General features: G+C 42.0%; 2 protein-coding genes across 3 annotated transcripts; both read right to left on the reverse strand.

The window, feature by feature from the left end:
• Positions 1–43,698: 43,698 nt before the first annotated feature.
• Positions 43,699–46,526, reverse strand: OLFML3 (olfactomedin like 3). Its single transcript, XM_036767887.1, has 3 exons — positions 46,331–46,526; positions 45,364–45,649; positions 43,699–45,060 (listed from the first exon to the last, which is right to left on the reverse strand). The coding sequence occupies exons 1-3, from the start codon at positions 46,442–46,444 to the stop codon at positions 44,240–44,242; spliced, it is 1,221 nt and encodes a 406-aa protein (XP_036623782.1). The 5' UTR covers positions 46,445–46,526; the 3' UTR covers positions 43,699–44,239.
• A 5,428-nt stretch (positions 46,527–51,954) lies between these two features.
• Positions 51,955–105,006, reverse strand: HIPK1 (homeodomain interacting protein kinase 1). Of its 2 annotated transcripts, none has more exons than XM_036765780.1 (16): positions 104,908–105,006; positions 93,104–94,181; positions 85,976–86,099; positions 73,450–73,569; positions 72,588–72,674; positions 71,785–71,969; positions 71,189–71,351; positions 70,132–70,357; positions 66,405–66,526; positions 65,322–65,456; positions 62,527–62,666; positions 61,811–61,993; positions 61,089–61,301; positions 59,298–59,539; positions 57,817–57,947; positions 51,955–56,819 (listed from the first exon to the last, which is right to left on the reverse strand). In XM_036765780.1, exons 2-16 carry the CDS (start codon positions 94,177–94,179, stop codon positions 56,334–56,336), a joined length of 3,633 nt encoding a protein of 1,210 aa, XP_036621675.1. In that variant the 5' UTR covers positions 94,180–94,181; positions 104,908–105,006; the 3' UTR covers positions 51,955–56,333. The 2 variants fall into 2 exon arrangements, with proteins under 2 accessions (XP_036621675.1, XP_036621674.1); XM_036765779.1 differs by having other exon boundaries at positions 62,527–62,669.
• Between the last annotated feature and the right edge of the window lie 21,312 nt (positions 105,007–126,318).

Genomic DNA, 126,318 nt, shown 5'->3' on the forward strand with positions numbered 1-126,318 from the left:
TCCTTGACTTGAAGGATTTTCTCCAACCTAATCAGGAAAACAAAAAATACACAATTTAAGTAAGCTAATCTCTGTTCCAAAGCAACGTAATGAGATATTTCTCTCTCCACAGTGTCTCTTTCTCTCAGATTTTGATTTCACCACCATGATTCAGGCGCCTTCTCATCCTAAAACATCCCTCCATCCCTGAGGCCATCTCATCCGGAAACATCCATCTGTGATGCTGCCTCCTTCTCCCACTGGTGAGATCCTTCTCAGGCCTCCATTTTGGGGAGAGCCCAGGATAACCTATTCTTTATTCTATTCCTTCCTGACCTATTGTTTTAACTCTCCAGCCTTTGCCATCATGTCATTCATTCTCTGCTACTTCTGCTATTTTTAGTTCTCTTTCATGTGTTAAAAGTGAGCTCCTTGGAGGTAGGGAATGTCTTCCCTTTTATTTGTTTCCACAGCACTTAGCCTATTACCTGGCATGCAATGAGTGCTTAATAAATGCTTGTTGTCTGCCTGCCAACATGTGGCTTTGTGACTATGTTGTTCCACAAGGCAATCCCTCCCAGCTCGCATATGGGTTCGGCTACCTCATGTTCAAAGTATGAGTCCAAATCCATTCAGAACCATAACTCAGCCTTCTACAGATTTATTGACGTTTACTAGTCAATCTAAGGACACAGTTAGTTCAAAGCACAGACAGTTAATGAGACAGCATAGTAAGAGAGGTAGCAATAGAATGTTTGTCTCATAAACCTGGGGCACATTCTCCTAAATGTATATATCACCCATGGTAAAAGCAGCTTCACATAGTGAACACAAGAATAAACACATGTAGAGAACACGAGTGGCCAGAAGGGGCCAGAAGGGTCCACATGCTCCACATAAGCATGGAAGGGGCCACATAAAAGTTAAAAAGCATTTATTAAACACCTACCATGTGCCAAGAACTGTTCTAAGGAATGTATGTCCAGGGTAGAAGGGTAAATAGCACCTTTGACACTACAAGGATGCTGATGACTTCTGGTGATGCTGGTACACTGCTTCCATTTGGCCTGCTCCCCTCCGGTCTCATTTATCATGGATTCTCTGCTGGAGAAGACAAGTTCCTTAACCTTTCAATGACCCGATGCTACTCTCTAAGGTCATTAGGTGCATAGCAGGTGCTTAACCAAATTAGTACAGGAAGTTTCCTCATCAGGAATTCCCTTTATTAATGAAATCACAGATCTAGTCTCCCTCTAAGAGCTAGACCTAGTAATTATCCATATAGAAGCTATTCTTCCGAAAAACTGCTGTTGGTTCTGGGGTTCAGTAGCAATTGCTCAATTGCAAAGTTATTCAATTCCAAAACTCCTCTCTCATGCAAATGAATGTAAGGGTGTCAGAGCCAGGATGGTGGAGTAAACCCAACATTTTTGCTGAACTCTCCCAACATACCCCTTCTTAAACTTCTTAAAGATGCAACAAATCCAATTCTAAGCAGGAAAGACAGCAAAAAGTCACAGTGGGTCATTCTTCCAGCCAGGGCAGCTTAGGAAGACAGAAAGAATGGTCTGTGGTTGCTGGGGTAGAGGCTGGTTGGGAATGACAGCATAAATAGCACCAGCTGTGGGCTTTGGGCTATGACAGCAACAGTGGGGAGCAGTTTAGCGTCCAGTTTGGACACTGGTTCAACACCCAGTCAGAAAGAGATCCTAGTGGACCCTTGTACTAGCACTGGGAGCAGCCCTGAAACCCATTACCCAGTTCCACAGCATAGAGGAGTAGTCACAGTCACCAGGGAAGGTAGCAGAAGTGCTGGGGGAAGGAGAAGCCTTACCACATACCGGAAAGGCAATGACCAGACTCCTCACTAGATCATACCATGTTGGAAGCACAGAAAACTTATAGGCCAAGTTGCAAAAGCAGCACATATAAAAGACAATCTCAGGTCAGATATCCCCACCACCTGATATAAGCAGAGATTTTTAAAAGAGTAAAAAAATTACTTTAAAAATCAAATAACAGCAGTAGGGGAAAAATTGGGGAAAGAAATGAAAGCAAGGCAAGAAAATTACAAAAAGAGAATTAACAGCTTGATAAAAGAGGCACAAAAAAGGTACTGACGAAAATAACTCCTTAAAAATCAGAATTGGCCAAATGTTAAAAGAGGTATAAAACCTTATTGAAGAAAATAACTCCTTGAAAATTAGAAATGGCCAAGTGGAAGATAATGACTCCATGAGACATCAAGAAACAATAAAATAGCCAAAAGACTGAAAAATAGAAAAAAATGTGAAATATCTCAGGAAAAAAACCGACCTGAAAAATAGAATGAAGAGAGAATTTAAGAATCATTGGACAACCTGAAATCCATGATAAAAGAAAGAGTATAGACATAATATTTCAGGAAATTAAAAAGGAAAATTGTCCAGATATCTTAGCACTAGAGGGCAAAGTAGAAATTGAAAGAATCTACCAATCACCTCCTGAAAGAAATCACAGATGAATGTTGGGAAAATGAAGGTACTAGAACAAAACAAAGCCCAGGAGACATGGTAGAAAAAAAAATAACAGTGGTTCTGAAGTCACAGGACATGGGTTCAAATCTCACCTCTGTGTGACCATGGAAAAGTTACTTATTCCCTTTTCCTCATCTGTAAAACAAGAGTTGAACTTTCTCATTAGTTGGGCTCTGAAGTCACTGCCAGCTCTAAATCAATGATCCTATTAGTCTCCTCCCTCGTCACATCCCTACATTTTCAAATGTATACCCACTAACCATGGCTTTTCAGACTCTGGGCTCACCTTTGTATTCTTATGAATAAGTACTGGAAGGACACAGGATAGGTCTGATTAGAAATTGGGCTAAGATCGATTAACCAATCAAGGAAGACTCCTTGGAGGAGGTGAGCCAAATCTTAAAAGTCTTAGGGGGCATCTTAGAATCTTGCCAATATTCTGACATTCAGACACAGCATGATCTGCCCCTTTGCTTTCCGTGTTAGGTATGTAGCACCTGGAGAGGGACTGAGGCGGATAATGGATAGAGGGGCTGACCTCAGATTCAAGACTGTGCTGCACATAGAGTTTGGAAGGTGGGAGAGAGGCAGAGATAGAGAGAAAGACAGAAACAGAAGGAGGGAGGGAAGGAGATAGAGACAGGGAAAGAGAGAGAAGGGAGATAGAGATAGAGAGATAGAGATAGAGAGATAGAGAGAAGCAAACAGGAAGACTGTGGAAGCCAGAATTATTTCTCCTCTCTAAGGTGAGCAAAAACTTTGAGGATTTTCTCTTCCTCCCTCCTTTGCTCTGGCAGCCAATATGTGCCAGAAACAGTTCAAGCTATAAGAAGCAATGATATGCATTTAATTACTGGTGGCATTGCTAGCCATTAAACTGACCCTATGCCCCCAAAAGGAATAGATCCTGCAGAATCACATGATCATGCTGACAGTTTTTCTCTACACCTAATTGAAGGAAAGTGCTTGGGAAATCCTAAGCTCCCTGTGATTTTCAGAGAGTAAGTGCCCTTCCGTACCCTAACTCCACCTCTTTCTGAATGGCTATTATCATCCCATTAGCCTAAAAGGCATAAATGGTATCAATTTCTTCAATCAAAATAGCTCTGAGCCTTCAACCCCTGGAAAACTCCACTTACTCCCCAATTCTACTTTATTTCACTAAGTCCTAGAAACATGACCTGGGCACAGTGGGAGAGTCATAGGTCTCTGGACAATTCACACACACACACACACACACACACACACATTAGTTGCAGGAAATAAAATGCAGCCATGTCTGATTATCCCTTTACAAAGTGTGAACAAGTTTCCCTTTAATTGAATTAAAAGGGGCAGTGCTATTGGCTGGCAATAATTGAGCGTACCACTAATGGCTCCTTAAAAAGCTAAAGCTCACCAGCTCTGTACGTATCCAGACAAGAACCAGCAGTCAAGAAAAAAACCAATCTCTCTCTCTCTCCCTCCACCACTCTCTGTTTCTCTGTCTGTCTGTCTGTCTGTCTGTGTTTCTCTGTCTGTCTGGCTCTTTCTGTATTTCTCTCTGTCTCTATCTCTGTTTCTCTCTGTCTTTCTCTGCCTCTCTGTGTGTCTGTCTGTGTGTCTGTCTGTCTGTGTGTCTCTCTGTTTCTCTCTCTCTCTCTCTCTCTCTCTCTCTCTCTCTCTCTCTCTCTCTCTCTTTCTGTGTGTATGTGTTTCTCTCTGTCTGTCTGTCTCTCTCTCTCTGTATGTCTCTGTCTCTGTCTCCCTTCCTCCCTCCTTCTTTCCTTCCTGCCTTGTAGCTGAGCAATCTAGCAGTTCTCAGTACAGCTGAAGAAACACGGAGAGGAAGTGACTTGAGTCCAGAAGCAGCTGAAGGAGTACAATCCCTGACATCAGAGAAATGACCTGATTCAAGTGACGATTCTCCCTCATAATTGAGAGTAAGAGTAGAGCTGCAGAGAGGACTCTAACAGGAGGAAAGGACCTGAAAGCCCTGCAGTAATGCAGGCATTAGATGCCTTGACCGTAAACGGCCCCTACACGTACGCCTCTGTAGTACTGTACTCCAAAGTTGGGCCACTTTGTCCCACAGATTCGATGTATATTTGTTAGAGAATACTCCCTTGGGGTTAGCCAGTATATCTATTGTTTACACTTCGCCACTTTTTACTTTGAAAAAAAATATGTCTAGAGGCAGATGGTGGCATCGTGAGAGGTCCCACTCCTCTTAGGCTGATCTTTGCCCAGGTGAGAACTCTCTACACCATTGGGACAGGCAACCTGGACTCCCACAACAGACATATGGGCCCAAGTGGGCCCAGATGAATTCACAATAGCCATGTTCTGGAGAAATAAAGGTCTGATGGACCTCTCATGGTTAATTCCCCCCTTTGCTTCTACCACCCCATAAACTCCCCTTTCCCATCCTGATCCTAATGCTATAGATTTAGAGCTAGACTCGAAAGTTATCTAGTCTAATTCCCTCATTTCACAGATTGGGAAACTAAGACCCAGGGAAATTAAGTGACTTGTCCAAGGTCTTGTTCACAGAGAAAATCACTGAGCAGGAATTTGAATCCAGGTTCTCTGACTCCAAATCTAGTACCAGGGTTACCATCCCTGACAGACCAGATGTCAGGGCTCCACATCTATAGCAATGCCCAACTTGGAAAGCTTTCCACTTGGCATCGAGGGTGTAGGCCTGTTGATTGTGTGATGACAAAATGACACAGTGTAAAGAATACTGATTCTATAGTCAGAGGAGCTGGGTTCAAATCCTACTTCTATAGCTTCTTATCTGCATGACTGACAATCTACTTGACCTTATCTCATTTGACCTGTTTCTTCAACTGTAGAATAAGGCATGGGGTTCAATTCAATGCCCTTTGCACTCTCTTCTAGTTCTAAATCGATGACTCTAGGATGCAGTTCTTTGAGCCAAGCCCGACCCATACTCCTGTTCATTATTTGGCCAGATAAGGAAGCCTACTGGAGCTTTGTGTTGACCAGGAGCAAGATGTCTTGCCTTAATCTTGATGTTCCTCATTCAAACATTCTTGAAACTCTCCCTCAAGACCATTTCCTTCCCACCTCAAATGACTGTCAGCTAGCAAATGAGAGAAAGAGAGAGAGAGAGAGAGAGAGAGAGACAGAGAGAGAGAGAGAGAGAGAGAGAGAGAGAGAGAGACAGAGAGAGAGGGAGAAAGGGGGAGAAAGGGGGGAGAGACAGAAGAAGAAGAGACAGAAAGACAGAGACGGAGATAGAGAAAGACAGAGAGAAGCAAGGATCTCTTTCCTTACCATATATTTAGTGTTGATGTCACAATGACTTCATAAGTCATTCATGAGTATCCAAATATTGAACACAATTCTGTCTCAAAGCCTTGATAGTCCTCTAATAACTGACTTTCCTTCTCCATCAAGGACATCCTAAACATTTATTCACAGTCCCTCACAATTTTCCAGTAATTAAGGCTAGCTGGTGCAGTGGATGGAGCACTAGACCTGGAGTCAGGAAGACCTGAGTTCAAGTTAAGCCTGATATTTACTAGCTCTATGACCCTGGGCAAGTCACTTGACTCTCTTTGCCTCAGTTTCCTCATCTATAAAGTGTCTTTGCCAAGGAAACCCAAAATGGGGTCATGAAGAGTCGGACACAAGTGAAGTCCAATAACATCAAAAGACTACCCACATGTGACGGGGTGAAAAAAATGTGAAAATGGGTGGTAAGCAACTTGCCCAGGGTCATACAACTAAGAAGTGCCTAGATTTGAACTCAGGTCTTCCTGACTCCAGGTCTGGTGCTCTATCCACTGCACCACCTACCTGCCCCTTGGTTTCCTTATCTGTAAAATAATACCTACAATCCTTTCCTCACAACATTTCCTTGAGAAAAGTTCCTTGTAAACCAGAAGATCCTCTAGAAACTGGAGCTATCATTCCAAAAAGCAGCAGGAGATAAGGGAAAGAGTCCTGGTCTTAAAGCCAGAATATCCAAGTTCACATCCCAGCTCTTACACTTTCTGGCTGCGTGACTGCTAACAAATCCCTTAACCTGACTTTGCCTCAGCTGTTCCCTCAGCTACAAAATGAGAATAAAGATTTTCTACTATCTACTTCATGGAGTTTTTACAAGGAACACTGTGAAAACCTGTGATTTCGTTAGTATGCCAACTTCCTTCAAGACCACGGATCCCAACTTAGCTATGAATGTGTGTTTTTAATATATTTAAATATAAATATATATATTTATAATAACATATCTGCATAATAGAATATAATGACATATTTATAATAAATATGAATATAAGTAAATAAGTTTTAGACCAAAGGATGTTAACCCTTTTTGTGCCATGCACCCTTTTGGCTGTCCAGGGAAGCTTATGGACCCCTTCTCAGAAATGTTTTGAAATACATAAAAATGTAAATTACAAAGGAAATCAATTATCAATAGTTATCAATTTTTTAAAAAATTCATAGAACCTGGGTGAAGAATGTCTATTTTAGAGATTTTCTCAAGACTCAGAAAATGACTTGCTTATGGTCACACAGCTAATTGGCATCATGGGTAGGATCTGAACCTAGATCTTGCTGACTCCAGTTCTAGTACTCTATCTACCACTCCCTGATTTGAAGAAACGCTTTATAAACTGTAAAGTTTTCTGGAAATATTAGGTATGACTAGTACATGCTTCTTTGGGACAGGTATGGGTTGATAGCAAAACAGATGCTGCCGTCCAAGGAAGAAATAGCTGAACTCAAGGAATCCGCATTCTCTAGATGGAGGAAGCATTAGGAAGCAGTATTAGCAAACAGTCACTGTTGTGAGGATAAATGCAATTAAAGCAATTGGCATGGTTCTCTGTTTGGGTAAATGGCCTGGCAGTCTGTGCTCCGGGCCTCTGGGCTCACTTGTTTACTGCTCCACAGTTCATTGACCAGTCACCAGCCTGCCTTCATTAAGGCGAATTTGTACCTGCAGGAAAAGCGTTGTTGTTTTGGAGCAGTGGAGTCTGTGGTTAGGTTAATGAGGCCAAATAGAGCCAGCTACTTCAGGAGAACATTTAGCTTGAAAAACAGCCTGGTGGGACTGGGGCACACTCTCCAGCTTTTGTGCTTAAAGAGCTAAGGGAGAACTTTAAGGCTGAGAAGGGTAAAGAAAAACGAGGGAGTGATGCAGTGCAGTTCGGAAATATGCAAGATCAAAAGTATTTTCATAATAATACTAAGATATCTTACTCTATAATATGGTAAATACTGGTAAATAGAATCCACATAAACAATGTAGGTAGATCCTCAATATTTTTTAAGAGCATAAAGGGTTTCTGAAGCTGAAAAGCTTGAGGACCACAAGGGGCAGGGTGGTGACAAAGTGGACAGAGCACTGGGACTGAAACCAGGAACACTCATTTTCCTGAGTTCAAATCCAGCCTCAGATACTTACTTGCTGTGTGACCCTGGGAAAGTCACTTAACCCTGTTTGCCTCAGTTTCCTCATCTGTAAAATGAGCTGGAGAAGAAAATGGCAAACTATTCTGGCATCTCTACCAATAAAACCCCAAATGGGGTCAAGAAGAGTTGGGCATGATTGAAACAACTCAACAGCAAAGGTACAAACGTGGAATGAACATTGGATCTGTAATCTAAAGACGTAGAAATAAATCCCAGCTCTGCTGCTTAGTAACTGTGTGACCTCAGACAAATCGCTGGAAGTTTCTGAGCCCTCAGCTTTCTCATGTATACATAGAAGAAAGGGATTTGGTCACCTTCCCCAGGTTAGTTGATATCACATAAAATATGGGGGAGATTACGGAGGTAATGAAATATTATTTGTTAATGAAGTGCAAAGACATCTTGATTCACTGATATCCCTTTGGAAGTGTGAACAGGTTCTCAGATTGAACTGGAAAGAGAGTTTGGCAATGGCTGGCCAGCCTCCTGGAGGCCTGTAAAAAACTAAACCTGTCAGTCCTAGAAAGAGTTAAGAGGTGGAGAGTTTAAGATGGTTTGAGGCATGGAACATCTTTGTGGACTATAGTCCCTGTACTTCCATGAGAAAGCAGTGGTGGGGGGAAAGGCCATGGTATCTTAGGAAGAACTAATTGCCCAATAGAAGACACCAAACTGTTCATGCCCTTTGACCTAGTGATACCATTACTAGGCCTATACCCCAAAGCCATCAAGTAGAGAGGAAAGGAATATGCATGTATAAGAATATTGTAGTGATTCTTTTGGTTATGGCAAAGAACTGGAAATTAAGGGAATTCCCATGAATTGGGAAATAGCTGAACAAATTCAGCATATTAATGTAATGGAATATTACTGGGCCAAAAGAAATGTTGAAAGGAATGACTTTGGAGAAACCCGAGAAGACTTATAGAGAGTGAAGCAAGCAAAACCCAGAGAACAATTTATAAAATAACAACATTTTAAGAAAAAACAACTTTGAAAGACTTAAAGATTCTGATCAGCAAATAGTAAACAACCATGGTCCTAGAGGACCAATGGCAGAAAAATGATGGGTCCACAGTGAGGAATGAAACATCCATTTTTAGAGAGTCAATGTGGAAATTTGTTTTGCTTGAATATGAATATTTCTTTTAAGAGTTTTTTTTTTGGTTTGTTTTTTCATTTAGGTACTTAGAAGGGGGGTGGGGTGGGATTGGTTAATGATAGGGTTGCCAAGAAGTAAAAGAAAAAGTCACCAAAGTATTTCATAATTGTGCCAAAGAGAAGGAAAAGAAGGACAAAAAGAAACACAAACAAGCAGGACAGCATTGAAAGTTGCATATTGAATTTATTATATACTTAAAACACAAGGTACATATAAACATAACAATAACTCACTGTTTCAATTACAATCCTCCTTTTCTGTTCTATTTTGTATATGAAAATGTGTATTTCATTTAATGTTTGTTAAGTCCAAAATGAACAAATAAATAAGTACCTGGGGACAAGATGGGCATATATTTGTCAGGTTTACTCAAGAGGAAAATCTGGCCTAGAAACTGAAGTCTACCAGCTGGCACTTGGAAATAGGAATAGGGTCAGTATCAGGAGCTGCCCCAGGTCCCTGAGAAATCACCCCTGTTCCAATTTCCTAGGTACATTCCATCTGGACTTGGAGAACCTTGGATAAAAAGATTTCTGGCCAACAGACTGCCTGAACGGAAGGCTGACCACTCAGCTTTCACATGCCTACTCCAGCAAAACTCTAAAGATCACACCAGACCAAACAATGATCAAAAAAATTCAATGAAAAACTACAGTGACCTCTTTTACCCCAGAACCACACAAGATGTCAACCAGAAGCTTAAGTGTGATAGGAAAAGGGGCTACCAGCAAAGTCAGTACTAGCAAAGAGGAGCTTCCCAGCACAACCTACAAAGGCCTAAAATGTTCTGTGTCTAGAGGGAGAAAGAATGAAGGGCTTCCTTAAGAAATCCCCAGGGTGGTCAGAGAGCGTCAAGATGGGGACCTTTCAAGTACTGAGTGGTGGCAGAGCTGACACAAGAATAACCCAAGTCCAGGAGAATGGAAGCCCATAACATTCTGTGTCAGATGCCAGAGAAGACCCTGAAGATCAGTCAATTTGAACTTCAGTGATCTAAGACTCAAGTGACCTACTGACTCAAGATGCGGAGGTGAAAATAAGAACCCAGAGTGAAACCAAACAGGGCCAACTACCCCACCCAAAAGCATGGAAGAGGGCAGAGCCTGGTCCTGGCACAAAGCCTGAATTCTGAAACCAAAGCTGGGGAGATGAGTAAATCAAAGAAAATATTAATCACCATCAAAAAATGATTGCAAATCTATAGGAATCCAAAAGAGAAAGGGTAACATAACTGCGAGGAGAGATTCAAAGCAAGAAACGAATTTCCCACAAAGACTCTATGTACACCTAGAAGAAATTGTGCAAGAGATTAAAAAAGAGAGAAGAGCTATATAGAAAATAAGTAGGAGAATAAATAGCTTAGCAAAGAAAATGGTAATCTTACCCAAGAAATGGATTCCCTAAAAACTTTAATAGATCAAACAAAAATCAGTGACAGCAAGAAATTCAAAAGTTGGAAAAATAGAAAAAAATATATATCTGCTATAAAAAACAATGAGTAAGGAGGTCAAGAAGAGATAATCTAAGAGTCATTGAACTTCCTGAAACCAATGTGTTAAAAAAAAAAAGGAAAAAGGAAAAAAACCTGGACACTATATTTCAAGAAATCATAAATGAAAACTACCTAAATCTTTTAGAACAAGAGGAAAAAGTAAAATTGAATACTCTAATCACCTCAAAGGAACCTGAAAAGGAAAAATTTCAAGAATATCATAGCCAAAATCCAGAGCTCCTACATCATAGGAAAAGTACTGCAAGCAGCCAAAAAGAAGTTCAAGTACCAAGAAACTACTGGCAAAATCAAACAAGATCTGGAAATTTCTACCATAAATGAGAAACAATCTTGGAATGCAATATTCCAAAAGGTAAAAGATACAGGCTTACAACCAAGATAACTTCCCCTATAAAGCTAAATATAACCCTGGAGTGAGAGGAGAGGATGACCTTTAATGAAGATTTTTTATTATTTCTGATTAAAAGATCAGAAGTGAGTAGGAACTTTGAACTATAAGCACAAGAGTCAAGAGAAATTTAGAAAGATTTTAGCAATTGGAAGGGGTTTTGTGATGATATAGTGCTAACATCTAGTAGAGGGAAAAGAAACAAATATTGTTCAGAAAATCAATGTCATCAAAAGATAGTTAAATAAGAAAAACTTGGGGATGAATTTGGTTCTGTTCTGAGGGTTTAAAGGGTGAGAGGAAGGAAGGGAAGATAAAAGAAGGAATGGTTGTTGTCCTTCATTCTCAAAGAGGACCAAAATGATATCAAGTTACAGTGTGTCTGACTGTGGCTGATCAAACCAGTATGAGCTCAGAATGTTCTACCACAAGTCAGACAAAAATAGTCCATGTGAACATTTGGGGTGGATTCTCTAAATTTGCACATCTCATGTTTCTTTTGATCTACTGAAATTCTACTTTGGTCGTAGAGCACAGCACCTTCTCTAATGTGGGCACGCCATGCTGAGAGGTCCTGTGCCAGTGTCTCCCATGTCACATAATCAGTTCCAAAGTTCTTAAGAGAGACCTTGAGAGTGTCCTCATATTGCTTTTTCTGACCACCATGTGAGCACTTACACTGCGTGAGTTCTCCATAAAATAGTCTTTTTGGCAAGAGTACATTTGGCATTTGAACAATGTGGCCAACCCATCAGAGTTGCACTCTCTGCAAGTAGTGTTTGACTGCTTAGCAGTTCAGTTCGAGAAAGGACTTCAGTGTCTGATATCTATCCTGCTAGGTGATCTTCAGAATCTTCCCAAGACAATTCAAATGGAAGTGATTCAGGTTCCCGGCATGGCACTGGAATAATCTCCAGGTTTCACAGGCATACAACAATGAGGTCAGCACAATGGCTCTGTAGACCTTCAGTTTGGTAGTCAGTCTAACATTTCTTCTCTTCCACGCTTTCCTTTGGAGACTCCCAAACATTGAACTAGCTCTGGCAATGCATGCATCAATCTCATTATCAATGTGTACATCCCTGGAAAGTACACTACCAAGGTAAGTGAACTTATCCACAGCATTAAAAATTTCTCCATTTGCTGTAACTGATGGTTCCGCATATGGATAATGTGTGCTGGCTGATGGAGCACCTGTGTTTTCTTGGTGTTAACTGTTAAGCCAAAATTAGCACAAGCAGCAGAGAATTGATCCATACTCCATTGCATTTCAGCTTCAGAGGCTGCATTGAATGCACAATTATCTGCAAACAGAAAATCATGCACCAACACTCCTTCCGCTTTGGTCTTGAATACATTAGGGTAGAAAGGAAAAAGAAGGTATGGAACTTGCCATTTCTCGTAATTGGAGCTCATGAAGAATATGTAGACATGGAAGAAGGGGTGAAGAGAGGGAGTAGGCATCAAATGAACCTCTGTATTGTCTGAAACAGACAAAAGAGGGTTGAACACATATACAAACAAACAATTTTCTGTAGAAATAACATCAAACTCAGGAGGGAAAGAAGCATGTTGGGGACCTAGGAAGGGAAGGGATAAGAAAGAGGATAATACCAAGGAGGCGATAGTTACAGGCACAATAAACTTCTTAATCCCGTGGGGGACTTGAAAGAAAAATTAGGATCTAAGAGGGTTACCTTAGGTTACCTCTCAGAAAATTGGGGAATAACTAAACAAACTGTGGTATAAGAATGTAATGGAATATAATTGCACTATAAGAAATGACAAAAGATGATTTCAGAGAGTCCTGGTTAGTATGAACTGACTCTGAACAAAGTAAAACAGAACCAGGAGAAAAATTCACACAAGAACATTGTATTTCTATAAGAAACACTGTAGAGAAAAACAATTTTAAAAGACTTAAGAACAAATCAGTGTAATAACTTGTGTATCCAGAGGATCTACAATGAAACATGTTACCTCCTTCCCGTCACGTCATATACACAAGGTCCAGAGACACACATTTTTGGACATAAACTCTGTATAGACTTATTTTGCTTGACTGCTTACTTATTACAAGTGGATTTTTTTCTTTCTCAGTTTTTGAGGAATGGGGAAATGGGGGGGGGTAGTGATAGTGATTCCAGAAAAGGTGATTGTAACTTATCTATGCAATATCATGTTATAAGATTTAAGTTAACTTTGTTTAAGCCTAAGGAGCAACATAATTGCCCATAGGAGACACTTGGGTCTGTCCTCTTAAGCTTTAGGGAGATTATTTTACCTGAAAAATTCTGAGTTCTGTCAGTTATTCCCAGCCCCCAGTTAGGAAGATTCCTAGGTAGAGAGCCAGATAGAGCTCTGGTGGACTCTCTGCTTAATCTTAACTTTATGTTTACCTCTAGCTGACCTAAATGGCCTGTGTGGTTGAAGCAAAATTCAGTTTACTAGAAACAGTTATAGTTATATATTATATATATGGTTATATATTATAAATATAATATGGTTATTTTTTATATAAACAGATTATGTTATAGTGTTTGTGGATTAGGACAGGCATCCAGGAAAGTGGGAGGGGGTGGGGGATGCTGACCTTTTCTTGGGACTTCCCTCAGCCCAATCCCTCTTCTCTGAGATGCTTTTAAAGCCAATGAATCTCCTTGAAATCACTCTTCTACACCACAGCTCACTCCATGCTTACTTCAAACTCCTCCCACTCAATTCGGAGATAGCTTCTCCCTTTTTTCAAATTGTTTAGGTCATAATCCAGTCTCTCAAACAATAGCTTTGAGGGATTCAAGGATTCATTACAGGCTTTGTTCACACTCACTTCTGATGGTTTGATTCAAACATGAAGTGTTCTCACCTGGTTAAGCCACTAAAGCTAAATGGAATTGGTTTTTTTTTCCTTACCCTTCCTCTTTCTACAGAAAGAGAGTAAGGAAATTCAGAAAGAATCGTGGACAAGCAGGACTGTTTTGAAAGTACATGTGGAACATGTATACATATTATTTTAAGCAAGCAGTACAAAATGAAGATTTATGTTTTCAGATAGACTTCTTTTTGTCTTCTGCTGTGTGCATCAAAATGCTCTCTGTTTTTGGTGTTTAAGTTCAAAATTTTACAAAGAAATAAATGACTTTTTCTTCTTTAAAAGAATTCTATGGAACAGTGGCAATGAGGTTTGAAGGAGGGGAAAGAAAAGAAAGCAATTGGAATCTAAGGGAGTGCCTTAGATTGCCTCTTAGACAATTGAAAAAGGACTGAACAAATTGTGGTACATGGATGTAATGGAGTGTTATTGCACCATGAGAAATGATGAAGGAAACTATTTCAAAGAATTCTGGGTAGTATGGACTGAAGCAGAGTGAAGTGAGCACAACTAGGAGAACAATTTGCATGATTAAAACAACATTATAAAGAAAGAACTTTAAAGAATTTAGAACTCAATGAAATGACAAACTATGATTCCAGAAAACCAAAAATAAGGCACACTATCCACTTCTTTGCCAAAGAGGTGATGGACTTAAAATGCAGAATTAAATATACATCTGTGGGATGGAGGAAGGGGGTTGAGGATCAATACTTGAACGCCCTGACTGTCTGTGTCTCCTGTTCCAATGCTTTCGGAAAGATAGAGGACAATCCTGGCAGAGAGCAGAGAAGGTCATGGTACCACTAGGATGACCACTGAACTTGCCACTCCAGGGGTAGATCCAGAGAAGTATGATTTCAGAAACCCTCCCATGCTCAAAAAATAGGAGGATCACTTGAGGAAGAAACATTGAAAATGCTGAGTAAAGAAAGAGTCTCACACCAACGGGCTTTGGAACTCAGCTATATAAAGTTTTGCATTTAGGCAAAAAAAAAAAAACAGTGGTGAGAGATACAGAGACATATTTGGGGGCTTCTACTATGTGGATTGTTTTGCTTGACTACACTTATTTGTATGAGGTTTTTCTTTCTTCAGGTTTTTTTGAGGGGGGGAATGCAGGGCAATTGGAGTTAAGTGACCTGCCCAAGGTCACACAGCTAGCAAGTGTGTCAAGTATCTGAGGCTGAATTTGAACTCAGATCCTACTGATTCCAGAGCTGGTGCTCTACTCACTGAGCCACCTAGCTGCCCTGTTCTTTAGGTTTTTAATTAGAAGAGATTCCAACGGGAGTTAGCAAAACTGATGGGGAGGCAGGCAAGAGGGCCATTGAAACATTTAAAATTAACAGAATAAAACAGAAGGAAGCACAGGCATGCAGGATATTTTTTGAAAGTAATAAGAACAATTAATTTTACAATTTTTAAAAATGACACTAATGGAGATTGATGGTTTCATAGAGAATACTTTTTTATATTCTGCTGTATATATGGAGATGGTTTCTCTCTCTCTCTCTCTCTCTCTCTCTCTCTCTCTCTGTTTTTAAATTCAGATTTCTTTTAATCTTACAAATTAATGGCTCGACAGAAGGTCATATGAAAAAGGCCCAGGCAATGTCCATATCAGTCTATTGTGTGAGAAAGTAGCCAAAAAACTAAAAGCAAACGTAATCCTTATTAATAGGAATATAATATCCTGCTGTATTCTATCCTGGTTGAAACACAATTGGAGTATTGTGTTTAGTTCTTCAAGCTACACTTTAAGAGGGACATTGACAGACTAGGGCATTAATTCTGGACATTGATCCAGAAGAGGACAACTGGGATGGTGTGATAAATATCTCTATGCTTTCCTAGATCCCCTGTTCTGCTGGGAATATTAGTCTAGCTATTGGAATCTTGCTGCTGCCGTCAATTGCATGAGCCACATCCAGCCTGGATTTTAAGCTTCACTAAGCCCAACTAGGTCCTTGTTGGAGCCAATCCAGAAGAACTTTGCCTTTGACCCTAGGTTTTTCTCCTTTCCTAATTTTCTGAATCTTCCTTTATCACTGCTTGCTCAACTTGAGACACCAAGCCCTCTGATGTGGTCCATGACCCTATTTAACCCCCTGACTTCAGAGATCTGCAGAACTCAATGCCTCGTTATCTTTTCCCCTTCCTTTGTGGCTGCCATAACTGGCTACCTAGTCTGATATCCAGGCCTTATTTGCCTTCTTATCTCTGCCTGCCATATGCTGCAGACCACAAGTCTGTGTTTTCCAGGGTTTATTTAGAAGCAAAAAGAGTATACAAATTGAGGACAATACACCTGATAAGCAATTCAAAATGTTTATAAAAGAAAATTATTTAATCCCACAGTAGATGGTACCTTAACTTTCTAACCTGATTTTAAAAGAAAATTCTGCCTGCCCAACCCAATCCATGGCTCTCTCCAGGTCTGGAGAGAACCCCAAAGATAAGTATCTTTCACATTAGAATACCCCCTGCTGATTTATGATTGGCCCACCTGGACACTGTATCAAACTGATTGGTCTCTTCAAGGGCTGAAGGTTCCCTCTCAGTCAATCAGCAAGCTTTATGATTGCATGGCAGGCTTTTAGCTATTCTGCCCACATTCCTACCTAATCACCTACTAATTTTTCCTCTGGAACAAGGGGAAACAGGGAAATTCAAAACTGACATTTAAAAAAAATACCTTACATTACCTATAAAATAGAATACGATGCCCTTCCAAAAGTCTACATGTGAACCCTTCCATCACAGATGGTAAGAGGATTCAAAGCCCTGTGTGGGAGGTTATCTGAGGAGCTCTCATATATACTTGATGAGTTTACTAAGTGATGGCCTTTGTTTGGCACTTTTAATTGCATCTCTCTCCAGATGAGGAGTTCTTGATCTTTCTAGTTTCAGCCCCCTTTGGCAGTCTGGTGAAGCCTATGGCCTCTTCTCAGGATCATGTTTTTAAATAATTGAAAGAAATGCTCAGTTTCAGTTCTAGATTAGTAAAAACAAATATGTAATTTTGTTTCCCATCCTCATGCATGGACCTCTCTCCCCCCAAACTTGTCCATGGATCTCAGATTAAGAACCTTTGATATAAGGGATATTGACATGCCTCTTGGTACCTCCCAGAGGAAGGACTTCATTGACGGAGGCTGCAAGATGAATTGGTTGCCTCAGACTCAGGAGGATGGACTTTCATCGATGCTACCCTTTGTGCTAGCCTGTTTGAGTTGTTTTTCTTCTTTCCCCTTCAGACTTTCTTCCACCACAATTTGTACTTGGGGCGTGTTTCCCTTCTGGGGAGAGTTCAAACCCACAGGTTGGCACTACCAGTCTAAAGGGGAGCAGGAAAATTATGACCCTATTGGAAAGTGGGATCATTCAGAGAAGAAAACTCTGTTGAATGTTTATGGGCTAATGTGAGGCCCTGGCTGTGTTTTCTGTCCCTTTTAAGAGCTCCTCTGAGTTCTTTACATCCTCTGTTCCATTCAAAGTTGTGAAATAAAGGCTGTCCTCTACCTGAATCCATTTGCTAATTGGATTGCTTCTATGATAACTGGGGAGTCCTTTCACCCACATCTGTAGAAACCTAGACATGAACTAGATCCTGAGGTTTCCCAGAAGAAACTCTGGATACAGGCATAATCCTCATGATCAAATCTCATACTTAAGTCCAGGGGTAAGGGACCTGTGCTGCAAGCTACACATTAGGGATTGACTAAAGGCACCAGGATGTTTAACTTAGAGAAGAAATTATTTGGGTGCAACAATATAGTTTATTTAATTACATGATTGCTTGTCATGTAAAAGTTATTGTTCGGTCATTTCTGACTCTTCACGACTGCATTTGGGGCTTTCTTGGCAAAGATACTGGAGTGGTTGGATATTTCCTTTGTCAGCAAATTTTACAGATGAGAAAAGAGACAAACAGGGTCAAGTGACTTGTCCAGGGTCACACAGCTAGTAAGCGTCTGAGGCCGAATTTGAACTCGGATCTTCCTGACTCCACACCTAGTGCTCTAACCACTGTGTCACCTAGCTTCCTGTTATTATTGTTACTATTACTAATGCACACATTGGGTTCTGTAGGCCACGGATGACCCTGATGTTTTCTCCCATAGGTTTTTTAAAAAGCTATTTTTGCTTCCTCACTTGCGTCCATTATAAACACACAGAACATGCCTTATGACTGATCATTTGTTGGGAATTTATGGGCTTTCAAATGAAGACTGAAGCTCAGTCTAAATGAGATTAGCCCTTTTCCAGTGCAAAATGAGTGTTACAATTAACATTTCCCATGTGCCTCCCCTTACCTCCTTCATTATCCACAAGTGTTTCTAGTTTACATTTTTAATTGGCCTGTCAAAGCCACTTTTAAATGCCTAAGCAATAACCCAGTAGAAATTCTCCCCACCCCCAACCTGGGCAAAGAGAGAGCGTTGAGAGAGGGAGGTGGGAAAGCTGATAGTGTTCAAGGTGATGCCAGGAAGACTGAGGTCCAAACATCTTTTCATATGCTCTGGGAGGGACAAGTTTTTTAACCTCTCAGAGCCGCAGCTTCTTCATCTGTTAAATAGAGAAGATACTTACTCTATCTGCATCATGGGTATTTTTTAAAGACAAGTAAACTTCCTGGAGCTATATAAATGGGGAGGGGGGAGAATTGTGAGCTCAGTGGAAGGAAACTTTGACAGACAGCAAGGAATGGAGGGACTGCATAGATGGATGAAGTCAATGGTCATAGCATTATAGATACAGAGCTGAAAGAGATGGTAAATGATATCTAATCCAATCCCTTCACATCTTACAAAGGAGAAAATATTATTTTGCTTGATCCTCTCAGCAATATTGTGAGTTGGGTGGAGTAGAGGTTGTTACCCCCTTTTTATAAATAAAGAAACTGAGGCATAGAGCATTTCAAGAACTTGCTTATCTGAGGTCGTATGGCTGATTAGCAACAAAGCCAGAACACAGGCACCCCAAGTCCCCAAGACCTCAGGCCTCCTGATGCCTAATCCAGTACCCTTTCTGATACATTATACCGACCCCCTTCTGAAAAATGAGTCAGAATAGGAGAACAGCTGACACATTTGACAAATGCCTTATTTTTTGTTTTGGGGGTTTTTTTGTAAAAAAAAACCCTATAGGGTCAAATTCAGACATTACAAGAAAAAAATATGCAATCAGAAAGGAAATAAATAATTCTAAGACCAAATAAGCCTGATGGCCACTGCATTGAAGATCCTGTCAGTGTTGCCAGCAGAAAAACTGAAGAAGTCAATAGTTAGGTCTACTTGGGGGTATGTCTGAATCATGGAAATAAATAGCTTTGAGGGAATAATGTATTAAGGGGGGAAAGGGAGCAGGCCATGAAAGCTCAGGCAAAATGAAAACATCATCTCAGGATGAGCAGTCACTGATTCAAAGAAGGGGAAAATCATTTACCACCATCAAGCTTGCTTCCATGATACCTAGATGGGGAATGTATGATGTCTGCTTACCCAACTATGTGCCAAAGAAATAAAACAATGAATTGGCAAGACTGATGTAATGCAGGGGATTTGGAATAGAAGAGGGGGGAATAGAAAGAACAAATGTCCATTGCTATTTCTTTCTAATGTCATAAAAGTTAGCTCAGGGTTTCTGACCCAGTCGTGGAAAGGCAGTGATGTAACTTCTCAGCCTGAGAGATGGCAGCCTTGGAGAGAGGGATACATGGTTCAGTGAAGCAGGGTCCTGAAACCTTTTGGAGTCTTCTGGAGAAAAGAAAGGGGTTCCTGAACTCTAGCTTCCTGGGTAGAGGAAGAGGGAATTTCCTGGACAATGCTGAGTACCTGGCAAATTCAGGACTCGGCCTTTTAGAGGGAAGGGAAGGAGCAGAGGAAGAGGAGACAATAAGTATTTATGCAGCACCTCCTATGTTCAAGGCGCTGTGCTAAATGCCTTACAAATAGTATCTCATATGATAAGATAAAATAAGGTAAGATACAGTAAGGGAGGATGAGATGAGACGAGATGAGATGAAGTTCCTGGGCAGCACCAACCTCTTGGGAAGAAGATGTTAGAGTTCAAGGCCACACAACTGGAGGAGCAACAAGAGACTGAACCATGAAAAAACTGCCTCTACTTGTTGCCTCCACTTCCTCTTCTCTAACTCACATCTTCATTCCTTGCAAGCTTGTTTCTGACCTCATCACTCAAAGGAGACAGCTCTTTCCAAAGTTACCAATGATTTCTTAATTGCCAAACCTGGTGATGGCCTCTGTCAATCCTTATCTTTCTTGCTATCTCTGAAGCATTTAATACTGTTGATCATCCTTTCTTCCTGTTTCCTCTTTAGGTTTTCATGACACCATTCTCTCCATCTCTTTGTCTCTCTGTCTCTGTCTCTCTGTCTGTCTCTGTCTCTGTCTCTGCCTCTCTGTCTCTCTGTCTCTGTTTCTGCCTCTCTCTCTCTCTGTCTCTCCCTGTCTCTCTCTCTCTTCTCTCCTCTCTGTCTCTCTCCCCCTCTCTCTTTATGTCCTTCTGCCTGTTTCTCCCTCCTCTTCTTTTTCTCTGCCTCTCTCTTTTTCTCTCCCCTCTCCCCACTCTTTCTTTCTCTCTCTCTCACACTTCTTTCTACCTGAATGATCATTTAGTCATTCCTCAGTCACCTTTGATGACTCTTCATCCATCTTCTATTCCCTAATTGTGAGTGTTTCTCAGGGTTCTGTCCTATGCCTTCTTCTCTTCTCTTACAACATTCTTTCTCTCAGTGACCTCATTAGCTCCCATGGAATTAATGATTATCTTAATGCAGATGATTCTCAGATCTATGTCCAACCTTAGTCTCTCTCCTGAATTCCAGTCCCATATCACTAACTCCCTGTGATGAGCTTTTTGAGCTTATCATACCCAAAATCCACCTCTCTTCCTAACTTTCCTATTTCTGTCAAGGACACCATCATTCTTCTTGTCATCCAGGTTCATAACCTCAGAGTCATCCTCAGCTCCTCACTTTCCTTGTCCTCATGCACCCAATTAATTCTGAAGTCTCCACAACATTTCTTGTACCCCTCTCCTCCTCCCTACTCACATGGCCACCACTCTAGTGCAAGCTATTACTACCTCTCCCCTGGACAATTACAACAGACTCTTTACTGGTCATCCTGTCTCAAGTCTCTTTGCTCTCCAATCCATCCTCCACTCAGCTGCTTAAAACATCTTACTTCCGTATTCAATGAACTCCATGGCTCACTCTTATCACTAGGATTTGAATCATACTCGTCTGTTTAGCCTTTAAAGCCCTTCACAACCAGCTCAAACCTATGTCTGTAGGCTTATTACACACTACCACCCTTCATATATTCTCCAGTCTAGACTAACTAGCCTTCATCTTGTTTCTCACATAACCTCCACCTCTCACCTTTGTATCTTTGCACCAGCCATCCTTCGTGCCTAGAATGGCCTTCCTCCTCACCTCCACCTCTGTGGGTCCCCTGTTTCTTTAAAAGTTTGGCTCAAGTGTCATCTCCTACATGAGACCTTTCCAGCCTCCCTCACCTGACAATTTTCTCCCTGGCAAAAATGTCTTACCTTCATTTTGTAAATGGGTACGTGGAGAAAAGGCAAGTGAAGAGTTGAGGGTGACTCTAAGGTTATGAACCTAGATGGCTAGGTATTTTGTATATATTTACATGGGTCCAAAATAAGACCTTGAGGACAGAGACTATTTCCTTTTTATCTTTGTATCCCAGCACCAAACGGTGTCTGGCATATGGTAGGCTATGGTAGGGCTTTATTAAACTGTGACTGCCATGATCAATTTCACGGTGTCTTGTTTGTGGTTTCTTTGACCCTTCTTATGATGCGCATTAGGTGTAGGAGGTGATATTTGCAAAGGGCTTATGGTGTGGTTGAGGTAATATTTATAAAGTGCTTAGCACAGCGTATGGCACCTGATAGGTGTTTAATAAATGTGCATTCCCTCTGTTCTTCGAAGTTTGTAACTAAGTGCTGGAGAATATAACTGAATTGCCATTGAATGCTAAAGAGTGTTCCAAAAGTCTTAGTGCAGTATTAGGCTGAGTGCTAAGCTAAGATTGTACACATGTGAGTACAAACATTTATACATAATTGCATTGATAATGACAACTTTTCTCTTCCCCAACATTAGGATCTTTGTGTAATGGAAATAGGTTCCCCCAATCTTCTATAGAACGTGAGATAGTATTCATATGGAGAATCCAAAGGGGAAAGCCATAAACATATCCATGTGTAGGTTTTTGATCCTCACTTGAGAAAACAACCTAAGGCCATCTTCCTGGCAATAGTCAGGCAATTCGAAAATTCCCTAGGAAGATTCATGTCTACACTAGTTGGTTACTATCCTGTATACCTATGCAGTTTTAATTGCTTATCTCTTTTTATTCCTTTCACCCTTAAAACCAGCAGAGAAGGTCTTCTCTCCTCTCCCCAATTACAAATTCATAGATAACTATCCACCTGGGCTCAAACATCCCCACAGCACTATAGATAAGATCCTTCACAACCCCCCTTGTTAGCAGACCTGAAGTAGATGGAGGGAAAGGCATTCTAATTCTATGCTCTTCACTTCCTCAACCAATTATAGTAACCAAAATTTCCCAAAGAGTGGATCTGGAAGCAGCAATTACAGATAACACCTTACTCCCAATCAGCCACCACCCTGGAACCCCCAAAAGGAGGGAGGATCTCCTAAAACATATTAAAGACAGGATATTTCCTGCACAAAAAGGCAGCTAGGCAGCACAATGGATAGATCATTGGGCTTGGAGTCAAGAAGACCTGAATTCAAATCCAGCCTCAGATACGTACTAGCCGTGTGACCTTGGGCAAGTCACTTAACCTCTGTCTGTCTCAGTTTCCTCATCCCTAAAAATAGTAATACCTCTACCTCTCAGGATTGTTGTGAGAATCAAATGAGGGAACATTTGTAAAGCTCTTAGCACAGTGCCTTACACATAGCAGGCGCTATATAAATGCTTATTCACCCCTTCCTTCTCCCTAAAACACATGAGATATAGGACATTTCCTGTACAAAAGGGGTGAGTTAGGAAATGCTCTTTGGAGCTTCCATACTACCTCCCCAATCTAGACACAAATTTGGAACACAAGTGCCCCATCTAAGCTCTAGCCCTCCTGTAGCCTCAGTCAGCTGTACAGAATGTCTTTTATATTACGTGGACACATAATTCAAGGACATTAACTTTCTCCTTTTTCCCTTCCTTGCATAATCACTCATTGCTACATAATCCCTTATTCAGAGAGCACTTTGCCACCATCCGTAGGAATTGAAATGAATTCTCAAGAATTCCAAGAATTCAAGCAGAGAGGTCTTACTCAAACTGCTGCAATGAGTCACCCTAATTCATAGGTGGTTAATAAGTACCAGCTGATTGATTGATACAGGGGAGCAAAACACCTGGAGTTTACCCTCTGCTTTTACTGTGAGTTATTTGAACTGAATGAGTGTTGCCTCAGACAAACTGAGACCTGGGAAAGACTTTAACTTTAAAAGGCTATGGTCTCCCACTGAATCTGGGGCCATCTCCAGTTGTCCTGATCTATATCTTGCCACCAGACTCTGGTGGCTCTGGAGGAAAAAGTGACACTGGTGACTTTGCACAGTCCTCCCCCATTTAAATCCAATTCACTAGAAAGTCATGGCATCACTGTCCTGATGTCATGGTCCTCTTCAAGAACAAAGGACAAACCACAACAACAATTTGGACAATGTAATCATATGAGAAAGGGGTTGCCTCTCTAAAATCCCCAAATTAATTTTCTTTCTGAGGGAAGTTGAAGCCTTTAAGGCAGTATTATAAGGCTAAAGGACTCTATGTGTCCTTGAAGAAGGAAGCCAAAGAAATGTTAAGGGAGTTTCTTCTCTAACAACTCCAAATTTGATTCCCTTTGGAAAGCTCAAACTACAGCATGGTTCTATAAGTCTAGGGGTCTGTAAAGGACCCTGAGACAAGTAAGGTTTGCTATAAAGGGAAGAAAGCTGTATTGAATGAGCTGCTGTTAAGTTCTTTATGTGTTTTTAACATTTTCTGTGGGGTGAAATAAAGACTGTCCTATGCAAATATATTACCTTGGGTGCTTGCACAAGACCTGGGGAAATTTTTACCCACATCTATGGAGAACTAGATATGACATATATTCTGAGATTTCCCAAAGAAACTCTGGATGGGGACAAAATAAGTCAACGAGTGGTTATTTGTGGGTTGGGGGAGGGGGTTGCTGCCCAAAGATTGAACTCAGTCTATGTATGTCCAGAACTTGGAATACTGGTTCAATGATTAGACTAGTTTTTTTCACTTAATTTAATTTGTTATCACTACATTTTAAGTTCTAAACTGCCTCCCTCCCTCCCCACCCCACACTAGAAAAGACCACCAATTGACATGGATGTGTGTGTGTGTGTGTGTGTAAAACGATACTATGCATACTTCTATTTATCAGTTCTTTCTCTGAAGATGGATAGCACCTTCCTTCATAGGTCATTTATATTTATAATTCTTTATATTTATAATATTTATAATTCTCGGAATAGTTATTCACAGTGGTCCTAATCTTTATCTTGCATTTGGACCCAGATGAGTCTTTCCATCTTCCAACAATATTGCTGTTACTATATACAAACTCTTTTGGTTCTGCTCATTTCACTCTTCATTATTTCATGCAAGTCTTTCCATGTTTTTTCTAAAATCAACCTGTTCGTTATTTCTTACAGTAGAGTAGTGCTCCATCACAAATACCACGACTTGTTTAACCATTCCCCAACTAACGGACATCTCCTCAATTTCCAGTTCTTTGCCACTGCAAAGTGATTGGACTAGTTTTTAAAAGTTTTATTGATGGGTTTTGTTTTTACCTTTCATTTACAGATTGCTCCCACTTCATAAGAGGTCTCTTGTAACAAAATAAAATAGTAAAGTAAAACTAATAGTACGCTGGTCTCATTTGAGAGTGCATGCAGCATTCCATATCTGTAGCACCCACACACACACCTCTTTATTTTTTTTAATTTACAGAATCTGTTTTCTCTCCCCCCCAAACCCCACCACATTGGAGGAAAAAAGAGAAAATATATGCATAGTTAAGAAAAACATATTCTCCAAATTACTGTATGTAAAGAAATAAACATATAGATATAGATATGTCTCCTTCTACACCCAGAATCCATCATACCTCTGTCATGGATAGGATATTTCATTATCAGTCCTCTGAAATCATGAATGGCGAATGTACTGCTCACTTCTTTCAGCTTTCAAAGTTGTTTTTCTTTACAATGCTATTGTTACTGTGTAATTTGTTCTCCTGGTTCTGCTTGTTTCATTCTTTATGAGTTGTAAAGCCCTCACAATTATTATTTTCTATAATATAAATGTTATAGGATGAATTGTTCTAGTTCTCCTCACTTCACTCTGCATCAGTTCATAGAAGTCTTTTCATGTCTTTTTGAAATCATCTATTTCCTCATTTCTTACTGCATAATAATACTCTATAACAGCCATAAACCACAACTTATCCAGCTATTCTTCATTTGTTGGACATCCTCTTAGTTTCCAGTTTTATTTTGTTTTGTTTTTTTGTCACCCCAAGAAAGCTGTGATAAGTATTTTTGAACATATAGGACCTTTTATTCCTTTTTTTTTAAATCTCTATTGGGTAGAGAGTGGGTAGAGGGTAGAGGGTGATCTCTGTTGGTTCTAGCAATGGTATAGCTTGGTCAAAGGGCATGCCCTAATTAATAACTTTTTTCTGTATACTGTAATTCCAACTTGCTTTTCAGAATGATTGTATCAATTCACAGGTTCACTTACAGTGTATCAGTATGCCTATTTTCCCACAGCCCCTCCAACATTTATCATTTTCCTTTTTTGTCATCTTTGCCACTCTGATGGGTGTGAGGTGGAATCTAAGAATTGCTTTAATTTGTATTTCTCTAAATAGTAGTGATTTGGAGCATTTTTTCATGTGGCTATAGATAGCTTGAATTTCTTCTCTTACAAACTGTCTGTACATATTGCTAGACCATTCAACTATTGGAGATGGTTCTTTTTCTTATAAATTTGAATCAGTTCCTTATCTATTTTGGAAATGGGAACTTGATCGAGAAACTTTCTGCAAAAGTTTTTCCAGTTAATTGTTTCCCTTTAAATCTTAGCTTTGTTAGGTTTGTTTGTACAAAACCTTTCAATTGTAACTAATCAAAAGTACTCTTTATTTTCTGTGCTCCTTTTTCTTCCTTGTTTGGTAATGAACTTTTCTCCTATACATAGGCAATTTTTCCATGTTTTCTAATTTGTTTATGATGTGACCTTTTATATCTATTTTATGTCATGTGACTCCAGTGAGTCTTTGTTTATCAAATATTAGGGATTAGATATATTTGCCTCTGTTTGTTGTATACCTAATCTGTTCCACTGCTTGATATCTCTATTTTTTAAAACCAGAACCAAATAGTTTTGCAATTACTACTTTGTAATGTAGTTGGAGATCTAATACTGCTAGGTTCCCTTTGTTCCCATTTCTTGTCATTATTTCTGTTGAGATGCTTGATCATTTTTCCTCCATATTAATTCATTATTTTTTTTCTATAAAGTAATACATTTCTATAAAAATGTCTATAAGGTAATTCTTTGGTAATTTCTCTGGTGTGGCATTGAGTAAGTTAAATTGGGTGTCATTTTATAACATTGGCATACTATTTGTTCGTCCTACCCATGAGCAATTAATGTTTTTCCAATTATCTAGGTCTGTATTTCCATTAGTAGCTACTTGTAGTTGTACTACATTGTTCTTGGATGTATCTTGAAAGGTATATTCCTAAGTATTTTATATATTCTATAGTAATTTTAAATGGAATTTCTCTATCTCTTCTTGCTGGCTTTACTTTATTAATGTATTTATTTTAATAGCTTGATTTTTGTGGATCGATTTTCTATTCTGTATCAACAAGCATTTATTGAACAAGTCAAGTCGATAAACATTTATTGTGATTATTACATGTCATCTACTGTGCTAAGTGCTATGAATACAAATATAAGCAGAAAGACAGTCCCTACCCTCAAAGGACTTACATTCTAAAATGGAACACAATCCACAAGGGGAATCAAGGAGGATGGAGTGGGGAAGAGATGATATGAAGGCAATGAGGGCTGGAGCATTTTGGAGAAAGTCTGGGGAAACCAGAACAACCTGGAGAGTAAGGAATAATGAATACTTACTATGTGCCCAGATACTGTGCTAGGTTCTGGGTATTCATATTTAACAACAAAATGAAGCAGCACCCACAGGCATCCATATTTTTTGAGGGGAGAGGGGAATACACAAATAAGCAGCTGTTACCTGTGATTCAGGAGGGTGGCCTGTTCCATAAAGGGCTCAGGATCCAGAATTAATACATCCAGGGGGATAACTGACATCTAGAAGAAAGGTTTCAGCTTTTTTCATACTCTCTGGCTCATTATGCCCCTACTCTCCCCTCAGTTGCATTTTAGGCATGGCTTATATCTACTATCTCCCCTAAAAGGGATTGGGAAATGCTTGAGAAAGGATTCATAAGCCTGAATTAACAAACACTTTAAAGATGAAACAGTAACCTATCACTTTATTGTACTCTCCTGAAAGGTAAAGGCCATTTTTCAGACCGCCCAACAGATATTTCATATTCATCTCAGCCCTGTAGGGTATGAGTGGCTTGCAAAGTCCAGATCATTTATCGGAACAGAAATGGTTCCTTAGTCCTTTCAACTGTAGCATCCTCTTGGTCATGGTCCCTTCCTCCTCTGAGAAACTGTAACCAGCAACTGTAACTCTTTGACTTTCATGAGGTTACAGTCAGAAGGGGATCATCCATTTCTCAGGATCACTTCTCAGTGATCTGGAGTCAAGAAAAGAAACACAAAACAGAAGAGGCAGCCAGGGATTTGTGATTCAATTTGGACTTGCTGAGACAGGCATGTGTTCTTAACCACCAATTCTTCTGGACACTCAGGATCACAACCTTGGAGTTGTCCTTAATTCTTCCCCTCCCTAACTCTATGTATCCAACCAGTTGCCAAGTCTTGTCAATTCTACCTTAAAAATATTTCTCAAGGACAGCTAGGTGGCACAGTGGATAGAGCAACGGCCCTGGAGTCAGGAAGACCTAGGTTCAAATCCAGTCTCAGATACTTACCAGCTGTGTGACCCTGAGCAAGTCACTTAACTCTGTCTCGGAAAAAAACCATCTTGCATATATGTCCCTCCTCCCTCCACTGTTATAGCTAATCTTCATCACCTTTTTCTTGGACCATCCTAACTGCTCATGCTATTTCCTATCTCTCTCTCTTCTGCAATCCACTCTCCATGTAGGTGACAAACTAATATTCTTAAGGTACGGGTCTAAGTTATTTCTCTGTCTAAGAAACTTCAATAGCTTCCTATTGCCTTTAGAATAAAATATACACTACTTAGCCTGGCATTTAAAGCCTCCATAATCTATCTGTCAATCAACCCTTCTTTCCAACATTTCATATTACTACTCTTCAAAATTCTATATTCCATAAATACTGACCTAATTGCTGCTGCCCAAGCTCTTCATTCCATCTCTAGCCTTCATGCCTTTGGATTGGCTGTTCCTTGTACCTGGAATATGCTCCCTTCTCATCTGTCTGTTAGAATCTTTAATTTCCTCCATGGCTCAATTCACGTGCCACCTCTGACAAGGAGGCCTTTCCTGATTCTCCCAGGTATTAACACTCTCCCTTTCCTTCATTTATCTTATATTTACTTGTAGCCCTAATGTCTTGCTCTCATCCATAGATTCCCTATGTTTAAGGCACCTTTTAGGTTAGCCTCCACTCAGAACCATAACTCACAAGCCCCTATCAATGTGTCTTCTTATACTAGACCAATCACATGATACATTAGCCCAAATCAAAAGACATTTAATCATACAGCATAACAAAAGAAACGACAAAAGATTCCTCCCCCCCAACCCATATACCCAGAAAATGTACTCTTTCACAGGTTACCATACCATCAATAGATAAGGGGACCAATACAGGAGCAAGCATGATCTGAGAACTTGCGTGAAGGGGTGCGCACATAGGGAACCTGTAGTGAGAGAACACCTGAAAACAGGATAAAACACATCTTCAATACTATCATGCTGCTAATATTCCCTCGTCATGTCATCAGATGAGCTACTCTCTTTAATGAGCTAGGATCCATTGTTCTTTGTGGGCTACTACACATTCTTCCCTGTGGAAAGAAGGGGTCTTGTGAGTCTTTAGTTTTATCGCATCCAAGATCAAATACAAACACTTCTGTTTGAAATTTAGCTGTGTAGAGTGGGAAGAAATTTGAGGTGAAGAGTCCAAATAAAAGACTATTGCAGTAATCCAGGTGAGTAGTGTTGAGGGCCTGAAGTAGGCCATGTGAGTGGAGGAGAGGAGATGGTTCCAAGAGCTATTATGGCTGAAGAAGTGACAATATTTGGCAGCTGATTTGATTCTGTATTTGGGGTGAGTGAAAGTGAAGATGACGTTAAGGTTGTAGGCCTGTGTGATTGGGAGGATGGTGGTAACCTTGACATTTATAAGGAAGTTCAGAAGACAGGTGGATTTGAGAGGAAAAATAATGAGGGCTGTTTTGGACATATTGAATTTGAGATGACATCCAGTTTGAAATGTCTGGTAGGTAATTGGTGATATGGGATTAGAACTCAGGAGAGAAACGAGGGCTGGATATATAGATCCAGAAATCATTTGCATAAAGATGGTAATTGAATCTATGGAAATTAATGAGATCACCAAGTAAGAGAGAAGAGGGCCCATCTGGGAGTTCCTTATGCCAGTGAAATCATAGTTCCAGGTCCTCTCCCCGGCGCTTGGCACATAGTAAGTGCTTAATAAATGCTTGTCGAATGAACAAATACTGAAGGAATGTAGTTTTGGCCCTCTACATAATTCCTCCCTTCGGGATTTTGAATGGCAGAACAAGTTCCTTTCTTAATCTTTTTTCTAAGGCATGGTTTTATCAAATGAGATAATAATTGTAAAGTACTTAGCACAGTGCCTGGCACATTGTAGGTGCTATATAATGCTAGTTATTAATATTACTGTTGTTACTATTATGGTTTTTGTTATTATTATCTGAGCTAGGATTTAGAGCTGGAAGGGTCCTTACAGATCAACTAGTCCAGTCTCTTCGTTTTACAAATGAGAAAGCTGTAGCCAAAAGAAAGGAGCTGACTTACTCAAAGGTACCCATAACAGGCTAGTAATCTCGATAGAATGGACTCTGCTCAAGGTTCACCAATTTGGTGACATCTTTTTGGACCTGGCTTTGATGGCTCCAAGCAAGAGGAATCCGGTTTGGCGGCTTCGAGCAGGAGGAAGCATCCCCCTCAGTTCTGAGTGCCAAACATCCCACCAGAATCCTGGAGAAGATGAGTATAGGGGAGCCAGATTCTAGAAATCAGACCTTGTTCAACCCTGCCAGAAGCACTTCCTGCCACATGGAGCATGATGGAGAAATTCCACTTCTGGCTTCCTCTTCCTGGAAATCTCCAAACTCAATCTCATAAGGACATCACCAGAACTGGTGGACTCTGGGGTAGAATCTAGCCTCTGCTTCCAGGGCTCTGATGTCTCCATAACAATAGTATTTACCCAGAAAGCCAGAGTTACAGGTGTTCAATAAATGCTTATTGACTGATTGAAAAAACAAATGAAAATCAAACCTGGGTCCTCTGATTCTAAATCAGGTACTTTTTCTACTACCCCATTCCATGTCTCTCCTGCCTATTCCCAGGCCTTGGCCCTCACAAGCAGCCATTGGACATTGGCCAAGCAAGTGTGGTAAGCTGTAGTCTTTGGGGAATGGTGGGAGTGGTAAGCCTAGCTGGATAAGGGAACAGCAATGGTTTCAACCCCAGAGAACTATTGCCTGGGGGCCTGGTGTCCTACAGATGAGCTGGCCCTACTTAGCAGGAAGGCCTGATTCCAATTGCACCCAAAATACTCCAAAACTGTGGAGTGGAACCACAGGAATCTTCCCCCCACCACCACCCCATTTTGTCTTTCCCTTTTTTTCCCACTCTCTTTGATGTAAAGGGTCTATGTTTGTGAGTCTTCCTTTGAGTTATTAAAACTATAAATTCAGATTTCATTTCAAAAACAGCGTAGGCTCTTCTGCAGTGTGAGAGCGTGAGTCAAAGAGCAGAACACAGCAGGAAGATTCAGCTTAACTTGGCCAGGACACCAGTCACAGAAACACCCAACTTTGCTCAGCTTCCTGTGAAAAGAAGGGCCGGCAGAAGCTTTGGAAGCTGCTGAGGGGAGGGCAAAGGAGAGCAGCCATTCGGGCACTCCCCTGCCAGGGGAGACTGTAGGAATTTCTCCACCCATTCAGTTTGGAGCTTCCTCCCAGAAATACAGATGACAGCCCATCCACACCTGCCCATTCTGTGTGACTCTTGGCTATATTCTGAGGCAGTTACGTGTCCTAGAAGCTAGAACTCTGGACAACCTGGGTCTGATGTCTTCCTCAGACATCTCCCGTAGCTGTGTGACCCTAGGCAAGTCGCTTAATGCCTCTCAGCCTCAGCTTCTCCACCTATAAAATAGGAATAATAATAGCATGGCACCTACCTCACAAGGTTGCTCTAATTATCATATGAGATAATGTCCCAATGTCTTAGTGCAATTTCAAGCTATTAAAACTTAAAACTGTACTGACCTTTTTTCAAAAAATGTCATTAAAGCTTCAAATTTTGGGACCCCCTCTATGTAAAAGTCCTTTGTGCCCCCATCAGCTTACCCCATGAGGTAGCCCCAGTGTGCTCAAATTCTTCTAACGGCCTGATGACGCCATCAGAGCACTCAGTTCTCCATTATTATCCCTTGTTCTCAGCATCAGACCAGCCCATTTTCTCTTTCAATCATACATTTCTCTGATGATATCCTTTCTACTTCTTCTTTCATTTATAGCAAGAGTATGTTCATCCTTTGTATCCATGTCCTCAGCACCTGGCACAGTACCTGACATATAGCTGGTACTTAATAAAGACTTGTTAATTGATTGAACGTCAAGATTGCTATAATTTGGGCTTCTGGCCAAGATGCCTGCCTGAATGGGAGGCAGGCCACCTAGTTCCCACATACCTACCCCAAACTCCACATCAGACTGAATAATGACAAGAAATCCAGTAAGAAATTAAAATAAGGGACTTCCTCCACCCCACACCTGTATAAGAGGTTATCCAGAAGCTTGAGAGTGATAGGGAAGGGGAACACCAGCAAAGCCTGTGCCAGCTCAGCAAGATCAGAAATGGGAAACATGTAGCCTGCAAGGCCCTGTGTCTGGAGGGCTTCCCTGAGAACTTCCCCAGGGCAGGGATCTTAGAAGGCACCGATACTTAGCACAGTGCCTGGCACAGAGCAAACTGATTGATTGATTGATTGCAGCAGGCAGCAACCAGGATAATATGGAAGGACTCATACCAGGATATTCTAGGCCCAGGAGCTTCCTGATCCCTAACACTCTGTCCTAAGATGCCAGAAAGGTCACTGAAGATCCAGCAATCTGAAATTCAAAACTAAAGGGGAGGGCCTAACCCTGGTATATGTAGGTCAGTATATAGAGAGACCAATAGAGACACAGGGAAAGACCAAGCGCGACTGACCACCCCCACGCAACAGTACGGCAGAGGACAGAGCCTGGCTCAGGCTCAAAGTCCCAATTCACAAACTAAAGCTGGAGGGATGAGTAAATGAAAGAAAACACTAGACAGCATCAACAATTATTGCAAATCTATAGATTCCCCAAAATCAGAGACCAGCTCCATAATAACTAAAGCAGAGACCGAAAGAGAAAAAAAATGGATTTTTCCACAAGGATTAGGTATATTCCTAAAAGAAATGAAGCAAGAGGTAAAAAAAAAATTAAATAAGAGCTCTGCAGAAAATAATTGGGAGGAGAATGTTGTTTGTCCTTAATTTTCAGAGAGGGCCAATGACATCATGGGATGATGTCTTGACTCACATGTGAATTGGATTTAAGTGAAGCAGAGTTGCACAGACATCATTTTGTCTTCTTTAGTCTCCTTTTCACCAATATAATTAAAATCTAAAACATCTTTTTATCGTCTGTAGAACTCTTCATCAGCCTCAGCTCATTCTGAGGTTTATCACTCCTGAAACTATTCCTATAGGATTATGCCATGATTTTTGTGTGGATCCTCTGTCCTTGCTTCCATCGTCAGTATATTTCTTTTTAAAATCTCCTTGTTTGTCCTTCATTTTAGAAGAGGACTAATGACATCATGGTGTGATGTCTTGACTTGCATGAGAATTGGATTTAAGTGAGGCAGAGTTGCACAAAGTTATCAGCCTCACTCTCTCTTACAGAGTCATGTAAGTCCAGTGGCAAGATAAAAGTCAGGACAACTGGTGATATCCCAGGATGCAATGGATGACCTTGGCATCTTTGATGTCTGACCAAGCTCTGACCAAGCGCTTACACCAAACTCTAAGTGCTCCACAGCACCTGCTTCAGCCACCTTCATGACTGTTGGAACAAATTGTTCTCATCCACCCATTCTTCTAGGAAAGCCTTCACATGCTTGGGGTAGACAGCCCTCTAACTTACTGATAGGTTTGAAGCCTGTCAGCTACCTTCAACTTGGCTTAGCCCATCTGCTGAGATGGTTTACTGGGTGGAGCCACTGCACATACTACAACTTCTTGGAACCATAGGTGAGAGTTGGGTGAATCAGGTGGACACCAAAGGTGGATGCCCCTGAAAAGGGCTCAGCAAGCCCTCACACCAGAGATGCTAGTCCTCCTGAATACCTCAAACACCTCAGAAAGAGACTAAGTAACTTAAAAAGAAAGTGACAAACTTTTTCCAAGAAAAAAATTGCCTGAAGAGTATAATAGACCAAATAGAAATCAATAACTCCATGGGACAACAAGAAATATTAGAACAAAGCCAAAAGATTGGGGGAAATTGAAGAAAATATAAGGTATCATATAAAAAAAACAACTAACCTGGAAAGCAAGTCAAGGAGACATAATTTTATAATCATTGGACTTCCTGAAAACCATGCACTAAAATAATAAGGTGTGGATAGTATATTTCAAGAAAGCATAAATGAAAACAGCCCAAATCTATTAGAACCAGAGGGCAAACTAAAGATAGACTCTCCTACGAGGAACTCCAAAAGGAAAAGTCTCAGGAATATCATGGCCAAAATCTTGAGCTCCCATATCAAAGAAAAAGTACTGCAAGAACTCAGAAAGAAGCAGTTTAAGTGCTAAGGAACTACACGTAAGATCCACACAAGAACTGGCAGTTTCTATGAAAAGAGATCTTGGAACACAATATTCCAAAAGGCAAAATATGTGAGCTTACTTCAACAATAATTAACAAAGCAAAGCCCAGTATAATCCAGGGTGCATGGAGAGGGCAGAAGAGGATGGACCTTTAATGGAATAAAACACTTTCAATCATTTCTAATAAAAGAGCAAATAGGATCTTTGAAATAAAAACACAAGAATCAACAGAAACATAAAAGAGGTAAATGTATTTGTGCAATTGGAAGGAGATTTATGATGATGCTTCACTAACATTCTAATGGAAGAGAAGAAATGAGTGCCCCTTCTCAAACTTGATGTCTTCAAAAAGTATTAAGGGAGTTAAATAAGAAAAACATAGATCCTGGGGAATGTATTAGTTCTGTTCTGAGGGTCTAAAGAGAAAAGAAATGTACTAATGTAGAAAGGAGAAAGAAGGAGGTAGAACTTGTTCTTATAATTGAGGTGCATGAGGAGAGTATACAAACCTGGAGGAAGGGGTAGTGGGGATGGATATCAGATGAACCTCACTCTTATCTGAAACAAAGGGGAGAGGGGGACAGAGACAGAGAGAGACAGAGACAGAGAGACACAGAGAGAGAGAGAGACAGAGAGAGAGAGAGAGAGAGAGAGAGAGAGAGTGAGAGAGAGAGAGAAACAGACAGACAGAGACAGAGAGAGAGACAGAGAGAGAGACAGAGAGAGAGACAGAGAGAGACAGAGAGGGAGGGAGGGAGGGAGGGAGAGAATGAATTTGTTGTGGAAATACATCAAACTCTGCAGAGAAACAACTGGGGAGAGGGAAGAGTAAAAGGGAAGATAGTATCTTTCACAAATGGAAGAAAAGTTCCTAATCCTGAAGGAAGTATTCAAAGTAGGGGTCAGAGGAAGAGGTAGAATTTAAAGGGGTGACTTAGATTGCTTCTTAGACAATCAGGGAGTAGCTGAATAAATTGTGGCACATGACTGTAACAGAACATTATTGCATTGTAAAAAATTACAAAAGAGATGATTTTTAGAGAATCCTGACTCTATGAACTGATGTAGAGGAAAGTGAACAGAATCAGGAGAATGTATACAAGGAAAACAACATGGTAAGAAAAACAACTATGAGGGGCAACCAGGTGGCGCAGTGAGTAGAGCACTGGCCCTGGAGTCAGGAGAAACCTGAGTTCGAATCCGGCCTCAGACACTTGACACACTTACTAGCTGTGTGACCTTGGGCAAGTCGCTTAACCCTAATTGCCCTGCCTTCCCCCCTGCAAAAAAAAAAAGAAAAGAAAAGAAAAACAACTATGAAAGACTTAAGAACACTAATCAATGCAACGACCAACTTTGTCTCCGTTTTACCCACATGCTTACAGAGAGGTGATAGACACAAAACGCAGAAAGAGGCATGCTATTTTGAACATGGCTACTATGTGGATTCATTTTGCTTAACTGTGCTTACCTGTCACAAGATATTTGGGTTATTCTTTCTTTGTCTTGGTTTTTAATTGCAGGGGACATTGCAGAACATGGATTAGTAATAGCAATGTTTTTGGCAAAAAAAGAGTCATTGTAACTTTTGCAATGCATAGAAGAGAACAAAAGGAAAGTTCAGAAGGAAATACAGACAAGCGAGACAGTTTTGAAATTAACGTGTAGAATTTGTACGTGTTTTTTAAAAAAGCAAGTATATGAAATGGAGATGAAGTTTTTATACAGAATTCTCTTTGGGGGTTCCCAAATAGTGGTTCCCAAGACCATGCTATAGCTGGGACTACATATTTATATTACATAATCTCAATTGGGCACTCACTACTGCAAGGTGATCTTTTTAGAATTTCCTAATTGACTCACTATCCCACTCTCCATAGTGGCCCTTCCAAATGTTTTTTATACTTCATCCAACCTGCCATGGCTCTCCCTCCCCCTACCTTCTCAGCTGACAACCTTGCATCGCATTTCACTTTGAAAAAATTGATGCCATTCAGCTGAGAGCTCCCTCTTCTCTCCTGCAAACTTCACATCACTCAGAAGTCTTATGCCTCCTTCACCCTTGTCTCCACATGAAGAGGTGGCCCTTCTCCTTGCCAGGGCAAACCCTTCCATATGCACAAGTGATTCCATTCCATCCTATCTTCTTCAACAGATTGTCCCCTCTATCATTCTCACTTTCTCATTTATCTTCAGTCTCTCCCTGTCTACTGGCTGCTTCCCTACTACTTCCTACTACAAATATGCCCATGTTTCCACCATACTCAAAAGACCTTCACTTGACTTGTCCCTCCTCTCTTCTTCTATATTTCCCCTCTCTTTCATGGATAAACTCCTTGAGGAAACTGTCTAAAATTAGTGCCTCCACTTTCTTTCCTCTCTATTTTTCTCTGCAGTTTGACTTCTGACCTTATTACTTAACTGAGACTGTTCTCTTCGAAGTCACCAGTGATCTCTCAATCAAAAAATCTAATGGTCTTTTCTCAATCTTCAGCCTCCTTGACTTCTGGGCAACCTTTCATGCTGTCAATCACCCTCTTCTTGACATTTTCTTCTCTCTAGGTTTTTGTAACACTGCTATCTTCTGTTTTTCCTCCTACCTATCTGATCACTTCTCAGTTTCCTCTATTGAATTTTCATCCATGTTATCATCCTCTAACTGTGCATATTCCCCCAGGCTCTGTCCTAACCCTCTTTTCTTCTCTCTTTATACTGTTTCACTTAATGATCTCATTACCGCCCAAGGATTCAATTATCATCTCTATGCACATGATTCTCAAATTTATTTATCAAGCCCTAGCTTCTCTCCTTACCTCCAGTCTCACATCTCTATTGGACATCTTGAGCTGAATGTCACATAAATAGCTTAGATTCAATATTTTCAAAATTGAACTCATTATGAGACAGCTAGTTAATATAGTGGATAAAACACCAGATCTAGAATCAAGAAGACCTGAGTTGAAATTCATCCTCAGACATATCCTATCTGTGTGATCCTGGGCAAGTCACTTAACCTCTATTTGCCTCAGTTTCCTCAACTGTAAAATAGTAGATTTAAAACCCTACATCTCAGGGTTTGTTGTGAGGATCAAATAGGATGATATTTATAAAGTGCTTACTTAGCACAGTGCCTGACACATAGCAAGGGATTAATAAATGCTTATTTCCTCCTTTCCATTATCTTTCTCCAAAAAACTTCTTTCCTTCCAAACTTCCATCTTCCTGTCAAAGGCACCACCATCTTCCTAGTTTCCCAGGCTCACAACCTTGGTCTCCTCCTTGACTCCTCAGTCCCTCTCTTTCCTCCCCCATGTCTAATCTGTTGCCAAGTTCTGTCAATTTGACCTTTGTAACATCTCTCTAATATGCCCCCTTCTCTCCTGTAACACTGCCACCACCCTGATGCAGGTCCTCATCACCTTATGTCTAGACTATTGCAATAACCCGCTGGTTGGTCTCCTACCTCCAGTCTCCTCCACTCCTGTCCATCCTCCTCTCAGTGTCAAATCGGTCTTCATAAAGAGCAGGTCTGACCGTGTCACTCTCCTTTCTCCCTTCCCCTCAGTAAACTTTTCTGCTTGACTTTTAAAGCCCTGATACCAACCTGGCCCCTTTATGTCTATCCAGTGACACCCACTTCCTTGCCATTCTTCCCAGAAGACACTCTATCTCCTGATTGGCTTAGCTCCACTGCAGCTCAGAACTCCATAGCTCAAGCAATCCGCTAGCCTCAGCTTCCTCCAGTAGCAGGGATTATAGATAAGTACAAACACATCTAAACCCTTTCCAGTCTTCTTATGTTTCACTCTGCAATCCAGTGACATAGGCTTCTTCGCTCCTCCCAACAGATACTCCATCTCTTGACAGGGCATTTTTCACTGACTGTCCCCATGCCTGGAACTCTCTCCCTCCTTACCTTCTGACTTCCCTAGCTTCCTTCAAGTCTCAGCTAAAATCCATCTTCTGCAAACAGCCTGTTTCGGTATTCCTCAACCTTTCCTCCAATATCCTCTGTATGTATCTTGTGGACATAGCTGTGTGCATGGTTTATCACCCATTAGAAAGTGAGCTCCTTACAGCCAAAAACTACTTTTGCTTTTGCAACACATGGAACACTGTCTGTCTGGCACAAAGTAAGTATTTGATAAACGTTTGTTCATCGAATGACTGACTATAGAGAAAGCTTTATAATAGGGGTAGCCAAGCAACTGGTCCTAAGATGTATCTGGAATATCCCTGGTATACCAAATACTATGTGAAGCACAGTCTGGGTCCTAGCTTAGTTCCGGGGTCTCCAAGCTAAATACATAGAAGACCAAGAGAGAAATGGGGGAATGGGTAGAGAATATCTCTTCTAAATGAAATGGTCAGGGGACTCTCTCTGGAGCCAGGATGTAGGGGAGGTCTCCAAGACACAGTAAAGCTAGAAAGGGAGGAGAAGGGATGCAGCTCAGAGATTGGCTTCACTAAAAACCCAGCCCCAATCTGCAAAAGAATATTGGCAAAGAGAACAACTCTACCCAGGCCTCCTCTCCCTGCATCCAGGACTTTCGCAGTGCTGGGTCTGCCTGCCTATTCTCCAAGATTCAGCCACTAAAGTAATTTTCCTACTCAATAAAACCCCAGTGGCTTCCAAATGCCTCCATGATCTGCAACAAAATGCTCTAACTCTAACCCTGACTCTGACCCTAATTCCAACTTTAACTCTGCATTCAAAACCTTTCATAACCTAGCCCCCTCCTATCTTTCCAGTCTTCTTACATCTTATTCCCTGACATGTACTCTGTGATCCAGTGACTTGGCCTCCTGACTGTTCCACAAACAAGATACTGCATCTCTTGGCTCTGAGTGTTTTCTCTGGCTGTCCCCCATGCTTGGAACACCCTCCCTCCTCCATTCCACCTATTGACCTCCCTGGCTTTCTTTCAGTCCCAACTAAAATCCCATCTTTTACTGGAAGCCTTCCCCAACCTCTTTTAATTCTAACACCTGCCATCCTTTAATTACTTCCTATTTATCCTATATATAGCTTGTTTTGCATATATTTGTTTACATGTTGTCTCCCCCATTAGACTGTAAGTTTCTGGAGGGCAGGAACTGTCTCTTGCCCTTTTTTGTATCCCCAGTGCTTATCACAGTGCCTGGTACATAGTAGATGCTTAATAAATGTTAATTGAATATTTGAACATTTTGGTTTCTCAGATGCTGGAAACCAGCCCCAGTGAGGTGAGAATGTTGAGGAAAAAGAAGAGACTCAAGGGGTCATGGGGGAGAGGGGTGGAAATGGGACTCAGCCTCCTGGGGCCATCAACTATAGTGTAGGGAGTTGAGGGGGGAAAGGGTGCTCAGCTCCTAGGCTCATGATCTGAGAAGTAGCAGCAGCCTGGACAGAGACAATGCCTCCGAGCAGCTGTCTCCATAGCAGCAACCTTTGTCTCTGCTCCCTGCAGCCTACCGGTCCCCACCCCCACTCCCCATCCTTGGCTGTCTACTATCTCAGGCCCAGTGCTGGGGAAGACTGGGGGAAGGGTCTCCTCTGCCTGGTCACTCCCATTCCAGTCTGGGCCTTTCCCTCCAGCTCTTCTGGCGCTACCCAGACAGACTCCAAGTCCCGACCTACTCTCTGGGGTTGCAGAGTGTCGAACTGGTAGTGGTGAGGAGGTGAGGAGGTAGGAGGATGTCATTTGGTGGCCTGGCTCAGATCCAGAGGCTGTCTCCTTGAGCAGCAGATAATTTAATTTAATGAATTTGGACAGTTCACTACATCTGCCCACACAGCTCCGCTCACCATCCAAAATGCTTCCAAAATAGTCCTGTCGGTTGTGTTGGAGCCAAAAGGGGAAATAGAACAAGGCGTAAAGGACAAGTCCCTGGAGCCTTCTGCCCTTTTGGAAAAGTCGGGGGAACTTTTCTGAAGAGCTTGGGTGGGATTTCTTAATCTGCCTTTCCTTCCAAGGAATAGGGCAAAGGTGCCTCCCTCCCCACCAAAGTTTCACACACACACACACTCACACACACACACACACACACACACACACACACATACATCTATACATCCATATACACATACAGATACACGAACACACACAAAATGGAACTATAAAGTGTCAAGACAGGTTGTCGGGTGGAATTCATAGAACCATTCCCTTGCTTAATAGTCATACCTCACACGTTGTACTTGTACAAACATATACACCAACACATTAATGATGACGATGATGATGATGATAGCTAATAGTTGTTAAGTGCCTACTATGTGCCAGGCACTATACTAAGTGCTTTACTGTTACTATCTCATCTGTTCCTCACAACAGACCTGGCAAGTAAGTACTATTATGTCCATTTCACAGACAAGGCAAGTGAGGCAGAGGTTAACCGCCTTGCCCTGGGTTGCACACCTAACAAGTGTCTGAGGTCAGATCTGAACTTAGGTCCTTCTGACTCCAGGCCTACCATTCTGCACACTATGCCACCAGCTGTCCCTTTATAAATACATGCGTGTGTGTGACCTCCGTTTGCCTCAGTTTTCCTCATATGCCAAATGGGGATGATAAATAGAATATATACCTCACAGAGTTGTTTTCAGTCCCAAATGAAATGTAAAATGCTTTGTAAACCTTAAAGGCTATATAAATATTAGCTGTCCTTGTTAGCATTCCATTATTGTCAAAAAGCCATTACTGTGTACTCTTCCCATGGTGTGGGGCTACATGCAGTACAAAAATATCTCCAGAGACTCAGTCTCTTCTTTCTGGGAGCCCACAGTCTGAAAGATACACGTATACACACATATATGTACACAAACACACACATAGTATATACACATGCAGAATGACAAACACATATGCATGCAAACACACACAAAGCGTGACCATCACACCAGGACAGGAAGACACACACATAGACATATGCAAACACACCCAAAGAGGGACAGTCACACCATGCACATGTAACCACTTGTAAACCACACACAGAGTGACAATCACCAGGACAGAAAGACACACACACTGATCCATTTACACAAACACACCCAGAACCGTGGAAATGCACCGACACAATTATGAAGACAAGGCAATGATGCTCAGAAGAGGGAGGTTATCGTTCTATACCATGGGCACAACCTCTTCTGGACACCCTTCCCCATTGTCCCCGGGGAGACCCCACCCCCAGCCCATCCCCGTGGGTGCTGCACAAAATGCGCCAGATGTTCCGTGGGCAGACACCTCTGTGGGCTGACAAGCAGTGATTATTCGTTGCCAGCCCCACATTAAGAGAGAATTGAAGGGGAGAAGAGCCCCCACCCGTCTCAGGCTCCCTACAATAGAACCTTTGTAAGACATTCTTCTCCCCTTCCCCTCCAACCTACGTCAGGAGCAGCTACGACTGAGGGGAAAAGAAAGGGAAAGAGACAAAAGGCAAAGATGGGCCTGTCTGATCCGCCCCATCCTGTGGGGGGGGCGGGCACCCTGCTCCTCACTCACAGGACTCATTGCATTGACGATAGAAGAGACTCTTTTCTGGCCAAAGCAATTGATTTGGCTCGAGTCAAATGCCCTGATTCCAGGGTAGCCTGGCCCTGGGCTTAACCTGATTTGTAGGGATTTGAAATTGAGAGCCATGAAAAGTAGAGAGAACAGGATGGTCTCTAATTTGGAAGCCCTGTCAGTATAGCAAAGAGAGGGCCCTCACTGTGTGTGTGTGTGTGTGTGTGTGTGTGTGTGTGTGTGTGTGTGTGTGCGCGCGCGCGCTTGGAATGGGCAGAGGACCAAAGGCAGAATAACTCTTTCGTCCTAATTTCAGATTACTTCCCCTTCCCCACGGTGGACCCAAACCAGAACCATACTAGGCAAATTTAGTGAGGAGGGGGTGGGGAGAAAAGAGGGGATTGGATCAGGATTCAAGGGACCATTTCCCAGTCTACCAATTGCCCTAGGGCTGCTCAGGTGCTGTGATATACCTCTTCCTTGTCTGAACATGGTTTAAAGCAAACTAGCCCCTGACCCCAGAAGGCTTCCTTCCCAGGAGGAACATTCTGAGAGGTCCCAGCATTTGAGGCTAAAAAGTGATCCAGGTCCTAGGAAGAATTCTAGGGTGAAGGGCGGGAGCAGAATAGTAATTGGAAAGAGAGGTATATATGTGGTAGGGGAGGGGGGACAACAGAGGACAAGGGGGAAGAAATCTAGGGTCTCCTCCTGTAGAAACACAGGAGTCTCTCCCTCCACCTGTTTTTCCCATCCAAGCTGCCTAGGAGCTATGCCTCCCCTCTACCTAGGGTTGTCCCTGGTCTGAAGAAGTAACATCTCTCCAATCAATGATGTCCCAAACCTGCCCCTTATCCCAGAACTGACAAGGTGAAATGTGGAGTCTCTCCTCGCCTCCCCTTGGCAAAAGGAAGCATGGGGTGGGGCGGGGGGGAAAGGGGGAGGTGTTTGATAGGACCTTGTCCTCTGCCCCAAGGGCAATAGCAGCTCTAGAAGACTCCAGAACCGAAACACAGGGCTTATCGCCCTCCTTTCTGAAGGATTGCAATCCACCGCCTCTAGATTCCCTACTGAGGTGGGTCAGCCAGTTGACATCACCCTCTCTGGCAAATCAAAGCCAGAGAGCAGACTACTGAACCGCAGAGGGTTAAAAGCTCAGGCCCTCCAGGCCAGTCTCAGTGCTGGGCACCAAGCTCCAGTGGGGGAGGGGTGAGAGAAGCAATGGGAAGCAGGGAGGGGTATTGTTGGGGGGCTTTAGAGCTTCACCATCCACGATATGGCCATTGCCCCGCCCCCTCGGCTGAGCCGCAGAGACGCTGCGGCAACAGGAAAACCAGATCAGTTCAGACCAGAAACAGTTGTGCAGCCATGAGATGGGGAAGAGCCAGGGCCTGGGCAGGGAGGAGGGGTCAGGAGCGTCAGCCAGTTCTAGGAACGCTTGGTGTGAGCCTTGGGGTTCTGCTTTGCTTGAATTTCCTCCTTTCTGCTAAGCGCACAAGCATTCAGGTCTCTGGCTTTTTCGTGAACCTCGTCAGGCCAAGTTGCCTTAAGGCTGAGAATCATGGTTCGAAGGCATTTGAGAATTCAAACCAGGTTGCTTTAGTCAATTCTCTCCATCACCAGGATTCAAATGGTAACTCCGTGATGTTCTGAGGAGGTGGAGGTAGGGTGATAACTGACTGCATCCCTAAGCCATGGGCCTTAAAAGAGGCAAAGGGACAAGAAGCTATGTCCAAACTAGGAGCCTCTCAGGGCAGAGCTGTGGGGAGGGGGACCCAAGGGCAAGGAGGGTGAGCCAAGTCAGCTCTTGCCCAACAAATCCAGCTGAGGTTCCAGTAAGAATTCTGTGGCTGAATGGCAAAATTCGAACAGTAGAGAGTTGGGGGTGGGGAGTTGGAATGAAAGATAAGGGAGGAAATCTGGCTCTAGGAGCCCCCGCCCCAATCGCCTCTTGTACAGAAACAGAGAAGACCAAGCCATGATTTGATTTTTTTCCCATTTAATGCAAAATACTGCAATATAAAACAGTGTTAAGAGAACTTCAGTTCTCCTAGGGTAGAGGTGAGGTGAGGGTGGTATGGAGAAAGAAAGGTGTGGTGATGTAATAGAATTATGGGGTTTTGCACCTTGCACCTCCCCACTCCCAAGAGCATGAAGCCCTGTGCTTGCTTCCCACTCCCCACTATGGTCTCTGCCCTGGCCCCACCCCTTGTCCACCCCTCCCCTACTCCCATCATTCAGGGCCCAGAGTTCTCTGGGCCTGATTCTTCCTGGATTGGTTTGAAATTTGAAGAAATGGGGCAGGGGACCCAAGCTAGTATGACTACCAGGTTTGGGATTTTTCTCCTTCTGGCTATAACAAGAACATTGAAGGCTTTGGAGCCCATGTTCCACATCAAACCAAGGGCTGTGAGTATTTTGGCTCCAAGCAGCATAAAATATGAGAATTCAACTACAATTTACCCAAATTTGAAGAATCTGGAGATTGAAGAACAGGAAAATGAGTGAGACAAAGTTGAGGGAAGGCAGGCTCTCTCATACTTCTTCTTCCTTCTTCCTCATCTCTAGTTTGTAGACAATCTGGTAGCCATCATCCCAAGCATAAAGTTGGCGCTCTCGAGGGTTATATCGGAGGCTGGCATGGGCTCCATAACGACGGGGGAAGTAAGGGTGTGCTGCCTGCTCTGGAGTTAGCGCACCGCTGGCATCAAAGGAACACTGGACACGGGCACGACTGGCAGGGCGGGTGTTATAGACAACATAAAGCGCCCCACAGATGACAAAGGCAGCCTCTGCATTTTCCCGTGGGCAGGGGGTGTCCCACTGCTGCTCTGTGTCCAATGTCTGTGGGTCCAGCTTGGCCAGGCATAAGTGCCTGTCATCCTCCTGGGTGGCATAGACAGCCCACAGCCCCTCCTCATCTGCTGCCAAGTCAATATATGTGTCCTTAGAGAGCCCATAGGGAGGGATTAGCCCTTCAGCGGGGAACACGGAACTGTCCACCACAGTCCGGTTTGCCAAATGGAATTTGATGAGCTGCAACATGTCCCCTCGATCCTCACCTCCACCTGGTCCCCCCGGGGGCCTTCGAGCATAGTAGAGGAATCCTCCATATACCAGTTGCCCAGTGCCCACCCAGGGGAATGGCAGCCGGACACGAGATGCTTTGCGGGCAGCTGATGAGAGGGTGAAGTCACGCAAGCGTGGGAAGACATAGGCTGTGTCATTTTGAGTCCCATCAAGCACAAAGATCTTCTCTGATGGCCCCAGTGGGTCCTTGGTCCACATCCCTGCTGAGCTCCCAAAACGCTTCAGGATCTTCATGGATCTCACCTGGGAGATTGTGTGACTACATTCTGGTGAAGAGAAGAAGGGTTATGGGCCTATACCTCACATCTCTCTAGATGAGCCACTCTGTGACAGCTGTCATCAGTCTGTCCAGTGGCCTGTAGAATGAGCTGTACTTTTCTAGTATGGGGAAGAGAAGGGACCCACAGTACCCTAAGTCCCTAGAAGCCCTAGGCATGCATCATGGGCATTTACCCAGCTAGCTTTGAGGAGTTGAGCCACCCTAAAGAGAGGGAATAAAGTAAGGAAGCCCTGGAGAGATGAGGGGATTCTGGAAGGAGTAAGGGTATATCTGTTTTTTCATCACTCACCTGTCAAAAGGTCATACTTCTCATTCCTTCTGCCTTTGGCCTTGGCCCCAGGTCCTCCTGTTGTCTTCTCATCTACCTCTATACACGGTGGGGCAGGATTCTGGGTTTCTAGGTAGTCAACCTCCCGCTCCAGCCGGTCTACCCTGCCTGCGATGCTGTCCGCCTCAGACCTGAGGGTTTCCCGTTCCTTTTCTGCTGCCTCCAGCAGGGGTAACATTTTGTTCTTGAAGTCCCGAAGCTCAGCAGCCTGTCGGCTGCTCTGGTCCTGGCATTGGGCCAGTCGCTCCTGAGATAAAGAGTGAAGGGTAAGAAGGAGCAAAGGGAAGAGGCAGGTGAAGGAATAGGTACACAGTCTCAACCAAGCCTCACAAACACCTTTGGATCCCCATGGCATGGGAACCAGATGACCCAAGGTGCCAACCATCAGGAACCAAAAGGGTGGAAACTGTAAGCCAGATCATAGAGTTATAGGATCCTAATGCTAGAAAGGGCCTTATAACTAGGAGTCCAGTGTTATTTCCACGCTGGTTCCCACACCCCTGGAAGTTCTAGCTTCAGCAGAAGCATCAGTAGCATCTGGGATCACCCCCATCTCACATTTCTTAGTCCCACCACCTATCCTTCTCCATTCCCAAGCCCAGGTCAATTAAAGAAAAGTGTGCTAGGGAAACACCAACATCATTAGGGTTTATCTTAGAATTTCATAATAAAGAAGGCACCTTAAAAATCATTTAATCCAACTTTCTTATCTTATAGATGGAAAAACAAGCCCAGAGCTGGGGAGTGCATTCCACAAGTACAGAGAGCATCTTAACGGCAGAGTCCAAAGACAGCCTCTTAGGAGTTTCCTCCCTTATCTCTCACTGCACACAGCAGGGCGCCTCTGGAGTGAGGGAGAAAGCTGGAGCTGTATAAAGACCCTGAACTGGGGACGGGGCTAGTAGGGATGGGCATGGGGGACCCTCACCTCCAGGGCAGCCAACCGGCGCTCCATGTACTCCACGAGGTGGTGCTGCTGTCCCTGAAGGGACTTGGGAAGGGACAGGAGAAACAGAACAAGGAGAGGAGTGTGGGGCCCCATGGCAGTCAGGCTTCAGTGTGGGGCTGGAAGGGAAAGGAAGGAGTGTACAGCCTGCGTCTTAGGCTCAACCCCTGGGTTAGCTTGGGAGGCGGGGGGGAGTCTGCAGCCCGGAGGGGAGGGGGCGGTGCTGCGTCTTTTCTGGGTCTCTGGGTCTCTCTCACCACTCTGGAATGCTTTCACTGCTTCCTCCCCCCCTAATCCCCCACCTCCTACTCAAGCTGATCAAATACAGATGGTCCCACTACAGGGTGGCCAGAAGCCTGAACTACCTCCCTCCTAAGCTGAAGGCTCCCCAAGAATATGGAGGGGAAAGGGCAAGCTAGCCCCTATGTCCAGCAGTGGCCAGGGGGAGTAAGATGGAAAAGGGAGGCTGGAACTATGTTTGGGTCCCTGGGAAAACCCTGCAAAGCTCCATCCCTGTGGTTTGAACTTGTGGTTCTAAAACTGATTCCTTTAAGAAATTCTGACTTCCCTTCAATCCTTCTCCTTCTCTCTACAATAAGAGGGAGGGTTTCTTGGCCCGGCTCAGGAGAGTAGGCTGGCGGAGCTCTGGGTGGGGGAGGAGAAGGGACAAAACTGCTTGGTTGATGGGGAGGAAGATGGGGGGAGGGTGGTGGACCGGTTCGTTCCAGACTTATCTTCTGCAGCTCGTTGGCGCCACCTCGTGCCAAATACCTGGTCTTGCTCCCACATTTGTCTGGGAAATTGAATCATAGAATCTTGGAGTTGAGGGGACCCCAAAGGGCATACAGTCAGTACCATGGAACTAAAAGGAAATACAGAGGCCATCTAGTGCCCTCATCTGACAGATATGGAAACTAAGTCCCAGAGAGATAAAGTAAGGTATGGTAAGCTCCTTGAAGGCAGGGACTGCCCCCTTTTTTGTATCTCCAGCACTTAACACAGTGCAGGCATACAGTAGGCACTTAGTATTTACTAAATTACTGAACTTGTCCAAGATGACATGCAGTTTAAGTGGAAGAAGTATTTTTTGAACCCTGGTCCCCTAACTTCGAAGCTGGTGCTACTTCCATAATACCAAGCCTGTGGCTGAGCAGGATACCCTTCTATGACCAGAAAGAGGGAGAAGCTCCTTCTTCTCCTTCAGTTCCAATGTAACTCTCAAAGCTAAATCTAGATAGATACAGAGATTGTAGATATATTGTACATATACATATATACACATTGTACATATAAATGGATATTGTACATCAATATATAGAGAGACATTTTAGGCAGCTAGTTGGTGTAATGGATAGCATGCTAGACCTGGAAGTACGAAAGCTTAGTTCACGTCCAAACATCTCAGACACTAGTTGTGTGACCCTAATTCATGGTCCTGGTCCTGTCCTTGAGGACCAAGGAGAATAGCCTAATTCCCCTTTCTATCTAACAATTCTTCAAATACTTGAAGACAATTATCATATATGCTACCCCTTGCCCAGATGAAAGGGAAAGGGACCAAGCATTTATTTATTAGGTACCTACTATGCACTAAGTACTTTATAATTATTATCTCCTTTGATCCTCACAACCACCCTGAGAAGTAGGAGCTATTATCCTCATTTTACAGCTGAAGAAACTGAGGCAGAGGTTAAGCAACTTGCCCAGAGTCACATAGCTAGCGAGTATGAGGTGGGATTTGAACTCAGGTCTTCCTGATTCCAGGGCACCCATGCCCCTCCCCAGCACTCTGTGCACTATGGCACCACCCAGCTGTTTTCTGGGATCTTAACAACTTGCTCGCCCTGATTTGACACTTAATAAATTCTTGGTCCCTTCCCCTTTCATCTGGGCGATGGGTGGGGGAATATGATAACTGACTGTTTTCAAGTATTTGAAGGGCTGTTTGATAAAAGGATGGTTACTTGGGAGGCCCAAGAAGCAGCCCCATACATACCCTGAGGTGAAACCAAGTCACTAGCAAGTTAGTACGATTCCACATGAAAGAGAACACCAGCCCTAAAGAAGCTTTTCCCTGTTACCAGACTATAGTGCTCTTCTGTTTCACAAGGTATGATTTTGCCCTCTATAAAGTAGGTATTTCTTGATTTCCTGTACCCTTTCCCCAAAGGCTTTAAAAATGCCATTTTCTCCTTTCACCAGCATATGTCTTTAAGGAATTCAAATTAATTTTAATATTTATCTAAGCAAAGCATAATTAGAAAGGAAAAGGCGGAGGTGTATATTCATAGGGATAGATGAGCTGGCACAAAGGGGCTGGCCTCTGAAGCAGGACCACCTGGCTTTAGGGTGTGTCCCCTTGGACACAATACTGGCTTCTCTTCCCTGGACAAATTTCTTAGGTCCACAGGAAAATCTAAGGCTTTAAGTTGCAGAGGAATTGTGGATCTGCCTTGGTACAGAGCTTCTCACTGGGAGTTCTCTTTACCAAGGAAACCACAGGCACTGCACCAAAATAATAGGTATAGAGGTAAGAGGCAACATGACATAGTGGACTGAATGCCGGACTTTGTAGTTTCTTTCATTAGATTGTCACCTCCTTGAGGGCAGGGACTGTCTTTTGCCTTTCGTTGTATCCCCAGTGCTTAGCACAGTGCCTGACACATGGTAGGTGCTTAATAAATGTTTATTGATTGATTAACTTGCAGTCAGAAAGACCTAGGATCCCATCCCACTCCTGACTCTCCTATAGTTATGTGGACCTGGTCAAGTTGTCACTTAGCTGCTTGGCCTCAGGAAACTGCCTAAGACTCTAAGTTCATATTTGTACCTGTGTGGGATGAGTTCCCACACTAATAATAAAATCATATGTATTTGATATGTTGATATATATGTAGATAGGTATACCTACATGTTTTTTGCATGTATGCAAACATGGTGGATGAATATAAACAGTAGATTCATGATCTCATTGGTTGCAAGTACTGCCGCCATGTCAGATCACAGACCATCTTACACATTCTTGGCTCTGACATCTAGTACTGGGGTGAACTTGGTCACTTAACTTCTCAGAGAAAATTCCCAAACTATAAAATCAGGGGATTGGACGAGGTTATCTGTATGGTTCCTTCCAGTTAAGGTCATATGATCTTCATCCTTTTCACCCCATTCTTTCAATAAACCTTCCAAAGACCTTCCACCCAAAGTGATGCAGGCTTCATGCTTTTTTTAAAAATTATCTTTTAGATAGGCATCAATGTGGCACTCAGGTTGTTCATATGTTGCCATTCTTTGTTCATAACCTTTCCCTCTTCTGTCTCAAGGTATATTGTCTTAGACAATACCTTTTGTGTCACATCTTGTACCCAAATCTCTCTTTCCTCACTCCATGCCCCCCCCCATACACAGGCACCACACAGGCACCCCAAATTGGAAATAGTTATTTTGGGATTTGTCTAGGATTATCTAATTACTTGCTTGAGATAATCAGATAATCAAGGACTTCACATAGTTATAATCTACATTTCAGGTCCAGAGGAATCAATTCAATCAATCAAGTGTTAGAATCATAGGATTTAAAGCTGAAGGGGATCTTAAATCAAGTCCTATTCATTCATTTTATAGATGAGAAAAAAATGTGGATCTGTCCAAAGTCCTACAATTAGTAAATGGCAGAGCTGAGGTTTGAACCTAGGTCTTGACTCCAAATCAAATGTTCTTCTGCCACACCACTGCACTGCCTACTCATGCTGTTGCTTCCAACCTCATCATTTGCTCTCAAATCAACAGCTCTCTCCAAAGGTCCCAATGATCACCAAGTCTAATGGCCTTTTTTCAATTTTCATCCCCCTTGATCTCTCTGTGATCTCTGCCATTGTCAATCTCCCTCTCCTCCTTGATACCTTCTTCTCTCTAGGTTTCTATAACACTCCTCTATCCTGATTCTCCTACCCATCTGACCTCTCCATCTGTTTCCTTTGCTGGATCTCCCAACCACATCATGCCTGTCATGAGGCACACAGGGCTCCGTCCTCTTTTCTTCTTCCTCTATAATATTTTGCTTGGTGATCTCATCTGTTCCCATGGTTCCAATCATCATTTCTGTACTGATGATTTGCAGATCTACTTATCTAGCCCTAAACTCAAACCTCCAGCTGCCTATTAGATAATCTCAAACTACCTCGAATTCAATGTGTCCAAGACTGAATTCAACGTCTTTCCGCCACCCCATCCCTGTCCCCGCCACCCTCCCAGCTTTCAAACTCCCCCATTACTGTCCAAGGCACCACCATCGTCTTAAGTCACCCTCAGCTCTCTTGAGTCTTTCTCAGGCCCCATATCCAAGGTGTTGTCAAGGCCTTATTTCAACCTTCGTAGTTTCTCTCCTGTATGCCCCTTTCTCTTCTGACATCATGACCACCCTGATGCATCATCACCTCACCCTAGACTATAACAGTAGGTTTCTAGTTGACTCCCTGCCAAAAGTCTCTCCTCATTGCACTCAGCTCTGACCTGGTCACCCACCTTTCCCATTCATTAACTCCCATGGCCTCCTATCACCTCCAAGATCAAATAGGAAATCCAGTTTTGCAAAGCCCTTCACAACTCGGCCTCCTCCTTTCTAGTCTTCTTTCATCTTCCTCTCCAGGCCCACCACATAATTTGTGACCCAGTAATGACTGACCTCCTTGCCCTTCCTAGAAGATACTCCACCTCCAGACTCGGCATTTTCCCTGACCCTCCTCCATGCCTGTAATACTCCCTCTCCCTCCTCTTCTCAGCCTCCTGGCTTCTCTGGCTTTCTGCAAGATGTCTTTCCTAATCCCCCTTAGCTCTAGTGCTTTCCCTTTATTGTCCCCAATTTATCCTGTATTTGTTTGCATGTCATTGCTTTGTGTTCTCATCCATTAGACTATGAGCTCCTGGAGAGAAGAGTCTTTTGCTTTCCCATCCTCAGTACTTAACAGTGCCTAAAACATAGTAGGTGCTTAATAAATGCTGTTTCTTCAGCCTAACAACTGTAGAAGCCCCAGAGCATAAAAATTCCAAGACCCATTCACCTGAAAAGGTCAGACAAATGGAGCTTATGTTTAAGAGCAGCAGTAACAGGTTCTGGGAAACTTTATCTCCTTGGCAAATTCTCCTGGGCTCTGACACTCATGTACTTCACTGGAGAAATGAGGTTCAGTTTGGAAACTTGAGAACCCCAGCAGAAGTGCCACTTCCCTTAAGGAAGGCTGACGCCTCCAGGATGCTGCAACCAGTGGCGGGGCTGGGGAGTGGGAGGGTGGAGTGAGGAGAAGTATCTTGTTGGGGTAATTCCTCCTCCTTCTGCAGTGGATGTTTAATGACAACACTGGGAAAAATAAAGTTTCATTAGCCTGCTGCTTCCAGGTCTGCTTCTAGGTCCTAGTCCAGATGGGCCTAAGAGGGCTTTGGGAGCCCCATTAATTGCAAGCACTCCTCACAGAAATGTGCATCTATGGCTCATCTGTAGTGCTCTTCTTTGGGATGCCCACAGCAGAATTTTACCATCCCGCAATCGATCCTTTCTTGATGCCCCACCCTGTCCCCTGTCTCCCCAACATGAGTCACAAACAGCCATATGGATCAGAAAATTAACCCATTTTATTTGATGCCTTGTAATTGCTCTACATTTTACCATATTATGTAGAAAATACTGAAAATACAAGCTACTTTGTAAAACCAAAGACAAACATTGAATCCAAAGATAAACTATGTTTTACACAATGGACCCTTTTCCCATAGTTAGTATTAAATTTTAAATATCTATATTTCTTTTGTTAAAATGATTATTTTACATATCCCCTAAGTACATCTGCAATACAAACATAGATCAGTAATTCTCAGAAACTACCTGTTTCTAGAGGTTCGTAAAAGGAAGAGCACAACCAGAAAAAGGGGGAAAGCAAGTTTAAATGGCACACAATAACTAGCATGTCAAATACATTTAATAAAGGAGGAATTCCATTGCAATATCGAGGATTCAAAGCAGAAATACTAACATTACAGAGAATGTACATAGAATGTACTGCTACATGTACTGAGATTATTTTCAAGCTGAATCTGAAATCACACATTATATAAAGTTGAGCAACAAACAACCATGTAGACATGCTGCACCACCCATCAGTTAAAAAAAATCAAAAAGGAAGCAGGCTCAGGCCATTCCTGTCACTGAGGGGCAATTTCATTTCATGCCTTGTCCCCAAACAAACCATCCTAACCAATGGATTCTGCTTAACGGTGATGAGATGAGATGTGTAATTAATTGCTCTGAGTGGCTGGCTGGGGGCAGCCCTGACTTCTCTGACTAGAGATGAGCAGATAGATGCCACTTCAGACTTGGTAGGACTGGCCCAAGATGCAGTTCTCTGTCCGGGGATTTCCAGCCCAAGACTGACAGTCACTCAGTTACCCCATGAGTGTTCCTGAAGAGCCTCTATAGAACACCACAGACTGAGGATGGCAGTTTTGCCAGCACTCCCTGCTTCCTCTTGCCTTGTAGTAAGAGATGGGAGAAGTTCACCTTCTGAGGGAGGGCCTGAGGCTCAACAAGATTTCTTTAAGCTGATTTGATTTCAGGTCATTCTGACCCAGCCCAACTACTCTATGAGCTCAGTAGGTTTCCCTCATTTGGGAAAAACTACAAGGACAGTCTAAAGCCATTTCTCAAGGTAACACCCTACTCAGCAAGCACATGCAATGTAATCTTGGTCAATCTAAACGCCAATTTGCAGCCTCAGACTGAGAATTGTCAAAATGCTTAAAGCCACAACTCTAGAAACATACTTAATATAACTGCATACAATCTTGGTCATTTCTTCCTCAGCGGAGTCAGGCTTATATTTGAAATGAGATCTATCTACTTGTTGGCTTTGAGAGGGTAGATTTTTCTGCATCTCATAGTTTCTATGGAAAACACACACACAAACACACACACACACACACACACACACACAAATCCTGTTCCCTGGAGAGCAAGGTTACAGAACAGGAATTTCATTCAAAACAATTTGTGTATTGGGTAAGAAAATCAGCATGTGCTTGGCAATAAATAGACATGAAGTTCGCACATGCTGACCAAAAAAAAAAAACAATCCAAAAAACCCTTTTCAACACCAGGGACTGCTTAGCTATCATGACACAGATAGTGCCAAAAACACACCTTTAATGAAACGACTAAAAAATATACACAACACAGACCAGCTCCTGTCAGGCTGTACAAATGACCTGTCCCGTCTCGGAAGCCCTGACTTCTCACAATGAAGAAGCTCCAAATACCTCAACAACTCCTCAGTGTTTGACCCGGATCAGAGCTTGCTGCCCGGGGCCCAGTGAAATCTCCTGTCTCCATCTGGCACCTCCCTGACACCATCTCTACACCAGTCCTAACCAAGTGGAGTGGCTCCCCACCCCCAAATACACTCCTCTCTCTCCTCAACACCCTCAACTCACCTGGGCAAGGAGCTCAGGACACAAGGACAATCCCACAGCTCGAAGGTCCCCAAGAATAAACAAGCTGTTCCCTGAACTCCCACATTCCCTCATGAGCCGTGGGGCTTCAGTTTCCTCTTAATACTAGTATTATTCCCACTAAGAAACCTCTGTGAGTTCCCTGTCACCAGTGGTGTCACAAAGCTCCTCCTCATGAAACGGGGACACAATGAGCTACACAACAGGCTCTTTGGTATAAACACATCAGTTTTTAAGGTTTTTTTCCCCCCAAACAAGCAAATATTTTACAAGGAATGTCAACTATTAGCAGGAGAGTGAGTGCCACACTGGAAAAAAAATTCATCCTAAAGGTGATTGCACGTGCTTTTAGAAAAAAAAAAATTTTTTTTTTATTTTTTATATTGCTTGGTTCTTAATCACCTGCTTCCTGAACTCTCTCACAGGAGCAAGGCAGCAAATACACAACATGAGAGCCACATGAAAAGCAAAGTTTCTGAGGAAATTAGCTGAGGCTCAAAATCAAGTGGAGTTGTTTTTCATTCTTTTTTAATGCTGACAGGGAAACTGAGAACAATACATTTCCACAACACACTAGCTACGAATCCTGCTCAGATAAAGCTCAGTGGACTGTGGAGGATCCACGGGGCTGAAACACTACATTATCATATAAGGCACTACAATAAAAGGGGCGGGGGGGGGCAGGAGAGGGGGAGGGAGGGAAGAGACACACACCAAACAGCTCCTCACCACACACACCTGTGCAAAACAATCCTAAGGTCTCCGCTCCTTGCGGGCGCCTCCCTCCACTGCTCTCTCACTCAGTGCTATGGTGATGTGCTCTAAAACTGCAATTTGTTCACATACATTCCGACACAGATAAGTTCATTTTGGTTTAAATACAATGGAGACATCGATTCCATCCCTAGGGAACATTGGAGGGTCAGACACACACACCAAGTACAGAGTTCAAGTGTAGTCACTACACATTTTGATTACAAAGAACATTTGGGGTTAGCAGGAAAATTGTGTTATAGTTTTTCTAATCGATATGTACATATTTAATTATGCAAAATATTAAAACACCACCATTACAAAACTTCTAAAATATTTTTAAATTCAGTAATAAATTTTTAAAATCTGTTTTTTCTTTTTTTTTCTTTCCACAATTCCAACATGCACTTATTGTATAAGTCTTAATGAGAGGGCATTCCATTTGCTGCTGACATACCAAGGAAGCTGAGTAAAAAACTATACACAACATGTCCTTTAACTTCCTCTTCAAGCAAATCACATAAAATAAAAGGCGAGGTGAGGGGGGAAAAATAAGAGTGGGAAGAAAAAAGCCCTGTGCTTCTTAGTAAAGAAATTCTGCCCTGGGAGAGATCAGGTGTCAAATGAAAATTTTGAACAAATCCCTTAAGCGCTGCTCCCCCCTCCCTTACAGTCTGTGAGGCCAGGCCCACCTCCGCCAGTATAACATAATACAATTAGATCTTGGAGAGAATTCCGACAGGAAGGGTAAAACCACACAACAGCAAAGACAGTAACATTAACAACGACAACCACAATAATAATAATAATAATCACCTTAATTTAATGGCTTTTGCAATGATAAAAGTTAAGCTGAATCACAGACTTTTAAAAAATAATTTAAAAAGAATACATGGAGCCTTTCACGATGGGTGTGGATTTTCCCCACACTCAGTTGCCAGCCAATGGTGAGCTGCCTGATCACGTGGCTTTACATCAAGCACAGGAGTAACTGAGAGCACCCCAAGAGCAACACTAAGTGATATGCAACGAGTTCTGCAGAAACAGCCACTGCCTAGTGAGGACAATCCAAGTCACCAAGACAAAACTAAAACATCAAGAGTTTAAAAATGTCCATAAAGCTAAAATGTGCACGCTATTTTGGGGGAAAATGCCTGATACAAACATACAAGTAACGTGCAAGCTGCTGCTAAAACCTACAAGGCAAACAAGCCTTTGTTCAAAACAAATTTCAAATGAGAGTTTCCTCTTTTCTCACTTGTGATCAAAGTTTAGTCTCCTACATCAGCATCCTCCTCTGATCAGCGGTTACAATACGGCATTAAATAAAGAGGGACCTGTCTTTAAAAGCATTTCTAGAAATCATGTAAGTCAGAGTTAAAATATTTTCCAGAGGACAACCTTAAAACGGTCCCTCTCTTGGTAACAGAAGAGGTTGGCCCCCTATGCAGAAGGTGGAGAGCTGAACTCTTCAATCAGCACAAACACTGTCAGAAAACAAAGAATTTAAAAAAAAAATAGAACAGCCTTTGGGAGACTACAACAATGCCATCAATACAGAGACAGATTCCCAGGGGGAAAAAAAACCAACCTTCCTTCTGCTTTGGCTGGCTCCCTGGACAGGGATAGCAGGGGGCTTTAAGTGAGGTTAAGGGAAGGGCTTGATATTCCCCACTTCCAAGACCTTTATGCCAGGAATGGATGATAACCATGCCCCTGTTCCCATGCCCACTGACTACAAGTAAGAATACTGGCTGATCTTCGTGGGACTGAGTGGGTATCCAGTATAAATTGTTGAGCCTCGAGAGGACCCAATGTAGGACTGGGTGGCAAACTGTTGCTGGTACTGGGCAGGAGCCACACTGGCCGAGGTGAGAAGGCTCGGACCAACACTGACAGGGACCTGGTGGACCAGGGTGCTAGGATGGGTAGTATAGGCTGCAGTGTGCCTCGAGGATCCCTGGGGGGAGAAGAGATGTGCAATGGAGCTGGTGGAGCCCAGGGCAGCTGCAGAGGTGGGCGCAGCATAGGTGTACAGGTGGGGCTGGCTTGGCAGATGGGCAGGGGCTGGGGCCAGATGCGGGTGTCCTGTTGAGTGCAGTGGACTGCCATGCTGAAAGGTGTAGGGGGCTTGGGAGAGCGGGGCCACGAACGCTTGCTGCCGGCGGGGAGCGGGGTTGCTGCTTCTCTCTTGCAAGGATGGAGCGGCTGACTGCTGGTTCTGGAAGAAGGAAGAAGGGAAATGAGGGGTCATGCAGTCATTCTGGCTCAGGACACCACAGCAGCAGCAGCAAAGGCTCCTAAGACAGCTGGCAAAGCCTTTCTGGTTACTAATCCATCCACCCCTCTTGGCTGAAGGCAAGCTCTTCTTTCCCCCACAGCAGGATTCCAATCTTCAATGTCCCTCTCTAGGGGCCAGTTCTCCTCTGGATCTAACAATCACCACCTCACCTCACCTTATTCTGCTCATTGCCCACTCGTCATCCTGAAGAGACTGAAGAATTCTGAGCATCTGAGCACCCCTTAGTTAGTTTCTCCTTCCCTTGTCTTATCTTCTCACCTTTCCTTTTGCCTAGTCTTCATCTGGGACTCCTCCAATGTCTCCTCTCTTCCCTCTGACACACACTGCCTGGTCATACTCTCCTGTGCTACTTCTGGGCTTCCTGGAGATATCATAAACCACTCCCTTCCCTTCCACCCCACTCCCCACCAAATATGAGCCAAGAAATAGAGTCTGCTCAAACAACAAAACTATCATTCCTTGCCAACCAGAGGGTTAGATGGAAGAGGGGAGCACAACAATAAGCAGAGCAGAGGGCAGTTGCTTGGACAGCCAGAGAATTGGATCCCTTTTTCCTTGGACCATGTGGAGATTAAGTTAACTCTGATCTAGAAGGAGAAGGAAAAGATTCTGCAGTGGGGCCTGGAAGCAGCAAAGCATCAGACAATGCAGAACCAGGTGCTGGCCTGGACGTGCCAGGCTCTCTCTACGCTCTCAACCATTACTCCTTTGGGGCAAGCAAGGGGATCTCATGGGGAACCTTGCGTATGAGGCTGACCACAGAGTTGGAAAGAAGAGATGTGACATATGCAGATTTGGCAAAGGACAAAGCATGCCAAAGGGCACTTCATTTGGCTTTATTTGGTCAAGAATTCATTGGGGGCTGGGATTCTCCAGGGAATAACCTAAACAGAATCCAGCAGCCCTTAATGCTTACCTGGCTAAGATTGAGTGGCTGTGCTACGTTTGCTCCCCCACGCTGAGTCCGGTACCCTGTGGGGGTGATGCAGCAGCCAGATGGCTGACCGCTCACTGAGGCAACTGGCTTGGTCTTATTTGTCAGGAGGCCTGAAAAAGGATCATGAAGGAGTTAGTCCTGGGTAGACAGCTATTCAGGAGAGCTAAGCTCATTTCATGGTTACTCTCACTTCATATGTCCATAACACCAACGTATTGAGGTGGCACTATATTGAACCGAATGTTGCTTTGTAGGTTTCCTATTTCATCAAATTAACACCTGAAGGTCAAAGTCTATGTATAACAACTTTAATGTGCTAGAAAATAAAGCCTTATTACATCCTAAATGCTAAAGCATCAGCAGGCTGCCCTCAAAAGTTCTCAACACATCAGTTTTTCAATCTTTTTATCTGCTTCTGTGAGCCGCCTCTCATCAGTGCAAAAGGACAGATGGGGCATTTGTTCAGTGACCTCCTGATTACCCTAAAGGTCTTGTACTTTTCCAGTGAGAATGGAATAGCATTGGACTATAGGCCTGAAAATTCTGTCCACTGGCTTGATATGTTGAGGGCTCATCTGCCTGCACTGGAAAGGTTTTCTATCCTAGATTGCAGGTCTCAGATGCCAGGCAGAAATACTGTAACTGGGGGCAGCTAGGTAGCGCAGTGAGTAAAGCACCAGCCCTGGAGTCAAGAGGACCCAAGTTCAAATCCGGCCTCAGACACTTGACAAATGTACTAGCTGTGTGACCTTAGGCAAGTCACTTAACCCCAACTGCCCTGCCAAAAAGCAAAAAAAAAAACAAAAAACCATAACTGATACATTACATAAGCTAGGCTGGAAAAATCATATTCCATGTGGCTCTGCATGCCTCACCCACCAACAGGACAGTCTACGGTAATCACTAATCATGTAACTGAGCTGGGGGCCAATACTCTTAGATCTAAAGGAAAAAAAGAAGAATCTATGAGACAATCCTGATCTTGTCCTTTTCTAGACGGCTACTAACAGCATTATTTTAAGATCTGAAGGAATCTTGGCTGATTGTAATTATTTTTTAAAATTTCTCCATCAACTCTCTACTTCAGGACTGTCCAGCTTTGGGGTTATCTGTGCAAATTTGTAATTCCAAGCCATTTTCTCCCTGTTATCCATACATCTAACCCACCTCTCCATTTTAAGTAACTGGTACTTCCAGGAATGCCAATAATTTTAAATATCAGCTGAAATAAAATGCTGCCCAAAACAATTCTATAGTGTGAATAGAATATAGTGAATAGTGTGAATATTTTTTGAATAGCTGATTTTTAGGAAAAACAATGCTATTGCTCTACAACATCAGCATGGATAACTGGGAAAAGTCTGTAAGGTTAACTCCTAGTCAACATAACCTAGATGGTCAGAAGAGACTCTCATGGCTAGGCCTTGTACCTTTGCATCTGTTTTGCATCTGACACCCACCTGAGGCCTGGGTTGCCACTGTGCAATCACCAAGTTGAGCTTTCAGGGGTGGCACAATGATGGTTCTTGCCCCGGGGCCGTCAGTCACAACCCGGCCAGGTCCTTCCAGGAGAGGCCCTGTATTGCCCCGAATTGCAGCCAGAGTATCTGTAGAATACGGACTGCTCAGAGATGAGTCGGAGTCAGGAGAGTCATTGACAGTAACATAGCTGATGACGTTGGACCTTGGCTTCATGCTGGAGCTGCAGAGGAGAAAGTTCATGAAAATCCAACTGTCCTTTCAGCAAAGCCTCCTAGCTGGTGGGCCTCCCTTGGGTCTCTAGGACTTTCCAGATATCCTAAGCAAAGCTAATAGTCTTCTCCAACACCACCTTTATGTCACTCTTGAGAAGCCAAGAGTCTATGGCGGCTGACAATCTAGCGCCTGAAATCTCTACGTCCCATCACACGCAGTAAAGATCATCTCCCCGGCCCCATTTCTCATTATCCCCCAACAGATTCTGTTCTGTGCTGGTTAAGCACTATTGTTCCACAGAGCCTACGTGTTCTGTGCTCCTCTTCTCTGCCGGGCCACTGCAAAATCCACTTCTCCCCACTTGAAGTGTTCTTCTCTTTTAGTCTCCCCTAATCTGAGTCAGAATCTTCAAAACCCAGTTTTATCAACTACACCTTGCCCCACATTCCTTTTTAAGGAAGCCCACCTGGGCTGACAGTACTCCTGGGATCTGCACTGGGGTTGTCGGTGCACTAATTCATCTGGGTTTATTTCTATAGAACTAAATGCTTCTCTTGTTATTTTCCACACATACATGCTACCTCCCCTCACTGAATTATCAGCTCTCCAAGGGCATCCTTTTTCATTCTTCCCTCCACCCCCATCATGTCCAAATGGGATTTTAAACAAAGTAGAGGGTCAATAAATATTGGTGGCTTCGTTAAACATCTGGAAGTGATCCCATTTCACAGAACCCTGCCAAACTTTCTAGCCGAGGTCTTCTTTTGCAAACTGGCCGGTGAAAGAAGAAAATTAGGCTGGTGTTTGGTACAGCTTCAGGTTGTCTTTCTTGAGGAGGCTTCTCAGATTACATCAGCCCCCATGCCAATCCATCCATCCACTGTCTCTGACCTTCCCTACTTGTGTTCATTCTAGGAAGCAGCACGGTGTAGTGAGAACACCACCAAACTACATCTCAGAAACTAAAGCTTATTAGCTATCTGACCTTGGGTAAGTCATAACGTGGGCTAGTTTCTCTAACACGGAGACAAACATGCCTGCCTTGCTTACCTCCCAGGACTGCTGTGAGGATTGCATAAGGTAATACATGTGAAAGTGCTCATGAGACGTATCAAATACTCTACAAACATGAAGTATTATATGTTTTGGTTCGTTCATCGCTCCCCTGTTTAAGCTATAAAGTTCCTCATGGCAGGAACAATCTTGGCCCTTAAAGACACACCCCAGGCACTTATGACATGGCCACTGTACCCTGTGAGCTCAAGAAAAACTTGCTGATTGACTTCTCTGCAAAACTGATTTAGTTGGTTGAAATGTACAATGGACACGAGCACTTGCACAGCCGAGTCTGTTCCCAGTATTCAGGGAGGGATCTCAGAAGTAGACTCAGCCTCAAGCACGGCCACACTCCCCAAATGACTTTCCTCTGAATCCTTTCTTCCTGTCACAACGCCTGCTTTCCACAGAGGCGCAGCTGAGTCACCAGTGGGCGGGAGTCCGCAGTCCGAAGCCAAGGGCAGGGACCACATGGCCAGTCAGCCCTCTACCTGCTTTACCTGCTGGGCTTATACTTGCTGTCCTCCTCCTCGTCGGTGTCACTGCGGATGGTGATGACGCTCACAGGAGGGCTAGGGGTATCTGGGATGATGATGGGCTGGGGCTGATCCTGCACAGGGACCAGGGGATTATAGGAAGAGTTGGTACGGAGTGGGCTGCTGCCAATCAGTGAATAGACTTGGGTAGGTAAGACATCCAATGTGGAGACAGTTCTGCAAGAAAAGGTCACAGGGAAAGAAAGGCCAATGCTTAACCCTACAAATGAGGAACATGTTCACCAGCTTCCCTACATCTTTTTCCCATTCAGACCTGGTGTTTTTTTCTTTTATTTTATAATTAAAATAATAGATTTAATAAGAAAATAATTATGAAAACAAATACACTGACTATTGTAAACAGCTCCTAAGCAAAGAGCAAGAGGTATAAGGGGAAGCACTCTTCTTTTATGAGACCTCCCAGTCAAGTGGACAGATGCGAAAATGATCTCACACATTAAGAAAAAGCTGAGCCCAGAAAGAAAGAATGACAGTGACTAGGAAGCAGACACCTAAGTCTTCTTGCTCTGACAGAAAGATGAACCGACCAAAATTCCACCTGACAATGTAACTACTAGACCTGACCTGCCATTAGACAAGATACTTCACTACAATTCCCCAAGTATCAGGTGACAAAATCCTGCCAAGCAGGAACATGGTTCTAGACATCTATAGAAACAACGTACTTGGCCGAAGCCGGGGCTGGCTGCTTGTTCTTCTTCGAGGGGAGGGAACCAGACTGCTGCTGCCTGACGACATGAGCAACACCAACGTTGAGAGGCTGAGCTGTGGCCAGGGTCACGTGGTTCGTCAGCAGGGAGGGCTGCTGCATGAGGGTACTGTACTGGCTGCCGTGTGAGTGGGCATTCCTGGGTTAACAGAAGGAAGCAAAAGACACTGAATTCTTCAGACTTGAGGAAGACAGAATCAAAAGGAGCTAATAGGCAATGAAGCAGCCAAACAATGGAGAGAGGGAAGAAGGGGAAAAGCGAGGAAAGGAGAGGGAGGAAGGAAAGGGGGGGAAGGGAGGAAGGGAGGTAGCTGGGGGTAGGGTGGGGACAAAGAGATTGATTTTCTCTTAAAATCTGGCCTATGGATTATAACCAGGCTCACATTTCTACTATGTCATCTTATATCTTCTGAAATTTCTGGCCAAGAAATTATTTAAAACCAACTTAGATGTTTCCTGACCCCTAGGGTTCAGTCTTTTCCTTATTAGCAGCTTAATGACCTTATGTCTCCACCTGATTTGAATAATATACTCCCAGGTATTTTAAAATAAGGCTCAATCTCTCCCCTCCCTACATTCTCCCCCACCCGCTACGCCACCAAGGTCCCACACACTCTAGTGACTCTTCTCATCCTTAAATTGTTGCTTATAAAGAAATAGCAAGACACTTGCCTCCAGTCTCCCAGCTGCTGGCTACTCCCCATGGTCTCTGGAATAACTGCTGTGGGCTGGACAGAATTGTGTAGAGCTACCCCAGGCAATTGCTGCCAAGTGGAAGGCAAGAGTATCTGCTGGGTCCCTCCAGGCCAGGCCTGCTGTAAGGAAGCACACATACAGAGACCCAAACTTGACTTATCATTGGCCCCCCTCAAGAAAAATTAAATGAAAAGTTTGTTTTAAACAAAAAGTTATTTGTAGATTGTTAACTTGCAAAAATTACAAAGAAGAAAGAAAGGTCAGAGGGGCTCATGGTTGTAATTCTTATCATAAGGAAAAAGTGATATGCTACTATCTTTTGGCCACCTCCCCCAGAAGCTCTCCCCCGGGAATTGGAGGAAAAAATATCTCTGTGGTAAGAGTTTCTATTGTACTGCAGAGAAAAAGAATCAGAGTTCATAGGCGCAATTCTATTGAATGCTGGGGGGTGTTATTTCTACAAAGTACCTAGGACTATAGCCCTAAAAAAAGAAAAGAAAAAGGCTGAATCACAATGACATTAAAAGAATTATCGAACCTAAGTGTAAGCGCAGATGACGTGCATCAAACCAATTCAACCCACCAAAAAAAAAAAAGAGTAGGTCTATCATATCTTTTTGATTAAAAGAAAGAAAGACTTAAGAAAAGGGAGATACGACATGTAAACGACCAAAGGTCAAACTATTTGGCAGAAATCTAGGCTTATACTATCAAGCGCAACCTAACTGAACATAGACATGTATAGCTGCATGATTATAGAATCTAAAAATAAAGAAATGAAAAAAAGATATTTGTTCTTAATACCAACAAGTATCCTGTTTCTGCAAAATTTATTTTTGTCTTGACTTTTTTTAAAGTTCCATGAAAAACTCATCACTATAATGTATATTACTTCTACTTTGCTACATGCCATATTATTAGCAGTACACACAGCAGCAAACATGTTTACTGCATCTGCTGCTCCCAAGAGTTCTGCTATTTCCTGGAAAAAAATGGAAGCAGATTCATACACTTCCTTTTTTGACTGCTAGTCTGCAGTACAATACACCTACAATGCTTGGGGGGGACAGATGGGTCTGTTTCTTGAATTTAAAACTGCAAGACTATCAACACACGTAGTGTTTTTAAAATATTTCTGCAAGTAACAGATCCACTTATTACAAATACTGGTTCCAAACAAGAAGCCTTCAAAGCAGAGAAACTGCAAACACGTCTGCTACCAATAAGCAGAAAAATAAAAAAAAAAGAGAAATATGTTAAGTCACACCATGCGTCTTTCCAAAAGCCAACACCTGCACAAGACAAAGCATGTAGTTTAATACAGAGCAAGAAATAACATCCCAACGTGAGGCAGAAATCTGGCGTTCCAAGCGACGAACTGTTTTGACAGAGGAAAGACAAAAATATGCAAAGCTTAGCAAATGGCTAGTGCAAACTGAGGCATAGCAGCAAAGGAGGAGTGTCAACTAACACTCCTGACTTCTAAACTCCAGGTAAGCAAGTCAGAACCAGGGACTTGAGTCAAGAAATTTGCAAAAATATCTGACTACATTGCCATGTGGGCTTTACATCACTGAGATGATTAATTTAGAGACTAGGGTTGTGTTCCTTCACCAATGCTTCAAAATACTATATAACCAAGTTGTGCGCTAGTGACAGGACACTCACTCCTCCCAAAAAGTAAAAAGTATTTCAGGGAAGACGAGAAGCTGACATAAGTCACAAAGGACAAAGAACAAATTCAAATTTGCTCTGAGACCCATCCAACTAAGAGAAATGCTAGATTTCCATTAGCCAATTCCAATACAAAAAATAAAAACCAAGCACAACCACAATCAGTCTTTAAATGGTGCTCAATCCTAAAATGTACCTTAAGGTCCTTTTTTCTATTATTCTCCTAACGCTACAATTGCTACTGCTCTAGACTTCCCCCCAATTGAATTGTTTTCTGAATTCAAATTCTAGCCTAGCACATAAGTGTAAGATGCATTTTTACCTCTAGATAAAAAATATATCTTTATACCCTAGCATAGATGAGTAACTTTAATTTACCATAAAATAGATGGCATCTCATACCCTAAAAATGAGCTCACTTTTAATTTCAGCCAAAACTGAAATATGATCTAAAAGCATCGGAAGGGAGCAACATCTTTAACCAGATGACAGAACTTGTCATTGATCGATTATGGATAAAGGCTAGACACTCTTTCCATGTGTTCAAAGGTTAATACCAATGACTAAAGCAATAGCTTAAAAAGCACTGCTGGTGTGAGTTGTAACCACAGCTTAAGCACCACTCTCCACAGTTCTATGTACAGAGATGATTCAAAGAGCAAAACAAAGAGTAAAGCTAATGACTCGCCAAGAAATTCACATGCTGGCCATCCAGGGGTGCCTGTAGCCAAGCCAAACTCAAGCCTACTTCCTTTATTCTCAAGGGTCAAAGGGTAAAGCTAGGACAGTAAGCACAGACTAGCAGAAGCTCTTCAGGGGCTTATCACATTAGGCTGGTAAAGAACAGAAGCCAAGGGTTCTGGAGTCTTTACAGAGCCACATTGAACATCAGTCAGACAGTGCTTCAGCAAGTATCAGGGAGGAAAACAATGAGACATTAAAGATGGAGCAAGAACACAGCCACAAGATGGCACATGCTTCCATGCCCTCTGCAAGGTCTAAGTTAAAAAAAAATGAGAAAACAGAACGAAAAACAAACAGAAAAAAAAGAAACCAAAGAAACTCCGTTAGTAACACAATCAAGTGAGGGGAATTACCAGTACAGCGGCAGTCTGTTCAACCAGCGCCGGCCGGCCGGCTGCGCAGCTCAGAGTAAAGGGCACCGCATACTGCGGTGTGATGGTGGCTACTTGAGGATGGAGAGTTGCTACCATTAGTGGTGTACAGCTTCCCTGAAACGTAGATCAGGCAGGTGAGTGAAACAAACATATGGAGGCAGGTTAACTGGGTTCAGAAGGTTCTTGCCCCACCCCAGGATCATTACTGACACATATCGGTAATCACAAATCACCTAAACACATGTACCAGGTACAACCTTCCCCTTCAATTCTCCACAGAGGTCACCCATTAAGCCAAATACCAATGTACCAAAGGAACAAGTCTAGGAATCTTTCCCGGGATAGATTCAGAAGACTAGTTCTTTGAAACTCAGTCAATTAAGAAATCACTTAAAAAAATGTTTATTCCCTCTCTCAAAAGAAGGTTTTAAGATTTCAGAATTCCTGATGGAGCCAAGGACCAAAACTGTATACACTTGAATCATAACAAGTTACCTATTTTATACACACATTTCATAGGCCATCTTGGATTCTCAGTTGCATGTTCTATAGAAAGTATCAATTATTTACTCCTCTTATGACCTAATGAAATCAACACACTAGAATCAGGAGAAACAGAAGGACTGCTTCTTTAAAGAAGTATGAGGCTATGATCCAGTCTCCCAGACTGAGATGACCAGGAGGAACCACCTGGATATCATGTATTTTGGAATCAAAATATCATGTGTATGTACTATATGTCTATCAACTATCAATCAGAAGGAAGATTCCAATTCCAGCTACAGGAGCTAGCAAAGTCCCACTCAGGTGAGTTCCTACTTTGCTGGTGCCTGGCTTCTACTCCTGCAAGTCTAAAGAACACACTAACAGAACCGAGTATCTCAACTACTGTTATTCACCAGAGAGGTTTGGCTTTATGTCCACTGAACTGTGACCAAGAAAAATCTGCTAGTCAGAGCAAAGACCATTTATTACAAGAGACAGTTGTCAGAGACCAGCGAAAGCCAGTTCACACTGGTATTTCAGAGCTATTGGGTCTCTAATGTGCCCTGACTGTTTTACCTGGGTGAGAACTCCTGACTGGATCTGTAGTGGTTGAGCAGCAGGCGCTTGGGGCACAATTGGCACAGCATTATCCATCCTCACAGGGAATCCTGAATGCTTTGCAGGTGCCTGGAGTCCAGCTGCCAGGAACAATAATATGGTGAGAATGCTTTACTGAGGAGCAAAATGCTATCCCCTCAAGCCCTATCCCCTGCCACTTGAGGGAAAGGACTTTGAGAAAGGGCCATATTTTCAGGAGTCAAGGAAAGCAAAACCGGCTCCCTCCAGAACAGATCACTGAAAGAGGTTTGCTCAAAGATAACCTGGTTTCAGTGAGTTCTAGGCCCTCCTCTAATAAAAAATAAAATGATACTTCTACATGACATAAGAAGTATCACTGAACTCATTTCTCCATCCTCTCCCTATCAGTACAGACTAACAATTACTCTGTAAGTTATATGACCTAACCATACTACTACGATCTAAGGATAATTAGTTTGAATAAATGTTTCTTATTCATATCTATATCCTCTCACATCTACTTTGGTCCATTCAAGGTAAAAATTTAAACTTGTTTTTCAAAATGGGACGATTTTGTGTAAACATGATTTGAATGTAAAGCAGCAACATAAATATATTTATGTTCTTTATAAATGTATTTAACAATTTACAGGAATGTAAAGATGCTGTCCCTCTCTTGGCTCAGCAGGTAAGCTGGCCCTATTCAAAACAAGAAGGCATTTTCACCTTAGAGTCACCCTCCAGGTTTTGAAGGGGGTCTTGCCTCTTATTCCACAAAAAAAAAAGCCTAGTTAAGAAATGACTCATTTCCTTTTCACAAATATCAGTACTGAAATTCAAGGGACCAATACTTGAAGTTACTAGAAACACAATAAAGTTGGTACTGTTTAAGATACATTTTCTCCTATTTATTTTAGAAATTTAACCAGATGTCTGAGTCACTGTTGCAAAAGCTTTATCAACAACAGCCTGTCTAACAAGCATGGCCAACCTCTCTTGCTATGAAGGAAGGACAGCTTCCTTGCTTCCCAAAGCCACAGCAGCAAAACTACTTTAACCAAAGTTTCTAGGAAAGGCCTAGCTGATATTAAGACTTCACAGACCTTTTCTGCAAATGAAAATATTTCACCTAGGGAGAAGGAAGGATGAGAAAAAGGGAAGAGACTCTAGAGAGTTTTCCTTTTTTATTAGAATTAAGAAGAGGAGTTGCTTTCCAAAAATTATTAGGAAAATATCCCTCTAATTTACTAATGACCAACCAAAGGACAAAATCAAAAAACAAGCTTTGTAGGTAATCATCATTTTCCTCCATACCACTAGAGCCTCCAAGTTTGCTTTGATCAGAACATGAGCCATTCCAATCAGAGGACTCCAGTGACATTTGCTAAGCTATCAACTCCCAAACTCTGCTAATATTGCTATGCTGGTATGATATAAGAACAATCCACAAACCTAACAACCTTTTCTGTCCATAGGAAATTGATCTACCAATATTTTCCACTTCAGCTGCATCCTAACATATTAGACTAAAGGGAGAGGCCAATCCAAAACTGCCCATAACAAACTAAAGAAAATAAGATGGGAATTAAAATGATCTTTTCAGAAACAATTTTAATACAATCTACGATCAGAATAAAAAAAGTGTCAACCAACCTCCCTTCTTTGGTTGCACAACCTCACCAGGCAGTTAAACAATCTTCTCATCAGTATGCCTATATGGCTACCTGCAAATCTATATTAATATAACAGCTTCCTCTAAATTGCTAACACTAGGGATATAAAATTTCAGAAAGAAAAATCCATTGAAGAAGCTCAAGATCAGTTGTTACTTCCACGGTAGTGGTCTAAAATAAAACTATGGGATTTTGAAAGGCACATCTATCTGTTCAATCTCAACAGTGCAGAAAACAGTACCCTACAGGGTATGGGCTTTTACATCTGACTGTGGTCACTAGAAAAGACCGTGATTCTAAGTTAACTTGTTCAGAGCTGACAACTGCATGTAAGCTGCAAGGTGAACACCAATCAATTACAATGATTTAAATATTAGAAATCAACATGGAATTACAAGATAATTGAGATATAGCAGTACAAAAAAAAAGTCAATTTTAAGCTCAAAAAAGACCATGAGTTACTTTCATGTGAATGAATACTTTCATTTTTGACACCTACAACACTAAAACCATGCAGGTATGACTGCTCAAGCTAACCTCTAACCAGACAACTCTTGAAACACCCACTTTTATACTGTCTTATAAGCTGCTATACTATATACCAATACTTCTCCATTTTCAGTTTTTTACTTCCCTTCTTATGTAGTCCTAGACACTCCAAGAATAATCACTGCACAAGGAAGAGGAGATGAACCTGTCCAGGGGCTTATGCTTCTTACACCGTGAGCTTAGAAGTACAGAAGCTTCTGATATAAAACAACTGCTACTCAAGCTCCATCCACCACAGCTCAGATATTTAATAAGACCAAAACAAGACTTTTAATGTTTCAGTCTTTCAGAAGTTATTTTTTCCTCAAGCTCCCCCCATGCCCTTAAAAGCTCCAACTGAGAAGCAACAGCCAATTCATGGGGCCACAGCTGTGGAAACTGCCTGAGAAGCACAGTTTAAGACATGGAGACAGAGAGGTAGGAGGGTCGGGTAAGAAGAAAAGGAAGCAGTTATTCAATACCTAATTACTTTCATTAGGCATTACAACCCAATACAAAGGGAATTTTTCTGGTATAAACCTTACAAATCTGGGAAATTAGTATCGATTAGGTTAAACTTGCATTTATGGACATTCAGATCTGCTCCTCTGCTCTCCCTGAAGCTTCTCCCTGGTATACATGGCTAGCGCGCTCCCGTCATCCCAGTAATCTGTCTCCCCTAGCCCTTCCTTCCTTCCTTTCTGCTTCCTCTGACTCTGTCAGAAACCAGACAAATAAAAGAGTGACAGTCAATCAGCAACCAATATAAGGAGATGAACGACCTTGCGTCTAAAAAGCTAGGAAGTGTCTGAAGGTGTTCTAAATCCCGGTTTGCTGCCTAGAGATATAGTACGGGCATTCCTTATGAGAAAACAGGAATCGTGCTCAGAAGGTCTGTTTAAAACAGTAATAGCGACTTCTTAAAAGATTTGTCAGCCCATTAAACATTTGTTTTCCCTTCTCACAGAAATAAGGGCCAGACAGGGAAGAGTTAAGGGGCTTTTTTTCCCAAAATTATAATTTTATCAGATAATTCTAATTTTTTTATCTAAACATGTTTTTCCTCAACTCTGCCTCAGTTTCTTTATCTTTAAAATGAGGAGGCTAGAAAAAATGTGTCTGAGGTAAGTTACAGCTTTCAGCTTCTATTTTAAGTTTGATTTTGTTACGTTTCAGTACTTTTTACAATTTTGTAATAAAAATGAAACTTAATATATAATTTCATTTACAGTCAACTTTTTGGGAATGTATTTATTTACTCTGCATATGTGTTCTAGATCCAAAGCACCATCAGACCTTAAATGTAAGAGGACGGGCATCTGACCAGTAGGAAGGGAGGGGGAAACAGCAGGGAGTGAGACTGACTGGTGCCATGACCTCATCTCAAATTACTCTGATTGTAAAATTCAAGAATAATAAGCTTCCAGAGGGAACAACTAAAACAAACACAAAGCTCAATAAGGTGCCTGAAGAAGGCACAGCAGAGTCCCAATCAGGTAAGACAAAGGTTTTCCCCCACATACTTTGAAAAGCAGGTGGACACACGATGAATGTCTGCTGGAATGGATCTGTCTGAGTGCAAATCTGAGTAGTTCCAGGCTGCAAAGAAACACTCTGCTGGGCAACTCCTGCAACAGGTGCTGCTGATGATGGGTACAGAGCAGACTGGTAGTTTAGCAAGGAGACATCCGAATTAGCCAGAGAGAGAGTAGCAGCTGCTGCAGTAGAACTGGACGCTAAAACACTGGCCTAGAAAACACAGAAGATTAGATTTGTACAACAGAGGATGGCCAGGGGGCATGACATTTACACATAACATTTATCCAACAGCTAAAACAAACTAGAGAACTAGGATGATGATTGTCTTTGAATAACCTTTTAGCTTGACAAATTCCCAGTCTCAAAAATGTAAAGTTAAATGGTCATTCCCCCTTAAAATATATACCTCTTCTTTGGTTCCCAAACCAATTGAAAGTGGCTGTCCCAGCATCATGCCATGTAAAAAGGAGCTGGATTTGAAATGCCACAATGAGCCCCTTCATTGAAAGCCCACTATCACATGCAAAAATCTTTCATTCGACCTTTTACTTTTAAAAATGAGCCCAGTTTAAACATTAAACCTATACTTTCAAAGCCCATGATTGTTTTCTTTGAATAACAAATTAAAATTATAAACTGTTAAAGTTAACTGGTAGAAATAACACTCAATATGATCAGCCCAAAGTGAAGTTATGCTAACAAGTCAATAGTAACAGCCATGAGCCTCAGGCTCAGGAATACAACTAACAGTGAGCAAAAAGTTCAAGAGTTTGGCTCCATTTTCTTGATCTTTTTGTAAACTGAAAGCTCTCACAAGGTAGGGATCAAATCTGTGTAATTCTCTTTTTGAGTAGGTGCTTAATAAAGCACCTTTTGACACAATCACGGTACCACCACAATGAAGAATTAATTCCTTATGTCATAACAAAGCTTCATCAATAAAAACTACTCTACCTACCCCTGCTGCTACATCCGACCACCTTCATTTCGTCCCACTTTGCTTTACATTTCCAAAACGATTTTGTCCAGCTCCTGGCATACCTGATTGTGCCCGGTATTGAGCTGGTTGCTGAAGGTCATAGTTAAATTTGTGCTTGTGTTGGGGGCAACATGAGTAGTGAACGGGCTTTTGATCTGTTTCACCGTATCATACATGTGACCTCTCCTTTTGCAGATCTCCATATTCTGAAAGCATGACTTAACACTGCAACACAAAGATTGAAGATTCAGGACTCATCCAGAGAAGCAGCATACCATGCAAACACACAATGCACATTCCTCAGTATTGAAACAAAGAATGTGTTTTTTATGCTTTGTTTTTTTAAATCATTGTGTGGGTATAAAGCAGCTTTATATACCTTTAAGAAGACTACTTCTTGATTAAAAACAGAAAAATCAGCAACTGAACCTCATGATTTACATATTAAAAGAAAAAATACCCCAAATATCCAAAACTCATGATTCGTAAGTTAAAAGAAAAAATACCCCAAAGATCCAAATATATAAGAAGTAGAGTGGTACTCAAGTCAAGCCTTTTCTTTAACCACTAGAAGGGAATGAAGTGGGCAGTACAAATTTTAACACAAACTGAAAACTATGGCTAAAACTCTCCAATGACAAAATTACCCCAAACTCACTGATTGCTGTGTGGGAAATCCAAAAGATGAGTCATTGTCACAAACGGGTGGTTGAGGGTTTTCAGAGGAGTAATTCTCTTATCTGCATCAATCGTCAACATCTTTTTTAACAAATCAATGTACTCTCTTCGATCCGCCTTTTCTGCCAACATATCAGTTCCCTCTAAGTCTGTAGACATATTCACCTTTCCAAGACAAATGTGGAAATGTTATTTTCAATCATTTAAAACATGAATTACAGACATCAGTCATTTGCTTTTCCCCCAAAATATGGATTCCCCAACAGAGGAATACTGGAACAATTCCTTTTATTAATGGTTCCCTAAGAATCCAGACTAAAAGAAGTTCTCCCAAATTTGTCAAACAGCCAAGAATTTCTAAATGATTAAAAACAAAGTGTTTTTTCACCCTATTTTTCACAAAATTTAGAGATATACAAATAAGCATAAGTAATGAACATTCCTAATCTCCAAAACACATTTTATTTATTGCTCTGAGAAGAATCAGAATGGGGAAGAAACCTGCTCATAAATACATTTCACAAAATATCTGAGCCCAGCTAGAACAGATAAATCAGAAATGACTGAGAAACAAGTATTTCTATAAAAGTAATCTCTTGGCAAGATTTAAATGCCCTTTAATCACATATTTGAATTCATATGCAAATTTCTTTCTGCAGGCAAGGAGCACATATCATGCTCTTAAGTAATAGTCATTTCCTCTTTAGGCCTGTCAACAAGGCTTTAAGTGTCTGTTTAGAAAGGCAACATTTAATGGGACCTGCACAAACTTTCCATACTCACCTGGGCCATGTCATCTAAACAGTTGAATATGTACTTCCGGGCTTCTTTTGATTTTATTCCTGTTTCTAATTCATGTTCCTCTGGTGTCTGCAAAACATAATTTGTGGAGGGGGGATAAAATCCATCTGGTTGCCATGTTCACATTTTGTTTTAAACAAAGGCCAGAAAGCAAAGAAATAAGTATGGCCACCCTGCCAATTACAGATAACAAACAAAATAGTGCAATACACAAGTAAAGAGAAGTGAATTCAATATTTGGCCATCCTTTCAGAGATGGTTTAAAAAAAAAAAACCACAAGCACACAACCCAGTGGCATAACACAGTTCCTGGCAGACAATATCCAGTCTTTTCTGGAGACTGCTTGGATATAATTTATGAGACAACACCAATGGTATAAACTAAAGGTATTTGGTATCCAGTAAGCCAAGAAGGCAAAGCGCTAGAGGTTAATCAAATTACTATGAGGAAAGGTTCTCTTAAGAGACAGAAGTAGGCCCAAGGAAAAAAGACAGAGATTTATTTTCAGGAAATACCTAAGGTTTCAATGCTTGGTACTAAAAGAAAAAATACATTGGGTTTTTGACAAGCAGAATAAACATTCCCTGATAGATGGTCATTACATAAATTATTTTAGTTCTTCATACCATTTAAGTCTCTTTCACAACTACTGATTCCAAACAAGTAAAATAGCTTCCACTAGTTGACATTTTAAAACAAATGGGCTATGGCCAAATGGACATAATATATAAAGTCATTTTTAAAAAGCCGCTATCAAACACTTATGTTCATTTTAACTTATACAAGAATTTTATGCTAAAATATGAATTCTTAGGATTTAGGGAAAGAAAATAAAAAACAGACCTTTAGTCTCCACAGTGGGTAACCCAAATTAGGATCTCTGTTGAAAAATCTGCTTGTTTTTGTTCCTGCACTCAGAAGGTATTCTGCTGGCAGGCCTTGTGTTTGTGAAATATAACGAATCTGAAAATATGAAAAAAAAAATCAAAACACCAAGTAGGAAAACGTTTGAGGTTAAAAAAAAAAAAAGTTGTATATGTATATATATATATAGAAGAGCTTCACATTAAAACCCTAAATCTCTAACAAATTGATAATAAAAGGAAAAGGCATGGTAAAAAATCCTGTTCAATTTTTAAACAATACACAAAAACTGAGATTTACTTACAAATTTACACTTATACTTATAAATTTATTTATAAATACATACATACACATATATACATATATATCTCAACCCACACATAAGCGTCAACATCCTTGTAATTCCCAAATGTCTATTTAGCATTTCCTTGTATTATATCTGTTAATTATCTGAAAAGACATGAGACCTAGCAATTCTGAACATAGGCTATTTATGAAGTTTTATGAATGCTCTTTTTTTCACTGAATAGTATTTTATTCTTTCCAATTATATGTAAAGACAGTTCTCAACATTCAATATTCATTTTTGTAAGATTTCCAAACGTTTTTCCTTCTGTTCTTCTCTCCCCTCTCCTTAAAGAGAGCAAGAAATCTGATACAGATTATACATGTATAATCATGTTAAACATAGTTTCACATTAGTCATGCTGTGAAAGGAGAATCAGAACAAAAGGGAAAATCCACAAGAAAGAAAAAAACAAAAAGCAAAAAAAAGTGAAAATAGTATGCTTTGATCTGCATTCAGATTCATTGTTCTTTTTTCTCTGGATGTGGAGAGCATTTTCCACCACTTGTCTTGGATCATTATATGGCTGAAAAGAGCTAAGTCTCATTACAATGTGGCTGTTACTGTGTACAATGTTCCCTTGGTTCTGCTCACTTCACTCAGCATCGGTTCATGTAAGTCTTTCCAGGTTTTTCTGAAGTTCACCTCTCATCCATTACTGGACACAGTAATGAACACAATTTCTTCAGCAATTCCCCAATTGATGGGCATTCTCTCAGTTTCCAATTCTTTGCCACCACAAAAAGAGCAGCTATAAATATTTTTGTACATGTGGGTCCTTTTCCCTTTCCTATGATCTCTTTGGGATACAGAGCTAGTAGTGGTATTGCTGGATCAAAGGGCAAACATGGTTTAATAGCCCTTTGGGCATAGTTCCAAATTGCTCTCCAGAATAGTTGGATCAGTTCACAACTCCACCAACAATGCATTAGTGTTCCAATTTTTCCGTATCTTCTCCAATATTTATCATTTTTTCTGTCACATTAGCCAATCATATGATAAGTGTGAGGTCGTACCTCAGTGTTATTTTAATTTGCATTTCTCTAATCAATAGTGATTTAGAGCATTTTTCATATGACTATAACTAGTTTCAATTTCTTCATCTGAAAACTGCTTATTCATATCCTTTGATCATTTATTGACTGGGGAATGACTCGCATTCTTATAAATTTGATTCAATTGTCTATATATTTCAAAAATGAGGCCTTTCTCAGAAACATTGGCTGTAAAAATTGTTTCCCAGCTTTTTGCTTTTCTTCTAATTTTGGTTGCACTGGTTTTGTTTGTGCAAAATTTTTTTAATTTAATGCAATCACAATTAGCCATTTTGCATTTCATAATGTTCTCTATGTTGTTTGGTCATAAATTCTTCTCTTCTCCATAGCTCTCACAAGTAAACTACTCCTTGCTCTCCAAAGCTGCTTATGGTATCACCCTTAATGTGTAAATCATGTACCCATTTCAATCTATCTTGGTATAGAATGTAAGATGCTGGTCTATGCCTAGTTTCTGTCATACTATTTTCCAGTTTTCCCAGCAGTTTTTGTCAAGTAATGAGTTCTTACCCCAGAAGCTGGAGTCTGGGTTTATCAAACAGTAGATTGCTATAGTCATTGACTACTGTTTCTTATGTACCTAACATATTCCACTGATCCACTACTTTATTTCTTAGCCAGTACCAAATAGTTTTGATGACTGCTATTTTATAATGTAGTTTTAGATCTGGTACAGGTAGGCTACCTTCCTTTGCATTTTTTCATTAATTTCTTTGATATTCTTGACCTCTGTTCCTCCAGATGAACTTTGATATTTTTTCTAGCTCTATAAAACCATTTTTTGGTAGTTTGGTATAGCACTGAATAAATAAATTTAGGTAGAATTGTCATTTTTATTAATTAGCTTGGCCTACCCATGAGCAACTGATATTTTTCCAATTGTTTAGCTTTTACTTTATTTGTATGAAAAGTGTTTTGTAACTGTGTTCATAATAGTTTCTGGGTTTGTCTTGGCAGATAAACTCTCAAATATTTTATATTGTCTACAGCTATTTTAAATGAAATTTCTCTTTCTATCTCTTGCTTCTAGGCTTTGTTGGTAATATATAGAAATGCTGATGATTTATAATGGGTTTATTTTATATCCTGCAACTCTGCTAAAGTTAATTTTTTCAAGCAGTTTTTTAGTTGATTCTCTGGGATTCTCTAAGTATAACATCATATCATCTGCAAAGAGTCAAGTTTTGTACCCTTGTGGCCTACTCTAATTTCTTCAATTCCTTTTTTTCCCTCTTATTGCTAAAGCTAATATTTCTAGTACAATACTGAATAATACTGGTGATAATTGGGCATCCTTGTTTTATCCTTAATCTTAATGTGAATACTTCTAGCTTATAATGGTTTTAGACAATGCTTATCATTTTAAGGAAAACTCCATTTATTCCTAGGATCTCTAGTGTTCTTAATAGGAATGGGTGCTGTATTTTGTGAAAAGCTTTTTCTACATCTTTTGAAATCATCATATAATTTCTGTAGTTTGGTTCCTGATATGGTCAATGACGCTAACAGTTTTCCTAATATTAAACCATCCTTAAATCCCTGGTATAAATCCCACCTGGAAATAGTATATTATCTTGGTGATAAAGTGCTGTAATTTACTCTTTACTAATGTTTTATTTAAAATCTTTGCATCAATATTCATTAGGAAAATTGGTCTATAATTTTCTGTTTTGGCTATTCCTGGTTAAAATATCAGCACCAGATTCTGGGGGTAGAGCCAAGATGGCAGCTGGAAAGCAGGGACTCACCTAAAGCTCTCCCACAGGACCCCCCAAACACCGATAAAGAATGGCTCTGAACAAATTCTAGAACTGCAGAACCCACAAAATAGTGGAGGGAAGCAGGGCTCCAGCCCAGGACAGCCTAGATGGTTGCTGGGTAAGGTCTATAGCACACAGAGCTGGGAGTGGAGCAGAGCAAAGCCCAGCATGGGCTGCGCCCAGACCAACCAGACCAGGAGCCGGGCAGAACAGGCCCAGCACCCTGAATCAGTGAGCTGTGGCAGTTAATGAGACTTCTCAACCCACAAACACCAAAGACAACAGAGAAGGTTAGTGGGAAAAGCTATTGGGACAGAGTGAAAGGATTTCGTGGTTCAGCCACTGCCCCAGGGGCAGCAGAGGTGGTACAGCTACAGAACTACAGCTGCAGTTGCTTCCAGCCCCAGGCCCACCTGGTGGGAGGAATTAAGTGGCAGATCGGAGCAGGAGTGCAGAGCCTGCTTAAGATCTGAGTCCAGTCAGGGTTGGTGGTTCTTGGGAGAGGAGGAGGAGTGCTGGTGTGGCAGAACTTGCTGTATAGAAATAGCTCTGAAAACAACAGTGCATCCCCTCAAGCTTGGAACAAAATACTCTCTACTCTACAAGCAGTCATACCCCAACGAAAAACTCAAGGGTCAAGTAGTTGGCTGGGAACATGGCCAGGAAGAGAAAACAGACTCAGATCCAGACTCAGACTTTGGAATCTTTCTTTGGTGACAAAGAAGACCAAAATATACAGACAGAAGAAGTCAACAAAGTCAAAGAGCCTACATCAAAAGCCTCCAAGAAAAACATAAACTGGTCTCAGGCCATGGAAGAGCTCAAAAAGGATTTGGAAAAGTTAGAGAAGTAGAGGAAAAATTGGAAAGAGAAATGTGAATGATGTGGGAAAACCATGAAAAACAAGTCAATGACTGGCTAAAGGAGACCCAAAAAAATACTGAAGAAAATAACACCTTAAAAAATAGACTAACTCAAATGGCAAAAGAACTCCAAAAAGCCAATGAGGAGAAGAATGCCTTGAAAGGCAGAATTACCCAAATGGAAAAGGAGGTCCAAAAGACCACTGAAGAAAATACTACCTTAAAAATTAGACTGGAGTAAGTGAAAGCTAGTGACTTGATGAGAAATCAAGATATTATCAAACAGAACCAAAGGAATGAAAAAATGAAAGACAATGTGAAATATCTCATTGGAAAAACCATTGACCTGGAAAATAGATCCAGGGGAGATAATTTTAAAATTATTGGACTACCTGAAAGCCATGATCAAAAAAAGAGCCTAGATATCATCTTTCAAGAAATTATCAAGGAGAACTGCCCTGATATTCTAGAGCCACAGGGCAAAATAGAAATTGAAAGAATCCACCAATCACCTCCTGAAAAAGATCCCAAAAAGAAAACTCCTAGGAATATTGTCGCCGAATTCCAGAGCTCCCAGATCAAGCAGAAAATACTGCAAGCAGCCAGAAAGAAACAATTTTAGTATTGTGGAATTACAATCAGAATAACACCAGATCTAGCAGCTTCTACATTAAGGGATAGAAGGGCTTGGAAAATGATATTCCGGAGGTCAATGGAGCTAGGATTAAAACCAAGAATCACCTACCCAGCAAAACTGAGTATCATGCTCCAAGGCAAAATATGGACTTTCAGTAAAATAGAGGACTTTCAAGCTTTCTCAGTGAAAAGATCAGAGCTGAATAGAAAATTTGACTTTCAAACACAAGAATCAAGAGAAGCATGAAAAGGTAAACAAGAAAGAGAAATCACAAGGGACTTACTAAAGTTGAACTGTTTTGTTTATGTTCCTACATAGAAAGATGACATGTATAATTCATGAGACCTCAGTATTAAGGTAGCTGAAGGGAATATACATACATACACACATACATACATACACATATACATATGTATATGTATAGACAGAGGGCACAGGGTGAGTTGAATATGAAGGGATGAGAGAGGAATATATTGAGAGAGGGAGAAATGGAGAGATAGAATATGGGGTAAATTATCTAGCATTAAAGTGGCAAGAAAAAGCAGTTCTGTTGGGAGGGAAGAGGTGGCAGGTGAGGGGGAATGAGTGAATCTTGCTCTCATCAGATTTAACCTGAGGAGGAAATAACATACACACTCAATTGGGTATCTTACTCCACAGGAAAGAAGGAGGAAGGAGATCAAAAATGGGGGACGATAGAAGGGAGGGCAGATAGGGAGAGGAGGTAATCAAAAGCAAGCACTTTTGAAAAGAGACAGGATCAAGGGAGAAAATTGGATAAAGGGGGATAGGATAGGAAGGAGCAAAATACAGTTAGTCTTTCACAACATGAGTATTGTGGAAGGGTTTTGCATAATGATACACCTGTGGCCTATGTTGAATTGCTTGCCTTCTTAGGGACGGTGGGTGGGGAGGGGAGAGGGGAGAGAATTTGGAACTCAAAGTTTTAAAAGCAGATGTTCAAAAAAAAAAGTTTTTGCATGCAACTAGGAAATAAAATATACAGGCAATGGGGCATAGAAATCTATCTTGCCCCACAAGAAAGTAAGGGAAAAGGGGATGGGGGGGGGGGTGGAGTGGGGTGACAGAAGGGAGGGCTGACTGGGGAATGGGACAATCAGAATATATGCCATCTTGGAGTGGAGGGGAGGGTAGAAATGGGCAGAAAATTTGTAATTCAAACTCTTGTAAAAATTAATGCTGAAAACTAAAAATATTAAATAATGATTTAAAAAAATATATAAGCACCATATTTGTATCTTAAAAGGAATTTGGCAGGACTCTTTCACCTATTTTTCCAAACAGTTTATACAGTATTGGAATTAATGGTTCTTTAAATATTTGGTAGAATTCTCCTGTAAATCCATCTGGCCCTTGAGATGTTTCCTTAGGGAGTTTGTTGATGGCTTGTTCAATTTCTTTTTCTAAAAGGAGGATATTTAAGTATTTTTTTTCCTCTTCTGTTAATCTGGGCAATTTATGTTTTTATACATATTCATCCATTTCACTTAGATTGTCAGATTTATTGGCATACTATTGAGCAAAATCACTCCTAATTATTGCTTTAATTTCCTCTTCACTGGTGGTGAATTCATCCTTTTCATTTTTGACACTGACAACTGGGTTTTCTTTTCTTTTTTTAAATCAAATTAACCAAAGGTTTATTGATTTTATCAGATTTTTCATAAAACTAGCTCTTGGTTTTATTAGTTCAATAGTTTTCTTATTTTCAACTTTATTAATCTCTCCTTTGATTTTCAGAATTTCTAATTTGGTATTTAATTAAGATTTTTAATTTGTCTTTTTCTAGCTTTTTTTAGTTGTATGCCCAATTCACTGATCAAATCTTTCTCTATTTTATTGATGTAAGCATTTAGAGATATAAAATTTCCCCTAAGAACTGCTTTGGCTGTATCCCTTAAGTTTTGGTATATTGTCTCATTGTTGTCACTCCCTTTGATGAAGTTATTTTTTCTATGGTTTGTTGTTTGACCCACTCATTCTTTAGGATTAGATTATTTAGTTTCTAATTAATTTTTAGTCTACCTTTCATGGCTATTACATGTAATTTTTTTGCCTCATGATCTGAAAAGGATGCATTTAATATTTTGCCTTTCTGCATTTGATTGTGAGGGTTTTATGACTTAATACATGGTCAATTTGTGTGTAAGGTGCCATATCTAACTTTTCTAAATTCTATTCACCTCCTTAAGTTATTTATTGTTTGTTTTGTGGTTAGAGTTATACAGTTCTGAGAGGGAGTGACTGAGGCTTGCTATTTCTTACTGTAGCTTATTTATTTCTTACTGTATTACTTATTTCTTATTGTAACTCACTTAACTTCTCCCTTTAAGAATATGGTTGCTATACCACTTGGTGCATGTTTAGTACTGATATTACTTCATTGTCTTTTAGCAAGATGTAGTTTCCTTCCTTATCTCTTTTAATTAGATCTATTTTTGCTTTTGCTTTGTCTGAGACCAGGATTGCTACCCCTGCTTTTTTTTTTTTTTTTTACTTCAGCTGAAGCATAATATATTCTACTCTGGCCCTTTACCTTTACTCTGTGTGCATCTCCTTGCTTCAAACGTGTTTCTATTGTAAACAATACAGTAACAATATATTGTAGGGTTCTGGTTTTTAATCCACTTGTTTTATGGGGGAGTTTATTCCATTCACAATCATAGTTACTTTCCCCTCTTCATACTCTTCTCTCTCTTTTCACCCTGTCCCTTCTCACCAGTATTTTGCTTCTGACAACCACCTCCCACAATCTGCCCTCCCTCCTATCAGCATCTCCCCCTTCCCTTTTCTTTCCCCTTTCCCCTCCTACTTCCCTATAGGGTAAGATAAATTTCTATCCCCAACTATGTGTGTATGTTATTCCTTCTTTGAGTCAAATTCGATGAGAAAAAGGTTCAAATAATGCTCACCCCCTCCCTTCTTTCCCTCTACTGTAATAGGTCTTTTGTACCTCTTCATGTGATGTAATTTACCTTATTCTGCCTCTCCCCTTTCTCTTCTCCCAGTACAATCCTTTTTTATCCCTTAATTTTTTTTATATTATCATATTAAAGACAATTTATATCCACACCCTCTGTCTATATATACCCCTTCTAACTGCCCTAATAGAGATACAGTTCTCAAGAGTTACAAGTATCATCTTCCTGTGTAGGGATGTAAACAGTTTAATCTTTTTGAATAATGTTTTTTTTTCTTTCCATTTTACCTTTCTATGCTTCCCTTGACTTTTGTATTTGAAGATAAAATTTTCTTAATGTTAAGCTCTAGTCTTTTCATCAGGAATGTTTAAAAGTTCCCTATTTCACTGAATTTCCATTTTTTCCCCTGAAAGATTATGTTTAATTTTGCTGAGTAGTTGATTCTTGGTTATAGCCTAAACTCCTTTGCCTTCCAGAATATCTTATTCCAAGCCCTCTGATCCTTTAATGTAGAAGCTGCTAAGTCCTGTGTAATCCTGACTGTGGCTTCTTGATATTTTATTTGTTTCTTTCTAGCTGCCTGAAGTATTTTCTCCTTGACCTAATTCTGGAATGTGACTACAATATTCCTTGGAGTTTTCATTTTGGGATCTCTTTAAGGTGGAGATTGGTGGATTCTTTCAATGACTATTTTATCCTCTGGTTCTAAGATACCAGTGCAAGTTTTCTTGATAATCTCTTGAAAGATGCTGTCTTTTTTGATCATGGCTTTCAGACAGTCCAATAAGCCTTAAATTATCTCTCCTGGATCTATTTTCCAGGTCAGTTGTTTTTCCAATACAGTGTCCTACATTCTATTTTTTTCATTATTTTCATTTTGTTTGACTGATTCTTGATGTCTCATAGGGTCATTAGCTTCCACTTGCCCAATTCTAATTTTTAAGGAATTATTTTCTTCAGTTACCTTTTCTACCTCCTTTTCCATTTGGCCAATTCTACTTTTTAAGGAGTTGTTTTCCTCACTAGGTTTTTTTCCCATTTGGCCAATTCTATGTTTTATGGAGTTGTTTTCTTCAACTGTTGACTCTTTTTTCATAATTCTCCTGCATAACTCTCATTTCTTTTCCCAATTTTTCTTTTACCTCTCTTGATTTTTAAAATCCTTTTTGAGTTCTTCCAAAAGGACTTTTTGGGCTTGAGACCAATTCATTTTCCCCTTTCAGGCTTCACATGTAGGCATTTTGACACTATTTTCCTCTTCTGAGTTAGTATTTTAACCTTTCCTGGCTCCATAGTAGCTTTCTACGGTCAGGGCTCTTTGGGGGTTTTTTGCTCATTTTTAAAAGTTGAACTCAGCTTCTAGGGCACAGAGAGCACTGTCTCATGCTTCTTGTGCTGGGGACCAGGGGCCTGGTCACTAGCTTTCTGCACCAGAGCCTCTGATGTTGCAGCTTGCACACCGTACTGGGCCCTGACCTAGTCACACCTGTTGTGCTCAGGTTCTGGGGCTGGCAATGTGCCTTCTGCCCTGGAGCTGGAGACCTCACAGCTGGCCTGCTGTGCCACTAGCCTGTTAAGCCACCATCAAGGGGCCTCAGTTGCTGATCTGTGCTGTGGCTAAGAGACTTCCACTGACTTGCCCAGACACTGTCTGCACTGGGCTATGCTCCCCTTTTACTCAAGTGAAGAAGACCTTTCCCATAGCTCTACGTTATTTTAAGCTAGAAAATTGTTTCGCTCTGTCTTTTTGTGGATTCTGCCCCTCCAGAATCCATTCAGAAATATTATTTAATGTTTCTGAGGGAAGCTGGGGAGAGCTCAGGCAACTTCCTGGCTTCTCTCCACCATCTATGAACTCTCTTTTGATACAAGTTTAAAAAACATGAGGGGAAAAAACCCTCAGTAAGTGAATTACAAAGTATCCCCTGGAAGAGATTTTCATGGCTTTCCCAGTTAGCTTTGATACAAGTATCTGAAGGTCAGGGAAACCTTGGCTTTCCTCAAGACCCATTTTCTCCATGAATTCTCCCCTAATAACTCCCAGCTCTCACTAATGTATCTCCCCCTTCTCTGAATTGCACTCATCTGTACCACTCAAGTGAATTCGTGTTTATACATTGTTTCCTAATTGCTTCTACAGCAAAAGGATCAATGTAAAAAATGGGAAGGAGCTTAGAAATCATTCAGCATAACTCCCACCTCTTCATCACCACTTTCTAGGCAGGGGCATGAGCTTCAGAGAGGTGAAGGGACTTGCCCCATGTTACTTCCCACAACTAACAAGTAGCACTACTAGAATTCAAACCCATGTGTGAGAACTACAAAATCCAGCGCTTTTGTCACTACACCAATACATGCACCTCCACATCACCTTCTAAATCCAGTTAACATACAACTGCCTTCAGGTCAGAGACTATGTTTTTCCTTCTTTATCTCTCCTCCCCACTCCCAGCCCCCTCCCTAAAAAAACAATGCTGAGTTCAAAGATGAGAAATAAATACTTGGTATAAATTTTGTTTAAGCTCCAAAACAGTAATGTTCACTTCAAAAAAGAACTGTTCTGCTTCCAACTATATTATTAAAGTATGAATATATTCAAAAAAATAAATAAAAATCAAGAATACAAAGGCAGTAAAACCAAAGGCCAATTTTAGACATCAGCAGTACATTCTTCAAAATTGGAATGATACTAGGTAATTTTGAAAACTATTCAAATAAAATACCCCATGAGACATGGAAAAAGCTTCATGGCTTAGTGTGAAGAGAGGGCTTGACTTGGGTTCAAGTACTCACTACTTAATACTTGGGCTCAGATACTCTCAATGTAGCCCCTGGGCAAGCCCCTCAACTTTTCTGGGACTCAGTTCTTCATCTGTAAGATGGAGTTAAGACTATTATCTAGTCCCACAAAGTTGCTGAGGACCAAGTCAAGTCAACAAGCATTTATTAGGTGCCTACTGTATGCCAGGCAATGAGGGCACAAAGAAAGGCAAAATAAAGCCACAGTTCTCAAGACCCTCACAGTCTGATGTGCAAACAAGCTATATTCAGGATAAACTGGAAGCGATATCTGAAGGCAGGTGTTCACTCAGGTTAAGGAGGGCTGGGAAGGGTTCCTTGCAGAAGGTTTAACTTTAGCTGAGACTTAAAGGAACCCAGAGATGCCAGGATAACGCTCCAGGCATGTTGGTCAGGCAGTGAAAATGCCCACAGAAGGAATGTCATCAAATGAGATCAAATATGAAAAGCACCATATACATGTCAGCTATGATAATTATTCAGTATTGTTTTGTGCTTCAAAATTTAAATAGTTCTTTGTGATAAAAGAGTAGGAAACTACCAGTCTATTCTTCACAACTACCAAGATGCTCTCATACAGCTGCCGAAGAAGAAATCACAGAGAAACACTTGGTATTAATGACAGCAACAATGTTTCTGTACAATTGTACCTGAGTCACAGAACACAAGGCCTCTAATGCTTCCCCACAACTGCAACTTTCTCATGACTGAGCCCTGGAAAAACCACCTTCCAGAATCTACCACTTCCAGTCAGTCTCACCCTCTCCAGCACCACACCCAAACAGTGATAAGATTCTCAGAACTATCATATCTTTTTTTTCCCCATAAACATCAAAACCGCCCATCTATACTTTCAATTTATTCTTTGTAAGGCTCAGCTTCCCAGGAAAAGGTGCAATAGCAATTTTTCACTGGGAGAGAGGAGACTGGTAGCAGACAGATGATGGGCGTGGATCTAGCTAATGAGCTGGTTAAACAGTTATGGCCAATCTCCAGTACAAAACAGAGAACAACACTGCTACTGGGTTAACCCTCACAAGACGGACTGAATGGAATTACACAAATTATAAAAATATGAGCATTTATAAGAAACCTATGCTTCACTTATAGCCCTGACCCAAAAGGCAACTTCTAGCAACAAATGTCATCTTTCCTCTAATGCACAACAGTATCACTGAACTCATATGAACAGGAAATAAACATAAGCTCATCTTTTTTTTCTTTTAATGACTCTGTACCACAGAACCATTTAATTGGGGGAGGTGGGGTATGAGGGGGGAGTCAAGAAGCAATCATTTGAGAGTAATTTCCATAACCCAATCCTACACCCCCTCCCCAATTTCTCAAACTCAAGGCCCACTTTCAAAATAGCTTGACAACATAGGAAATTGCAAGACAGCTCTTCCACTGTTGCCAATTTCTCTCTTAACCATCAGAATCACACTCATAATATGTTAGCACAGCAAAAGGGCAGGAAAGGGAAAGGGACTTTCAAGATTATCTAGTCTAGACTTTTATAGATGAGAAAACATTTAAGTACAGTTTTCATCATAGATCATTTCCTTCATAAATTCTCTTCCACAGGGGCACTGTAAACACATTTCAGTTTTAAGAGTATTTTATTCTAGTGCATCACCTCTAAACAAGAGGTAACTATTTTCACAAAGTTCAGGTTCATTCAAACTCCACTGTGAAGCTCATGGAACTCCATAATGAAAATTCAAATTTTTCATCTGTATCTTTCTTTTGTGCCTTGATTCACAAGACAAAATAGTACCCTGAAAAGCTAAGTCTCTGAATCCATCTATCCATGACTAATCATTTGAAAGAGGGCGAAAAGAAGATGCAATCATTATAAAACAAAATATCACAGGATTGCCTCCTCCATCATTTTCTGGCAATGCTGTCAAAGACCATAAATTATTGCAGTCTTCAGGAACAGATGTTAGAGGGAACGCGTTAAAACATGTCATTATTCTTTTTCTAAAATCCACAAATTTACGCTGGGATGTGACTTTTACCACAACTCTCTTTCCCCTAATATCTAACCACTCCACCAGAAACAACTTGTCTGACCTGTTCCTGGCCAGATCCAATTCTTACCTGATCATATTCTGAAGCACCAGGATAGAGAGGCCACCCCAGGAACAGCTCAGCTATCACACAGCCCAAGGACCACATATCAATAGCCTCACAAAATGGCAGTCCAAGAATGATTTCAGGAGCTCTACAAAACAAAAACATCAGACCAAAAGATGTATTATGAGCAATTAACACATCAAACTAAAATGTCAAGTGAGTCCTGCTTTTGAATAGAAAGTGAAGCATATTTTGCTAATGAAACTGAAATTTACCTCTGATATATGAACCAAAGGGTTCTGTACTTTTCTCCTCTCATGAACATACTAAGTGAATAAATTGGTTCTCTTTGCTTCATCACCAAAATGAAGCTAAGTCTAGAGTAAAAGGATTTATCACAGGACCATAGGTTTAGAACAGGAAGCCACTGAGTCCAAACCCCACATTTTTCAGATGAGAGAACAGAGGCACAGACAGACTAGTGTGGCCACAGTCACAGGGTTAGTAAGTGTCCAGGGATGAACTTGGGCCCTCTCCACTACACCAGGATGACCTATGGAAGACTGTTGGCTCTTCTGTATAAAGCTACCACTACTGAAATGTGAAAAACTTTTCTAAGGGAACACTAAACCAAAGTGCTTGGAAGGAGAGCATAATCAAGAAGTAAGTTCGAAAGTAAACGAGCTTGGAGTTCTATGGAGTAATGCTAAATTTTCAAAATATCTAGAAAGTCCCTTACACACATGGCTAATAGGGAAATATGTTTTGCATGAATGTACATGTAAAAAGTAAATCTAATTGCCTGATATCCCAGGAAGGGACTGACGGGGCGTGGGGGCGGGCGGGCAGGAGGGAAGGTAGGGAGAGAATTTAGGAAAAAAAAATTTTAACGAAAGCTTAAAAAAAAAGTCTCTTGTACTCAATAGACTTTTTTTTGTTTTTGTTTTTTGGAGGGGGGGCAGGGCAATTGGGGTTAAGTGACTTGCCCAAGGTCACACAGCTAGTAAGTGTGTCAAGTGTCTGAGGTCACATTTGAACTCAGGTCCTCCTGACTCCAGGGCCGGTGCTCTATTCACTGCCCCACCTAGCTGCCCCAACTCAATAGACTTTTAACAAATAAAATGTGCTTGCTGATTTCAGTCATGTCTGTACAAGAGAACTGAGAATATGACATTCCAAAATTTCTTGACCAATTCTAATATCACCAAAACAAAAAATATTAAAGGTATATATAAGCTAACTCAGGCAGAGAAGAAGAAATGAAGTAAAGAGATCCGCCCCCTCCCAAATGTCCTTCTTTCAACCTATAATTGCATCTCTACTCACATGCTAACTGTGCTTTTAAAAGATCCAAGGAAACCAAGGCTTGACCTTTAACTTTTGTGTGTCCTATATTAGGTTCAGTGTCAAGTGCTAGGACATTCAGAAAGTTACTTGTGGCTAATTTCTCTTGTTTAACTTACTGTATCACACCAAGATATCATGAATACCAGTTTTCACCAAGAGACTATCTTTACCCCTTTAAAGATCATTCAGAAAAGCCCATGATAATATGAAATTTCCATTAGTCACCCTTTTTAAAAAAAAAAATGTAGGTACAATCAACCCTTTCTACTGGGCAGCCTTCAGCTTTCACCTTAGCAAAAGGTCTCTCAGTTTTCAATTTCCAAAATGAATTAATGTTTTATGCTAACAATAAACTCCACAGGACGTAACAGAAAGCTGAAGCCCACAACATGTGTCCTATTATGTTCTCTACTGATCCCTTTGCAGAAGAAAAATAGCAGTCATCTGTCATGCAAGTAAAACAAGCTGGAATTAAGAAATCCCAGAAGGAAAATCACTTCATCCAAGAAATACTGGGAAAGAAAGAGGAATATTGAGGACTAGTTAAAGTTAGGAATGCCCTGGTTGGTTGAAGAAAGACCAAGCTTTCACAACCAACCCCAGGAACAAACAGCACAAAACTCAGATATCTTCAGACCAGACTGGCCCATCTGCAGAGTCTCAAGTTCCTTCCATCTTAAAATCTTCAAGAGTAATTACCCCAACTAAGCTCCTCAACTACTCAGAGGAAACAGGATCTTACATTCAGTTAAGGAGTTACAATCCCAGAAATACAAGTTGGTTTTAATATACAACCTAAGCAATTAAAAAAAATTGGAATACATCTTGTCCCAAGGATTTCCTCTATTTGTTCCAAGTACAGAGCTTTCCAGGAAGGAAACTTTCCTATTATATTCCAGCAATACCTAGGCTTCAGAAAAGCTCATTTTGGAGGCAATATTAACCTCTCAGAATAGTATATAATTTTTAAAGAGGCTTTCACCATGAAAGCCCTAAAGAAAAGAAAACTCAAACATATCCCCCTCCTCATAGCAGAAAGGTGGGGGCTACTAGGGAAGCCTACAACAAATACTGGCAAATGCCATCTTCTGGCATATGATGCTTTGCTTTAGTTGTTTTCATTTGTCACAAGAGTTTTTTTCCCCCATAACTGGAAAGGCTAAATGTATTTTAAGGGTTTACTGAGTGGTAGTCCAAATAAAAATAATTAACATTTTATGGCACTTTAAAAACTTTCCTTATGATGATGTCACAAGGTACAAAGTTGTAAGTATTGCTTCCATTTTATAAATGAGCAAACTGAGGCTGAGAGGTTAATTTGCCTACATAGTTTGTGAAAGGCAGGTCAGGTGTTCTTTTCACTACACCCTACACCACAATGTTTCCTAACCCACTCCTCAAGTACTAGAGAGTTTACAAACCATATTTAATCTCCTTTGATCCTCGCAATTACTCGCACAAGTAGTACAAGTATCATCCCCACCATTTTTACAGATAAAGAGATGGAAGATGAGAGGATAAATCCCCAAGAATACCTGGCTAGCAAGTAATCAGGCCCCATAACTCCCAAAGCAATGTTCTTGACAAGCCATCACAGCACTTCCTCTTCCCAAAACTAAAAGTCAGAGTCCTTGAGAAACAAGGTTTCCTGGATTCCATTAGTCTCACTGGTCCTGTACAGTTCAGCAAGCTGGAAGCTTACGGACAGCTCCTGACTTTCAACAGCTAATGGCTGTGGCTTGTCGCCACCTCTTATAGGACTATTTGACTTGGATTGTGGAATTATTAATCAAAGAAGCAATCTTCAAAGCTCAAATACTTGAATTGTGGGCAGAGGCCCAGCTCCGGGCACCATTTCTGTTGCAGGTGGTTGTAACTGCACAGAACTGATGGAATTTCAGTCTAATGAAATACCAATGGCATGTGTTTTTCCAACACAGCGGTGATAGGAGCTCTCTCATCAACTAGAAAGCTAACAAGTCCAGAAACAACATAAAAGCCCTGCACAGGCAAGGGACATGAAATTTCCAACTTTCATCCAGCAGAAGCAATCATCTCCAAGCTCAGGGCAGGGCTAAAACCAATTGGCGGGTAGAGCTCAAATATGGCTCTCTGTCAAAACCAAGATTTCGGCTTAGAACACTGTCAGTCATCCACAGAGGAGGGGCTGACTAATTCTGCCACCCCCGCCTTACAAGAAAGACATGTTAAATCCCCAAAAGATAGAGTTACAGGAAGTGGCCTGGCCATCCAATGACTCATTTTGAACAGGTAATAAACATACTTTTTATGTTTCTCAGTCTCCAAGTTTTGGTCATTGAAGGAAAATACTCAGTCTGCCCCCTTCCAATAAAAATGAAAAAATATTAGTTAGAGAAGATGCGATTTTCCCACCATTTAGCTTCCTTCTGTTTCTGAAGCAGCAAAAGTAGCTGGAAAAATCTATACATGTTCCCTCAGAACAGCAGCCCCACGGTAAAATCAAAGGCAATAAACAAGAGAAAACACAAGGTAGCTCAAAAAAGGAGGTTTGGTCAGCTGACTATATCCTTCTCCTTATACTGATAGTCTAGAAATGTTCAACTCACACATATATAAAAAATAAGAAAGACAAACTATTTCCCTTTATGTAGAACAGAAAACAACCCTAGAAGAATTCATGGAGGAACAAGAATATGACCACCAACCCCTGCATTCAGCTTATATTTCTTAGACAATTTTTTTCATTATTGTGTCTTCTTTCACTAAACCTACCCCATATAACCTCTCAATCTCTCAAAAATCTACAAAATGAACAATACCTGGGAAGTGTGACTTGCCAGGTGTTCACTGCTTCTAGACGCATTTGGACAGAGAGATAGTTTTAACTGCTGTCAATGAAAAAAATCCCATGGTCTAGGTAGGTCTTAATTTTTTTTTGCACCTTTGAAGATACAACCCACTTTGGACAGAACACTGAAAAGGGTCTAATTACTGAAGCCAGCAGTGGGAAGAGAAGTTCCTCCCTTGTGATTTCTCAACTTCAAACTTGCTTTAAATTGAAAAACTCCCCAAGGCACTAAAACTTATTTTCACTGAGGTCCAGACAGTAGAGTTTAGAAAGCTTTGACAACAGGACCATTTAACACAAATCATCCTTTTCACAGCTCCTGTTTTCCTTTCTCATCTCAAAGGCGTTAAGTCCAGTCACCAGATCAGATGTTACATCAAAACTGACTTTTTACAGCCATGAATAAAGTTAGAATGTATACAGTTTCACTATATACTGTAACTAGTTGAAGATTTTTGTTGGTTTTTCTTTAAATGATAAAATAGTGGGGGAAGTGCTTTTCTTTACTAGATTCTGTCCTACTACTACATATCAAATAATGGAATCTCAACTGGAAATATGTGCCAGCTGGTCGGCTGAAGAATAGAAAACCACTCGCATGGAAATCAGTGATGCTAGTTATACAAAGTTCACACATTAGAGCAAAACCTTTGTCCCTAAGAACTCAAGACTCAAAGACAGCAATCTGTCTGAAGCAAGTCACCATTTATGTGGGCCAAGCACAAAGCTCATTGACTTTAGTTCTATCCACTGTCTGAGCAGGTTCACGCTATCTATCACAAAAAGACTGGCAAAAAAAAAAAGGTGCAATAGATGCTAACATTCGGGTATGTAGTATCATCATGAAATATTTTAAAATAAAGAAGATGAAAGATTAGCTTTGAAGTTTTGATGTCTCAGTGACCAGAAAGATTTCCCTGTTTCTTAAAAGAGGCAAATGTTTGATGCATTTAAAAAAAAAAAAAAGAGGGCAAAGCAGCATGAAAGGAGCTTAAGCCCCCCATTGTGGATAAAAGCCAGTGATAAAGCTAGAAAACCTCAGTCCTGCTGCTACCAGAGAGGAGGAGCACAGATAATGTCAAATTCAAAAAGTCCTGAATCATAAGCCTCAGAAACTACACAGAATGTGCCTCTATTTCTGGGTGAGACCCTTGCTTAGTTTGGGTTAAGATTTCATAGCTATAGTTGAGGGGCCAAGTATTGTGGGCGGTTAAAGAGCTTTGTTGAAGAATTATCAGGGAATGGATTCAAAGCATTTGAAAATCCTATGTCCTTTTCTAGAAAAAGGAAATCAATAAATCCAGCTTCATCACCTCAGGGTATATTCAGGCTCAAAATTACTCAAGTGACAACTCCATATAAAAGGGCAGGAGAGGAGATCATAGTTATCAGCTCTCTACACACCACTGAATTCTAGCTAACCGTTAAACCAGGACAATCCTCCCTTCAGAGACTACCCATTTTGAAATGAAAATCCATGAAAATGTTTTCTGTAAGTAATTCTACATATACTCTCTGACTGAGATTTCAGTAACTTCATCTCTGAAATTATCAGCAATTGCTAATAAACGCCAAGTTCTAAAAGTGGAATGTATTGTGTCCAACCTAGGGTAAAGAGCTACTGCTCAACATGAGAGAAAGTGTGGAAGTGGGGGCACAGAGAAGGAAAAAGATCAGAGAGGGAAAGAAAAGCTAAAAAGCACTCACTCCTTTATTATGGAATATTTTCCCATTATCTCCATAGGCAAATAGCTAGGCAGTTGGCCCTTCAAAATACATGTAATCTGTGATGGGGGAACAGCTAAAGAAAACTAAAGTCAAGTTAATTTTTCCTAGAACTGATGTGTAACCCTGGGTAAGTTACTAATTTTTTTTTAATAAACGAGGATCAAAATCTGAAAGGCTAGGGTAGGCTACCTGGGGCAGCAGGTGACCAAACCCTAGAAGCTCTCCTAATTCCTTTCCCCACTTCATTCTAGAGTTAATATAACAGGAGAGAGCCTGGGGGGAGGGAGGGGGCAGTGGGAGAGGGATCCAAGAGAGTAGTAGCAAATAATTCTGGTATGTATTACTATCCAGGAAATAAAAGCCCTTAAGTGAGCAAAAGGCAGTCAAGAATTTTTATCAAGGTCAAGGGCTTTGTTCTACCTATTTAAATAGTTGGATTTTTCTTTAATTCTATGTTTCTCAATACTAGTGGTAATAACTATGTTTTTGCTAAAGGTAAAGTTGTCTTTCAATAACTATGGTATTCTATATTAATTAGGATAACTGACTAACTTATCAATATAAGTATAAGTGAACAAATTATGTGACACTCAGTTTAAGGGCTAAGCCAGCTAAAATCTTCTGACCGTGATCAGAAGGAAAATAGAAAGAATCACATGGACTAGATGGACCTCTGAGGTTCCTCTAAATCGAAGGTCAGCTCTAAATCTACAATCCTATGATCTTGTGAAAGAAAAGGAATAGATCACCTTAAATGTGATTCAGAGACAATGGCTACCAAGGATGAAGCTGATGGGGGGGGTTTTCTCTAAAATATTTAGTATTCCCAGTTAAAAGGCTTAGAGAAACAGGTCTGTGATCACAAGCTCATCAATAATAAATACAGTCTATCTTAAACTAAAGGAGAAAAGAATGAGCATGGAGTAAAGTGGTCTTAGAGAAAGAATCATGGTGGTGTCACAGCTTGTGACACCCCTCAAAGCCTCAGGACAGTAAGAGTTCCTTACTCTTTTCTGAAAAAGTGGCTAAAAAAAGATACCATGGAGAACCCCCAACTAACCCTAAAAAAATAGGCAAGTCCAGAAACAAGTTTCTGTAGGAGATGTCCTCTCTGTGAGGTACACCCTATCACCATGGGCCCATGTTGTACTGATGGAAATGATTCTAGTACTCTGTGGAGTGTATGTTTTAAGAGTGGCTCTCTAATCCAGTCAGACGGTGATCTTCAAAAGGGGACAGACACTTGCCTGTAGTACCGTGACTGTAAGTAGGTGGAGCACACAGCTTTGGACACATGACTGGCAGAGCCAAAGTCAATGACCTTCACGCGGTACGGCTGGCGCACAGGATCCACCAGCATGATGTTTTCTGGTTTCAGGTCAGCATGGATCAAGCCAAGGCTCTTGAGCTTCATCAGAGCGGTGGCCACCTGCTGTAGGATTGGCCGGATGTACTTCAGCGGCAGTGGACTAAACTTGTTCTGTTTTAGGAAATCATATAAGTTCTGCTCCAGCATCTCAAACACAAGACAGGTGTGATTCTTGTGCTGGAAGCACTCATAAGAACGGACAAAATTGTACTCATCAGCATTCTCACTGCTCAGGCGGGAGAGAATGCTCACTTCAATCTGCCCTTGTCGGGCGTAGGAAGGGTGGTTTTTCAAGATCTTTATCGCAACAATTTCCTTGGTACTCCGCTTCCAGCACTTGGCCACCTGCCCAAATGTCCCCCGGCCCAAGAACTCTAGGACCTCGTAGCTGTTGGTCATGGAGCAAAGGATTTCATGCTGGACCAGCTGGTAATCCCCTTCTCCGCTGGAACTGCTGTTCTTGGTGGTCACGGTGGTGGTCGTGGCAGCGGCACCCACCACGGTCCTGTTCTGCAGCATGAGAGGGGGGTGTTCTTCTATGATCTGCACGCTACCGTTGCTATCCACCTCCTCACTTTTTCTTTTCAATCCACATTTTTGATAGGGCTCCAGCAAAGAAACGTTGCCTCTGTGAGTAAGGGTCTGGCTGCTCTGGAAGGATGTCGTGGCAGCACCGCCTGTGCTGTCAGCGGCTGTGACCACGATGTGCTCCACTGTGGGAGCTGGCAGGAGGAGGCTCTGGTCGTAAGAAGGGAGGTTGAAACTTGTCACCTGGTGAGAGGAGCTGGCTTGCCCTTGTGTGGCTGAGAGGTTCTTGCTGTGGGTATAATACTTTTCGTTGCTGCTCTGTCCTGAAACATCCCAGCCAGAAGGCTCTATTTTCAGTTTCTTTGCACTGCAGAAGGCACTCGACGAGACTGATGGGGGGGAGAACACCTGCAGCTGTGATGCCATACCTAGAGACAACCGAGAGACAGAAAAAGTGTTAGCAATGTTCTCCACGAGCACACTTTGAGTTAGCATGGAAGCAAACTTTTCTTTTAGAAAAATCTGAAAGTACACATCTTTCTGCTCTGTAGAAATAACACACCTTTATGATCTGATTTTTAAGCATCTATTTTCTTTTTCTCTTTATAAATAAAATGTTAGTGATACTTGTTGCTTTTTACATCTATATTTCCCCGTTTCCCAATATAAGCATCTCCCTTCCCCAAAGCCCCACCCAAAAGTTCAGCAGAACTAACCAACACATCAGGCAAAGTCTGACATTACAACGTTCTACACCCTTAGTGCTTCTACCTCTGCAAAGAGTTAGAGGTGGCTTCTCCTGCCTCTTCTTTAGGGCTAAGCTTGGTTAGAACACATATTATCAGCAAATATTTTTCCTACAATAGAAGGACAAAGTTCTTCACCTAACTAGATATCTGACAATTCATCCTACACACACACACACACACACACACACACAAAACATGCTAAAACAAATATTTCTGAATGAACACATTATTCTTATCTGTACTTGTATCTTATCCCCTCTTCACTAGTTAGTAAGCTCTATGAGGACAGGAACTTAATCTAAACTTTCTATGTCCCCAAGTACCTAGCTTTGTCCTACACACACAGCAGACATTTAATATTTACTGAATGGATAAATGGTATGTGTATCAGATAGCAAGAGCTGAGGTAACCAAGTAGCACTATAAAGGAGATGCAAATAGTTGTATAAGGAGATTAGTAATAGGAGAGTGGATTAAGTTTTTCTAAGGTACCTTACAACAGAGGTTTCAGAAACAGGTCTGCAATACCTACCAGTACAGTCCAAACCAGAATAAAATAAAATTGGGAAATATTTATCAGAATAAATAAAAATACAGTAAAATAGAGGTAATGTTGAAGTGTGATTTGCTAAGTCAATGTGCAGCCCTTAGGGACCCTAAAGTATGGCTTAGTGGCCTTATTTTTATTTGAGTGTACAACACTACCTTATAACACTATGAATTCATAAAATGTCATCTTCCTTCTCACCTTGACTACTGTATTAGTTTCCTGATTGATTCAGTATATTCACCTTGCTAATCCACACTTCACATAGCTGACAAATGGACATTGCTAAAGTGTAGCTCTGCCCATGTCCCTCCTCCTCCGGTGGCTGCCCATTGCCAGGCTGGCACTGAAAACCCTTCAGGCTCTAGTCCCAGCCTATCTCTACAGGCCACTCCTCTCACACACTCTTAGCCAAACTGGCCTACTTGCTGATCCCTGCCACAAAGTCTTTCCACCTTCTGAAGCTGTACCCTAGAAGGATGCTTTCCCTCCATCTCTCCACCTCGTGGAGGCTCCATAAGTCCTCCCTCAAAAGGCCTCTCCTAATTCTCGCAGTGGGCAGCTGGGTGGTACAGTAGATAGAGTGCAGGGCCAGGGAGATCTAAGTTCAAATCTGGCTGCAGACACTGGCAAACCATTCCAGTATCTTTGTCAGAAGATCCCAAATGGAGTCACAAAGAGTCAGACATCACTGAAATGACTCAACCACAACAAATCACCCCAGTAACTACTGCCCCCCACAAACCACTGTGTATTTACTCTGCATACATCATGCTTATACATATCTATGAATCAAATGAATTCCTTTAGTAGAATATAAGCTCACTGAGGGCAGTAGTGTCATTTTGTATGTGTATATATTCCCAAACCTTAGCACCCAGATGCTTAATGGACATTGACTTGAGTCTCTAGGACAAAGAGACATTACTCTGCGCGTGACAACATCCTCACACCCTCCTTTTTCTGCTTCTGTTTAAATACACACATTCCCAGGAAGTCCTAGAACATTTTTGTTTAAGGGAAACTAGTACCCTGGAAAAGAATTGTAAGCAAAATACTTCAGGGGGAAAGAAACTGATAAATCTGCAAAATGATAACCTGTCCTTGACCTGTAGCAACACTTGTGACTACTTGAACACCCAAGATGCAGACTTGGATCAGAAACTATAGTACTTGGGAGGCTAGTGGAGGCTAAAATAAGCATCTCTGCAATTCAATTAACCAAAGAAAAGTATTTAAAGGTCTAAGGTTTATAGAAAAGTTTCCATTTTAATATATATAATAGTTTACTAGTCACAGAACAACCAGAAAGGAAGCATGACAAAGGATGTTACAGAACATCAGAAAGCAATTGTGTACATTTCTCTGGGCCTGAATACAACTGAAAACCATCTGTATTAGGCCTAAGCTTCAGGAATGACAAACAACCCTCAGCTTTCAGTTTCTAAAACTTTTTTTTTTTTAATTTAAGGGGGAAAAAGGTTTTACGTAGTTCACAGGACATGCCTGTAACTGAACAAATTATACAGCATCCTATTTAAAGGCAACCCAGGTTGGCCAGTCATTACTTTTATGATACTAAAAAGCTAAACTCACTGTAATGCTTTCCCACTATTTATAACTTGAGTCATCTTTTTTCATGCCTACCAACTAAATCGTGCAAAAAATGTACTTTTGAAAGCATTTACAGGATCATTCCTTATCTAAGCCAAACTGTTTTTGAACAATGAAATGGGGGGAGATTTCAAAATGGGCTTGTCTTCATATTTGATGATCTGCTCATGTAGTCAAAACCTAACCCCAAGCTTTCAAAAATATGTAAGCATATGCCTAAATAATATGAATACAAGTATCCAATTTACAGCTATACCTAGGTATGCGGTCAGCATCATAACTAGCAATTCACATGTCTGTAGCACTTTAAGGTTTACAAAGGCACGTTCCTCACAACAATACTAAGGTATAAGTAATACAAACATTTTCATCCCTATTTTACAGATTAGGAAATTGAGGCTGTGAAAGATTAACAGTAACTTACCCACAGTCACACACCTAGTGATGGATTTATAAATACTAGTACTGAAATTAACTTTCCTGAAAGGAAGGCTAATTCAAGTAATGCGTAAATATACTTTTTTTTTAAATGGCAACCATAGGTTAGTAAACTTTACACCACCAAAAGACTTGTACCCAAGAAAAAAAGATGATACTTAAGGGTTACAAAATCTCTATGTTGAGTATTGCCAGTGAGTTCATGTTCTTGGAAATATTTCCAAAGTTCTAAGTTTGTATATAAAAATAATTCTCAATGAAATAAACTGATAATTCTACCCACAATGCAGGAACTAGTAATCCTACTGCAGAAGGCTTTGGTAAAAGGTAACTCCAAACAGTGGATGACCCCACATCTCTGTGTAAACTTGTCAAGATTTCCAACTAGAAGTGTTTCACTTGCTTTCACAACAGCAACAACATGCTTTAGTTATTTAGTATCAAAATACCAGAACCGCCTTGTGCTTGTACCTTCTACACTTTTGGAGTTGAGTTTCCCCTTCCCCCCACTGTCATCTAGAATTAAAAGCATAGTAGGGTGGAACAGAGAAAAACACAATCATAACTGCCCAGGAAAAAAAGCATCATCGCATTCCTTTAAGACCACTCAAATTCTGCTAGGACCAACAGATTCCAGAGACAGGCTTAAAAAACATGCCAGTCTCCCTCAGCTGGGGGAAAAAAATAAAGGCCCTCAACTCCACATGGAAGGTAACCCTCCAATTTAGGTTATGGGCACTAAAGCTAAAGAGAGAGATTTTAAAATGCTAAATTTGCATAGAAAATGCTAAAAACAACTCTTACTTGTGGAAAACTGATTCCTGAAATGAGTATCTTCATTTCAAACCTCAAGATTCACCTTCCAACATTTTATCAACACATTAAGATCTACAACAAAGTTTCTCTCAAAGAGTCAATTACAAACTAGAGTTTGTAGAAAGGCTGAGAAGAGTTTCACTGCCACCAATTAAGCAGAAGTATGAAAAAGCATGAGAGTATCTCTCTAAACACCAGAGATCACAAGCAAGCCATCCCTTCCTGACCATGCTGTACCACTTTCATCCTGGTCCTTCAATAAAGTGGCTTTCAAGAATGTATGCTATGGCCAGGGCCCCTTCCTCACTCAAACACCCAAGCATAGACAACACTAATCACAAACTGATTTATTTTTTGACAGTAATAATTATTTTTACTTTACAAACAGGAATCAAGAAGTCAAATAATCCTGAGCTGGAAGAGTGAAATTCAAAGCAACTTTTATAATAAATCTTGTTATAATGTAGTCCTTAGCAGTTTATATCTTGTTAGAAACAAATATGTTAATCTGTTTCTACTGTTTCCATTCAAAATGCCATCTTTACCAAAACTGGCAGGATGTGACCTGAAATATCTATGATAAATTTGGGAGCTGGGGGGAGGGGGAAGGTGTTTCCTTACTATTCACTTGGCTGATAATATATGTATATGTAAACATGTCTGTATGTACTCAATATTCCACTAGCACCTAAGGATAAACCAGAGTGAGCATTTACAGTGATAAACCAGGTAAGGAAAAGACAGATGTACTATGGGGAGAAAGAAGTTTTAGAAAACCACTATAATTCTTTTCGCTAAAAAAAACGACCGTTTTACTAAACACCACAGAGACATCTCCACACATCCTTAAATTACATAGGAGTATTCACAAGAAGTGAATCGTGGATCCCTATAAATGCCTATTGATGGACTTCTGGGGGGTGAAGCTCAGAGCTCTCCATAGACATTCAACATTTTCATGGTGGGGAGGCTAGATGCCAGATGGCAGGTAAGATTTCTCCCATTTTAAAGCCTAGGATGCTAAGGAATTATGGCTAAATGAGTCTCTTCTAAGTGACTGATTACAGCCAGAGTCACCAAGGGAGTCAAAAGAAGTGCTAGAAATAAAATCAAAGTCTCAGGACTTTTACCTAGGGAAGCCACATTCCCCACCCCACCCCCCTCTAAATACTAAAGGGCATCTCATAATTATTTCCAAATAAACTTTTAAAAAGCTGTTATTCTAGCCAAGCCCATCAAAAAATCATCATATGGAAAGGGAGGAGAAATTATGATTCAGAGGGGGGGGAAGAAATGAGGAAATATGCACACACAGGTTTTGAATGTAGAAATGCAAAAAGGAGGTTTGAAAATCTATGACTTTAATTTGCATAAAACAAACTCCCCACACCCCTTTCCTTTCAGAATTACCCCACAAATGGAACCATCTGAAGCAAAAACAAAGCACTTCCCCATTGGACATGTGAACTAGAGTTTAGGGTGGTCAGAAATTCCTGTTAATAAATTAGCTCTATAGCCCTATGGTGTTTCTAGTGTTTTATGGGGGCTTCTTACACAAGGCCTTTCATTATCTGGATAAGAACTGCTTCCCTCCCAGGCAGATTATTTCTTTCTGAAATAATTTCAGTAACTCTTCAAAGATAATGTAAAATAAAAAATTTATATATACAGAAGAACACATTCTAAAATAATTCCCCAAAGTAATTAAGTGTGATTTATACACATAGGAAAGACTAGAGACAGCAGGAAAATGGACAGGCAGGACAGCTTTGAAAATAATATGCTGAATGTGTTACATAGTTGGAGGAAGAAGACAGCTGTATGTGGCCCTGGTACATGTACAATCCTCTCTTTCTGTTCTGCTTTACATACAAAAATACTCATCGTTTTGTTATGTTTAAGATCAATATTTTTTTAAGTGAAAAAAAAAAGTCAGGGACACTCATCTTAGTATTTGCATCATTATCAACAAATGAGAAGGCCAAACTGTGTAGAGACCTTGTGCAAATCAATCCAGAAAGGCCTGAGGAAGAGAGAACTTGGGTAATGTTACAACACTTCAGCAGAGGAAGAAGGAGGCAGTTTCAAGAGCATGAACTAAGCAGAGATATGTAAACTGAAATGGAAGGAGGGAAAATAAAGAACAGCAAGAGATTTACTTGGCTGAATCAGAGAATACTGGCAGGAGAGTTGTGGGATAAGAGATGCATGAGGTAAAACTCACAGATTCGTGGAATTCTTAGAGCTGAAAGAAACTTTGAGAGATCTAGTCCTGAGATTCAAGAATTTTTTTTAAATAGTTTAACAACTGTATTTTAATTGGCTTCCTTTGTAATCCTATGTGTTTTATGCATTTAAAAACATCCTGAGAAAAGGTGCATAAGCTTTACCTGACTGCCAGAGAGGCCTGTGACACAAAAAGGGTTAAGAATCCCTCTCTAGTCCAGCCCCCTCATCCTACAGATGAAGAAATTTCAGCAGAGGTTACTAAAACAAAGGGAAATATAGTTGGTGGCAAAGCTAAGACTGGAACACAGGCCCTGGTTCTCGCAAGGTGTACAAGTTTCTAGACTCTATCCTTTCAGCATCTCTGCCCCTCTTCCTTGGCCAACCCTTGTGCCCTCTGGACCCCTGTTTCATTGCTTCAAATTGCCCTTCTCCTCAGCTTTGCACCCTCCCCTGGAAATTACTTGGCATGTATTTCCTAACATGCACGTCTGACCATGTCGCTGCCCTTCCCCCATTCAATGAGCTCCAGCACCTCCCAATATTACCTCACCTCCAAAATCAACTATCAAATCCTCCATCTGGCACTCTAAGCCCTTCCCAGCCTTCTTACAGTTTATTCTCTCCATTCATTCTATGATCCAGCTACACTGTCCCTTTTGTACTTCCTCACACAGGACACTCCAACACCTGACCTGGTGCCTTTTCACTAACTATTCCCCCACACCTGGCACACTCTTCTTCCTCACCTCTACTTTCTGGCTTCTTTCAAGACTCCACTCAAATCCTACCTCCTGCAGGAAGTTTTTCCTGGTGCCCCAGCCCCACCCCTATCCCACACACACCTAGGGCCTTCCTTCTATTCCAACTGTGTGAATCTTGTAATGTAGGTATGTTACCTGTTCTCTCTGCTACTAAATGGTAAACTCCTTGAAGGCAGGAACCACATCTTTGCCCTTCTTTGTAAGGCCAGCACTAACAACGGCACAGAGCAGGTGCTTAACACACACTTTTTGGCCACATTTGGAATTTCCTTAAATGTGTACATACTGTCTGCCCTCAAGACAGCCTAAAATCCTTGAGAATAGGAACTGTTTGTTTTGTCTTTGTGTCCTTGGGCCTAGCACAGAATGGGCACTGCATAAATAGTTCCGGTGACTACAACTTTGTTAAGCAGATACCTACCAGATGAAACAATCAGAAAACACACAACTGAGTATAGCAAATTAAAAGACACAAAATGAGGAGTGCAGGCTCACCAGCTGATGGAAGCCTCAGACTCAGGAAAGCAAGAAATGACTGAGTAAAATTACCTCAGATGCAACAAGAAAAGATTAAAGGAGAAGGCGGAGGGGAGAGGAAGTGAGAGATACACCACAGCAATCCAATCCAAAAGATGACCACAGACAGGATAGGTGTGCGATCAACAAAACAAGCTTAAAATTCTGAAGATCCTAATACCACTGTTTGCAAATATTTACTTAGTGCCTGCTATATGCACTAAACAGTATCCCTGGCTTCAATTGGCTTAAATTGAGTAGAGGTGGTATAAGACAGTATATACATATGATACAAATTAACAAATATAAGAAGAATGACAGCAAAGTAGAAAAAGAACTGGATTTAAGTCAAGAAAAAAAGAGTTTGAACCCTGGACCTGACATTTATTATATGTGTGACTTTGGGTAAATCACTTAAAAATGTTGAGCTTCAATTTCCTCATCTGTAAAATGGAGTGGATGTGGGGAGTGGGGGGGGGGTGCACATTAATTCACCAAACATTTATTAACTGCTTACTATGTGCACAGCCATATGCATGAAGCAGGTAGTGGTATAGTGACTAGAGCTCTGGGCCTAAAGTCTGAAAGACCTGAGCTCAAATCTGACCTTGGACACTTATGAGTTGTGTGACCCTAGGCAAATCACTTAACCTCTGTTTGCCTCAGTTTCTTCAATAGTAAAATGGGGATAACAATTGCACCTTTCTTGCAGGGTTGTTTCAAAGACAGAGCTTAGCACAGTGCCTGGCCCATTGTAGGAGTTATATAAATACTCATTCCCTCCCAGGAGGGAACAATCCCAAGAGGATGGAAGGACAAAATTTAAAAGGCCTTCTTCACATTTAGAAGCTCAAGTGGGGGGGGGGGGGGGGGGGGGGAGGAGATACAGGTGTGTAATTTGAGAAAGTACTAACACCTGGTGGGAAAACAGGGAAGGCTTCCCCAGATAATGTACTTGGGCTGAGCTGAGAAGGAATAAGAATTCTGAGGGGTAGATGAGCAGGGCATGCATTCCAGGTATGGAGACACTTGTGAAAAGGCAATTGGAAGATCGGCTGCCTGGCAGACCAGTTCAGCTAGAATATAGACTGTATAAAGGGCAGTAATTATAAGGGAAGGCTGAAGCCAGTCTGTGGAGGGTCCTACAAGCCAGGCTGAGGCGTTTGCATCTTATCTGAGTGTCAGAGACCACTGAAGGCTTGGGGGCAGAGGAATGACAAGGTCAGACATGCGACTTGGGATAATTATTTTGGTAGCCATGTGTAAGATGGGTTGGAAACACAAGGACTTTAAACAGGGAGGCCATTTAAGAGACTATAACAATAATGTAAACAAATGGGGATGAGGGCCTGGAATAAGATGGTAACTGTATGTGAGTGGAGAGAAGAGGGCAAATGAAAATGTGGTCAGACTCTTTCAAGTGCCTCCCAATTCTACTAACAGGCCTGGACATCAGTCAATGGTTGCTTTAAAAATCATCCTTAGATAACAGAGGACTTGTGTTCAACTTAAATATAAAGAGCTATGAACTCTATCTAAATGAGTCCATTCAACATATATTTAAGTGGCTATGTGCAAGGCACTGGGTGAAAGGGGCTAGAGAAAAAAGCAACATTGCAACTGGCTGGGAGGAAATAAGGTAACTGCTTCATGAGGAGAGATGTGTGGCATTACAAGTAGGCCTTTAAGGCTAGGTAGGGCTTTGTGGATAGGGGAGGGAGGGAGGAAAGAGCAGCTCTTGCAGTACACGGAGGGGGTAGGTAGGTCACAGAGAATGGGACATGTGCAAGGTAACAGATTATAGAGAGAAGGATGGAAAGGTATGTTGCAACCAGACTTGAGAGGTCACAATACCACAAGGGCCCTGCAACAATGTATAACATTCACCAAAAGTTACACAAATACTAAAACTATGAGGCACTTAACCAGGCTGGTTTGGTTCACTGGTTTCTACTTACACACCATTAGACTAGATGTGCTTAAAAAAACACAAAATCACAGGATGAAGGGTTCTGTTTTCTAGTGTTATGTGAACTTTAAAATTATCTTTAAAGAGAAGGGGAATGGGGAATTCTGATTTGATTTTGAGCTCATGTTACAAATCAACTTGTCCTAAAATCAATAAAACCAGTTAGCCCAGAGAATGATAGGAGCTATACCATTATTAAGGTATATACATACAAGGATACTGTCACTAAAAGCCTGTTTATGAGGCTTTAAGTTCTCTATTTTATGATAAAATGTTTTATTAGCCTGCAGACCTCTGCTTCCAAAAGTCATCCTAGCAAAAGCTCTTCAATACCAAACCTCCCCATTCTCTCTCAAAAATCTGTAACAATCTGCATGGTACTTTTTTGGTAGGTTGTAAATTTCAGCGCTTGTACCGGGAGCTCCTGGGGAAGGAAGCTCCTTCTATCAAATGCAACTGTTCAGTAACTTAAAGAATTTTAGAGAGTTCTGGATGGCCGTAGGTTCAAGTGACTAGATGTCAGGCTGAAAAAGTCACTGTGAAAGACAGTGTTAAACTGATTTTTAAAATGTTTTCCTCAAAGCTTTGGTCTGGCATAGACCTGAGAGCAATCGACAAGCAGGTAGCCATCCTTGCTTATCCTCAGTACTCTTGCGGGGAGAAAAACTGAAGGCAGTCAGGAATCAAAAATAACTTTTACGTAAACAAGGGCAAAATTGTAGGTCTTACGCTGGCCAAGAGAGCAGCAGCCACATAATTTAACTCCACTAGGCTGGGAGGAGGAAATTTGGAGGGTTCTATCTCCTCATGCCATTCTCTTCTACTAGCAAGAAGCCTCTATTTCTGACATGGTCCTCTCAAAGATAACAGATGGGTTGGGGTTTTTTTTTTGGTTTTTCTTTAAGAGGGGAGATGGAGGCTGGGAGTGGGGGTGAGGGGAAGGCCTCGGTACTTCGGTTGCTCTAATTGACGCTTCCCAAGGTGGCTCCAGTCCATGAGATCATCTGGGATGGAAAACGTGATGCTGCTCTGCCCCCAGATTAGTGACATGGGGCTCGGTGGCCCGAGTCGGGGAAGGACCCTAGAGGTGGGGGGTGATGTGCTCTCCTTCGCCAGCCCTCGCCCCCACCCTCGCCCACTCGGGGAAACCCCACGAGCTCCAGGGCCAGCCCAGGCCGGCAGCTGGGTCTGTTACCACAACAAACTGGAGGGAGGCGAGGGCTCGTTGCCAGGCACAGGGGCCTCCCATCCCCTCCCCGCCCTCGCCCGGGGCGCGAGCCGGAGCCAGGAGTTGGGGAAGGGGCTCCGAGCGCGCCCCCGCCGCCCGCCAGCCCCCCGAGCGCCCATGGGCCGGGACGCGGGGCCGCTCCGCTGGTGGATGGGGGGCCTGGCGCTCGAGGGAGGCTCAGCCCCTCACCCAGGAGCTCCCCGGCGCCGCGCACCCCCGCGGGACGAGCGAGTTCCGACAGAGCCGGGCCCGGGCGCCCCCCGCCAGTCCCCCGCACCCCCACTCACCGCCGGTGGGTCTGGGTCTCAGCCGCGGGCTGGGGCTGCCAGGAGGAGCAGGAGGCGGAGGCGGAGGCCGAGAGATCCGGGGCCCCGCCGCCGGGTCATGATCCCCCCCGCCCGAGCCGGCCCGGGCCCCGGGCCCCCGCCCCCCGGAGCCTCCCCAGCGCCCGCCCGTCCCGTCCCGTCCCGGGGGGAGGCGGGGAGCCGCCGCCGCCTCAGCCGCCGCCGCCGCTCCCGACTCCGGCCCCGGCCCCAGCCCCGGCCCCGGCTCCGGCTCCGGTCCCGGCTCCGGCTTCTTCCCGCCGCCGCCGCCGCCGCCGCCGCCGCGGCCTCAGCCCCGCGCTCCCGCCTCGACCTCCCGCTCCGCCTGTCCGGGGCCACAGCCGGGCCCCTCGTTCTGCAGGCACAGCCGCCAGGCCCAGCCAGCCGAATGCCGAGCGGCCGCCCCCATTCCGCCAGCCAGCCCAAGCCCGGCCCCGGCCCAGCCCCGCCAGGCCGGAACTACTCGCTGGGAGCCCGCCCCTCGCCGCCATGACACCTACAGGGGCGGAAGTGCCCGCCGGCGTCGGCGCCGGCGCCGACGCCGCCATGATGCGGTCGTCAGTGTCTGAGATCATCTTGCGAGGGCGATCGGGTGGGCCTCCGTGGGGAGCCAGCGTGGATCGAGTTAGGTGCCTAGGGCGTGGGGCCGGCCTGCCAGCGCCTTCTCACCGCAGAGCCCGCGGTGGTCACTCTGGGCGGGACTCGCCTTCCGAAAGGGGGGAGGGGGCCGATCGGGAAACTGCCCGCCGTGTGACGTCACCGGTGCTCAGTGTGACGTCATCGGGCCTGACCAAGCCCACTACCCCCGGGAAGCCGGGCAGCTTGAGGCGGTGTGCCATCCCCGGTGACCTCGAAAGGTGCCCAGGCCTTGACCTCCCTGCACCTTGTCCACCCCCTCCTCCCGTCCCGCCGCCTCCCAGGTCTCCCGTATAGCATCACGGCCCACGTCCCATCCTCCCATTTTCGCCAGGGTTCATGGGGTGTGGGACGTGGATTCCCCAAGAACAGCCTGGCCCTTGTTGTCCACGTCCACTGCCCCGCTCGGACTGCGGCCGTGGCTTCTGGTCCGTCTCCCCAGCCCCACTGCCAAAGTGACCCTCGCAAAGGGCAGATCTGACCGTGTCACCCCGGGGGCTCCCTACGATCCGATCGAGCCCTTCACAGGAGAGGGATCCGGGTCAAATACAGTGTTTAAGCACGTGCTGCTCCGCACCAGAACAACCCCTTCCCTCAGAGGGCTTCCATTCTAACGGCAAGTGGGAGCCGAGGAAAAGGGAGGGGGATAGAGACCAAGGCTCAGAGAGAATCAGAGATCAGGCTGGAAAGTTAGGAGAAGCCGCTGGGAACGAGAGCATTCCCTCTGTCAGAAGTGATTCCGGGATGAAGTCAGCTTTCAGGACCACTGCAGGCCGACTCCTTCGACCAAGTCAGGAGCAGCCTGGAGAGGAGTGTTACCTCTTTGGAGAGTTGGCACTCTGCTGGAAGAAAATGACATTTTAAAAAGTAATGCGGTAGAGAAATTGAGAAAGGGAAGAACAGCCGGAGGGCTGCTTCATGGAGGAAGGAGTGCCCAAGACAAGACTAGAAAAGGAGGATTGCGAGAAGGTGAAATACGGAGAGTGGAAACCAGGCATGGGGATGTGGGGATGATTTTACAGGACAGAGCTGGAGCAGGGAGTTAGGGGAATATGTAGGCTTGGCTCAAGAAGGAATACCCCCAAATTAGTCTTGAATCTACATATAGGGAGGAGAGAGAAATTGTGGAAGGCCTTGAGTGCCAAGCAAAGGAATTTGTATTTTATCCCATAGGCAACAGGGAGCCACAGAAGGTTTTTAAGGTAACTTCGAAATTAGGTGGAGGATCAGTTGAAGATTGGAGAGCCTGGGAGGGAAGAAAACAATTAGGAGACTGTTATCAGAGTCTAAGGTAGAGGTGATGAAGATCTGAACTAGGATAGTGTCTGTTAAAGATACTACTAGAAAGTTTTTCACTTGAGGAAAACCGTTTGGGAGAAGCAGTTGGGGGAGGGGCAACAAAAATGACAGTTGAAGGTGAGTAGTGGCAAAGACACACAGAAGACAGTCAAAATAGAAGAGAATGTCCAGCCTTCTTACCTCCTCCAGTCTCAGCTGGCCCCAAACCCCACTCCTTCACACTCCCCACCCTCCCTTTGGGGCCCACCTCCTCCAGACTGACTTTAGGTGCCTGCTAGAAGATGACGTTGTGGTGGCTGCATATTGACTTAGAAAGCCACATATTAACATTATCTCTGTTTTACCGTGTTTTTATTTTGTTACATTTGAATTTGTTTTGGGCTGCATTCAGGAGTGTTGGTTGGCATGTGCCCAAGGGCTGTGTGTTAGACACCTCTACTCTAAACCACCAGAGGAAAACGTATGCCCCTCCAGATTGTCAGTTCCTAGGGCCAAAATCACAGCTGTCCCATCCTAGTTATAACTCATGGTAAAGTAAATGGAGACAAGGGTGCTTACCTGAGAGATAGAAGGAATTAGCAAGTCAGAGCAACTAATTGAACCTGAGGGAGAGGGAAGAGTCAAGAATGACTTTATGATTCCATAGTTTCTGTGACAGAACAAAGAAAAGCATTCAAAGTGATTCAGAAAAAGAAAATCAAAAAGCAATTTAGAGGACTTTGGACTTGCAAAAAAGGCCAGAGATTGAATTTAGGAGGGAGAAATTTGGAAGAACATGAGAAAAGGTTGAAGGAGAATGACTCAAGCTGAAGGGTCACAGATTTAGAGCCGGCAGGGACCTCAAAATCTACCAATGGCCTCATTTTACACATGAGCAACTGAGGCCCAGAGAAGCTGTGTGACTCGTCCACTGTCACACATGGAACCCAGATAACCTGAACCTGATACTAATGTTCATTCTAGTCTACTATAACTTGTTTTTTTATTATTAATGGAAAGGGAAGGTGATAAGAGAGGGGGGGAATGGTGATAGAAGGGAGGGCAGATTGGAGGAAGGGGTTAATCTGAATGTACACTGTCTTGGGGTGGGGGGAGGAGAGAGATGGGGAGAAAATTTGGACCTCAAAATTTTGTGGAAGTGAATGTTGAAAACTAAAACTAAAAACTAAAAATAAATTAATTTAAAAAAAACTTTCCAAAAGGCAACCTGGTCTAGAGGGAAGAGCATTTGATCTGGAATAAAGAGGAACGGGGGATGAGCCCTCAGCTGTGACACTCAGAACCAAGGTGGAACTAGCAGTTCTTACCACCAATACCACCAAGAGGTGTGCTCCAGGTGAAGATAAATTAAATTCATCTAGGGGAAGGAACACAATGGAGCTTGGAACAAAAGACCCCATAGGAGCAAAGCCCCTGAACATTGCCTCGTGGGAGGAAAAAAGAGATAACAGAACACAATGCAGCTGCTTCCAGAGAGGCCTTGGCTAAGGGGAGCAGGGCAGGGAGGAGCTCACCTGTGTTGTGGTCATTTTATTTTGGGGGGCTGGCCCCATGATTTCAGTAGTCTAGGAACTTTCAATGAGGAAACTGGCAATGCAAATCAGTACCTGCACTACAAATTATAGTCTTAGCTGCCGCCAGGGGCTGGGGTGGGGGGGAGAGGGGGGAAGGAGGGAGGAAGACTGAGGTAAGTGACCTGCCCAGGGTCACACAGCCAGCATGTGTCACAGGTCAGACTATTCTGCAGCTATCATTCTTGCTAACTAGATACTGAGCTGAGGTGTTTCTACCAGATGAAGAGGATGAGCACTGCCACCATCTCTACATTTAACATCTTGAGGTCAGTCCCTATTAGCCCAGCCTAGTCACAGCTCTGCTGACACTGTGTGACCCTAGGAAGTTACATGCTGTGTCTCCCCCCGCCCACTCTCCTCAACTGTCAAATAGGCATTCACATATGTTACCTACTTCACAAAACTATTTTGAGTCAAATGCTTTATAAATTGTAAAGCACCATGAGTTATTACCACTTTTTATGGTCTTATCCCCTTAGAAAGCAGACAAGCCATCTGTGAAGATACTTTGAAATGGTCACATTGCCCTTTGGAGGAAAAAATCATTTGACTTGCACAGTACAGGGAACAGGGAAGTGCATTCCCCTAGAGGACCAGGATTAGCCAGAATACCCAATCCCACGAGACAGTTGTGTTTATTGATTTTTGCAGGAACTTCCTCCTTTCTGTTTGAGAAATAACACAGGAAGGAACACAGTGCACCAGCCTTGATCACTGAGGTGACAGGCCATGGGAAGAGGGGGGAAGGGGAGAGGAAGTAAGAAATCAGAGATGTCCCCATATTCCCCCGTGTTCCACTGTCCCGAGAAATTACAAGATATCCGAGAATGGGTCTGAGTATTACAGCTTGGTAACCCAGAGGAAAAGGACAGAAAAGCTAGTCCTGGTTTTTAGCACTTGAAATATACTCCAGACAATATACTCTGCCATAATTAGAGGGACCATATTTTCTGAGCACCAGACGGGGAGACAGGGTCTGCACAAAGGATATTCCTTTTACAAGACCCTGTTATCAGGATCATTCTGAAAAATCCGAAGCACCTTTGTCACATTCCTCCCAGCTAATGTCATGTTTTTGTGTGCTTTTGACCTCCCATCTCCCCCTCCATAGCAATTTATGGCCCTTCCTCTCTAAATTTACTTCCAAGAAGCAGTCTCTAACTCCACCCTATTTGAGCCTTTCAATTCCTCCTCACTCTCTCCCACTCAGAATAATACTATACCCCTCTGCACCACATTTGCTTGTGTCCATAGGTTGTTTTACAAATGAACTTAAATTCTTTTGTAAACCTTCCTCATTAAACAGCTTCTGAAGTGGAGGAGCAATGTCCCTCCTCTCCATCCCCAGACAGCCTGGCCAAGACTATGCACACAGGGTAATCGATACTGTACGTGGGGTTCATGCATCAACGGAACTGGGGGACGTTTTGGGGTCTGACTACAAAAAAAGACAAACCCAAACCCAAATGAGTGCTTGAAGGCTGCAGAGCACCTTATTTACAGTACTCCATTTGATCCACAGGTAGGTCCAACCAATGCCTGGCACATAAGTACTAAATAAATATTAGCTCTTATGATTATCTTCCTGTTTCAGTGTCTAGTACTTCAATACTTCATGCTGCCTCTTAAGAGATTCCTGGAATCACAGACTTGGAGCTAGAAGGTACTTAAGTTCAATGGTCAGCCAGTCTAACCTCCATTTTGCAGGATGAAGAAATAGTCCCATGGAGGTTGAATGATTTTTTCAAAGTCGTACAAGCTAATAAGAAGCAGAGCCAGGATTTGAACCAAGGTCATTTGACTACAGTGATCTTTCCACTGCCACCACCACATTACATTTGCTGCACTAGGGAATTATTGTGGGCCTTATTAAATCAATCAGAAATAGAACAAGTATGGAGGCAAACTTCTGAACTGTCTGCCACGTGGATTTTTCCAGGTTCTTGGGTGGGAGATCCAGACAAATAAGCAGGAAAAAAATTACAAAGGACAACTCACCACAGTGGTTTTCCCAAATCTTTTCATCCTTCCTCAAACCTCCTATGGTACCCTCCCCCCTCTCAGCTGAGAACCTTGCCTCATATTTCATTGAAAAAAATGAAGGCTATTTGCCTCTAGCTTCCTCTTCTCAACCTCCTCCTCAACTAAAATCTCCCTGATTCTGCCACTGTCTCCACCTTCACCCCATCTCATATAATGAGGTACATTATGAAAGCAAAAGTTCTCTCTTATTGTCAATTCCCACCATCCTCTCCATTACCCAGGCTCCAAACCAAGATGTCATCCTTCCTCATTCTCACCCCCATTTTTAATCTGTTGCCAAAGCCTATTAGTTTTACCCTCCTAGTATCTCTTAAACAAGTCCCCTCCCCGCCAATGTTGCCACCATCCTGGTGCAGGCCCTTATCACCTCACCCTTGAACTATTGAAATAGTCTGCTGGTTGGTCTGCCTACCACCTGTCTCTCCATTCCTTCCTAAAGGGTAGGTCTGACCATTTTACCTTTCTTCCTGCCTTCCCCACCCCATGCCCCACCTTTCCCCAGTAAACTCCAGTGACTCCCTATCACTTTCAGATTCTAATGCAATAGTCTCTGGCATTCATAGCCCTTTATAACCTGCCTCCTCTACCTCACCTTTCTAATCTTACACTCCCCTCTTCTCTCCATCTACTCTAAGATCCAGTGACATTGGTCTCCTTGCTGTTCCTCAAACAAAACACTCTTAGAGATTTTCACTGGCTGTCTCCCATGTCTGGAATACTCTTCCTCATCTCTGCCTCTTGACTTCCTTGGATTCCTTTAAATAACAACTAAAATTCTGCCTCCTACAGGAAACTTTCCTGATACCCCTAATTTCTGTCAATTATTTTCAATTAATCCTATACATAGGTTGTTTGTACATAGTTGTTTGCATGCTGTCTCCACCTTTAAACCATGAGGTCTTTGAGAACAGATATTGTCTTTGACCTTTCACATCCTCAATGCTTAGTATAGTTCCTGGAACATAGCAGGGGCTTAATAACTGTTTACTGACTGCCCTGGCCCTTTGTGCTCCTAGAAATCTAGCACAAGAATGACATAGGTTTTAGACAATAAGGGATTGGCATATTATGGTGGCTGTGAAATTGGAAGCAATGAGTCAGTCCAAGTTAACTGCTGCAGAAGCACAGAACAGTGGAACTAGAAGAGAACTTAGTATCCAGTCCAGTCTTCTATTTGTGGATTGAAGCCCATCCCTTGACAGATGAAGACGGCAGTACCCAGAGAAGTCAAACTATTTTCCCTGAGTCATGAAGCAAGTCAATGGTAGGGCCAAAACTAAAATCCAAGCCTCTTCACTCCCAGACCACTTTCCACCATACTACATGACCTTCTGCTAAGATGGAGCACCCAAGACCAGAATCCATATGGCATGGTGGATAAGGTATTGGACTTGGAACCAGAAGGACATGAATTCAAATCTATCTCAGATACTTATTAGTTTTGTGATCCTGGGCAAGTTACTTAATTCATCTAGGCCCCAGTTCCCTCATCTGTACAGTGAGAGACTTGGACTCTTTCATTGTCCTGTCAAGTTTGGAGTCGGTCAAAGGGCTGCACTTGAGGACCTAGAAAGCCACATGTAGCCCCTGGAATAGCCACCTTCCTTTTCTACTGCATTGGACACTACTGATCACACCCCCTCCCCCATTGTGAAAACTCTCTCTTTGCTTGGTTTCCCTAACACTACACTGTCACTGCTCTCCTCCTACAGTGCAGGTCTTTTCAATTTCCTTAATATGATCCTCCTGCCCCCTCTGGGTAAGTGCTCTCCTGGGTTGTGTCCTGCACCTTCTTCGAGTGGTGAGTTCATCAATTCCCAGGGTTTTGGCATAGATTAACAGATAACTCCCCAAATCTGTATATTCAGCTCTCCTCTCTCTTCCTTTATCATAGCTGCCAATGGATATCTCCACTCGGATGTCTCCTAGGCATCTCAGATTCAACATCTCCAAAACAATTATTTTTATATTTTCCCCTCAACATTCCATCTTAACTTCCCTATTTTTGTTGAGTTACCAAATCTCACAACCTTATAGTCATCCTCAGCTCTTCTTTCTCACTCAACCCACATATCCAACAGTTGCAAAGTCTTGTTAATTCTATTAGAATATTATTAGGATAATTATATTTAGAATATTGACTACCATATGTAAGTTAGAAAGCCTCTTCCACTAAACATTTGTACATGTGCCCCCCACCCACTATTCAAAATTAATGAATGAAGCATTTACTAAGCACTTATGTGCAAAGCATTGTGCTAAGCGTTGGAGATAGAAGTATAAAAGCAGACAGTCCCTGTACTCAAGGAGCTCCAATTCTGGTGGAGGAGGTAACATACAAGGAAGATTTCAGCTGCAAGTCAGATAAACTTCCTCTCCTTCCAAACTCACTTCTGCTAGGGATCCTTCATGTTTTAAATTCATCCAATCGTGATCAACAGTTCTCAGGCACTCTGTAGGAAAGGCATTAAATTGTTCTTGGATATTACATTTCATTACTAGTAGGGAAAGTGATGCAGGAATTTGCCTCAGGTTAAAGACAAAATTTAGAGAGAACTGACAATATTTAAACTGATCTCAATGACTGGCAGAAAGGCTAGCCAGCTGGTAACAAACTCTCCTGAGTCCCTACTAGCATACCATCACACACATTAGCACAGTGCTTGGCACCAAGCAAGTAAATCATTTCATAAATATTTTTCATTCATTCAGTCAACAAAGTTTATTAAGGGCTTACTAGATGCCAAGCACTAGGAAATACGGCCAAAACAAATCCCTGCCCTCCAGGAGCTCACATTCTGATGGGAGAAGAGGACATGTAAAAAACATACAAGATACATAGTGTAAAGTCCTCGTGCCGCTTAGAAACAACGGAGTTTAGCAACAAATAGTTACAATTCTAAAAATAGAATGCTACAAGATGACCATATTTCTTCTCCACCGGTTCTCACTCCTCACCTGAATTGAGGATTTTTCTTTGTTCTCAATGATGTAAGGATATTAACTTGGTTATTCCAGACAAAATGCAGATCCCAACCCGTTCACTCCTCATTCTCTTGTGGCCATGTCCTCCCATAAATTCCTCTCAGGGCTCCAATCAACATGTTGAGGGCTGAGTGGATCAGTGCTTTTAATATGAAGAGGGTACCAATACAGCCCTCAACTAGTCCATCTGTTATCCTTTGCTCTTGTCATGATGAATAATCCAGCTCCTTTTCTTGTCATACATCAAGGAACTCATGAAATTTGTTACTTTGTCTTGTAATTGTTTTTCAGTATGTGATATTTGATTTTCCCTATTAGACTCTAAGCTCCCTGAATGTAGGAACCCTACTTTTTATCTACTCCTCAACCCTCCAGACCTAGTGCAGGAGATTAAACAGCAGTTGTATGCAATTAGTGGTGCTGAATAATAATGATAATAATTATTATCATAGCTAGCATTTATATAATACTTTAAGGTTTGCAAGGCACTTTACAAATGTTATCTTGTTCGATCCTCACAAAAGAAAGATTTGTAAAGCACATAGGTGCTTAGTAAATGCTTCTCCCATTTACAAAAACCCTGGGCAATACATACAATCACTGTTCCTGATTTACAGACAAGGAAACTGAGGCAAATAGGGGTTAAGTGACTGGCCCAGAGTCACACAGTAAGTGTCTGAGCCTAGATTTGAATTCAGGTCTTCCTGACTCCAGATCCAGTGTTACATCCATTGCACCAATTAGCATTCTTAAAGCCTAGGAATAGTCAAAACTCGCTTCTGATGTGAATTCTGGGAGAGAAGGTAATACAGTAGAATTTCATCTAATTCCAAGCACCTCCCCTCACATTGCCCATCCCACAGTCCCAAAAAGAGAACTTGCACTCATCTTGGGACTCTAACTTGGAGGCGGGGGGAGGAGTGTCTGGCAGCATTCAACAAGGGAAGTATCGTTTTTTTTTGGAGGGGGGAAGGCAGGGCAATTGGGGTTAAGTGACTTGCCCAAGGTCACACAGCTAGTAAGTGTGTCAAGTGTCTGAGGCAGGATTTGAACTCAGGTCCTCCTGACTCCAGGGCCGGTGCTCTACTTGCTGGGCCACCTAGCCGCCCCAGAAGTATCTTTCTTAATAAAGGAAAAGGGAAAGATTTTTCATTAGATCAGCATTTCTCAAATTGATTTAGTCATGGGATGCCTTAGGCCTTATAATATACTAACAGACTCCATAAAAATTTAGAACATAATCTAGGTAATTGAATCTATAATATATTGAAATATTGCCACACGAAATATTTTAGGAAAATAACAATATTTCACACTGTAAAGGGGAAATATTTCCAGCATTTATATTTTTTCATGTAACTCCTATTCATATTGCATGGACCATCAGAGCTCTATAGCACATTGGGAAATTGCCACCCTAGACCCCTTAGAGGAAAGCAGATGGAGAGCAGATGACAACAGCCTAGGAGCAGAGATTGGATGAGGTTCTTTCTAGTTCTCAAATTCTGATTCTATGAGTTGGATATGAATACATTAGTACTGACTGATTCAGAGACTCCCTCCTGTCCCCACAGAAGGTCTAACCCAAACCTGCTATCTCTATGATTCACTTAGCAGTAGGAGTCTGGCTTCACCTTCATCACCGTTGTCCCTACAAAGCCTGAAGTTCCATCCCAAGCAATTTGGAAGAGCGATATTTCACTGCCCACCCAAATTTTTATAATTATCCTAATGACTTCATTGATTGGCAGAAAGACTAGCCAGCTGGTAACAAAGTCTTCTGTGTGCCTAACAGCATACTGTCCTACAAACATCAACATGTTCTTGGTACATAGTCAGCACCACATAAATGCCTTTTCATTCATTCACTCATTCAGGAAGTCAGTCAGCAAGCTTTTATGAAATCTTCCAGATCATATGGCAAAAGGAAGTCATCCCCTAGGAGCTTAAAGATGCCTCCATTATCCATCTCTGTAACAAAGAAAAAAAAAAAAGGAAACAGGCTATCCCGTGACAATCACAGGGGGATCCTTCTCCTAGTCTTTGCTGGCAAGATTCTTGCCAGAGTTCTCCTTAATTGGGTGATCCTTCATTTGGAAGGTGGTCACCTGCCCAAGAGTCAGTATGGCTTCAGAAAGGGCTGAAGAACAGTTGACAAAGTGTTTGGTGCCCAACAACTCCAGGAGAAATGCCAGGAGCAGAACCGAGGTCTGTAAATAACATTCATTGACCTGACCAAGGCCTTTGATACTGTTAGTTATGAAGGCCTGTGAAAGACTATGGTGAAATTTGGTTGCTCAGAGAAATTCATCAGCATCGTATACCAGTTTCATGATGACATGCTCATACAGGTTCTGCATGAAGTATCATGCTCTCTCATGCTTTCCCAGTCACCAACAGAGTGAATTAGGGTGAGGCGCTTGTTTTCATGCTCTTCAGGATAATATTTTCTGAGATGTTATCAGATGCCTTTAATGAAGAGGAAAATGGCATCAAGATCAGTTTCCACACCTATAGTAAACTATGTAACTTAAGAGGCTACAAGCCAAGACTAAAGTAGAGGGAGAGTTGGTACTCAACATTTTGTTCACAGATAATTGTGCACTCAATGCAGCCTCTGAGGCCAAGATGTAACAGAGTGTGGATCAATTCTCTGCTGCCTGTGCTAACTTTGGTCTGACAATCAACATGAAGAGAAAAAGAGATCCTCCACCAGCCAGCACAATACCATCCATATGTGGTCACAATAAATGGAGAAATTTTGAATGCTGTGAATAAGTTAATTTACTTTGGCAGTATATTTCACAGGGCTATCCACGCAGATGGACGAGGTTGCTATATGCATTACCAGAGCCAGCTCAGTATTTGGAAGACTCCAAAAGTGTGAGAGAGGAGAGGTATCCTATAGGCTACGTACAAAACTGAAGGTCTATAGAGCTGTTGTGCTGATCTCATTGTTGTATGCCTGTGAACCTGGACAGTCTAGCAGCATCATGCCAGGAAACTGAATTGCTTCCATTTGAATTGTCTCAGAAAGCTCCTGAAGATTGCATATACCAGAGACTGAGGTCCTCTCTAGAGCTGAAATGCCAAGCATTCAAACTTTATTACAGAGAGCACAACTTGATGGCCATGAAGCCCAAATGCCAAACACACGCTTACCCAAAAGACTATTCACATGGTGGTCAGAAGAGGTGATATAAGGACACTCTCACGGTATCTCTGAAGAACTTTAGTATTGATTGCAAGACATGGGAAACATTGGCACAGGACCACCTAGCAAGCAGTGCCCACATCAAAGAAGCTGCTGTATTCTATGAGCAAAGCAGAATCATAGAAGCACAAAGGAAACATGAGCTATGCACATCCATAGCCCCCTCTGCCCTAAATGTTCTAATGGACCACTTGTACCCCATCTGTGATAGTGCCTTCCAAACTTGTGTTGGATTAATCAGCAATAGCTGAATATACTGTATCTTGACCTCAACATAATGATATCATTGATCTTCTTCGAAAAAACATGGAGGACAAACAACAACAAACTTTTAGAAAGCATTTACAACTAGGTGCCAAGCACTAGGAATAACAAGAAAGGCCAAAAAGATTTTTTTTAAAGTCCCTGCCTTCAAAGAGCTTATGTTCTGATGGGAGAGCCAACATTGAAACTAATATGTACATAAAAGCCTTCCTCATTCAAATCAAAGTCAATTACTAGTCATACCATCAGCTCCCTGATGTCATGGTCCTCTTCAAGAACAAAGGACAAACCACAACCTATGAGTAGTCCAAGCTGCCTGAATGGGGACCCAGCTGGCCAGTTCCAGTTGGACAACTCACCCTCTTCTCCCCTCCCTCCCCCTCCCTTCTCCTCCCCTCCCCTCCCCTCTCCTAACCTTTCCTCTCCCCTTACCTGAGGGTGTTCTGCCAAAAGAAAGGTAAATTTTGATGGCCAAAAGCTACCTGGTTAACTTGGAGTTTACTGGCTAGATTTCTTTCTCAAAGACCAAGCCTTAAACCCAATTCACTCTGGATCTCATGGATTGGACAATAGGTCCCCATCCACCCATCCAAGCACCATTTAATGGTTAATTTTGTGGGCCCTCCTGGCTCAGAGTGAACATAGAGGATCTTCCCCTCCCAGGTTGTTGTTGTTTTTTAATTAAAGAGGCCATCCCTTCACTCACTTCTTAAAGATGCCTGTTTACTGAATGGGTGTTGCCTCACTCAAAGTGAGAACCTGAAAAGACCTTGGCTTAAAAAGGCCAAGGGCTCCCACTGCATCCCGGGCCATCTCTAGTCATCCTGATCAATATCTAGCCACTGGACTCAGATGGCTCTGGAGGAGAAGATGAAGCTGGTGACTTGCACAGCCCTTCCTCACTCAAATCAAAGTCAATTGCAAGTCATGTCATCATCTCCCTGATATCATGGTCCCCTTTGAGAATGAAGGACAAACCACACAACCACAAAGTATAAATGGGAGGTCATCTCAGAATAAAGGTACTAGTGGTGAGTATGACCAGGAAAGGCTTTGTGGAGAAGGTGGAATTTTACCTGAGAATTGAAAGAATCTTCAAGGCAGAGATGAGGAGAGAGAACATTCCTGGAGTTGGGAGATAGAGGGCTTTGTTTGAGGAACAACAAGGAGACCACTGTGTTTAAAACCTAGAGTATACAAGGAGCAAGGAGACTGGAAATGTAGGAAAGGACCAGGTTGTGAAGAGCTTTAAAAGATGAACACAGAGGATTTTTTATTTGATCTTGGAGGTAAGAGAGAAATTAGGGAGGATAGATGTATAACATTCATTCATTCATTCATGGGAACAGATGAGGACTGAACTTGCAGTTGACCCTAAAAGTGATTTTGTAAATATAAATGAGAAGACCTCAGACTGAGAAGACAGTTAAGATAAAAATATTTTTTTAAATAGCCAGATTCTAAAAAGTAATGAACAACCCTATGATAACCACTCTAGTTCATCACCTCTTACTCAGTATGAGTCAATGTGTGATCTGATAGCCAAAAAGTAACAGAAACAAAATATTCTGAATGAGGAAAGTCATTGAATCTTAGATAAGCGCATAGATTTGGGGACCTTAAAGTCATGTACACCAATTCCCTCATTTTACATATGAAGAAATTGAGGCACAGAGTCAGATCTGTTCAGATCCTACCTGGAATTTTGTGTTCAGTTGTGGGCATCCCATTTTAGGAAGGATGTTTAATTGAATGGAGTTTTATGTTATGTGCCTGAGAAATGAGCTAAGGAATAATGAATTAGGCTGGGAAGTGGAAGATTGTTAAAGAAACTAAAACTAAAAGATATAGATAAATAGATAGATAACACATTATGTATGTGTGTATATATATGTGTGTGTATATGTATATATGTATATATATATATACATGCGCGCGCGCGCACGCACGCGCGCACACACACACACACACACACACATGCAACACTAGAAATTAGATATTTCCAGAGGAGAAAAGATTAAGAGGAAAGAAATAGGAGCAACCCAAGAATGGACTGATCAGTGTGGAAGTTCAGCTCATCCCTGTACAGATGTGCTAGCTGCGTCTTGGTCTTTGACATGATGGACCAGGCTAACTTTGAGGGTCTCTCTCCATAACTACTCTAGAGCTTGTGCCCCAATCCAGGGGGTATAATTTGAATATCAGAATTTGGCTAATGTCTTTCTAAGAGCTGTTAGATTCCCTTCATACAGACCAACCAGATATCAGATACAAGATAGAATATATTTAGTCACCTATTAGGAATACTAGATAATTACAAAAAACAGAACAGGCTTGTACCAAAGTTCCTGGACAGTTAGAAAAACTCTCTTTCTCTTCCCCAGAAGATATCACGCAACTCTCCCAGTCTGGCAGATCCCACTTTTCCTCTCAACATACAGATCCATATGACTTACACGAGTAACTTGTGTCCAACATCTTTTTGTGTCTTCGTGTATCTTCTGTCCGTTCTAACCAGGGGAAATTTCGGAAACTTCTGGCATTCTCTCCCTTAGGAAAAACTTTCTTCTCTCTCCAATCCTCTTCTTGTCTTTCCATCTCCCTTCTGTGTCTATCTTTCTCCTCCAGTCCCTTTTAAAGAAGAATCAGCTCAAATGTGTGAACTCCGTCTTTGGAGGAGCAATGAGCCTGCTGTTAAGATATGCTGTAAACTGTGTCAGTAACAGACCAATCAGCTTCATCGATGAGCAAGGGGCATTTAACCTTGCCTACAGAATTCATACCCTATTCAAGAGATAGATAAGGTAAGGGGTTTATATCTCCACAAAAAGACTTTGATGTATTTAGCTTTGAATAGAAATTATAATCTGAACCTATTAGAGCTAATAAGATCACTGAGAGAGGGTGTAGAGAAGACAAAATGCTTAGGCTAGAACACTGTGGTCCACCCACAAACAAAGAAGGTGGAGCTTGATTGAGGATCCAGCAAAGGAGACTGAAAAGAAATAGCTTTTTGAGGTCCACCAAGTGTGATACGTTGCACATATTTTCGGACTTTGTCAATGTATTAATCAATTTTGCTGATTTCCTCTTCCTCCTTTTTTTGTCTTTAAAAATATTATTTGTTATATGGGATGGCTCTCCGGGAGGGGGAGTGATATAGAAGGAAGTTATGGTTATGTTAAAAAGAAAAACAAACAAAAAAAGACATCCAAAAAGCCATGTTGGAGGCAACTCTCAAGTCCAAGTTGCAAAACCATTCGGAAATGACTAGGATATCTGAATACAACATCAACAGGCAGAGTAGGTAAGAAAGTACCCTCCAGGAACAGGGAACAAACAAAGCACTACCACCTCAGGACTTTTAAACCCTTGAGTTCCAGCACACTAGGCCTCTTGCCACCAAGACACTTGAGCCAGCAGGAACTGAGTGCAGAGTTGTCACTAGGAAAGGCAGGGCAAGAAATCTAAAATACTGTTGAGAGCTATTGTCTTCAGTGGTTGTGCAGAGGTGGGGAAGAGCAGATTGGGTCTACTGGGAGTGAAGGTGGGAGCCCACTTAGGGAGCACAGGCAATGGTTCCAAAGACCCAAGCTCTTTCCTGGCCTAGGGTTTGGCAGGGAGGTCCTGCTTTCATATAGTGAGCCAGGAGGCCTTCAGGGGCAACAAATAGCACAATTAGAAGAAAAGAATGGGAACTGGGCCCAGAGTCAGGAAGCCTAGAATTTAAATATGGCCTCAGATACTTATTAGCTGTGTGTTGTCGGTGGTCAGTTGCGTCTTTGCGACCCCATTTGGGAGTGGTTTGCCATTTCCTTCCCCAGCTCATTTTAAAGATGAGGAAACCAAGGCAAACAGGGTTAAGTGACTTGCCCAGAGTCACACAGCTAGTACATACCTGAGGCTGGATTCGAACTTAGGAAGGTGACTTTCTGAATACCTAGCTGCCCTAGCTAGCTGTGTGGCCCAGGGAAAATCATTTAACTTGTGTCTTCCTCAGTTTCCTCATCTCCCAAATAGGGATAATTATAGCACCCACCTCCCAGGGTTATTGTAAGGATCAAATGAGACAACATACGTGAAGTGCTTTGCAAATCTTAAAGTGCTAAAGAAGAGCTGCTGCTGCTACTCCTACTCCTACTCCTATTACTTCCTCAATGCCTAGAGAGAAGGGGCCAGCCAGGTACTGGTGTCAGTCCAAGAAGAGTCCCTGCTCCCTTGTCCATGATCTGCCTGCAGAGGCATAGGGGAGGATGTTGGGGGGATATGTTTGGAAGGTGGTTTTATAGATATCATGTCTTTCTCTTGAAGTCTTGCATTTCCCAGTTCCTCAATATCCTCCAGACCTAGAGCCCCAGGGGTTGGGCAGGAGGACCAGTCTAATGGTGGATTGTTCTAGGAGGGCATCTGTGGGGCTTGGGGGTGAGTAGGGAGCACCCCATAAGCTTTGAGCCAGAGTGCTCTTGCAGGGACTAAGGGGGTCGCCTCCCTGCTTAGCTGGGAGAAATGGCACCAGGGGCCACTGCTCTGCAAGAAGAGTCAGTGGGAAAAAAGCCCAGCTGACTGGTCCTGATTGGTGATTTCATTGATGTAGAGAACTCCTGGTGATTTTATAGCTTGGTCTTGAGAGTTGCCCATAGCATGATTGCCTTCCTGTTTAGAGAAAACCCTTCTTTGATGGAAGAGATTTTTTTTAAACGCCTTTTTCTTTCTTTCCCTAGCACACACAGTACTTAGCAAATCACTTGTTGATTCATTGATTAGCTACTAACTCTGCAAGCATTTTTTAGTCCTCACCCTATTTAACCTCTGACCTTTTGACAATGTTGATTCCCTCCTGAATATTCTCCTCCGTGCTTCTGTAATGTGGGTTTTCTCCTGTTTTTCCTATATTCCTTGTTATTTCTTTTTTTTTAAGTATATAGGTTTTTTTGATGTCTTTTTTTTTTTTTAACATCCACTACCATTACACCTTCCTGGTAAAAACGTAAAAGTTTAATAAAACCAACTGAACTGACCAACCAATCACATCCTCCAGCACGTACAGCATTTCCATCTATTATCCCCCACATCTCTACTGAGAGGAGGGTTATATGCTTTGTTTATTCTCTGGAATCAACATTTTCAGTGCAATTAATCTGAGTTCAGTGGCTTTTCAGTGTTGTTTTAATTCACATTTTTAAAATTGTTACATTATTCTCCATTTTTTTATTCTGCATCCCCTGCTATGATTCCTTATTCTTCTGAATTCCTCATATTTGTCATTTCCTACAAGTCAATAATATTCACATACCACAATTTGTTCAGATATCCCCCAATCAATACCCACTCTTGCTTCCAGTTTGTTGCCACTATAGAAGACTGTTATATTTTGTTATAGGTAAGACCTTTCTTTCTGTCGCTGACCTCCTCGGTGGTATGGGACCAAAATTTAGGTTCTCTGGATCAAAGGATACAAACAATTAGTTCTTTTGGTAATGGGGATGGACTTTCCTTGGGGGAACCTAGTCCCCCTCACCAGTCTTTAAAATATATGCAGATATTTCCTGCCTTTTCCAGTCCAAAGGACCATTGTGAAAACTTGGAGAGCCCTTTTCCAGTCATCCATGACTGAATGACTAAATAGTGAGCTGGTTCACTGGTTAGAGCACTAGGCCTGGAGTCATGAAGACTCAAGTTCAACTACCTCCTCAGACACTTAATAGCAGTGTGACTCTGGGAAAGGAACTGCCTCAGTTTCCTTGACCATAAAATGAGGATAACACCACCCACCTCCCAGCATTGTTGTGAGGGTCAAATGAGGTATTTGTAAAGACCTTAACACAGTGCCTGGCACATAGCAGGCACTTAATAAATGCTTGTTCCCTTCCCTTCTCTGTGACAGAGCTTTCTAATTGGCTGTGGAACACAAGGTGCTGATGACTCAGGGATTGCTCTGTTGATTTTTAGCATGATTATATAAGGGACCCTCCCTCTGGCCATCTCTCTTTGCCTCTTAAATTTGAAGTGGTGGAACTACTTCAAGCTGCCTCCCTGAGATCCAGGTAGGGGTACCTGTAGCTCCATTCTCCTGAAAGTCTTTCTGGTGTTTATTTCCCCAAGCACGTGGCTGAGCATCAGTCATGAAGAAGCTATGCCCAGGCAGCAATCTTGTGAGTCTGGAAGATCCAGAACTGACCACTGCTAGCTGCAGCAGCAGTCAGAGAGATCAAGTCACTGGAGGATGAGGCTTTGAGGAGAGTGGCTTCTCTTGATGGAGAGGTGTTGACCCTGGATTCAGGAAAGACAGATCCTGAGGGCCCATCTGAGATCACCCCTCCCTCCCCACTTCTGGCACCTTCATGAGGATTCCATAAAGTCAGAAAAGGATTTCCCGGTCAAGGAGTTAGAAAGCACCCCTTTCTCTTCATTTGTATCTCACCATTATTGCACACTCCAATAAATTGTGTATTTGTCAGAAAGCGTGACACCCCCCCCCCCCTTTTATTTTTTTTGTACCATTTATTCCACCTTAGTAAATACCTTTTCTAAAAATGGAGTCTATGCTAGCTAACTGATGATGGGGAGAACACCAGTGGGAAACAGTGAGGGCCAGTACTAGAAGCCTAGCCCTCAGGACTTGTACTTCTAACACATTTGGCAGATAAGTAGCAACCACCTCACTATGAACCCCAAACCAGGACTGCAAGTTGAGGTTGGGGGAGTGGTATCAGAGGGTGTGTTATGTTTTCATTCCTCATTCCTCTCTAGGCTGCACTCAGGGCTTCCTCTACCATGCCCTAGAATCCTCTTCATCCTGGAAGTTCACTCTAGTCCTGGAATTTACACATCAGGTCCCTCTGGTTCTTCCCAGAACCTCCATTTAAGGGCTCTCAGGTTAGCCACATCAGATCCCTCTCCAAGCTGTTCTCCAGACTTTCTCTACCGTATCCCCTCTCCCCACTGGGAGAGCTCAAGGGAAACCAGTCCTTGAAACATATGCAGATGTTTCCTGCCTTAGTTCAGTCCCCTCCTCTTTCAGCATCATATGCATTTAACAGTTCTTAATTGTGGTACATTTATGCACCTAAATTTGCTTAGCCATTCCCCAATCAAGGAGCATCTTGAGTGACTTTTTGAGAATGGTTAGACAAATTCACAGGTCCACCACCTATTAGTGGGTCTATTTCCCTCCAACCCCTCCAAATTGACTATTTCTGTCTTTTATCATCTTTGCCATGTAGTTGGCTGATGTGAAACCATGGTATTGTTTTAATTTGCCTTTTTCTCCCTGTTGCAATTTACAGCCATTTTTTTCATATGGTACTTGGTCCTTTAGTAAATCCCACCTCTTCTATGAAGTTATGTCTGCTTCCTCTCAGGTCTCAAAAAAGAAATTTGCTTTGCACATAATGGACTTATCTACTGTATGTTGAGATGTGTTACATTCTCCTGACAGTTTTAAAACTACACGAGGCACACTTACTAGCTGTGTGACCTTGGGCAAGTCACTTAATCCCAATTGCCTTACCTTCTTCCCTCCAAAAAAAAAAATGAAAAAAAAAAGAAAAAAGAAAAACTACATGAGGGTAGAGACTGTCTCATCCAAAGGCTTATGCAGCAAGTGCTTAATAAATGGTTATTGAATCAAATTGGGTAGTTCCATTTCCCTGGGCACCTCCTGGAGTGTCTTACACAGTGAAGTAGCATAGGAGATAGAGAACTGTGCCTGGAGTCAGCAAGACCAGAGCAAACTGTTTCTGACACCAACTATATGACCCCTCTCAACCAAAGTTCCTCATCTGTTAAAATGGTACCTTCTTCACAGAATTATTGAGCCAGCAAAGTACTTTGTAAATCCTAAAGCTCTATATAAATGTTAGCTACTATTACACATAGCAAACACTTAATAAGCAGTATTTATCAAAACTAACTTTGCACAATAGAGCATTTCCAATTATCTCAAGTGGTTAAATTCTAACAATGAAATCTTTAACTCACTTTAGATAAAGGATTCTTAACCTAGTATCTCTGAATTTGAATTTTTGAAAACATTTTGATAACTATTCCAGCATCACTGGTTTCCTTCGTAATCTTATGCATTTAATTTTATACATTTAAAAACACTTTTCTGGGAAAGGTACATCCACAAGCTTCAACAGATTTCCAAAGGAGTGGGTTAAGGTTAAGAATCCTGGCTAGAGACATGTCATATAGAACTTTGGGAGGAATAGAGAAGTATCTGCAGAGTGATTCTGGTCAGGGAAGAGAGGGTGGGGTGGAAGTATTCTGTAGGCCAACTAAATAAAGTATCACAAATCCAAACAATGGGAATTATTTTTTAAGGGTTTGGGCAGACTTACTCAAAGCATGGAGAAGACTCAGGTGGCACTTGATAGCTATGTTTGTTTTTGAAGGGCTATACCACAGAAAGGAGATTACTGTTCTGTTTGGCTCCAAGAACCAAGAGCAATGGTTGGAAATTCAAAGAGTCAAATTTAAACAAGAGGTCAGTATAAACCTGATAACCATTAAAGCTAACCAGAGGTAGAACAGGCTGTCTCCATAGGTGACACGTACCTGCTTCTTAGACATTTTCCAGTCTAGACTGGAAATGACAACTTGCTAGTGTGGTATAGTGGGGAATTTTTTTGGTGGGGGGGGGTACACTAGATGGCTGATTAATTACCCTCCAACTCTCTAATGCTATGATTCTATGGAGCCATACTATGGCTTTTGCCCCATCACTGCAAAAGAACAATGAAACAATCCCCTAAACCTTCTTGGAGACCCTACTGGAGGATATTGTGTGACATCGCATGAATCAACACTACTACAAGGGTACTTTTATCAAATGAAGCCATTTTAAGTAAGTGAAATCAGAACAATCAATACAGAAGCGAAAAGAGGAGAGAGAAAAGACAAGAACATGAAAGTGAAACCAAATCTTGAGTAACTGGAAGGACCAATACTGACTGGAAAGAAAAGATGCAATATTATTTGCTTCTTTTCAGAGAAAGGTAAGAAAATGATGGTCCACAATTTTGCATACCTGCCAGACAGGGCAACTGTATTAGTGCCTTTTAACTCCTTTTTTTCCCCCTTTGTTGCGAAGGACATGTGAGCTGGGAGAACACTGAGAAATGATGGTAAGGTAAACATAAAATGCACCAATAACATTGCATGTATGTTTTTAGATTACCAAATACTGAAGGAAAAAAACCACCCAACCGCAACAGTGTAGGCCATGAGGCCCTTCTTGCTGCCAAGAGATAAGCCTCCTTGCCTGAGCCCTACATAGAAGGGACATCCTTATCACCCCAGCCACCTTGAATTCCACAGCGTGGCAGCTAGGGGTGCCTAGAGAAGTCACACAAGACA

Source organism: Trichosurus vulpecula, chromosome 7, assembly GCF_011100635.1.
Source record: "Trichosurus vulpecula isolate mTriVul1 chromosome 7, mTriVul1.pri, whole genome shotgun sequence".
NCBI lineage: Eukaryota > Metazoa > Chordata > Mammalia > Diprotodontia > Phalangeridae > Trichosurus > Trichosurus vulpecula.

Bases quoted from the DNA above. Each gene is read 5' to 3' on its own strand.
- OLFML3 (XM_036767887.1), bottom strand. From the start codon at position 46,444: ATGGGGCCCCACACTCCTCTCCTTGTTCTGTTTCTCCTGTCCCTTCCC. The intron at 45,650-46,330 runs GTGAGGGTCCCC...TCTTTATCTCAG, and splicing joins GCCGGTTGGCTGCCCTGGAG to GAGCGACTGGCCCAATGCCA. The intron at 45,061-45,363 runs GTGAGTGATGAA...TCTCTTCACCAG, and splicing joins GAAGTATGACCTTTTGACAG to AATGTAGTCACACAATCTCC.
- HIPK1 (XM_036765779.1), bottom strand. From the start codon at position 94,179: ATGGCATCACAGCTGCAGGTGTTCTCCCCCCCATCAGTCTCGTCGAGT. The intron at 72,675-73,449 runs GTCTGTTTTTTA...TATGTTTTGCAG, and splicing joins ACCCACTGTGGAGACTAAAG to ACACCAGAGGAACATGAATT. The intron at 61,994-62,526 runs GCAAGTGTCTTG...CTGTTAACCCAG, and splicing joins CAGCAGCTGGGAGACTGGAG to GAATGCCCACTCACACGGCA.